This window comes from Notechis scutatus, chromosome 1, assembly GCF_049901735.1.
Source record: "Notechis scutatus isolate UNSWTSFEM ecotype Mainland chromosome 1, rNotScu1.2, whole genome shotgun sequence".
NCBI classification, from domain to species: Eukaryota; Metazoa; Chordata; class Lepidosauria; order Squamata; family Elapidae; genus Notechis; species Notechis scutatus.
The window spans coordinates 161,952,643-162,074,538 of NC_142009.1; the positions used below are offsets into that span (position 1 = coordinate 161,952,643).

Sequence of the window (121,896 nt, forward strand, 5' to 3'; positions counted from 1 at the left end):
AAGCACAACTACAATGACGTGGGAAAATACATACATACATACATACATATATATATATATATATATATATATATATATATATATATATATACATATATATATATATATATATATATATATATATATATATATATATATATATATATATATATAAATATATTCCTAATAAATGATAGCCGTCCATTTACTCGGAGCCAAGCCACACTAAAAGCCTCCATTACAGGAAACACAATGTTGCCAGCCAATCAAGACAAAAAAAAAGCCACAAAACAGACAGAAGATATTAGAAACACCAATCAAGCAGAACACAGCAAACTCCAAGACCAATAAACACAGACCAAGGTCAGCGCTTGATAGCTCTGCCAAACGCAGAGTGGGCGCCATCTGGATATTGGGAGTAACCTCATTCTAGGGACAATTGCTGATACAGAGAAGGTGTGTTTCTTGGGTCCTGACAGATTGCTTAGTTTCATTGAAGGAAAGTGGTACACCCCAACCCTGCAGGGTCAACTGGCTGGGCAGATGCTATAGGAGAAAGGTCCTCCTTCAAGGCCTTATGATATCAAAGTCTGCCTCAAATTGTAGCGTTGAATCATGCTACAGTACTTGGATGAAGGGTTAGAAAACATGGTTCTCAAATTTGAAAATAACATAAAATTAGGGGAGATTGGCAAACATTTTGCAGGATTACATTAGAATTAAACAGGCCCTTGATAGGCTGTGACAACAGGAACAAGCTATGAAAATAAGTTCTCATATGCTCAAAAGCAAATGGCCTGGTACCAGAATGGGTGGGCAAAATAAGGAATAGATAGGAACTGTCTATCCCACTCAGTCACTTCTAGTCTTCTATACCATATTGGTGGGAGATGCAAGAATGTGAACATTAATTTCAGAAAATATAAAATGAAACATGGCAGTTCCTAGAATTATTTAATAGATCAATCAATCAGACTATAGCTGGAAGTGACCTTGGAGGTCTTCTAATCCAACCTGCTGCTCAAGTAGGAAACCCTATACCATTTCAGATGTGGCTGCCCAGTCTCTTCTTAAAAACCTCCAGTGGTGAAGCACCCACAACTTCTGAAGGCAAGCTGTTCCACTGGTTAATTGTCGTCACTGTTAAGAAGTTTCTCCTTAATTCCATGTTACTTCTCTCCTTGATTAGTTTCCATCCATCGTTTCTTGTCTTGCCTTTTAGTGCTTTGCAAAATAAGTTGATCCTCTCTTCTTTGTGACAGCCCCTAAGATATTGGAATATAGCTATGGTGTCATTTTTAGTCCTTCTCTCCTCTAGATTAGCCATATCCAATTCCTGTAACCCTTCTTCATTTGTTTTACTCTTTAATCAACTTAGCTGCTTTAATCAACTTAGCTGTTCTTCTCTGCAGTTTTACCAGTCTCAACATTTTTTTTGTAATGTGGTAACCAAAACTGGATGCGGTATTCCAGGTGTGGTCTTATTAAAGTTTTATAAAGTGATACTGATACTTCACATGATTTTGAATCTATGCCTTTGATTATACAACCAAAGATTATATTAGCTTCTTTGGTGGTGGCTGTATACTGCTGGCTCATATTTAAGTAATCATCTAGTAGGACTCCAAGGTCCCCCTCACAGTTACTGTTTTTGAACCAGGTTTCACCTAATCTGTACTTGTATCTTTGGTTTTTCCTGACTAAGTGTACAACTTTGCTTTTCTCCACATTAAATTTCATTTTGTTGGATAAGGCCCATTGTTCAAGTCTGTCATGATCTTTTTGGATCCTGAGCTTGTCTTCTGGGATGTTGGCTATTTCTGCCAGCTTCATCTAAGTCATTTATGAAGATATTGATGAGTACCAGGCCTAAGCCGGAACCTTGTGGTATCCCACTGCTTACTTTCCTTTATGTAGATGTAGTACCATAAAATACAAATGTAGTACTCATTGAGCACAGTTTGTCAGTTACAAATCCTATCACGATTCTTAAACTTCTTTACAACATGGTGCATTTTGGTCTGACCAGCAAGATAAACCTTGTATCTTTGTGAAATTTGGTATGTTGATTGTTAAGACATTTTCCTCTCTTTTTTTAAAAGAAGGATAATATTCCTTTGTGATCCCACAAAAGTACTGATAAATGTCTTTAAAACAAATGAAATGTCAAAAGACCAGTAAGATCAGTCTATCACTTTACAGTACCATTTTAACCATTTCTTAAACACGTTTTCTTCATGCATTTCCTAGTCTAACACTCAGGATCTTTCAAAAGAAAAGAAAATGAATACTTTTCTCATCTCCAAAAGTTTTCTTGTCCTCTGTGTTAAGAGACTCTAGAATAGGTTGCTGGTGCTACTTGTACTATTGTTATTATGGTTCATTACACAGTCAGTCAGATATTCAGGCTGGATTGACATTTTGGTTCACCTAGTGAGTCTTTCTCAAGGTCCTGGGATAGGCAAATGCTGTTTGATGGTGTTTATTATTACGATCACCATTATCATCAATGCTTTTCATGATGTTATATTGGTTATCTCTCTTTTGACTGTATGATGTTTAATCAATTATAATATGCTTGGTTTTGGAACCATCTTTGAAAACTTAATAAGGAACATTGGTAATGAAGTATAGGTAAAAACTTGGGTGAACATCATGAGCTTGCAATAGAAACCCTTGGCTGTGTTCTCTTTGTACCATCCTATGTGTGTGTGAGTGTGAGAGTATATGTGTAGTCATTCCTCTTTGCCCCTAGCAAGGTTGGTCCTGTTCATGTTGCATGAGGGACACTGCATTGTGACTAATTACTTCAGAAGGGCGTGAAGAGGAAGCAGGAAACAATGAAGAGGAAGAAATGTTCAGGAACTCTGCCTTCCCTTAGGGCATAATATCACAGAAACAAATTTACTTTCTAAATCAATACAACTAAATATTGGCTCACCTTCAAATTTATATTAAGCAGAAGGGTCAAACCAAGTTATTAATTAGATGCCAGTGGAATATTTACTTTTTTCAGGGAATTACAATTAAAGAACCCACAAAGACCATTTAGTCTTCAATGGAACTGTTACTCTTAGCGGGGATTATTTTAGCTTATTTCAGCACACCTATCTTTTTAAAACATCTTCATCAAGATCAGGGGTGGGCAATTAAGGGGCCACGTAAGAAACTGGGGCTATTGTGGAGGCCTGAACCAATAGGTTGAATTTAATTGTGCTCAATATTAATTGTATTGCTTTATAAAAAGCAGTAACTTATATGGCTGTGATTAGCTGCTAAGAGTAGCTTGGAAGAATACATGTTACATCTTATTTACATTTGATTTCTAATTTCTGATTGACCTCACATAGGTTGGACAAGGATAGTCAAAGGGCTGAATGTGGCCTGAGAGCGGTAAAATGGCTACAGGTCTGATCTAGATATGGTTTATCTTAATTTTATCTTCCTTCAATAGGAGCTGTAGTGATATCAGCAAAGTTGTTTGACTCATTTTTTTATTAAAAATCAAAATACTTTCTCTGTAAATTTTTACAGTACGAAGAACATGACAAACCATTAACCTGGTTGTCTTATGGGGTGAGTTTTAATTTTAACAGCCAGTTTGGATAATCTCTGAATTTGATTGGAGCAATAGAGGCACAACAGTGTTTGCTTCTTAACTGTCGTTCTAAATAGTCCTACCATTGAATACCGAGATACACTGAATAGAAAAACATAAAATCAAGTTTCTCAGATTAACAGAAGATAATTTTAGAAGTTGATATTTCTAAAGAAGTTGCATTTCTTAAGACAGATTTTAATAAACATTTTTTCTGATACCTGAAAGATGTCGGCAATAGCACTAGTAAGATAGAAGTTTAGGCCTCAAAGGCCTCAGTATAGGCCTCATGTGTCTGAATAAAAGGGCTTTCAACTAAATCTTATGAGAATACAAAATACAGAATATCAGAGATGGAAGTGACCTATTAGATGTTCTAGTCCAACCCCGAATGGGTGGCAAAATGTCAGACTTCCAAGTAAAAACGTGCACACTGAAGAAGAAATTGATGTTATTTCAATGAAGTCTATTCAACCATTCTGGACTTTGAAGAAGTTGGGAAAAGTACTGACTCTTGATATCCAAGACTGGATCATCAAACAAATCAACCCACATTTCTTAAAATAATATGGCTGAAAGGCACCTTGGAGGTCTTCTAGTGTAGCCCACTGCCCACTGACCTTATACTATCCTGGACAAATGCCTGTACAATCTTTTTCTGAAAACCTCCAGGAATAGAGCACCCAAAAATGTGGTAGGCAAGCTGTTCTATTGACTGAAAGTTCTCACTGACAGGAAATTTCTCCTTAGTTTTAGGTTGGATCTCTCTAATGAGCTTTCACTCATTGCTTCTTGTCTTGACTTCAGGTGTTTTGGAGAATTAGTCAACCTCCTCTTCTCTGACTGCTCCATATGTACTGGAAGATAGATATCATGTCAACCCTAAACTTTATCTTCATTAAGTTCCCTTACATTGTACAACTTGGTCTCCCAACCGTTTATCATCTTTGTTGCTCTTCTCTGCACTTTCTAGGACTGCAGCATCTTTTTTTGCATTGTTGTGACCAGAAATGGACACAGTACTCCAAGTGTGGCCTCTATTGATGCAACCTAGGATTCCATTGGTCTTTGTGTCAGCTGCAGCACACTGCAGGCTCATCCTTAAGTGATAGTTCACTAGGACACCGAGATCCCCCTCACAGTAACTACTGTTGAGTCATTTACTGCCTATTCTATACCTGTGAACTGACTAAGAGCAGGACCTTATTTTTCTCACCTCTGAACCGCTTATTGTTGGATAGGGCCCAGTGCTCAAATCTGTCAAGATCCTTCTGAATTTTAAATCTATGTTCCAATATGTTAGCAATTCTTTCCACCGTAGTGTTGTCTGCAAATTTGATGAGCTCCCCTTCTATACTCTCATCTAGATAATTTATGAAGATATTGAAGTCACTGGGCCCAATAAACAATCCTGAGGCATCTCACTGCCTGCTTCCCTCCCTGTAGGTGGAATTTCATTGAGTACTACATGCTGACTGCAGTTGATCAGCCAACTGTGAATCCATCTGGTGGTGGTACTTTCTATTCCACATTGTTCTATCTTACCAAGAAGTAGAATGTGGTCTACTTTGTCAAATATTTTACTGAAGTCCAAGTACAGACAGTTCTTGACTTATGACCATAATTGAGCCCAAACTTTCTGTAGTTAAGTGAGATATGTGTTAAGTGAATTTTGCCCCATTGTACAACCTTTCTTATTACAGTTGTTAAATGAAGCACAACAGTTGTTAAGTTAGTAACATGGTTGTTAAGTGAATCTGGCTTCCCCATTGATTTTGTTTATCAGAAGATCACAGAAGGTGATCACATGATCCCGGGACACTGCAACCATCATAAATATGAACCAGTTACCAAACATCCAGATTTTGATCACATGACCATGAGGATGCTGCAACAGTTGTAAGTGTGAAAAGCAGTCATAAACTTCTTTTTTCAGTGTTGTAACTTTGAACAGTAATTAAATGAAATGTTGTAAGTCAAGGACTACCTGATCCAATAAGTTAGTCACTTTGTCAAAGAAGGGAATAAGATTTGTCAGCATGATTTGTTTTTAATAAATCCATGTTGGCTTCCAGTAATACCTTTGCTTGACTCTAGGTACTCGTAAATCTGCTGTTTATCTTTTCCAGGATTTTCCCTCAAGTCTCTTCAGATTCTCTGCTCTAGGAAAGCAGAGAATCTCTCCGAAAGATTCTGTTCAGTGGTTCTGAAATCACACCTGCCAGCTCCTTCAGAACCCTGGGATGTAAACTCTGATCCTGGAGATTTAAACTCATCAAGAATGGATAGGTGTTCTCTTACCAAAATCTAGCCTATTTTGACTTGCATTCTTGCTCTGTCTCCCAGGGTGCTGCATTTGATAGGTTGGACTATTTTTTTCCTTTTGTGTGAAGACAGATGCAAAGAAGAAATTAAGCAGTTCTGCTTTTTCTCTGCTGCCTGTCATCTTCTTGCCATCTTCTCCTATTAGTGGACTGATCATTTATTTGATTTTCTTATTGTTCCTTACATATTGAAATATATTTTTCCTACACTGCTCAAAAAAATAATAAAGGGAACACTTAAACAACACAATGTAACTCCAAGTCAATCACACTTCTGTGAAATCAAACTGTCCACTTAAGTAGCAACACTGACTGACAATCAATTTCACATGCTGTTGTGCAAATGGAATAGACAACAGGTGGAAAGCATAGGCAGTTAGCAAGACATCCCCAATAAAGGAGTGGTTCTGCAGGTGGTGACCACAGACCACTTCTCAGTTCCTATGCTTTCTGGCTGATGGTTTGGTCACTTTTGAATGCTGGCGGTGTTTTCACTCTAGTAGTAGCATGAGACAGAGTCTACAACCCACACAAGTGGCTCAGGTAGTGCAGCTCATCCAGGATGGCACATCAATGCGAGCTGTGGCAAGAAGGTTTGCTGTGTCTGTCAGCATAGTGTCCAGAGCATGGAGGTGCTACCAGGAGACAGGCCAGTACATCAGGAGACATGGAGGAGGCCGTAGGAGGGCAACAACCCAGCATCAGGACTGCTACTTCTGCCTTTGTGCAAGGAGGGACAGGAGGAGCACTGCCAGAACCCTGCAAAATGACCTCCAGCAGGCCACAAATGTGCATGTGGCTGCTCAATGGTCAGAAACAGACTCCATGAGGGTGGTATGAGGGCCCGACGTCCACAGGTGGGGGTTGTGCTTACAGCCCAACACCGTGCAGGATGTTTGGCAGTTGCCAGAGAACACCAAGATTGGCAAATTCGCCACTGGCGCCCTGTGCTCTTCACAAATGAAAGCAGGTTCCCAATGAGCACATGTGACAGACGTGACAGGGTCTGGAGACGCCATGGAGAACGTTCTGATGCCTGCAATATCCTCCAGCATGACTGGTTTGGCAGTGGGTCAGTAATGGTGTGGGTTGGCATTTCTTTAGGGGGGCCACACAGCCCTCCATGTGCTCGCCAGAGGTAGCCTGACTGCCATTAGGTACCGAGATGAAATCTTCAGACCCCTTGTGAGACCATATCCTGGTGCAGTTGGCCCTGGGTTCCTCCTAATGCAAGACAATGCTAGACCTCATGTGGCTGGAGTGTGTCAGCAGTTCCTGCAAGATGAAGGCATTGATGCTATGGACTGGCCCACCCGTTATCCCAGATCTGAATCCAATTGGGCACATCTGGGACATCATGTCTTGCTCCATCCACCAACACCATGTTGCACCACAGACTGTCCAGGAGTTGGGGGATGCTTTAGTCCAGGTGTGGGAGGAGATCCCTCAGGATACCATCCGCCACCTCATCAGGAGCATGCCTAGGCATTGTAGGGAGGTCATACAGGCACGTGGAGGCCACACACACTACTGAGCCTCATGTTGACTTGTTTTAAGGACATTACATCAAAGTTGGATCAGCTGTAGTGTTTTTTTCCACCTTAATTTTGAGTGTAACTCCAAATCCAGACCTCCATGGGTTGCTAAATTTGATTTCCATTGATAATTTTTGTATGATTTTGTTGTCAGCACATTCAACTATATAATGAACAAAGTATTTAATAAGAATATTTCATTCATTCAGATCTAGGATGTCTTATTTTTGTGTTCCCTTTATTTTTTTTGAGCAGTGTATTATTTTTGGCATTTGTTGCAAGTTGTAGCTCATTTTGAGCCTTAGCTTTCCTGACTCAATTCTCCCAGATTTGGCCTATTTACTGGTATTCTGTGCTAGTTATGCACCCCCTCTTTCCCTTTTTATACTTGTTCTTTTTGTCCCTCAGTTTGTTAGAGAGTTTTTTATGCAACTATGCTGGTTTCATCTGGGACATCTTCAGGTGTAAATTTAATCTAGTTTTGTCTTGGGGCATAAATTATCACCCTAGAATTATCATGCTTTGGCTATATCATACAGAGACCAAGTTCTCTAGAGAAATCTATAATACTGGGAAAGGTGGAAGGAAAGTGAAAAAGAGAAAAGTGGATGGGTGCACTGTTAGAAAAGCTGAAGATCTATGGGTTAGGAAGAGATATTTCAGGAAAAAGTTTATCTGGTTGCTAAGAATTGATGGCACACAATCAATCAATGAATCAAGTAAATAAGTCACATAGTGAAAAGTCAGGAAAAATTGTAAAATTCATGATTTTCCATGCCTAAGCACCAATGCTCAGAATATGAGAAATACATATGTCTTTCTACAGAAATGCTATAAGATGTAATACATATAACAAAACATAGAGAGATAACTGCCATGATTAGAAAATAGCAACAAATATATAATTTATTAAAAAGAAACAGAAGCAATAGAAACTGATAAGTTTGCACTGTGCTTGCACTGTATATTAAAAAGTATCACTATGGATCACAAATCCAAGTGAATGAAATTGACAATCCTTTAGAAGGCATCTAAATTGAAAAACAAAATTAATAGGTGGAAGAGTGAGCAAAATATGATGCCGTACCAAAGTAACTATCAAATGCTGTTAAATATCATTCCTTACCAACAATTTAACCTTCTCGTGACTACATGAATATGAAATGTAGCAAAACCATTTTTATTCTTTATTTTCTGATAATATTTTTCTTTTAAAATAGGAATCATGATCACACTTTAAGGCTGTTCTTTGATACTTGCACTGTTCTTTCAGTTTGGAAACTAGGACAAACTATGCACAACTATCAGTAAAATCAATTCTGAAGTCAGTTTGTTTCACCGTCAAACAAGAGAGGAAACAATGAATGCCAGATGATCTTTTTGTGTAATCCCTTACCCTCCTTCTCTCTCTATTCTGCACTTGATGCTGAAAATAAATTGAAAGTCTAAGGGTTCTTGTTTTGTATTTTGTATCCTAAGGCAAATTTATATATATATATACATACATATACCAACTGAATTCTGAATGTGTGTGTGTATGTGTGTACTCTTTGTTCTGAGATATTTTGTCTCAAAGGTAAATGGAAATAATACTAGTGGAAAATCAAATTCCAAGAAAGAAGTTTTATTTTTTAAGCAGCAACCCCCTTCAGCTACCTACTCCATGTCTTGGGGCAGGTGAAAACAAAAGGAAGGTGGAGTGATATTGAAAGAAAATTGGTCTGAAATCACACTGGATTCACATATTGGCTATAGGCAGGGGTGGGATTCAAATTTCTTAACAACCAGTTCTGTGGGGATGGCCTAATTTGTGGGTGTGGTTTGGTGATCACGTGACTGGGTGGGCGTGGCTTGTGTGTAAATATTGTAAATATTTATGTAAATATTGATTTTTTTATTTAAAAAGAGCAGCTTTTACCCAAAATCAGGCAAAGCAGGCAGGCAGATTGAGTTGCTCACAGATTCACTCAGAGATCTACCATTCTGCAATCTGCTACCTGAGTCTGCACTGAAAAATAGAAGCTTCAGTCCTAAGGAAGGTTCAACTCTGCTGTTAGATTAGCTAGAAAGCAAGAAATCCAATGATTCTCCCAGCATAGGTGATGGTCAGAGAAAAAAAAATAGCAACTTACCAAAAATTAGGCTAACGCAGGCAAGTTGGATGGTACGAATGGCAGGTAAGGAGTGAGTGGGCGGGGAGGGGGGGCAGCCAGTGACACAATTTGCCGGTTCTCTGAACTGGGCAGAAGCATAACAGCCGGTTCTATCGAACCGGTCCAACCGGGTAGAATCCCACTCCTGGCTGTAGGCCACCCAGAATCACATTTAGCAACATGCATGGCTATAAAATAAAATAATAAAACATTTGGCCTTTGGTGATGCTTAAAGGAAGTTGGTAATTCCTGAACACTGAACTCCGCAACACAAATACATTCTCCCCCACTACCTGAGCAGAAGGAAAATAAAGTATTAACATGGACAGAATTGGGTATAGAGTGTGTAATCCTTCAATGACCTGTGCTCCCACCTCTTCTCCTACTGTGTATTTTTACAGAGAGAGGCAATGATTGTAAGGTTGTGGTGAACAAGTTATCAGAACAGATCAGCTTTGAAGTGCAGACTTCAGTTATGTCACATTCCCTCTAAGGCACAGCCAGGGCAGGAAAACCAATTCAGCTGCTGCATGCACACCCGTGATTCATATATTTTCTTTTCCCTTTCTACAGAGCATTCTTGGATTAAATCTCTGTGTGAGGCAAGCAGTGATATAAAATTAGTTGCATATACACCCTTTTATGTAAACATACCTCCAGGAAGATACAAAGGAAGGGGACAAAGCAAATAAACAATCACAAAAGATGAAAGGGCTGAAATCAACACAATCTATGGATGATGAGCTGAGCAAGGCTGTGTATTTACATGAGCCAAGTTGACATCTTTTCCTGACTGGATACTTAATCAGGAGAGACATTGCCCACTTGGCTAAAAAAGTAAAAATTATAAGATAATATATTTTTTCTCTTCTTCCTCCTGCTACATCCCAACAAAAAAAGTAGGACACCATTAGAATTTAAACAAAGAGGAGAGTCAAAACTGCTTATACAGTAAGAGAGGGAAGCTGAGAACCAAGCTCTCATACTATTATTTAGACAAGGACAATGATTATGGAGGGGCTATTAATGTCCTCCAACTACTAAATGGTAACACTCAGAATCACCTAAAATTAATTTTCAGCTTTGCTGAGAGTGTGCAATACATAAATGTCAGATAAATAAACCATATTTTTCTTTCACATAGAAAACCAATCAATATGGCCTAGGTTTTATTTTTAAAATATGCAAGAAAAGCCTTATTAATTCTTTGTTTAGACTCAAATATATGCAAGCAGGCTACTAATCTAATTAGAGGCCATCCTCATTTAATGAACACTTGTTCAGCAATCATTCAAACTTGTGATGGCATTGAACAAGTCATATTTACAACCAGTCCTTGGTGTTCTGGCCATCACATTTTGTGGTCATATGATTATCTGTAACTTCTGTTGCTGGCTTTCAACAAGCAATGTCAACTAGGAAGCCAACAGAAGGTTGTAAATGGCAACTACATGACATCCTCGATTAACTATGTATGATGATTTGCTTAACAATGGCAACCAGGAATGCTGGAATAACTGTTGCTAAATGCCAGGTGTCATGTGACATCACACTTTATGACCTCTTCGCTAGCAAGCAGCAATTCAATTCCCAGTTGCCACCATTAATAAAGGGCTACCTGTACTCTGGATAATAAAATGTAAGAGTTGGTAGTCAAATCATCCAGTGTTACAGGATCTGCAGAAGATGGCCATCCAACTTCTGCCGAAACATTTTCAGCAAAATTCATTACTTTCTGAGGAAGCCTAATCTGTGATTCAACATTATCATTACATTTACCATTAAAAGTTTTTCCTGATGTCTAACCAAAATATAGTTTCTTGTATTTAAACCCATTGCTTATTATCCTGATTTCTGAAACGATTCTAAACAATTCTGTCCTGTCAACCCTACAGACACTAGAAGAGTGCTGTCATGTCTCTTAGTCAGGCTAAACATACCCAATTACTTATTCTTCATAAGTATTTTTCTTCATTTTGGTTGCTCTTTTCCAGCCTCTCAGTCTTTCCTAAACTGTGGTGCCCCAAACTGGAGGTAGTACTTGAGGGGCTGGTCTGACCAATACAAAATAGACAGAAATCTTTTGATCTCGACATTATACTTCTGTTAACGTAGCTGACGATTGCACTAACTTTTTTCTTTTGCAGTTCAATATTGCTCAATACGTCATTCTCTAAGAACACTTTCTTCTAACTTTTGCAATTCCTGCTGTGATTCTGTGGTTTACAAATTTAATAATCCTATTTTCTAACCTTGCAGCCAGGATTTTCTGAAGAACGATACTGGGCATGTAGAAGAAAGCCCTGTGGTATGGCACTTTCAGGCTGACACAAATTTATGTCCACTTATTTGGTATAACTGTTTAATCAGTTGTATACAACTGCTTAATCTGTATCTCCTTACTGGGAACAATACTCTAGCCCTCATTTTGCTATCTCCTCTACAAGGATTTGCAATGAGAATTTTTCATGTGTTTTTCTAAAATCATCTTTATCAAAGAAAGACATCAACTTGGTTTGGCATCACTCTTTATTTCTTCAGGTTGGCTCTAACAAAATAGTACAAACCAACTCCTTAAAATCTGTTCCAGAGTTTTGTCCATTGATAGTAAGCTGACTGATTTGTAATAACTAGGATCCTTTCAATTATTTTTATTTTAAAAACTCATATTCTATCCTTCAGAACAAATATTTTCTATATGATTTATAAAACATTTTACATCATACTCTAAACATTTAAATTAAATTCACAGCAGGTATGCATTTGATATATCTTCCACTCTGCTACCAAATTATTCTAGATAGATTAACAGGGTTGTAGACCATCTAGTCCAACCCCCCCACCCCACCCAAGCAGGAGACCCTACACCATTTCTCTGGTCTACTAATTTAGTCACTATGTTGAAGAATGAAATAAGATTGGTTTGGCATGATCTGTTTTTAACAAACCTGTGCTGACTGCTAATTATTACTTTATTTGTTTCTAGATGTTGGTAGATCTGTTTTTTTATTATCTATTCCAGTATCTTCCCGGCTATTGATCAGAGGTGGTGTTCAGCAGGTTCTGACCAGTTCTGGAGAACCAGTAGTGGAAATTTTGAATCGTGTGGAGAACCAGCAAATACCACCTCTGTCTGGCCCTGCCCCCCTCTATTCTCTGTCTCCCTAGTCCCAGCTGATTGGCTGGTCTTTTGTTGCCCTGCATGGGAGAACAGAGCTGGAAAGCAGGTTAGTGGGGTGGGGAGGGAATGGGATTTTGCAGTGACCTTCCCCTGGAGTGGGGTGGGAATGAGGATTTTGCAGTATCCTTCCCCCGCCACGCCCACCAATCCACACCTACAGAACTGGTAGTAAATTTTTTGAATCCCACCACTGGTATTGATGTTAGGCTGATTGGTCTGTACTTTCCTGGGTCTGTTTCCCCCCCACTTTTTTGAAGATGGGAACCACATCAGCTCTTTTCCAATCCTCTGGTAGTTCCCCGGTGCTCCAGGATTTTTGAAAGATGTGGTGCAGTGGTTCTGAGATGACATCTGCCAGCTTCTTTAGAACTCTGGGATGTAATCCGTCAGGCCCCGGTGATTTGTATTCATCAAGATCTGACAGGTGTTCTCTTACTATTTTTTTTTTTTTTGCTTATTTTAACTTTTATTTCTAGTCTGTCTTTTACAGTTATGTGTTTGGTTGGGCTATAGTTTCTTTTTGTGTGAAGACTGATGCAAAGAATGAGTTAAGCATCTCTGCTTTCTTTCTGTTGCCTGTTACTTCCTTACCGTTTTCTCTCTTTTGTGGAACAGCTGTTTCCTTGATTTTTTTTTCTTGTTATTTATATGTTGGAAGAAACTTTTTTTTAATTACTTTTGACTTTTGTTGCAAATCTTTGTTCATTCTGAGCCTTTGCTTTCCTGAGTTCATTTTCGCAGATTCTGGCGATCTGCTGATATTCTGCCTTAGTTGTGTGTCCTTCTTTCCACATTTTGTACTTGTCCTTTATATCTTTCAATTTGTCAGACAGATCTTTGTGGAACCATGCTGGTTTCTTATTGGATTTCTTGCTTTTCTTTCTCAGTGGTATTGTGCTGGTCTGGGCTTTTATGACTATACTTTTCAGAGTTTCCCAAGTTTCTTGAGTTAGTGCATGTGCATGTTGTATGTGTGCTTGGGAGAGGGAAACCCCATCTCCAATATTGATGTGTGTGTGTGTGTGTGTGTGTGTGTGTGTGTATAACATTGCTCTGATTTTTTTTCCAGTTAATTTTTTTAATGTTGGTAGAAGTTACCTAATAGTCAAAATATCCTGTTTCTTTCCACTCTGAAGACACAGTATGGGGAAAGGATTTGGCTACATAATTTCAGCCTTGCCTTTAGTTTAAAATTCAGAGGACCTTTGAAGAAGGAGGAGCTCGCACTCAATCATGTGCTACATAAGAAACATCTGGACATCATAGAGAGGCTTCAAAGAGGCTAATTGTGAAAAAGCATTTTTAACCCAGATGACCACTGGGTGATATCTGTTTGGGAGAGTCCTGTAATCTCTGGTATCTTGGAAAGGTGCTATGTGGCACAGAGGTCTTGGCTCAAAACAAAAGAGAGTTGAGACCGGTTCCCATTTTGGCTTCCTCTCCCTCCCTCCCTCCCAAGCGCACTCCAATTCCTAACAAATGCAGCTGGAAGGCTTCCAGACGATCAGCATATTACTGGTATTCCAGTGCCACTGGAGAGGTAGCTTTAGAGCCCATCCCATGGCGATTAGACAGTCCTAGCAGGAAAAAGTTGTGCTTGAAGATCAAGATTTAAGAGCCACACACCCACCCCAGCCCCGGTAGTGGACACCTCCCTGCCAGCCCTGCCACTACGCCTTTCAATACTCCATTTTAAATTAACAGTAGTGTGTTCTGTGCGGTCACGTACTTACATTCCTTTTGTTGGCTTCAGAACGGGGCGCATAGTGCTAAAGCACGTGAGCAAGGGCCAAGCAGGGTAATGGTGACTGATTCCCCTCCCCCCACCATCCCATCTCAGGAATTGCCCCAAATTTACTGCAAATCCTGACAGAAATAAAGACATTGTAACACTGGTCGATCTGAAAAGATAATGCTGGGACACCACAGCTTCTGTAATTAGACATTGGTTTATTATGTTTTTTTGTCAAATGAGGCCTTTTATAGAAGAGAGTGAGGAAAGCATCATTTTCCAGAGGTTCTATTTTATTTGAAAGCCTGTACTGAGGCTTTAGTTGGTCCCGAAAAAAAGGAAAGAAATTCAGAGCATCAAATGTAGGTCAGGCCTTTGGGGGAAGGGAAGAAGTGAGGGCAGTTGTGGCATAACTGGGAAACAACAGCCGCTTCACCCAGACATGCCAGGCAGTCTTGTAACATTGCTCACTGTCATTTCTGCAACCTCCTGGGATTTCATATTCAGACCTGCTATCAAGTCTATTCCAAAAACAGATCAGCCTTCTTCCATTGTGCAGTCAGCACTGAGGTTGCAATTCCTAGTAGAAGTACCGGTATGTATCACAACTGCAAAACAAAGCTCTTAGACAAAAGAACCATCCCAGAAAACATCCTCCTTGCCAATAACCTTCAGTTTCTTTTCTGTAGAAGGATACACGCATCAGCTAGAGCAGAAATGCTCAACATACGAAAAGCAAAATAAAAATGAAGATGCATTGGGAAAAAGCATGACTGAAGGATGGGTCAGACAGAGGATGGAACAGGAAATGTTTTTTTTTTCCTCTGTACAATTCCAAAGCATTTAACTAGTCTCTCTGCCTTTTTAACAAGCTGTGTTCATCTGCTTTATAAAACAGCTGATAGGGATGGTTCTGCTTTTGCATGTACACGGAACAATACATACTCAAATACGGTTGTTTTGGCTCGTATGTATTGTCTTTATGTGTTCTCCATTGTATATGAGCTATGTTTTTAAGAAAATCAATTGACATGTTTATGAAAATTCCTGTTTTACTTGAAATTAGGATTATCAAAATAGATATAAGAATTTTTATTAATCAGATTTATATAGCCACCAATCCTCATAAAAGCGACTCTGAATGATGTAACAAGGGTTTTTATTTTCCCGTTCATGCAACAGGAGGCTAATGCTAGATGTAAACACAATAGAAAAGTCAATAATCAGGTGTTATAACCTTGTTATGATTGCAAATATTCAAGCTGTGTTTTGCAATCCAACTACGCAGATTCCAGCTTTTGATATAAGCCACGGTGTAATAACAATCTCAAAAGCCTGCCAGAATTTATCTCTGACCCTCTTATATTAGCAAATCAAGGCAAAGTCACATAGAGTTTCTCAAGCATCCTCTCAGCAGACTAGCCACCAATAAGGTTATCAAGGAAGAGAGTAGAGGTTTATGTGTACAAACCATCACAAAGAAAGTAAAAGGCAACAGGGTGCAAAATACTGCAAGACATGTAGACTTGCTATTTTCAGGACAAGAAAATCCTCTGTCTTTTCTATCCTGTGGGGATACTTTTACATACAGCATATGAAACTGATAAGATATAAATTAGTTGTGTGTTGTCTGTTTCTTGCATTTTGTCAGGTGCTCAATCTTTGATCATTCTTTTTACCTGACTACCTATCACTAATCTCAGACATCTGAATGCTTTGGGGAAGGCCACATATTCATTATTAGGGTTCCTCAACTACTGATAGTCACCTCTGCCCTTTAAAAATACAGCTCATGTTTTTATAAGTTAGTACGTTTTTGAAAATCAGCAGGATTCACTTCTGACAAAACATCAGTAGAATTGGGCTGTCTGACACTAAACTACAGTTTTGAAAATTTCTGGCTGAAACCTTTCCTGAAACCTCATAGTGTGGCTTTAGGTAGCAGCTATTTCTTAGCTTCCTGTTTACAATCTTGTTGCAGTCATTGCAATTAACATGTATTTGAAATATACTCTGGTAAGCAGTGATTATTAGGGTTTGTAACTTTTGGAAAAATCAGGACTCAGTTATATCAAACTTTAGTTTTCCCTTTTCTGTGTTTGTTTGGAGATGGACACAACTATCTCCATTAAGCCATGAAGTGGGTGGTATATAGTGGATGGTAAGGAGCTGTTTTCTCTGGAATAGGCTCACATCAAGATTTTTATATTTTTTTCCTCTCCAGTCATGCAGTCTTCTAGTCATACGAACTGTTGAAGATCACCGGATATACACACAGAGAGAATAACAGAGTTGGAAGAAACCTTGAAGATCTTCTAATCCAGTGGTCCCCAACCTTTTTTGTACCACGGACCAGTACAATCCACGGACCTATCCACGGACCGGTACCGGCATCAGCACACATGCCCAAGGCAAGGCGAGCCGAGCGACCGGCCAGCCAGCCGTCCCCCGCTTCTCCCTGCCACCTTCAACTCTTCCTTTGTACCTTCTCGCAGTCGATGGGCTTTTCGGGCTCTTTCTTAATCTCCTCCTGAGTAACGTGAGACTCCACCGCCATCGGGACGGCTCTTCGTTCGAAGCCGCCCCCCCCTTCAACGAAACTAAGGCGCAAGGATTCCTTCAGCACCCAAACGCCGCTTTCCAACCAACGACCGACAAGCTCACCCGGAAGCACTTTCTCAAGCGCCGTCGAAACAAGATGGCGGTGCCCAAGCAAAATAGGCGGCTCGGTACAAAATGATCCACAGACCGGTACCGGTCTGGGGCCCGGTGGTTGGGGACCACTGTTGTAATCTAACCCCCTGGCTCAAGCAGAAGACCCTTTATCATTCCAGACAAGTGGCTGTCCAGTCTCTTCTTAAAAACCTCCTGTGATGGAGTACACATACTTTCTGGAGGCAAGCTGTACCACTAGTTAATTGTTTTCACTGTTATGAAATTTCTCCTTAGCTCTGGGTTGCTTCTCTCCTTGATAGGTTTTCATCCATTGTTTCTTATCTTGCCTTCTGGTGCTTTGGAAATAGATTGATCCCATATTCTTTGTGGTAGTCCCTCAAATATTGAAACACTGCTGTCATATCACTCTTAGTCCTTCTTTTCACTAGACTAGGCATACCCAATACTTGCAACTATTATTCATAGGTTTTAGCCTCCTAATCAACTTTGTTGCTCTTCTCTGGATTCTTTCCAGACTCTCAACATCTTTTTTATAATATGGTGAGCAAAATTGGATGCAGTATTCAAAATGTGGTCTTGCTAAGGCTTTATGAAGTGGTACTAATACATCAGGTGACCTTGATTCTATGCCTTTGTTAATGCAGCCTAGGATTGCATTGAGTTTTTTGGTTGTAGCCATACATTGCTGGCACTCATTTATGTGATTGTCCATTAGGACTCCATGATCCCTCTCATGGTTAATGCTATTGAGCTATATTTCACCTAATCTGTACTTACACATTTGATTTTTCTTGCTCTCAGTGTAAAACCTTACTTTTTTCTACATTGAATTTCATTTTGTTAGATAGGGCCTTATACATTTATGGAACACACATGCACCTAAAGGAACCACCAGTCAAGAAATATATCACAAAGTAGCACTTGATAGAATAGCCATGAAGGCCTGGAAAAGCCATTCTAATCTCTTACTGTGTTTATACCTACAAAGATCAGAAGTGTACAAGCCATGGCATTCCCTGTGACACTCTATGAAAGCAAAAGTTGGACTTTGAAGCAGCAAACTAGAAAGAATAGTGATAATTTCCATTTTTGGCATTGAAATTCCTGAGAATGCATAGACAGCCAAGGAAACAAACAAAGGGATCGATGAAGAAAATCAATGCAGAGATGTCACTCAAGGCACAAATGATCAGGTTCAAATTATCTACTTCAGACACCTTATGCAAAGGCAATTCTCTGGAGAAGGCTCTGGTGCTGGGAAAGGGAAGGAAAGAGAAGGATCAGCAGTAAAGCAATTGCGTTCAGTTCCAGTATTGATGGGTGCACCACTGGAAGATTGGAAAGACCAGATTTGGGATAGATTGTCATGGAGAAAATATATCAGAGTTGACACAGCGTGGCATACAATCAATATAAGACACTTGGTTAGGGAAGGTTGACCTCTGTGTCAACTCTGAAGCTGTCCTGACCGAATCTGTACTATAAAATGTCAGCCCCAAGCAGAGATTGATGCAAGAACGAACAAATATAGTTTAAAAATTATTCCAGCACTCATAACTATCTGTATTTTACCTGGATGTTTCCATAACAACCATATGCAAGTCCAGCTCACAAGATGAAACACTGTCTGTTGTTAAAATTGTGGAAGCAGAGTGACACCCAGTGATATAATCAACACAGTACACAGCGAGCCAGTGTATGGCTTATCTCCATGTGCCCTTCCCTACACCTGCTGGGAGTGGGAAGATGAACGGAAGTACCTGGAGGAGGCTTTCTTATCTCCTATGTAAAGAGATGGCCTTAACAACCAAGTGCTTAGAATAATGAAAATAAAAACATTTCAAAGTGTCAGTAAAGTCTGTGGAAATGAAGAGTAAAATCACAGGTGGAAGAAATTGATGGAAACTAGCAGGAAGACCCTTTGATATGGCCTATAAGTAGGGAGAGAAAGCAGTGCCAGTGATAATAAGTAAACTTATATTGTCATTCCTTGTTCCCTATACTCAGAGGATTATTAATGAAACCTACAAAAGAAAACTGCAAAAAAAATCTCAGACTAATTAAATGAATTAACAATGAAACTATATGAATTGAGATTAAAATCAAAATTAAACTATTAAACTCATCTTAATATTTATGATACTAACTGATGTGTCTTATCCCCATTAAATCATAAGGAGAGAGATTTGAAATCTGCAATACAAATTACTATTGTTTCTCCATCTACATTACTGAGGAAGTAGAAAAGTAAAACACTTTTTGCAATATATGATAAAGGGACCTGTGTCTGTCTATTTTTGTTTGGGCGTGTATGTATGTTTGCTTTAACCATGGTTTTGGTTTGATGAGCGAGGTAATTCCATGCTTTTGACTTCGGGAAAATGCCTCCATTGACACAGTGAAACAGAACATTCTGAGGACATGTTGGAACGGTCACAATAGCAGTTAAGAACCTCAAAAATCTCCATAAAGGTTAAGCTGAATTGAAGTTTTCAGGCAAAGAATAAGCAAAGCAATTGGCATGATAGATAGATGATAGATAGATAGATAGATAGATAGATAGATAGATAGATAGATAGATAGATAGATAGACAGACAGACAGACAGACAGACGGATAGATAAAAAAAAGTCTGCCTTCCTTCTTTAGGCTTCTTTACTATGCACACAATGTAATATAGAACTTTGCTTCCTTAGAACACCCATTCAGGTAATATTGTCAATTTAAGGGATGGAGAACAGTTCAGAGGTGGTATTCAGCAGGTTCTGACCAGTTCTGGAGAACCGGTAGTGGAAATTTTGAGTAGTTCGGAGAACTGGCAAATACCACCTCTGACTGGAGATTTTACAGTGCCCTTCCCCTGCCATACCCACCAAACCATGCCCACAGAACTGGTAGTAAAAAAAAATTGAATCCCACCACTGGAACAATTCCTCTGTCTCTAAATTTTATTGTTGATATCACCAAAGATTTCAGGGGTGTCCAAGGGCACAGGTTGAGTAGGCAGTCTTTACATGTGTAATCAAGGATGCATAGAATCATAGGGATGAAAGGGATCTTAGAGGTCTTCTAATCCAACCCTCTGCCCAAGCCAGGAGTCCTTATACCATCCCAAACAAATGACTGTCCAATCTTATCTGAAAAACCCTCCAGTAATGGAGATCCCATCACCCAACTCTGGGAGGCAAGCTGTTCCATTGACTAATAGTTCTCACTGTCAGGAAATTTCCTCAGTTCCTAGTTGAATCTCCCTCTGACAAGCTTCCACCCATTGCTTCTTGTCCTGCCCTCAGGTGTTATGGAGAATAAATTGATGCACCTCTTCCCTGTGATAGCCCTTCAAATATTGAAAGACTGCTGTCATGTCTCCCCTGAGCCTTCTCTTCATTAGACTAAACATGGCTAGTTTCCTTAGCCATTCATCGTATGATTTACCCTCCAGACCCCTTATCATCTTTGTTGCTCTTCTCTGCACTCTTTTCTAGGACCTCAGCATCTTTTTGTATCATGGTGACCATGATACTGGATGCAGTGTTCCAAATGTGGCCTCACTGGTGCAGTATAAAGTGGTATTATCACTCCTCATGATCAGGATGCTATCCCTGTATTGATGCAGCCTATGACTGTGTTGGCTTTTTTTGGTAGCTGCAACGCACTGCTGGCTCAATCTTAAGTGGTGGTCTACTTAAGCTCATTCAAGAAGATCCAACCTAGAACTAAGGACAAATTTCCTTACAGGGAGAACAATTAATCAGTAGAACAGCATGCCTCCTGAAGTTGAGTGCCCCATTGCTGGAGGTTTTCAAGAAGAGTTTGGACAGCCATGTCAGAAATTGTATACAGTCTCCCAGGCTTGGACTAGAACAGGGGTCTCCAAACTTGGCAACTTTAAGATTTGTGGACTTCAACTCCCAGAATTCCTCAGTTAGTCATGCTGGCTGGGCAATTCTTGGAGTTGAAGTCCACAAGTCTTAAAGTTGCCATGTTTGGAGACTCCTGGACTAGAAGAACTCCCAGGTCCTTTCCAACCGTATGATGCTATGATTCTAGATTCTTGTTAGCTTTTGACTGTAATAGAATGATACAACCTCTAGCCCACTGGAGGGTCTCTATTGGCAGTCTCTTTGGATTGCCAGATGGTCTTTGCCCTGGCATATTAAATACCCTCCCTCCCATCTCTGCCATTCTCAGAGCATTTGGATAAGGGAAGGCAACACCAAAAGCAGCAATGGAAGTGAAGCTGGTGGTGAAGAAGCTTGGGACCTCCAATAATCCCATCCCATGACCCCTTGAAACCAGACATGATTTGTATAAACCTCCTGCCTGCATGGGTAAACCTCATAACTTCATTGAGGTTAGAGTTATGCATTAAATAAGCATACCACTTAGTTTTAATAGTCAAATGTTATTGTATATATCAAAATACCAGAATGAGAGAACTTCCAGTTTTTTGCAGGACTTATTTCCAGCTGTCATCTTTGTTTGCTTGGCTTCAAAGTGTCTGCAGAGAGTGTTTACTTAACAAACAATAAATTGAAGTCATTCTTCTATGTGATATAAGCACTTGTGAAACTAAAAGTTAGAAGATAGGCTGCCCCATAACTACATGGTCTTTCTTACTGTGTCTTCCAGGGTTTGAAGAATAAAGTTTTCTGAACTTTTTCTTATTCCAACAATCTTTTGAATTCTGTAAATATTCTTGTTCTGAAAATGGTGAGATGTTACCAGAAAATGGTGAGATTTACCAGAAGCAATTATCAATTTGCAGTTAGTGCAAAGGGAAACAAATACACGGTAATGTGGTTTTAATTAAAACATATATCTTATCCATAAAACATGTTTTTTTAAAAAAAATCCCAAAGAAAAATTCTGTTTCTCTTCTCCACAAGTTCATGAACGGCAAGAGAAAGTGATAAAACAGTCTCCAAACTGGAAGAGCTGTAAGAAGCAACTTTTCATCACATTAAATGCTGTCAGAAAATCTGCCAAAGCTGCAATTATTGGAAGTTTCTGGCATTGCAGTGTTTAATGATGGTGATAAGAGCTTCTTCAGAATAATAACAGAATAACAGGGTTGGGAGGGACCTTGGAAGCCTTCTAGTCCAACCATGCTCAAGCAGGAGGCCCTATACCATTTCAGACAAATGGCTGTCCAAGTAGGTTGGATCTCCCCTTGATAAGTTTCCATCTGTTACTTCTTGTCCTGCCCTCAGGTGCTTTGGAGCAATGGTCGCCAACTAGTGGGCTGTGGCCCACTGATGGGCTGTGAGAAAATTTTGGTGGGCCGCAGAGAAATCTCAACCCCAGAGCACCCCCCCCAAACCAATTAATCTGGGCTGTGCAGAAACACAAGGCTGTGCCACCCACATGGCCCGTAGGAACCTTCCCCGCCCACTCACTCCTTACCCAGCAAACTTGCCTGCTAAATTGGTATTTTTCCTTCCCCCCGACCATTAGCTGTTCTGCTGTGCTGGGAGATTTAGATTAGCTAGGAAGCAGGAAGTGATTGGATTTCTTGCTTTTGGCTAATCTTTAGATCTTCGGCTCTGCAGTTGAACTTCCCTTAGGACTGAAGGTTCTATTATGCAGTGCAGACTCAAAGCAAGCAAATTTTATGTGACAGACTGAGCTAGCCGATGGCAGATAGATCACTGAATGATTCTGTGAGCAACTCAATCTGCCTGCCGGCTTTTCCTGATTTTTGGGTAAAAGTTGCTCTTTTTTTTAATAAAAAAAATATATCAATATTTATATAAATATTTATAATATTTACATACAAGCCATGCCCAGCCAGTCACATGACCACCAAGCCACACCGACAAATTAGGCCACACCCACAGAACCAGTTAGTGGTCCCTGGGATTTAAAATTATGAGTCCCGGAGGTCCAAAACGTTGACGACCCTTGCTTTGGAGAATAGGTTGAAACCCTGCCCCCGCCTTCACTGTGACAACCCTTCAAATATTGGAAGTCCATTATCATGTCATCCCTAGTCCTTCTCTTGTTGCACTTTAGGAAAACACTTCTTCATATGTTTTATTGAACTTTTTCTGCTTATTATATGCTCCTGTTTGTAGCATTATTTCCAAAACAACTGGCAAATCTATCCAGTGCCTCTTTTATCAAGATGCAGCATAGATTATCAAAGTAAATAAGAAGAAGAAAAAATCTTGAGCAGTGTTATAGGAGTGCAAGAAGAGTTCTCCTAAGTCATACTAGAAATATCTCCATGCCAGCATACATGGACCAGGCCTTAACTCTACAGAAGGCTGTCTAGCTGCCCCTGGGAAGGCTCCAAGCCGAAAGTAAAGCAGGAAGTTTTTTTTCTTGGCAGGGTTATGGAAGGACAACAAGTTGTTTGTTACTGAATTTGTTATTACTACATATTTAGATGCTGGGATGGGAGAGGTGAGGCCTTTTCCTTCAAGTGCCAAAATAGTTTGCTGAGGTTGAGTCCTGTGCACTTTGCCTTGGGACAGAAATTCATTCTGTTCCACCTTCTCCAGCACAATGTTCTGCTTTGCCCCGGCCCTCCTTATGCATGTTCTCTTTATGTGTTGGTTACATTGCACAGTATTTAGAATGGCAGAGAATCCTGGTATTTTGAAAATTTGAGGAACATACACACATACACACATACATTTTATTTGGAGAGGATATTCATAAGCTCAATGTACTTTGTATATGTTGCAGACAATGCCTGCAGACAAAAGTCAAATGATAGTGACAAAGAACCCACAAAGGCAGCCCATTAAAATACAGTGTTGCATTTTGAAACACTGGGAAGCATTTGCCAGAGAGTATCTTGGCTGAACGGAGTAGAATGTGGAAACAGCAAGAGAGAAATATGTGTTTGTTTTAAGGATTTGGGCTCTAGTGGATTTTACTCAGTTTATCTTTTCAATTAAAATAATAAATCAAACAAAGCGTGTAATACCTCTTATTATCTTGTAAACAATTGGCAAATCAAATAAATAAAATAAATAAATAAATAAATTTGTCCAGGGCAGAATCATCCCACCGTTCCAGCCAGTGGTGGAGATTGAGGCAGAGCGACAACTAGCCAAGGGGGGGCTCTGTCATGACTGACCTGACCCAAACCCTGAAAACTGCCTCATTGACTGACCCCTTGTTCCTAGGGAACCGACAATGGTTAACCCATATTGGGGAATTGGCATGGAAGGGCACTAAACTATATGTTCCCAGTGTACTAAGGACATAGGTGCTGCAACGCTGCCATAATGTCAAGCAAGCTGGTCATTTAAGTTTCCTGAAGAAACCCCCGTAGAATTGTATATACTCAACAATGGAAGCATGATGAGATCCCGACAGATGAGAAGGTCATGAAGAAAATATTAGAATAGGCAGAAATTGATAGACTAAGTCAGTGGTGGCTAACCTTTTGGGTCTCCTGTATCAAAAATTGCATGCTCGCTCGCACGCCAGCACCCAGAGGGCAATGCATGCAGCCCCCCCACCCCATGCCCATGTGTGTGTGACCCCCTGCGCACGCCGAGCATCTCTGAGCATGCGCGTGAGATCCCCATGCACGCCGAGCATCTCTGAGCATGCATGTGAGATCCCCATGCATGCTGAGCATCTCTGCGCATGCGTGCGTGTCTCCCATGCACCCTGCGCATGCGCACCAGATACCCGACCATCAGCTGTTGGGTGGGCAGCACGTGCATGCGCAGTAGACCTGCTCTGGGCAAGGGCTTGCATGCCAGCAGTAATGGCTCTGCGTGCCATAGGTTCACCATTACGGGACTAAAACTTACTATTAAGGACAAAGAAGAAACTAAATACTTTTTGACATGGGACTTGTTTTATCGATGGCTAGACAATAAAAACAGAAGTTAGAAAGAAAGGGACATAAAAAGGATGAATATTAAAATGGAAATTTGTTAAAATGGACAAACAAAATATTATTGTTACCATAGTATTAATGTTACTGTGATAAATATAATTGTAAACACTTTGATTATGATTGCCTAAAAATAATTGTACCCAGACAATACACTGTTCGATTGAAATGGAATTTTTATATATTATACTAATAAAACAAATAAAACCTTTTTGTTAAAAAAAAGAATAATCAACCCCCATGACAGTGCAGTTAAAACTCCCATGCCTACTGGGAAGGTCCATCCAGTCTTCCACAGCAGTCTGCTGAAACCGGTGATGGCATCAAGCAGTACAGGGGTGGGATTCAAATTTTTTAACAACCGGTTCTGTGGGAGTGGCTTAGTTGGTGGGCGTGGCTTGGTGGTCATGTGACTGGGTGGATGTGGCTTGGTGGTCATGTTATTGGCTGGGTGTGGCCAACTCAATATCACTCACATCGAGGCGCGCATCTCCTGGCCTGGCCTCTCATGACTGTGGGGATGCTACAACAGTCGTAAGTGTGAAAAATGGTCATAAGTCACTTTTTTCAGTGCCATTGTAACTTTGAAAGGTCACTCCACACAAGCAAAGTACCAGCAAAGGAGGGGAAAAAAACTCCAGAGAAGTTCCTGAGACAGGAAGTCTAGTCCTGCCAAGAACGTAATAAGAGTTATAATAATACTTTATTTGTGGTCACAGACCAAAACACAAGTACAACAAAAGAACATGGGAAAATTAATCATGAACAATTAGTCACCAAAAACTTAACTAAGGGGAATTACAGTATTCTTCTCTGATGGTTACAGCTCTTAAATTTTTTTTGGAAACCTGAGAATATAAGAACAAATTACTAACATTGGGTCTAGAAGGGTCTGTTTCAAGGAGAGATAGTAACTTAGATCTGCCTGCGTTATATATAGGGCAATATGAAAGGACATGCTCCACAGTTTCAACCTCAGCTCTGTCACAGGGGCATAGCCGCTCGTTAATCGGGAGCCTCTTAAATCAAGTTTTGTTAGCTCTGGCTCGTAGATATTGCAAGTCAATGTCCACAAGCCGTTGGACTACCCTAAATTGGGTGTCCTTAAGGCCATAATCTCCCAGGGCATCCCCCGTAAAACCTAGCAGGTGTAATTTCTTCATCAGCTCCCTCTCCCAACGAGAAATATGAGAGTCAGCAAACGCCAGGGAGAGGTAGCTACCAGGAACTGCCAGAAAGAGCACCCGAAACCACCATTTAAAGGTGTTAATCCATGCCATACATTCAACTGATCGAGTGCCCAGTTCCAGGTACATCGGAGCAAAACCAACACAAGGAGGAAGACCCAGAAGTTTTCTAAAAAAGACAGCCTGGGTTCTTTCAATACAATCCTTGAAGCTCTGTATCCATATGGGAATTCCGTAAAGAGTTTGAAGACAAAGTTTTGGCTTTGTAAATACGCAGAGCAGAAGGAATAAACTGGCCTCCTTGGGTATAAAAAAATCTTAAAATCTGCTGGTGACTACAGGAGGCCGAATTCAGCACCTGGGTTCGATGTCTAGTCCAAGAACCAGTGTTCTGAAATTGAATACCTAAATACTTAAAATGGAAAACCTGCTTAACAGCATTACCGCTGATAGCCCAGTTATACAATTTCTGGGCTCTAGAGAACACCAATACTTTGGATTTGTTGTAATTAATAGACAAGTGGTTCTCAGCACAGTAGGACCCGAATGCAGAAAGTAATCTTTTCAGACCTGGCCTTGACAATGAAAGGAGGGCCGCATCGTCAGCATAAAGCGGGATCTTCGTAGTTGACAACTTTGGGGCGTAATAAGAGTTAACGGAGAGGCAGTTTCTGTAAGCAACACCAGAATGTTTCCTTTCTGCCTTCCTTACAGGATTAGGCCAGTAATTTCTTCTAACAACTGGTTCTCTGAACTGCTTAGGATGTTAACAACCGGTTCTAGCGAATAGGTGCGAAGTGGTAGAATCCCACCCCTGAAGCAGTAGACTCTTGACTCCACACCCGCCCAGACCCATAATGGTGGATGGGGACACCCACTATGAATAGGCCAAATATTAGATTCTCAGGTGCATAGGGGGACCCTGCAGTACATTGGAAAGGGTACCCCATGGCTGAGGCCTCATGGGTGAGGAGCCAAGATGTATGGGCGGAAAAACTGATCAACAAGTTTCATAAGGAAAATTCCTTGAAGCCCAGACAGGACACCCGGGGTGGTCCACTGATCTGTGCACGTGCTTGCTCTCTTCCAGATACATTCGCCTCGGTAGAGGGGGCTGCCTGTCAATGTCCGAGACAGGATGCTGTTCAAAGTTGCCACAACGTGCCATTTTGGAGTTGCCATACACACCCTGGGGTGTGTGTGCATAGGGCACAGATGGGAGTTGGGTGATGGGACTCACGCTAGGAGAGGAGCCAGGAAGGCAAGCCAGCTGCTGTCTGTTCAGAAGCCATCCAAGCCTGAAGAGTACTTGCTGGAGCCAGCTGGGAGCAACCGGAAACAGGAGGGCGGGGTATGCTGAGTCTGTATAGCCAGCTAGCTAGAAGAAGCCAGTAATGCTGGCTAGAAACCCTTTTACTTGTATTGTTCACCAGTGCCAAACTGAGACTCCAGTCAAGAGACCCGTTCTGCTCACAGTGTGCAGTCTTCTTTTGCTGGTTTGGTTTGGAACCATGACATAGGGACTGATTTCTTGGATAAATGAAACTATCTTGACTGATTTTCTATTTAGACATCTTTCAATGCCTCCTTAGAAAGGTTCTCATAATTTTGAAAGACATTACAATGAAAGCTTTATTTTTAAATAAAATTTCCCAAAATTATCCTTTGTTCAACTCTTCATAATTTTCTAGTGCATGGTTATGCTTCGGTTTCTGTGTTTTCTGTGGGAAAATAATTATCTGCATGAATCATCCTCTTATTAGCAATGATTCTGGAAAAAAGCTGCCTAAAAATACTTTGCTATATGTCCAGCAACAGGATGTGACAAGGGAAAGAATACTCTGCTCTTTTTTTCTAGACACTCATCAGTTTCTAATCCCCACTATTGGTGAGAGGCGTATGCTATTGCTCTAAAGTTGTATTATTTCTGTCTGGAAAGCTGCACTCAGAAAGTGGTGCTGAAGAAAGTGATATATAGAAGACTTTTCAATTTTGTCTCTCAAGAGTTTTAATGTCAGTTTGATGTCCAGGAGATCTTCGATGACATAAGCTGAGATGTTACAAGCACGATAATTACAAGGCTCTAAATTTCACTTTTATAATTTTGTACTAGGGGAAGAGTTAAAATATTATTTGAAGTTTGTTCACATCCTCATGGGAGTTAACAGGCAAAAACCAAATCTAGACAAAATTTACAATCTGACTGAATAATGATGAAGGTTTAGTTCCTTAACAAGCAGATTCATCTTGGAAATTTCCTTGATCTTTCACTTTCAGTAGAATTTGTTTCATTTATCTATCAAATTTCTCACTTCTAGAATGGACTAACAGAATTCATAGCACAGCGTTTGAAATGAATCTAGAAGATTTTGTAGTTAAAAATGTGGCAACCAGGATTTTGTTTGGCATTTGTGAATCAGAGTATATAATGTACATTTTATTTCAGTTTCCTTGGTTTCCAGTTTGTTTCCAGACTCAATTCTATCAATTTATTTATTTATTTATTTATTTATTTATTTATTTATTTGATTTGATTTGATTTGATTTGATTTGTCAGTCGCTTACAAGATAATAGGTATAAGTATATACATAGTTATGAATACATGAAATGGGTACATATAAGAAAAATAAAAGAAACAATAGGACAGGGACAGTAGGCACGTTGGTGCGCTTATGCACGACCCCTACAGACCTCTTAGGAAAGGGGTGAGGTCAATAGTAGACAGTCTAAGGTTAAAGTTTTTGGGGTTTGGGGAAGAAACCACAGAGTCAGGTAGAGTATTCCAGACATTGACCACTCTGTTGCTGAAGTCGTATTTCCTGCAATCAAGTTTGGTGCGGTTAACCCTGAGTTTGTATCTATTGTGTGCTCTTGTGTTGTTATGGTTGAAGCTGAAGTATTCATTGACAGTAAGTCATTGCAATGTATGATTTTATATACCATACTTAGATCAGACTGAAGACGGCATAATTCAAGGTTTTCTAGCTCTAGAATTTCAAGTCTGGTGGCATAAGGTATTCTGCAACAAGTAGAGGAGTGGAGAACTCTTCTTGTGAAATATTTCTGGACTTTCTCAACTGTGCTAATATCAGATACGTAATGTGTGTTCCAGTGTGATGAGCTGTATTTGAGTATTGGTCTAGCAAATGTTTTATATGCTCTAGTTAGTAGTGTGATATTACCAGATTAAAAGGTACGTAGGATTAGGTTAACAACTCTTAATGCCTTTTTGGCTATGTAGTTGCAGTGGGCTCTAGCACTTAGATCATTAGAGGTGAGTATTCCAAGGTCCTTTACAGAGCTTGGACCATCAACAAGGTCTTGACTATTCAGCTTGTATTTTATTTTCTGATTTTTTTTGACAATATGTAAGACAGAGCATTTATTTGTTGAGATTTGAAGCTGCCATTTGTTTGACCATTCTGATACATAGTCAAGATCTTTTTGAAGGGTAGCAGTATTATCTGTGGTATTGAACAGCTTTACATCATCAGCGAAGAGAATGCAGTTGCTCTTAATATGATCACATAGGCCATTTATGTAGAGTATGAAGAGAGTTGGTCCTAGAACACTGCCTTGGGGGACACCACTATTGACAGGTACAGAATTTGATAGGACACTCCCAATTTTGACCATTTGTTGTCTGTTTGACAGGAATGCTTGTATCCAGTTTGTATGCCTAGGTTCAATTTCTGACAAACAAATTATTTTCCACATAGATCTGCTTGACCATCAAGAGAGGCCTGCTCTGAGTATGGTATAGTGGAACCTCTGGTGATGACCGTAATCCATTCTGAGAATTCGGTCGTCACCCGATTTGCTCATCATCAGAAATGCATGCACATAAAAACAAAAATGGCGCAGCGTGGAAGGGGAAATCAATGTGGATGGGCAAATCATTGTCCTTTGGTCACCACCCAAGCACCCGTTCATAACTAGAGGTAAGAACTTTTGTTCGTCACCCAATTTAGTCATGAACGGAAGCATTTGCCACCATATACCAAGTACCCAGGAGCTTAAATGTGAGGGCTGCCTCCATCCAATTCCTAGGAAAGGAAAACCCTTGGCTCCATAGATTCAGAGAAAAGTTACTTTTATTAGAAGAGAACTGAATGCAACAAGTTTCAGCCAAGATCTGAGGCAAAAGCGTGCAAAGCCGCAAATTGAAACAAACCATAGAACCCAACATCCACCCCCCCATCACCGGTTAGCCAGGCAACCAGAGGGCAAGCCTGGAAATGTTTTGAGAGAGTTTGATTCAAGTGCATTGTCTCTGGCTGTTGCATACCAAAACTAGAAGAAATGACCTTGGAGAGATAAGCAAAGCCCAGAGCATAGTTGCAAAGCTGCAATGAAAATTTCTCCAGTGACTCCTCCCCCCATTTTCCATGGCAGCAAGCAGCAGGCTGGCTGACATTAACTGAGTATGCACAAAAGATAGGATCTTCTTTGGGATAGCACAATTTCATTCTTAGTTTAAATCAGTTTGGCCGCCTTTCTTTTTTCTTTGATTCAAAACTATTTCCATGTGCTTTGAATATGTGACACCTAATTTTGTATAATATCTTACATTAACTGACACTGGCAGTTCAACGTAGTGGTTATGTTGTCTTTTAAGAATGTTGATACTTTTACTACTAGTGTTGTCCAGTTCTGATAATTATGCTACTCATTTTTAGTACTAGAATGAATTATTATCATGGTTGGTTGCACAGATGTTTAGACTGAATTTTGTTGAATCCTTTCCAAGGACCTTGGATAGGAAGATGTTGTCTGATGGTTTTATAAAAAGGTATTGTTGCAAGAAGTAAGCTATTCCAGATACAGCTGCCTTTTGCAATTGACTAATTGTGATTTTCTCAGTGCTAGTGGTGTTCACGTGGTATTCCAGATGTTTTGGAATTGCCCCCAAGGCACCTATTACCACTGGTATTATCTTTGGTTTCTTTTGCCATAGTGCTCTACTTTACCTTGCAGGTCTTTGTGTTTTGTGATTTTCTCTGATTCTTTCTCTTCTATTCTGATGTCTCCAGGTACTGCCATGTCCACTTCAAGAATTAAAGTTGTATAATTGTGTATAATGGAAGAAAAATGTATTTTACACATATTTTAATAGATAAGTTGACATATTGGAATGGAAAAGGAAGGGTAAAAACGTAAGATGTGGCTACGCAAAGTAAATAAATCAAAACTATTTACAACAATGTCTGTTCATTGAGGAATTGCACTACTTGGTATAAGTACAGTAATCAAAAAATGAATTGTATGCCTAGTGATACTGGTAATATAAATGTATTGGTGAGAAATATGATCTAATGAAATTATTTAGCCAAAAGACATTCTATTTGATTTGTACAATAACAATAATAAAGACTGAAGCAAGATCCAACATTTATTAAGGTTTAGAAAGGATAGAAGATGAAGATGGATTATGTCTGTGCACATGTGCATTATATTTTTGGTCACCGTCGTATTAAAACATTTATGTAGCTTCATTCATCTTGCAGAAATTCACTGCTTTCTTCTACAGGGAAACAAGCATGCAGGTGTCTGTTGTCAGACTTCTGGGCATTTTCTGCAGCTGCTCTTCGTCTGCCAAACCGCCCCACAGGCCGGATCCCTCGCCCCGTGTACCAGGAAGGATCAATATCAGGATCTGCAAGGCAAAACCCAGAAGAAGTCAGTGAGAACTCAGTGGAAAGGGAAACAGCTGCATTGTTCCCAGTATATTATAAAACATGGAGGCGCTCATTTTAGAGGAGATAGTATTAGTGTTACAGTCTTCTGAAAAACTTATCAGTTTTGGTAGGTGAATGGGACTCTTTCTATCAGGTCAGTCTCATAAAATAACCTGTATAAAGATGGTTATTGTACGTGATAATGCTAATAGTCATCATCATTGACAAAAGCAAAGGACTTAAAAATATGGGCATTTGTTATCCATGAGTGTAAACTGTATTCTTCTGCGATTGTTATACAGTGTTAAAATGCAGCCATTGTCATATCTGGAGAAAAAAAAAATTAGGAGAAACAATTTCTCATTTTCTTTTTTGATGCCAGGTGCTCTTCATACTTGTTCAAAGATATGCATGTTTTTTAAAGTGTATATCATTTGCACAATTTTACTAGTATGTTATGAACTGTATTTTAAACACTCACTAGAAATAATATTAGCCACTAGACTTCAGAACTTTGATATAAAAAAAAAATTCTCTACACCAGGAGTTCCCAAACTCTTAAGCTCACTGATCCTCCCAGGACGTTTTAGATTGTTCATCAATCCTCCAACCTTTATTGCATGAAATAAGTGTAATAAGTACTACTTCATCTAATAGTACTAGAAATAATAAGAACAGTATAGATAGTTCTCAACATGACCTCAGTTGGGACGAGAATTTCTCTTGTAACGAGTTAACCTGTGACTGGACCTGATTTTATAACAATTTTTACCATTTTTGTTAAGTAAATCACATGGTCATTAAATGAATCCAGCTTCCCCAAATGATATTTTTTGTTAGAAACCAGCTGGGAAGGTCAATATCATGATCACAGGATTGCAGGACACTGCAATCAGTTGTAACGGTGAGCTGATTGCCAAGCACCTGAATTGCGATCGCAGGCTGTGCGATAGTCTGTTGTAAATTGCAAGTTGTAAAGACAGGTTATAAATAACTTTTCTGAAGCCACTGTAACTTTGAGATGTCATTAATGAATGGTTGTAAGTCGAGAACCACCTCTAATGGGTAGTTCCATCAACTCTTGGGAGTCAATACAAACCACTTGGGGGGAACACTGGTCCCAATTGTCTGTGAAGAAGGCGATTCGCCATTAGATTTCAGGGATGGAAAGAGCAGCAGCTTTAAAAACTGAATGTGTCCATATTCACATCCAGGTATTGTACTCTAATGCAGTGGTCCCCAACCTTTCTGGCTCTGTGGACCGCCACCAGTGGCGGGAGAGCAGATGGTATCAAGCACATGTGCACCACTTGCGCAAATGCAGCTTTGTGTGCTCACAAAGTTCCCAACAGGCTGTAGCCCAGCATTGTGCCACGGTCCAGGGGTTGGGGACCCCTGTTCTAACATCCTTAGGTCAAGTTGCACAATTTGTTCCTCAAAAATGAAAGAGAGCATGAAGAAAACAGTCTGAGGAAGCTCAGGTCAGCATGTGTCAAATAAATAAGGACAATAGAAGAATAGATGAAATGGCAGGGAGCATGGGCTGAATTTTCACCTATGTCAGAGAGTGCAGATTGACTTTCGAAAGCCAAGGCTCAACATCTTCTGCATGCTCTCTTTCTAATCTCTAGCCTGTCTTTTGCCTGTCTGGAAATGAATGCCACTAGGATCGTCTGCACAGGAAACTGTCTTTGTACACTGTACAGTTTGGACACTAAGCAACAATTTGATAAGGAAGAGATTACATTTCTTTCCAAAGTTGCATTTGCTAGCTAGTGTTGCTGTATTTGGAACATCAAAGTATGTGAATTAAGAGACGAGTTTTGGACTAATCAATGGATCATAGCATATGCTTTCCATCTTGAGATCATTGGATGACTGAATGTAATTCTGGAGAAAATAATACCCTGTTTCTCCAACAATACGGCTTCCCCCAATAGGAAGTCCCAGCATGTTTTATAGGCATGAAATGAAATTAAGCCCCTCCCCCCAAATTAAGGCCTATATTAAAACATGCAAAATGGGGGGGGGGAATGGTGGGGGGGCTTGCCATTAGGAAGTACTTTTGTTGCACACCCGGATATGGTGCTGCCTGCGTTGACCCTGATACGAAGTGCCCCACCAACGCCGAGGTCAACATCCAAGCCATTGCCACCCGCCCACCCAAAGATGCAAGGGGGGGGGGGGAAAATTAAGTCACAAAAGACAGCCTAGCTATTTTTTCGGGGCTCAAAAAAAAATAAGACCCGGCCTTATTATATGAGAAACATGGTATTATATGTATGGACAACTGCTATTGCAGAATGGAGGTAAATGATGAAAAGACACATGGGAGACATATGTTTATAATATTATGTTTGGTTGTTTTGGTCTAATAAAGTTTAAAAACACTGTGGTGTAGGGCAAGGGAGGTCTTTTTCCACCGGGGACAATACTTTTTTCTATTTTGTTTCCCAGCGCTTGAGATCTTCTGGTGGCAGCAACTTTACAAAGACAATGGTGGCAGTAGAATTTTTCAGGCTTTTGAATTAATAAAAGAAGTAAAAATCAATGAGAGGGGGAAAGAGGAAGGGGGAGGGAGAGAGATGTTTTTAAAGTGCCTGAAAAGTGTCTTCAACATATTTAAGGGTTTTGCTGTTAGATTTCAGCAATAAGATTTTTGAGAGCTGCAAAAGAAACTGTAGGGAACATCTGTGGTTGATTTCCAGAGTCTGGAACAGATTAGTCTAGATTAAGTGAAAAAAAATTATTTGCAGGTGTTGCATAGCAAGATGTCCAGAGTAACACATATCAGGCATATCTAGGTGGCAAAAATCTGGACAACCACTCGATCCAGATCAAATCTAACTGTTTATGCTATCTAGTGGTCTTCTAGATTTTTGCTGTCAAATGCAGTTTGCAATACATTCCGTTTAGAAGGTCTTGAGAGGGAAATGAGACAAAGCCAACAACCATTGGGTACTACCCCAGATTCTACCTTCAGCCAGTGTTCAGGTTTGTACGGTATATATGCTGGACATTTTGCTCATGAAAAATATCTCTATCCACGCAATCACCTGGCTGTGGGAACTTACTCCTGATCTCCATGAATCGTTCAAGGATTCGGCATTTAGTCTCAGGTATAAAGGCCAGCAGCAGAAGGCAGACAACTAGCAGTCTCATTCCTTTAGGTTTTTTCCCCCCACTCTTCAAAGTACTTTGATATCTGATGGTAAACAAAGAAAAAAATAGGTGACCTGTAGCAACAGGAAACAAAAAGTATGTTACTGGACTCATACAAGAAAAGCACTCCTCAAAAGACAGCCTTAGTAAAGTACAGAGTCATTGCAAAATTCTACAACAGCAAAACAAGTTTGAATGTTGAATTTCAAGTAAAAATTACTTCCTGAAAAATTACATCTTGGTACTCAAATGTGTTTGCCACTAAAATTGCCATCAAACTGATATAAAAAGCATGGTCTATTGTTTTGATTGCTTAAGTAAGTTGCTTACTCTGCTTTGGGTTTTTTCATTTTTAGATTCATATTCTAAATATCATTCTTTAATTATTGGATTTCCATCTGAATTTGCTTTGTGCTTTCGAGCCAAGCTAACCTTCACACTCATGTGTGGAATTTTTAGAAATAAAACGGGGGTGGATTTTCAACTTCCACTCCCTTTTCTGCTGAAAATGAGCTTATGGGCATAAGATTCTGTTGAGCCACAAACCTGAAATACAAAAGTCAGTTTTGAAGATGATTTTCATGGAAAACTATCAAAGCACACTTTATTCCACTCCACCCTAGATTCCACTGCTGTATGAGTCTCCTTTAGCATTCCAAGTTACACTTTTAGAAACATACAATTCACATCATGTTTATTTTGGCCAGCATCAGAAAGTTCCTTGGCCCTATTTTTTTTTCATCAGAATTAGCGTTTGGCAAACTCACTTTCACCTCTGTCAAACCACAGCCAGGAACTGAGGAAAAGGGAGCAAAAATTAGGTCCAGGAATACTTGCTCTTTGAAAGTTCAGACTTCTTCCAATTGGGTTTTTACTTATTACAAGCAATCTCATTGAATAGGGACAAAGATTCACTGATGCTTTTGAATTTTAAAGAGAGGTGTTCTTCTAACTCTCCTTTTATCAGTTCCCAGGGCTTACCTTTGCAATCTTGTAGCAGCCTGTCTGGTCCAGCACACCAGAGGTCTCCACATCTGCTGTACCAGTGGCCCATTGTTGCCATTTCCATAGTCAGGCTACCCATCTTTCTATCAGCTGTGCTACCAGGCAGTTTCTTGAATTTGACTTGTGTCCACTGCCTACCTTCCCCAAAGCTAATCAATCTGTAAGCAACACTAGTGTCAGGGTTCTGACGGATGCCCTAGCACCTGTTCGCCTTGAGGTTTTTCTGTGGTTCTCTCACAAAGACCAACATGAACACCCATAGGAATTTACCTGCCATCTTGGGAATGAGACCACTGGACATCCTTCTGGGCTATATCCATAAGGGAATATATTTGTTCTGCATAAAGGAACCATGTCAGCCTGGAAGCCAATAGAGCAAATGATCAGAGGTTTAACACATGGCTTCATTTCTTAGTTTTGGAAACCTCAAGAGTCCTCTCTTCCTGGCTGCCATGCTTTCCTCCCAGTACAAAGCATCTCATGATGACAAGACACCAAGCATACCAACCAGCTATGCTGTCTGCCTTAGCATCCATAACACCCCAGGATGATAGAGTACAAGACATTCTCACATCCCAGGATAACTCATTTTTCAGCATCTATCATGTCAAGCTTGGCGTAACCAAGAAACAAGTCAGAGTTTATCCTTTTGTTGTGATTGGTTCTTTTTTTATTCCTGCTTTAAAACAGGTAAAAGGGTAATATTTCAAAATTCTATTCTATAGAATTCTATAGCCACCCATCTTCTATTTCCCAAGAGCCATCTTTGACTGTGTCTCTCCCTCCACCCCTTGCTGTCTTTATTATATCAAACATCAAAGTGTATTTGACCAATCACTAAGGCATCTAGATCTAGACTGAACATTTTATCTTTTGTAATTTGACTGATTGCTTCTCATGTTCTCTTTGCTCGCACAAGAAAACATTATGTACATGTTTAATATTTGCCTGGGCTAATCACCACCCACCATTCATAAATGTAAATATTTATTAAGCAAACGTTTCCCTATTGTTTGAACTAATTAATCCCATTCAGAATCAAAGGTAACTGTTTTCCAAATAGGAAAAAATGACTGCAAATTTGTTATATGTGTATTACATCTCACATACATGGCTTATAATAAAAGAAATAAAAATGAAATAAATGCATAGTATAAAATAAAATACATTTTTATTGTCAAGAAAAACTTATAAAATTATCTCACAATTATTTAAATCTTTTTGGAGTATCATTATCTAAATTAATTAAATAAATAGCCCCTATGGTGGCTGCAGGTAAATCATTATCTCCTTTAGGAGGAAGCAAAAGTTGAGCTCCAGTCTCATTTTCATGGTGGAGTCCACTGGCAAGCTGGAGGTAAGCTGGTTTATTTAAATTTTAGTTTCCAAAGTGGAAAGCTGGGATAACATGATCTACATTTATTATTTATTGAATAAGTTGTCTTTTGAACACAGACACAGACACAATTTTAAAATAAGAAATCAATATGTCTGAAATAAGCACACTGGAAATTGTTTCATCTGCATTGTTCTTTATAAGGAATGCCACTATTTTGTTTAAAAACCAATGAAATTGCAAAACAGGAAATTACTACATTAGTAGAATACAATAGCAAACAATTAGTAATAGTCAAATGAACTTGCTTATAAAGCACACAAAAATACAAACATACACAAACCCTAAAATACGAAACAATGCCATGAGAAAAATGGATCTGGAAGATGATTTTATTTAGCATTTCCCCCCCATAACTTGAATGGGCTACTGAGAACATGCATGCCATGCTTTGTTTTGCTTTCCTTATTCCCACCTTTCCGAAAAGCAGACATTCATAGAGCTAACAGACTGCACTGGAGGCAATACTCACTTCTCTGTCAAGGGGACTGGACAGTGGCACATCCAGGTTATGCCTTCAGTGGCCAGGCTCAGTGCAAGCTGGTGGTCCTTTTCCCCCTTTTATGTCTTCCTTTTGTATATGCATGGCAGCCTCTGACATCAGCATTGGGACAGGGCATCTCAACAGGCTCCCCCCTCCCCCCTTTACAACTTCAGTTCTTTTCCCTCAAGTCAAGGAAGGAGGTTTTCTTATTTGAAGTACTTTCTCCCTTTAAGCAAATGAGGTAAAGAACTGGGAAACTAGATTGGCTGTATGCCTTCACTGAGATTTTACAAGTTTGAGATATTCTGAAAGATCATTTTGATTAGCAAAAGATAATATTGGCATTTATTTTATTTCTATAGCCACCTAATTCAATCCAATGCCTCTGGGGGATGTACGATTCTAAAACAATTAAAATATTTAAAATTTAAATCTCAAATTTTCAATCTCCCTCTCTTTCTTCTGACTTAATCTGTGAGCCTCTAATGTTGATCTATTTGTACTTTAGGTCAAGTTACACTGAATAAATAAAATACGTAAAATAAAATGGCACATTTTGCTCTGGATTTCAAAATTTCTCACTCTGATTTAGCTGTGGTTCCTTGGACAGCTGATCACAGCTGTGCCAGAGGCACATAGAAAAGCATTCAGTGACATTGATCTTAACAGGTACAGGATGCATGGTGGGATTATGGACAGCTTTGATTTTCAGCTCTGCCTATGTGGACCTCAGAGCTGTTCGTTTGGATGGAGGACCTACCATATAGTCCAGGGTCACTTTTCCTCCTAGGGGTTTCAGTCTGGGAGGTAGATGTGCAATGTGCATCCTCCAACTGTAGTGGGAACAGTTCATATCCTAGAAATTGAAATTTTATTATGGTTTCACTTTCACTAAACACAATAACAGAAAGACACACACACTGGTTTCTGGATTCCACATACGAGTTCTCAGAATGGCTGCCTTATCTTCAACCTGAGAAACTTCTTTTGTTCTTCAAATGGTGAAAAGTCAGTATCATTCCTCTTCATCCAGCATGGTGGGTTATATGAAGGGACCATAGGCCTCCCTCTTCCTGTTTGTTGTGATGGTGGATTGTATATATGCATAACTAAATATATGGGTATTCCAAATTTCCCTCATCATAAAAGACATAAATATTTCTCCTCGGTTTCCAGTGTTTGCCTTTTATATTAGCATATAGTATGAAAAAAAACAAATCTCATTTTTTAAAAAAGTAAAAGGCTAGCGTGTCAGTGATTGGGCAAGTGTGGAATAGTGAAATTTACATTTCTGTTCTACCCTAAAATAACAGCAGATACAGTGTTTACAATTAAGTGAAAATGATGTCTATTCATCTGCACTAATATGGGATCCTATTACCTTTGCAGTCAATTACGTGTAAATATCCAGAAAAATAGAAAATATCAAGAAAATGGCCAGCCGCCCATTATCTTATGGATTCCTTTACAGAAGACTTTCTGTGATGAGGTAATATAGCTGCGGGTTGGATCTTTCAATGAAATTCCTGTTCAGTTTTATGGCTCACTGATTTGCCTTGGACAAGCTAGCTTATAAATCTCATAGTATACAGTATATAACATAGGACCACTCTAAATAAAAACACTGGAGAATAGGAGGCATTGTTGGAATGTAGAAAACTTGTAATTTTTCCTGATTTGCAATTCAATTAATACATATGTGTATATTATGTACCATGTAAGAAAACGATCAATTTCTTACATAACATCACTATCTGGAAGAAGCTTAAACTGCATCTACAATAACCTCTCATTAAAAAATAAGACTATTGATTTAGAAGGTCTCTCTCTTTGGGTTAGGGAATGTGTTATGCTTCTGATAACACTAGTGACAGATCACACAGTGGCTTATAAAGAAGAGCCTTGGTTGCACAGTGGTTAGAATGCAATATTGCAGGCTGTGTCCACGGTCCGGAGTTGGATCCTGATGAGGTTCAAGGTTGACTTAGCCTTCCACCCTTCTGAGATTGGTATAATGAGGACGCTGTTTGTTGGAGGCAATATGCTAATATTGTAAACTGCCCAGAATTCTGTAAAGCACCATGGAATGGTATAGAAGTCTAAGTGCTATTGCTATTGCTGTAGGTGTGGCTATAAGTGTAAACAATCAAATAAATATTGGGGTATCAGGTCTTTCACTGCTCCAACTAAGTATCATGAAAGTGGGTAAGGGGCACACCACCATGAAAAATGATTCTGCCCCATTGTGTTTTGAGCCTTGTGAGCCTAGCCTTGTTGAATGGGAAAGGTAGTATGCAAGCAGAACTGTGATATCAAAGGTACTGAATGTGTAAGGATTTCATAAGCACTCAAGCAAAAAACATTTTAGTCTTTCTGGATGCTGGAAACAGAGTTGAAAGGAAGTGACCAATGTCACTTCTGAATCCATTCAGATTCACTTGATCTAAGCACCGCCTTTTGGCATTCAGGAATCGTTCACCACCTTTGACTCTATTCCATTTACTAATGTAAACAATAGGAACAATTACATGCATTTGGAAATGGCATTATTCGGTCTTGGGGATTTAAAAATAATTCAGCATCCACATCAGGATATGGCACTGCCCAGTAAGGCAAAGCAATTAAAGCATAGGCTTGCAGCTTTGAACATTTAGAATTGAGCAAAAAGAGAAGATATCCTATTCTTTCTGTGAAGTTTTTGAGCAATTAGCATTAATAAAGCAGTGGAGGAACATAACTTTAGGTCCAGAAGATTTTTGGAAGGACAAGTACTGTGATCAGGATGTAGGATAAAAAGCAGTCCAGAACTTTGCAGGTGAGAATTCATTACATAATCTTCTCTCTTTCTGCATTCCTACATCTCTATTAATCACTAGATTTGGAAGATGCAGGAGAGTGGTTTTAATGTCATTTCTTGTAGGAAGCTAGAGCTATTAATCACAAAACATCATCTTATCCCTACTACCTGGTGTTTTCTTTCTATGAAAAAAAATATATAACAAGAGGTTCACAACAATATTAAGCACAACTGATAATGACAGCAACCACTTCCAAAGCAAATTGAAAAACTCCAGAAATTCCATCTTCACGTTGTGGGGCTTCTAGGCAGAGCCACTTCATTTTGGAAATGATCTAAATCTCTTTGAAATGGTCTCCCCTTCACTGTTCTCATTTAACCTGTCTAATAAATAAATGCCATATTTCCATATTTTTAAACATTTGCCTTTGGTGTTACAATCTTGCCTTCTTTTCTGGCTTTAATGCTCCCCAAGCATAAGATTTCCCAGTGTTTAGCTGCCCACATTCACATTCTATAGGAAAGCAGCAAACCCCTATCCCTTGGGGAATGGGGTGATCGTGGCAAGGTCCACATGGCAGGAGGGAAGAAGAAGTGCCAAGAACGTGGAGGTAGGAATTCCCCCACCCCCACCCAAGAAATCTACCCTGCAGTTTCAGAGAAAATGCTGGAAAAGCTCCCTAACATTGACCCTCATCAAGAAGTGAGCGGTGAGCTAATTGGCTCTGCTTTCCACATCCCAAAGAAATGGACCTGAGGCAGCAGTGATCTCAAGGCTTCAGCTAGTTAATCAGACAATCAGAGTGGTAGAAAAGCCCATCTCTTTGCAAGCGAGGAAGGAAATTGGCATTTTGCTGTGGGGAATACAAACTATCCATTTATAATGCAGCCTACCTGGCTATATTTCTGAGTCAAGATAAAAGCTGATGCGTAAGATGTACAGAGTGAGGATAATGTCTGCTTTAGGGCAAAAGGGACACATTAGGTGGGGTTGCCCAATCCTTTTTGTTAAGGGGTCCAGTAGCTTTGATTGTTTTGGAATGAAGTCCTGCCAATATGCATGGATGCGGGGGTGTGGATATCTTTTCCTTCAGAAACCCTTGCCCCACAATTGCTTTATTTGAGAAAATATAGCCCTTAAAGAAGAAGAATAAAACTGCATGTAACACAGGCTTCTCTTCCTGATTGCATCAATGACATCAATTTACATTAACTGGAAGAGATCTGGACACATAATGGTTGATGAGAACATCGTAATGAAAGGATAGCTTACAGGAGGTATGAAAAGTTCAGGATACTGAAAAGTCACAGCTGTAACAGGAAAATGCCTTCTAATTTGGTTATTTACTGCAAAGATTTATTAGCATTAAAACTAAGAATTTTGGTCTGAACTCAAGATTCATTCTCAGCTTGGAAAAACATTAATCAGATAAACAGATATAGGAACTCACATTTTCAGTTTCTTTGTGCATCTTTAGCTATGTGAATAAAATGGATATGTATTGTAACTAATTGCCAAAGACATAAATATTAGGGCCATCAACATTTTAGATTTGATTTCAAAAGGCAACATGGCCAAAGAAGTAACTAGCACCTCTCTGCAACTGTTTTAAGCAGCCATATGATCCAAGAAAAAACTATGGCTTTTAGTTGCAGAAAGTTGCTGTATTTGCATTCCCATGTGCTCCAAAACACGTTGGGAATCATATTTGAAGCACTGCACAGCCCTAAATAAACATGTTGCAGATACATTTTGGATACAATTATATTAGGGTCAAAATGATGACACTCGGTCACATTGGAATAAAGACGCTCAACCACTTGTGGTAGGAGATGCCTGAACTTTGTATTTCTATCATGAAACAAATTCTAAGAATACCAAACCGTAATGACTTCACAGTTTCAATGCCTGCTTGATATACGGTCACTGTTGCCAACAAAAGTTCATTTTTAAAAAAAAAAATTCAGAGAAATCAGTAATATCTTAATTTTCTGAAGGTCTGTGCTCTTACATGACACAAAGTTTGAAGTTATATGTGAAAGACACCATGATGGTACACACAACTTGCATAGAAATTCAAATTTTAGAGTTTGAAAACATAGTTCTAGATTTAAAATACAATATGAAGAGAGGCACTGAAGCATCCCCATTATGTTTCCATAAGGATGAATGATTATGGGATTACTGCAGCCACTGTAACTTTGACAAAGGGTCATATATAGTTTTGGGCAGAAGTGGTATTCAGCAGGTTCTGACAAGTTCTGGAGAACAGGTAGCAGAAATTGTGAGTAGTTTGGAGAACTGGCAAATACCACCTCTGACTGGAGATTTTATAGTATCCTTCTCCTGCCACGCCCACCAAGCTATGCCCACAGAACTGGTAGTAAAAATTTTTTAATCCCACCACTGGTTTTGGGGTGTTTGTTGTAACTTCGAACGTTCACTGTGGCCTGTCGTACCTCAAGGACTATCTGTATTATGTTGCCCTGAAATGGGTGAAGTCCCAGGACAAGCTTTTAACCTGGGAAAATCTACTGTGTATAAAATGATGAAAAATGCTAGCAAAAATTGTAATGCATTCGACCCCTTGGTTTACCATGAAATCCAGCTATAAGAAAAATGGAGATTATGCTTCCATTGCACATAGAAAGAAAACACTTTTAAGTAATGTGATACTTAAGAAGAAGGCTTTAAATGTTTATGAGAACATTTGTCAGTGCATGTCAGCCCTACTAGGTAAGCCAAACCAGGAAATCAAGTTCACTGAAAGGCTAGAACTATTTTTTATTGAAATTGGCTGTAGTAACAGAATCTTGCAAGTCTGATTGCATTGTGCCTCCTCCTCCTTGAATTATGAAGATGTCTGCTTGGGTCATTTTCTAATGCTATCTTTTTCTGGACTTTAAAAATGCTTTAGCCCTTTTTCCTAGGCAACAGATCCTGCAAATCTTTGACAAGGTCATCTTCCTTACTCATGCATTTGCGTTATACAATTTGATACCATACTCAACAATCCTCTTTTCCCACTGGTTCAGTGTCTCATTCTTTATGCAAAATTTTGCGGACACATAATCCTAGCATAAAATGTGGGAAGTCTATAGTTACCATGGCATAAATTTCCAGGGGTTATAATTCAGTGGTCAACAGAATTAAGTTTGTACAAGACAAAATTGTTTCCCTCTATTTATTATGCTAATGAATTAGTCTTACGAAGTCTTTCTGAATCTTTTTTTTTTTACAAATAGATCATGACGATTTAATTCAAAAAGTGCAAGCTACCTTCAGGAATTATTGATTTTTCTACATTGTAAAGTAAATCAAACCCTTCTCCTTACCATCCAATGATTTAGTAATAGCAGCAGGACATGAATCTTGGGCAGTTCCAACACTGAAAATACAAAATGTATATATGGGTCCCATACAGCTAAACTACAAGCTTAGTGGTCTAGAAAACGTGTCTTTAATCCACCTGTATATATATATTTAAGATAAGTGAAGAAGCTGAGGAAGGGATTCCATAACATACATTGAGACCTGCTGCTCTGCTAGATAAGTTAGAGCTCAAATGTCATAGGATTCTTCCTCCGAGATTTCTGTTCAGATGTAATTTGTTTCTTTTCCTTCTTTCATAGAACAAATAGACTGGTAAAAGAGAAAAAAGCAACAAAAATAAAAACTTGAGCCAGGATTTTGCAATATTGATCTTAGAAGAGTCCACTGTTTTCAGGAACGATGGGTCATCACAGGTTTCTGTAAAGTATCAAAACATCAATATGAGGCTTTGGAGTTTTACTTATTTAAAACATTTACATAGCTGCTCATCTTCCATTCAGTTCTGAGTGGATCCCAATAAAAATCAGCAACTAACATCACTCATAAAAATTACTGGACTGATATTGTGCATACATTTTCCCCATGCCATTTAAAGAGTTAAAAGTTTAGGAGCTTCAGTGCAGATTGAGCACAAATGCTGATAGATGCTCCTATGGCTCATAGCAATCACTGTTTTCCTTTTGACTGGCTTCAGAACAATGCAAAATGTTGTCATGAAACCAAAGAGAGGGTCAACATTTTCTAGCTGCAGATGTCTCGTTGAAAAAGGAGGTGATTGCTGCTTGCCCCTAACATATTCCAAAGAACTGCCAGAGTAATGACAGGGAAAAAAAGAGGATAAGATTTCTGAGATTGTTACATACAGTATATGTATTATGTTGCAAGAAAAATACATTAGGATAAGACAAAAAGAATATGTTTATCTGTAGAAATTAATAGTTGCCTTATCTGTAACTTTTTAAAAATATGAATCAATAATAAAAGATAATAGAAAAATTTGGGGTCATTATTTTGAATTATAATTCAGGAGTATTTCCAACCCGGACTATTTCTCAAGATTAACTCACTCATTTATTCCCCAAAGGTCAACTGTCGTGCCCCTTCCCCAGTGCACTCTCCCCAAATTCACAGAATCCACAGTCAACTAGTTTTGTTATGATTTGTCACGTTTCCACTTTCAAATTGGAATTATGTACGCCTCCTGAAAGGTTCCCATCTTTTAAAAAATAAAGAGTGCTCCCTGGTGCAAATATACTGCCGTAGAAAAACAGCAACAGAAAAAGTAGGAGCAGGAATATTTTTGTGACTCTTGGAGCGAGAGGGAGGGAGGGAGAGAGAGAGAGATGTGAAATTGCCAAACAAGTAAGCTAGCTCTACCATAGCTATATATTTTTATATTTCAATTTTAAAATAAGAAATCAGCCAATAGATAAAGTTATTGTTGATGGTTGCATGAATTACTTGGGATTATATGATTATATAATTGTATATGATTATTATAGCACCATGATGGTGAACCTATGGCACGCCTGCCGGAAGTGGCATGCAGAGCTACATCTGCCGACACGTGAGAGGTCGCTCAGAAGAGCCCCACTGCGCATACGCACGCCGCTGCCCAACAGCTGATTGTAGGGTATCTGGTGCGCATGCACGGCGTGCGCAGATGTGTGTGCATGCGCAGAGATGCACAGCGCGTGCAGGGGGTCTCACGTGCATTCAGAAATGCACGGTGCAAGCAGGGGGGTCGTGCGTGCATGCGCAGGGTCGTGCTAGCATGCATTACTTCTGGGTGCTGGCATGTGAGTGCGTGCACTCAATTTTCGGCATGGGAGCCGAAAAAGGTTAGCCACCACTGTTACAGCATATAATATAGTAAGATCATGTGATTGATTTCCCTGATACAAAAGCATGCTATACAGCTATTAGCTGTTATTTCCACTTATCTGATTCTGGATTCTGTCTAATTTACATGTTTTCATATTAATAACAGCCTCTTCTTGATAAATGACCACATATCTTTCTCCTACAAAAAACAGTAGCCTTCTATTGGAATTTGGCATTTCATGGTAAAGAATTCCTCTATTCGTCTCTGTTACCCTTTTTCTACCATCTATTTTCAGTCGGGATGAAAGCCATGAAGTAAATTCTGAATACTTGCCATGAAGATGTGATCTATTTTTCTGTTTCTTCCATTTGGATTTCGTTGGGTCAATGATCCTCTGTAATAGGAGTTCCGAGCAAAGGATTCATCATTGCCTTGAAAAGTTAAAGAAAATAATATAGATGACAAGATGCTGCAATAAAATTGTTTGTGTTTAGCTGGTCTTAAAAGGTAAGAATGGGGAAAGAACCAAAGTACACATGCAATGTTTAAATGGAGGAAGAATTTGTAAGTTGAAAACCTCTTCTAGGATAATAATCCAACCAGCATGTAAAAAGTAAGTTTCTGCAACACTTTTAATGTACAAGTTAGACAAAGATCTTTTTCTATATTTAAGAGAATTTATTTATCTCTATGAATTACTTGGCATTCCCCATAATATCATTTATTCCCATTTACTCCAAGTTTGGGCACAATATTATACCTAAACAATTTAATGACAACCTTTTTGCTTTAGTGACCAATGCTTGTTATTAGAAATTGTATTAATGTAAGAATTACATTGTTGACTCTTGATTTCTATTCATTTTTTTTCTTTTTGTTTTAAATCTCCATGTTCAGTGTGTTGCACTATGTTTTAAAATGAGAAAATGCAGTACACTGCACTTTTAAAATTATTTTGTGAACTTTGCAATTACAATGTTAAGTTAGAATTACTGCCTCCATACTGTAGCAGCTGAGTGAGTGATCAATAATATTTTCTAAGTCCTCCTTTTCCCTCTCAATTCATAGAAGCAAAATCTGAACCGACTACAGGTAGTCCTCACTTAACGACCCTAAATTGGACTGGAATTTCTATTGCTAAGTGAAGCAATTGCTAGACAAAACATCAGGTGACCATACTGCTTAACAATGCAGGCAGTTCCAGCAGTCCAGTGGTCATTAGTCAAAGAATGCACTTTCATTAAGCGAGGACCTCGTACTTCTATTCTCTGCTTCAACTCCCCACTCACCCCTCCCTCCTGCCACCCATATAAGCTGCAGCACACAGTGGCTCAGATTTAAGTGTTTGACCATTAGTCCTCCTTTCTATACAAGTGTGAATTCTTCAACAAGATTCAGAAGTGCTTCTGGCACACATTATTCCTGCTTTCTGCTTCCATGTGGATCTGAGTAAAAGATGTGACTTACTCTAAGAGACATATTAAATTTAAATAAAATGGGAGAGCTCTGCAGAAGTGTGCTGCTACTTCAGCAACTAGTAGAATCAATTCTTCCCTGTTATTTTCAGAGGCATCACAATTCTAAAATTTACCCTAGTAAATTACACCTAGTAATGAGAGTATGCTAACCAAATGGGGGCATTTGGGGCCGGTATAAATAACTGTATGGAAAGAAAAATTGTGGAATACTTGAAATTTGATTAAGCAGATATTGCTTTAACTATTTAATGTTAATTCCACTTTCCGCAAGTATCAGTCATCCCAAGTTTATTACTGTCAGGTCTACCATTGTGTCCTGCCATTCTGTTGGAAGAGGGGAGGGGAGGCTCGGTGGCATTTTTGCATGCTTTTGCTTTGACTGTAACTGCTTGGGAATTAGGAAGGGGGACTGTCTTCAGAGATGGAGCGGATTCCCTCCCAGCCGGTTCCAGCCTGACTTCAAGACTGTCCTGACCTGAAGGTATACTGTTATCTGCCTAGCACCTTGGAGTTTCCATAACAACCTTGCAGCATCACATTGGCTGCTGGTGGACTGGTCAGGAAAGTTGGTTTGGGGAAATGAAAGAATGCTGTTTGCTTCACCTGGGCTTTTTCAGATTTCACCTTGAGTTCAAGTCACCACCCTCAAAATAATGGAAAGTGTGAACGTACAAACTCAGTGCTGGAACAATATCTCAGTTGTTATATCAATTATCAGCAAGATAACTGGACTGATTTGTTGCCCTTTGCTGAAGGGGCATACAACAACTCCATACATAGTAGCACAGGATTTAGCCCTTTTAGAGTGGCTACTGGACAGGTCCACCATTGGGTCCTGCACTTCTGTTGGAAGGAAGGGAAAGAGGTTGGCTAGCATTTTTGCATGCTTTTTTCTTTTACTATAACTGCTTGGGAATTTTTTCAGATTTTGCCCTGCTCTCCTGCAATCATTTTCTCTCAATAAAAATTATTTTGATTCAACTGGATGAATTCAAGATTCCTGTTTGCCTGAGGGGGCTAGATGAGGCAGGTCCTTACAATTACATATAATAATATATGAAGCTGGGTTTTTTTATATACAGGTAGTCCTCATTTAGCACCACAGTTGGGGTTGGCAATATGGTCATCAAGTGAAGCAGTGGCTAAGTGAAACTGCAACGGTGCTTATAATCTTATTCAGCTTTCCTTTCCTTTACAGACCTGAAAAGATTGTAAATGTGAGCATTGACCGCAAAGTTTACTTTTTCATCGCCGTCATTATGGCAAATGTTGCTGAAAGATTATCTGTATAACTTTCTGCTTAAATATCAATATCTGTTGAAAATACACCTGGAAGAACAAGAGGTCCTCACTTAAGGACCATTTGATCAATGACCAAAGTTACAACAACACTGAATGAAATTATGGTTGTTACAAGAGTCCCTGTAGTCACATGATTAACATTTGGATACTTGGCAGCTTGCCCACGTTTATGATCACAGGAGTTGCTTGACTCCCCCCAACCAATGCTACCCTTTCAGCTGCCCTGCATTCTATCATTGCTGTCTACCCTCTGCTGCCCCCTGCATCAGCTCCCAACTTAAGGAGAAACTTTCTGACAATGAGAACAATCAACCAATGGAACACCTTGCCCTGGGAGTGCCATCACTTGAGACTTTCAAGGAGAGATTGGACTGCCATTTGTCAGAAATGGTGTAGGGTCTCCCGCTTGGGCGGGGGGTTGGACTAGATGATCTATAAGGTCCCTTCCAACTCTGAGTATCTGTTAACTGTCCTTTCTCCCACTGCCGAGGAGGCCATGCAAAGCTTTTTTTTGCCAGTTGGGTCTCAGCAGCGGGAGGAAGAAAACACAGACATCAGTTGGGGGAAGCAGATCGAGACAGGGGTGAGAGGCAGCAGAACACAGGGTGACCAAAACAAAAGAATTGTCTTCGAGGCCCTTTCAGCATGATGCAGAAACTCTGGGAGAGTAATAGCTGAATATGTATGAAAACCACATTGTGAAATTGATTCATACATTCCAGATATGCACACATGCAGAAAGTAATTTAACTCTGCTTTTAACCAAGGCAACTATTATTAGGCAGAAGCTGCCAATCAACTGAGCATTTTCCTCCTTGCATAAATGAGCAAAGACTTACTTGCAGTTTCATGGGAAATACTGAATTTCTTCCTCAACACATGGGACACAGACATGACCTAAAAAGAATAAAATCTTGTTAACAAGTAAACAAGGGTTGGATGTATTTTCCCCCCATTGCAACTTTCTTCAGCAGGACAGCATTTTGGCCCACAAATAAATGTCAGTCTGCTCATTTATTTTGTGGGTAATTTATCTATTTGTACTTTGTTTGCCTGGATTTATCCATTAAGTAAATGAAATTCAGTAAAACATTTCTTCTATTTGGATTAGACTTTTTAAAAGAAGCTGAATATCCTGTTTCTCCTCACAACTCTCCAACTGTACATCATTTAGCCCCAATTGTTTTCATCAAAATGTCATTTGCAATATGCAGTTATTAATATCACCTCAGAAAGGCCAAGAGAAATATCTCTTAGGACTACAGGATTATTCTACCACTAAACACCATCAATAAATATTGAAAGAGAGGTTTTGAAAAGTACTTTTTAAATTTCTAGAACAGAGCTGGATCTGTGGATCCCCGTTTCAGAGATTTATATGCTTCTGCTTCTCCAGCTTCTGCTTTAATATCATGTAGAAGTATGTCAAGATTTATGTTTTGATCTTTTATGAATTTTACTTGGTAAATGTTATTTTTCCATCTATATTTTAAGTATGTCATCTTAATTAAGCATTGTCTATTGGCATACATGATCAGCATTTTCACGACTATTATTGGCTGCTGGTGATGTTGGAAAAATCATGCAATGGAATTTTAAAAGCTATGGTTATCTGAGTTTAAACTTTTATGATGATACCTTCAAAATTAACTAGGCAATCCTTGTAGATTTCAGAGCAAGTGGCGTTTGTTCCAAAAAATGAACCTAGGAGGAAATGTGCTTTTCTCTTGCCCTTATGTCATCCAAGATTTTAAAATCGGGGAAAATCTTCTTTGGCTAAATGTCAATGAGTAGGCAAATGATAGTTTCCACTTTCACAAGAAAAGCATCATTGCCATTTCTCATACTGTACTTGCACATACTTTCAAATCACCTGGTGATACTGTACCAGGAAAGTTTGAGTCCTCTATAGAATTATATGCATTCCTGGGAGGCTGAAGACTAAATGCTTTGGAATGAAGGATATGAAAAACATTGATATGATTTATGATAATCAAATGATAGGAAAATAGTTGGTTGAGTATGCACCTGGTTTGCATATCTTTACCTGCTCTAGGGCTAATTTATTCAAAAGTGGCAAAACAGCCATTTAGAAAGACTACATGTAAGATACAACTGAATTTTACTTTCCAATTTTCTCTGATGTTCAGTTCAGTGACAAACGTTTACTAGTGGACTTTATTTACTAATTCCTATATAGTACATTATATGTAATGCTTTAAGATTCGTGGCTCAGAAATGATCCGTTATGGAGTTGTTAGTTGTAATGCTCTTTAAAAAGTGGTTTAGATCAATTTATGCTGATTTTATTTTTACCCATGAAACCTTCCATCTGCCAAGACTCTTCTCCATTGCCTTTGCTCCCTTTAAGTACACATTACTCAGTGGTTTGCATTCCTTCTTTTTTTTCCATTTCCTTCTCTCCAATCTTTCCTGAATTCATAGTGTTGTCATTCCCCTATGGCAGTGGTGGCTAACCTTTTTGGGCTCCTGTGCCAAAAATTGTGTGAGCGCTTGCACGCTCGCACTCGTGTGCCAGCACCCAGAAGGCAATGTGCGCCCCACACATCTTCTACACATGTGCGTGCAATTCCCCTCACCCTCGCTGCCCCCTTACCTGTAGTGCGCCTCACAGCTGAATTTCGGCCAGTTTGAGGCTTTTTTCAGCCTCCCAGAGACTTCAGGAAGGCTTCTGCAGGCTTTTCAGGCCAAAAACTAGGCCCGTTTTGTCACTTCCGGTATTTCTGGAAAAATTGGAAGAGATGAAACAGGCCTTGTTTTCGGCCTGAAAAGCCTGCAGAAGCCTTCCTGAAGCCTCTGGGAGGCCGAAAAAGGCCTCAAACTGGCTGAAAATCAGCTGTGAGACACGCACATGCACAGTGAAGTAAGTTTGCCTGCAGCTCATGTGCCGACACAAATGGCTCTGCATGCCACCTATGGCGCGTGTCATAGGTTTGCCATCACGGCCCTACAGTATATGTAACTTTGTTTTGTCAAGTAGCATATAGGACATTGTTGTAATTCTTCACAGTATCAGAAACAGCATTCAGAATACCTAAACTCTCAAATGAGATCCAAAAAAATGTATTCAAAATCCTACCTCTGACCAAAGCAACACAAAAACAGAATGGTCTTAAAACAAACTGCCCTCTCTAGCCATAAAAAAATATTATAGAAGGACCAAAAACCAGCAGGCAAAGGTGAATGACAGTTCTTATGGATAGAGGACAACACATTAAAAAAAACCTAATGAGGTGTCGAACAATAAATTTGCTTACATCTCTCTGGAAGAAAACATGCAAACACCTAGAAAAGAAGCATCATCAAATGTCCCTAAAAAGTAGCACCATCAAGTGCTTCTGTGATACATAGAAAAATACTAGATTATTACCCTTTTCTACTACTACATCTAGGGACAAATGACACAAAAAAGGACAATATTGAGTGATTATGAGCAGCTCAGCAAGAAAGTTAAGGAGTTAGGTGCACAAGTAGTTTTTTCATCTGTACTACCAACGAAAGGTAAGAGGTAAAATAAATCCAGTAAGAGAATGAAAGATTCTAGAAGTGAACCACTGGCTAAAGAGTTGGTATTGCCAAAAAAAACCTTTGGATTCCTGGATTGTGGTCTGCACTACATTCATGATGGGCTTTTGGCAAAGGATGGGCTGCATCTCACAAAGACTGGGAATAATGTTTTTGGAAAACAACTACCGTATTTGCCGGCGTATAAGACGACTTTTTTGCCCTGAAAAACATGCCTCCAAGTGGGGGGTCATCTTATCGGCGAGTATATAACAAGGTCGTCTTATATGCCGGCAAATACGTTGTTGTCACTCGGTGCAAGAGCGACGGGGCGGAGCTCCGCAACTTGCGAAGCCCCTTCAAGCCCAGCCGTCTCTCTTCCTCCTCCTCCCCACCCACCCACTCCGCTCGTGCGGCAGACAGGCAAACTCCAGGCTTTTCCCCATCCCTCACCTCCTTCCATCCCCCTCCACCCCCCAGTGGCAGAAACTTCGCCGCACGTGGGGACGAGTGGAGGGTGGGGAGCTGCAGACCAGCTCAAAGCTGAGAAAGCGCCATCCTTGCTTTTGTGCTTCGGGAAGAGTTCGTGTTTTTTTTTTTTTGTTTTTTCTCCCAGGAATGGGATGCTGCTCGTGCGATTTTCTTTGGGAATTTTTCTCTTCCCGGTTTCAGCCTTTGCTCGAATCCTCCCCCCTTCACTTCTGGAAAGGATGCTTGTGTAACTCTTTTCCTAAGCGTTGCTGGGGTGGAGGGGGCAGTGTGCAGCGTGAGCGAGAGGCTCTTTCCTTTCTCCCTGAGCGCAAAACCGTCTGCCTTCTTCTCTCTTGGACGGACCGAGCAAGGCTAATAAGATAATAATAAGATAATAAGATAAGATCCTAAGCGCGTTGTGGAAACAGATCTGGATCTCATTGGAGAAAGGTAGCAAATGAATGAACTGGACTTTTGGCAAGTCTCGGGGTAGGAACTCGATGCTTTCTGGAAAGTTAGTGAGCAGGAAAATAGACATCCTTTCCGCTTTCTCCCAGCGTGGGTATTTCATTATCCCTCCCTGTAAGAAGTAACAACCACAAAGCCAAGGGAAAAAGCGATGCGCAGGAAAAAGCCACAGTAGGAAGCAAAGATTTCTCCCCCTCTCTCTGAAATAATTAATGTCGCAATCAGTGTGGTGCACCCTTGGAGACAAATTGGTTGGGGAGGTGGAAAGATATTAAGAAACAACTCGACTGTTTTTCGTCCAGTTTTATTTTTATTTATTTATTTTCCCTGAAAAAAGCAGATCGCTCAATGGTGTCACAAAGAAAGGAGAGGAATTGAGTGCCAGCCTGAGAAAGGCGAAGCTGCCTCTCTAAAGCATTTTGGTGGCTTTGTAAGTTTGGGGGAAAGGGGCGGGGTGTCAATCAAGAATTATATCCAGAATACCCCAAGTGTTACAACTTAGCGTATTTGCCGGCGTATGACTTTTTGCCCTGAAAAACATGCCTCCAAGTGGGGGGTCGTCTTATACGGCGAGTATATAACAAACTCTATATTTTGAGTGGAAATGTTGGGGGCTCGTCTTATACGCCCAGTCGTCTTATACGCCGGCAAATACGGTAGCTCAACTTATCACAAGGGCTTTAAACTAAAATTGAAGAGAGAGAGTGACCAATCTTTAGAATCTCCAGGACCTAATTCCAAGCAAAAATCCCTAGAAAATAAGTCAAATAAAGAAGTTGGGAGGGATGGGAAGGAAGACACTCAAACACCAAATAGGAGTCATAGGAAGGATACTCAAAGTCAGACAAAAACATCTCAAGTGTCTATATATACTTGGGGAACAAACGGGGTGAACTCAAATTATTAATACATGAAGGTAGATATGATATAGTTGCAATCACAGAAACTTGATGGGATGAAACCCATGACTAGAACATACTGATAGAAGGATACAAACTGTTAAAAAAAATCCAGACCCCATAAAAGAGGAGGTGGAGTTGCATGTATGTAAAGGATCACTACATTGATACAGAAATATACGAAATCAAAGACGAAAACCTCCTAGAATGCATATGTATCAATATGAAAGAAAAAAAGAATGACATTGCCATAGGTGTATACTACAGGCCAAGCAGAAAAAAATAGAGGTACTTTTTGCTAACCAATTAACAATTATATGTAGGAAACACACTATAATAGTAATGGGGAACTTCAATTATACCCTGACATCAACTGGAAGACTAATTCTGCACCAAGTGAGAAATCGAATAGGTTCCTGACCAACCTAGCTGACAATTTTGTTATCCAAAAAGTAGAGGAAGGTAGAGAAGAACCGATAGAAGAAGCTGAAACTGCAGGAACCTTGAGTGAGAGTGTCCATGTCAAACTGGAATTCAGCATAATGCAAACACAAACAATAAAACATAATGACATCAGAATCTTAGATTTTAAACGAGTTAATTTTAACAAACTCAGAGAGAACTTGGGAAAGATTCCTTGGATGAAAATCCTAAAGGGGAAAACAACTCAAGAAAGTTGGGAACTCTGAAAAATATGATCATAAAATCCCAGTCCAGGATAGTGCCACTGAAAAAGAAAAACAAGAAATCCAAGAAGAAACCAGCATGGCTGCCCAAAGATCTCTCTTGATACATTGAAAGACAAAAAGGACAAGTACAAAAAATGGAAAGAGGGACATATAACTATGGCAGAATATTAGCAGATAGCCAGAATCTGCAAAGACGAAACGTACCATACATACCAAACCATTCTTATTTCTTTCTTTAACATAGTGACTGAATTAGTGGACCAGCGAAATATTGTGGACATAGTATACTTAGACTTCAACAAAGTAGACCACAATCTACTTCTCAGTACCGTTAAGTTAGAAAAAAATAGGATAGATAGCATCACCATCTACAACTGGCTGACAAACCATACTCAACAATTAGTCCTTCACGGTACTATGTCTATATGGATGGAGTTAAGCTGTGGGGTACACAAAGGTCCATCTTAGGCCCAATGCTCTTCAATATTTTCATAAACGACTTAGATGAGGGAATAGAAGGGGAACTTACCAAATTTGCAGATGTTACTAAGCTGGCAGATATAGCCAACATCCTAGATAATAAATTCAAGATCCAGATGGATCTTGACAACTTAAACACTAGGCTCTATCTAACAAGATAAAATGCAATGTAGAGAAAAGTAAAGTCTTGCATTTAGGCAAGCAAAACCACAACTACACATATATACTGGGTAATACTGGGCTTAATAGCAGTAACTGTGAGAGGGATCTTAAGAGTCTTAATGGACAACTAATTAAATATGAGCCAACAGTGTGTGGCGGCAGCCAAAAAAGCCAATGCAATCCTAAATTGCATTAACAGAGGGATACAATCAAGATCAAGTGAGGTACTAATACCACTCTATAAAGCTTTAGTAAGATCACACCTAGAATACTGCATCCAGTTTTCGCTACCACACTATAAAAAAGATTTAGAGACTCTAGAAATAGTTCAGAGAAGAGCAACAAAGATGATTAAAGAACTGGAGGCTAAAACATAAGTAGAACGGTTGGAAGTACTTAGCATGGCTAGTCTAGTGACGAGAACGACCAGGGAAGACATAATAGCAGTGTTCTAATATTTGAGGGCTATTACAGAGAGGAGCGGGTTAATCTGTTTTCCAAAGCACCTGAAGGCCAGACAAGGAATAATGAATGGAAACTGACTGATGAGATTCAACCTAGAAATAAGGAAGGATTTTCTGACAGAGAACAATCAACCAATGGAACAACTTGCCTTCAGAAGTTGTGGGAATTTCATCACTGGAGGCTTTCAAGAAGAGACTGGACTGCCATTTGTCAGAAATGAGTCTTCTGCTTGGGCGGGGTGTGTGTGGACTAGATGACCTACAAGGTCCCTTCCAACTCTGTTAATTTCTAAATACAAGCTCAATATAGAAAGTAGACAATCAAATGAAGAAAGCCTTAATGATCTAGTCAAGGTAATACAAATTACAAAACAACAAACATGTTCAAAAAGCTATGGATCCATTTCCCATGCTTTTATGGACACACAAAAATACACAGACCAGATATACTGCTCTACCTAATTGTGTAATTATTGGGCACCCCAACATACAATTTTGCCAAATAACTCATTAAAAATGTGGCTATTTTGATGGGAGCAAACATGCTATCAATTCACTATTACAGTGCTTTTAGAAAATAAAAGAAAATATTTAATAGCTGAAGAAGGTGAATTCATGAACTCATCGATAACACAGCATTCTTCACATCCATAGATCCAAAACTGGCAAAAACCAGTTAATCCTTACTATATACAAAGCTCCACATCAAGTGAAGGAAACAAAAATGGAAATTACTTAGAAATATGGAACTTATAGACTAGTGCCTCACTATTTATTTTCAGTTTGATAGACAGATCTACAAAGAAATAAAAGGAACATCTATGGAATCACCTATTTCAGGATTCAAATCAGAAACAATTAAGCAGCGTCTGGAAATAATAGACCTCCTCCATAAATAACTCCAAATGTGAATCTATTATGTGGACATTATGTTTTTGTCATAACCAAATACTTACAACAAAATCAGTCTTTAACAGAATCAAATGTATAAGGGAAGAAAAGAATAACAGACTACCATTCCTAGATATTATCAACAACCAAAGTATTAATGGCAGGCTTCATATTCAGATATATTGAAAACCAGTATAAACAAACCAAGTGCTGCATTACCAAAGCAACAATCCAACTGCCCAACATAAGAGGGCTTTCAGACAAGCCTGAATATCCAGACTTGTCTGTATATTCCAAGAACTCCAAAGAGAGGGAATAGACAATATTTATAGTATCCTTCAATGAAATGGTACCCATTACATTGGGTACTCACATTATTAAAAGTGCTTTTCAATGCAACCAACTGGAACACAACCAACCCAACCCATAAAAAGAATAAATCTTCCATACATTAAAAATATCTAAAAAACCACCAGTTATTACATCAACTGCAAAGTATCGAAGTAGCCCACAGACCAACAAAATCATTCCAAAATATCTTAAACAAACGTGAAATGAAATTATTTACAACATACTGTAGAATGACTGTGAAAGCTACTGTGTAGGACAAACAGGCAAAGGATTAGAGAACACACTTAGTTGGCAGCCAGAAGACATGCTGGAAAGTTTTACTGGATATACGGACCAATTTAATCGCCAAGTCGACTATAGCCATTTTAGATCAAGTGAAATCCAAAAATATAAGAGAGTTCCTAGAGGCCTAGCATCCTAACAGATCAGATACACAGAAAAAAAATCTAGTTAACAAACTATTAAAAAAAGCAAACTAAGTCCCAAGAAAGACCAGAGTTTGGGGCATTCTTTATTATATCCTCAAGGTATAGATGTCAGATAACAAACACAGAAATAATAAAATAATACAGTCAACAAATGAGATTTGCTGCCTATTAAGAGTACTTAGATTTCCTGCTTTGCTTAGAAGGCAGGATTCATATCTCCTCAAATTATAAACTTGAATTCAGAGACCATACAATTTTATTAAGGCACATCATTGGTTGTTTTTTTTGTAAAATTTAGGTATGCTCACCTGGATGCCTCTTTTCTTCTTAGACCTTTCCACTGGTTTAACTGTCAACCCAGCAGCACTCAGTGCAGCGATCCGAGATTCTATATCAGACACCTTTATAGGAAGTAGAACATTTTTCCATCATAAAGGCAATTGGACTTTTTCCTAGCATAAAACCAATACGTGGTTGTACTGTATATGCATACACAGAGAGGCAAACATCTATCCCTAATTTAAGTCAGTGCAGCAATAGCACTATTTCATTTGACACTTGACATGCCAATGAACTGGAATCTGGGGATAATTGTCTTCAATTATTTAAGTACTAAAAATAATAATAAATGGAACAAGCATGCCATGCTTTATGTAAGTGACTATAGCTTTCCAGCAGTGGTGGGATTCAAACATTTTTACTACCAGGCTTGGTGGGCCTGGCAGGGGAAGGATACTGTAAAATCTCCAGTCAGAGGTGGTATTTGCCGGTTCTCAGAACTACTCAAAATTTCCGCTACCGGTTCTCCAGAACTGGTCAGAACCTGCTGAATACTTCTGCTTTCCAGACTTTCTCAGGCTTTTTTAAAAAACAGACTACACCCTGATTTCATTACAATGTACAAGTCAGGTCCTAGCAGTGAAAAAAAAATGTACTTTTCTCAGAACCAATTATTTTCTGCCTTCATTATGAGTTCCCAGATTTCTGAGGCAAAATTGCGTTGCCTCATCTGTGCTGAGCTAGCCTGCAGAATAAGGTTTAGGCAAGATCAATTCCCATTGTGACTTATCTTCTTTCTTAATTAAGAGAAAGATATTAAGAAAGAAAATTGATTATACTTTTCTTGATTTAAGAAACTGCATTTTATTTTTATTTTCTATTCTATTTTTTACAGAGTCACTGTATAAAAGCTTCAGTCAATTTGTATTGATCAGTCAAAATATAAGGCTATCTTGTCCAGGAAAATACAGATAGATAGATAGATAGACAGACAGACAGACAGACAGACAGACAGACAGACAGACAGACAGAGGTAGAGGTAAAGGTAGAGATAATTTTCTGGGGAATTCTTGCTTGGATTAGAAATCAATCCAAGCTGCCTTTTAAGAAAAGACAACAGGGATTTACCTCAGTCTCTCTGTGTTGTAATTCAGCCACAGAAAAAGCCACTTTGTCTTCCAACTCTGACAGTTCTGAATCTGTTGTTGCACTGTGATGGTTTTGGTCCTCCAACTCTCTTCGTCTTTTCTGCAATCCATAGATGATCTCCATAGGAGCAGGCACCTGCAATCAGCAATACCAATTACTTTCCAGCTAGATTATTGTCAATAATCTCTCTAAACTCTAGAGCAGGGGTGTCAAACTCACGTCATCTTGGCAGCGTCATGTGATGTATCCAGACTTTTCCCCCCTTCGCTAAACTGGGCATGGGCGTAGCTAGCACGTGATGCATCCAGCCCAAGGGCCAGGAGTTTGACAGCCCTGCTCTAGAGCAACACAATCTCAGTTCAGCAGTAATAAAAATGGTATTTTTCCTTCTAGAGATTATTAGGAAAGGAAATGACAATAAAATTGTCAGCACCATATCACTCTTCCCAAAATCAAGTCTATATTTACATTTGAAATAATATGGAGTAGGCTAGTTTCAAGGATGTGAGAAAGCTTTTTAGTTAGAAAAAAAGTGATGGCAGTGAACTGTGTTTGACAGTAATTCAAAAGTTGAACAGAAATGACAAGTTAACCCAGATACCACTCCAACATCACATATAAACATGAGTTTGTGGCAATTAACTTGTGTTTTCTCTCATCCCATTTTCCAATTTCAGATAGAAACAACTAGACCCAATTGGACTTCTTATCACATTTACTAAGCTATAAGTATTACAAAAAGTTGACAGCTGAGGGGTGCAATACTTTGGAAAGGGTGCCTTGCTTCAGTGGGTTATTAAGAAAAGCTCTGGGTTGAACACAAATTTCAACCAAACCCACTAATAGGTTCCAAAATAATGACTTCTCTGCATTTGCAGCCCAAAGGCCCATCCTTTAAGTAAGGCACCTGGTCAAAACATATTAGCCTCACCAGATGCTTCATAGGGCAGAGTATCATGCCTCTGCCCTCAAGCATTAATCTGAGGCATATTATCTCTGCTGTACCAAGTTTGGCCTTCAGGCAGAACACTATCACATTCCAGTAAAATATAGCAATAGCATTTAGATTTATATACCACTTCACAGCGCAGCCCTCTCTAAGCAGTTTACAGAGTCAGCATATTGCCCCCAACAATCAGGGTCTTCATAGTGTTATGAAACATTTAAAAAGTTGGGAATCTGAGAAAAGCAGGCAAAACAAAACAAAAGTTTTAATGTCAGGCTGCAACACTGTGCCTGCCTTCCCCATATCTATTTTGGGAATAATGGCATTTGCATTAAAACATTTAAACAAATAGGGAGGTAAGTATTTTTGAACTGCAGATGGGGTCTATTAGTTTGATGGATGGGTAAACTTTTCTTTAGAAATATATATAACAGGTTTTCTACTATGACAGAAGTGCTTTAAGCAGATTCTACTCTCCTTAAATGCATTCTGCAGAACGTTCTCAGAATTTTAAACCTACCCATCAGGGCAAAGAAATGGTGGAAGTTGATTAAGAATTTGACCTTTCTTCAGAAAGAAATACACCAGGCATTTTAACCAAAGCTATACAAATATTCCTTAGCTGCAGTAGCCATTTGAACATCCATGAACTATTCAGAAGGTAGTTCCAAACTATAGTCCTCAGCTTTCAGAAGGAACCAAATCCTATTCAGAACAGGCTGTTCCCCCAATCGTGACAGTGCTTCACTGTTGATCAAAGAACTTGTCTTTGTTTGAATTGCATTTTGCTTTGTTAAACCATAGGCAATCTGAGCCACCTCTCCAGATTATGTAGAGCAGGGGTGTCCAACCTTGGCAACTTTAAGACTTGTGGACTTCAACTCCCGCCGCCAAGGGCTGAGGAATTCTGGGAGTTGAAGTCCACAAGTCTTAAAGTTGCCAAGGTTGGACACCCCTGATGTAGAGGGTTTCCTCATCAACTTGTCATATTTTTTAAAAAAGGAGTGTTTGTGTCTATGTGACTAAATGATAGTGAATAGTTTCATGAGAATTGCCCAATCAAGTGCTATGATACAAAGATATTGATGTTATTTGTTTGAGATTAAGTGCTCTTTGCTAGTTCAGAGCAGGAATATTGAGAGCTGTAATAGAATTTGTGACATCTTGATAAGATTTTGTTCAGAATTCAAATGTTCGAATTCCTGCCTGTCATTGCACATTATGTACATTCACTGTTCTATTGCATTTATAACTCTACTGCCAATTGGATTTTAGAAAGTTCACATTTTAAAAGTCTCCCCTATGCAACTGTCTTTTTTGTATTATACAGAAGTGTAAAATAAAAGGGGCAACACGTTTTCCAATCTGGGGCTCACGCTTCTCATTTGAGTGTCATATTGGAAGTAGCACCTGAAAAATCAGCAGAGCCAGATCAAACTGGGTGAAGTCCAGTTGAGATCTAAATATTATTCCATTCATTTACATCATGTGATTATGCACATTGGTTTGGGAGACACTCTCACAGTGTAACCACAGTATTTGCATTAAATGATCTGCACTTTTATCATCTGAAACTTTAAAATGTCATCCCCTATAAGTATGTGCCTAAGTACTCACGAAGAACAGTCATCAATAGTTCTCTTTTCAAAACAAATAAAAATGTAAAGATTTATATTTCAGTATACTATTAATTTCTCTGATATCTCAGAAACATTACTTTTTTTAGGAGCAAATATGCCTTTGAAATTTGAATATGATCAAATTCTATCAAACAGAAGAAAGAAAGCTTAAAATCATTTCTAGTTAGCAGAATTTTTGATTTCCAACGAAGAGTTGGGTGGCTACTAATTTGCTTTGAAGTGAAGCAGGGTGTTTTTCAAGTTGCTGTATTAGGAACTGAATTGAATCTTGTGGCAAATGTGAATCCCAACTCATCCTACACTGCAACAATTTACAGATCCCAGAAAATCTGGTAAGAAACCTACAGTATATGATAGACAACTTTATTATATCTAAGTTGCAGAGGATGTTAAGAATTGTTTGAATAAGGCAAACTAGTAAATTCAAGACTGATTTGAGATTAAAACTTGAGATTTCCTGACAAATTGGCCACCATAAATTAACTGGCTTCCTCTTTTTCCACATGCTTAATTTTATGGATTTGATACATATATGAGTGATTACTGTGATGCAACAGATAAGGTATTGAACCAGGAGTGGAGAAACCTAGATTCCAGTCCTCCCTTAGGCATGGAAGTCAATTGGATGATTTTGAACCACTCTGTCTTAGACTATGAAGTAAAAAAAAAATCTATTGGCTGAACTGTAATTGACCAATGTTCATACTTTCAGTGAAGAGATCTTCATTCTACAGTATATTGATTTGGGATACACATACATATATTATATAACATCACAATTCCTGAATGATGTTTTCTCATGATAAACTTTCAAACTTTTAAGGTGAAAGTAGTTTAAACAGGTCAACTGTTCTTATTGTTGATATATCTATTCTGAGGTGACCAGTATTTTTCCCTCCAGTTCTCCAAATGTGCTGGTCTAAAACTCCCAACTTATTCGTTATTAGTTGTATCAGTTGTAACTTATACTTCAGTGACTTGTGGGATGAGGGACACACAGATTGGACAACTCTAAGTTGTGCTTTCATACATTTCTTTCTAATACTTCCTAGGTTAGAGGCACCTGCTTCCTATTTCTCAAGCGCCATTAGAATCATCATCCAACATCTTCATCCTTTCAAGAAGACTCTCAAGGATTTCTATATTGTGTTGATTGGTCTCAAGTGCTTTGGCTGTGATGCCACAAAAAGCCCTGGCTGGTGACCTCTAGGTTTTATGCTCAACTAGTTACTTTGTGTGCAGCAGAAGGGAAATGGGGGAATTAGAGAAAATGGGAAGCAGGAAGCTGTGTGGTTGCTTTAATTAAAAGGGTTTGTTATCCATGGAGGACTCTTAACCTGAGGAAGAGTAACAGCCAGATAATACATTGATCCTGGATAATGCTTTTACAGAATACAGCAGGGACAAAGGCACTACCTCAAAGCGCAAGTGAAAAGCTCTCATTAGCGTAATGGCTTATGTGTGAGAAGCACTTTTTGCCTCAGAAGCAGAAGATATGAAGGGATTGTTCATGGTGACCACTGTACGGTACATTTGTACGGTACATTTTATTTTGGTCAGTCTGCTCTTGATAAAGCCAGATGGTCTCAGGAAAGAAATGTCCGGGGGGGGCAGGAAATGGAATTGGGAAAGTATATGAGAATACACACATTCCACATGTAACACATTTAGACTTTAAACTCAACATTGAAGTATTGTATTTGTGTAAGTATTGGTATAAAATATGAGACTTTATTTCATAAGGTCTTACACTGCCTTTCTTTTGAACTGGGCTGGAACAGTCCCTGCAGATTAAACTTTGGAACAAAGAAATAAATATTTCTGGACCAACAAAATCACCATTGTTTTGTGAAAATGCTTTTCAGAACAACTCACTTTAATGCACCATGTGATGACTCATTACATGAAAAGCTTTCTGCCCAGAGGGCATTTCATATTAAACCTATATGCCAACTTGACAGGAAAAGTAAGCCTTGTTAAAGAAGACAATTAAGAGGAATGATCTTGCCTATAGCTTGTGACCCCATCAGAATTAAGACTGGGCAGCAGAACTTGCTTTTATCTGGTTTTGTATGTGCAATTTATTTTTAAGGGAGGTGAAATCATAGATCATCTGGTGCCCTTGATAGCCAAAGTCTGTTTAAATAAGTAGGAACATCCTCTCACCACTTGGCAACTAGATATTGAAAGTAAGCAATCAAAACGAGAGAGGAAAGGATCATTGGGGAGGACACTTAAGTAGAGTACATTATGATCCATCAGTACATGTCAGGTTGGACAGCAAAAGTAAATGTAGTGCTATAGGTGAACTACCTAAAACTTATGATTGGTTGCTTAACAACAATTCAAAATTAAGACGGGCCCAGAACATGTGTGTAAAGCACTTCTAGCCATTGTAAAATGTCACACCATACCTTCCCTGTGATCATATTACTGCATTTCTCTGGTTTGGCAATTGGCTTGCCTTCACAACTGGCTGTAGTGGTCATATAACTGTAATTTATGAAGTTTTTTTGCCAGTTTCTGGCAAAATCCTCCCATTCAAAAGAATGGGTTTGCACTTACAACCACAGATTCACTTAAAGACTGTAGTAATTTGCTTAACAACTGCTGCAAAAAAGTCATAAAACTGTGTCCAATCACATAGGTATCTCAACTTATGACTATGAGAACTTATGACCATAAATCCAGTCCCAACTACAGTTTAGATTGAGGATTACCTGTAGAGATGGTAATAGAGAAACCACATTTGCTCCAATTTGACCATATGTAATGTAAATCATTGTAAAACATTCTCAACTTCAATACAAAAATCTTCTTTTGTATAGTCTTGTATTTGCTCCAAATCTAGCTTCTGCAGTTAGTTATAAAACAGATAAAATGTTTACATCAAAACTTGTTCTATCAGGAATATAATTTTCTTTAAAGAATGGGACATATGGTGGTTGCCTTGTTATATTATATTGTTGCTTCTTCAGGACTGTGTGTGTTGAGAGTAGTCATACATGACAGTCAGGGGTGGGATTCAAATTTTTTAACAACCAGTTCTGTGGGCCTGGCTTAGTTGGTGGATGTGGCTTGGTGGTCATGTTATTGGCTGGGCGTGGCCAACTCAATATCACTTATATCAAGGCACGCATCTCCTCGCCTGGCCTCTCGTGACAGTGGGGATGCTGCAACAGTCGTAAGTGTGAAAAATGGTCATAAGTCACTTTTTTCAGTGCCATTGTAACTTTGAATGGTCACTCCACACAAGCAAAGTACCAGCAAAGGAGGAAAAAACACTCCAGAGAAGTTCCCGAGACAGGAAGTCTAGTCCTGCCAAGAATGTAATAAGGGTTAACGGAGAGGCAGTTTCTGTAAGCAACACCAGAATGTTTCCTTCCTGCCTTCCTTATAGGATTAGGCCAGTAATTTCTTCTAACAACCGGTACTCCAAACTGCTTAGAATGTTAACAACCGGTTCTACCGAATAGGTGCGAACTGGTAGAATCCCACCTGATGACAGTAGTCCTTAAAGCTATCACACAGAGGTTTTTATCAATTCCGTTGCCTAAGATATTAAGGACTGAAGACTGAGATACTAAGAATTCTTCTTTGGTCAATGCACAACACTACCAAAGCTCCAGGGGAACACACTGGTTCAGGAGACTGACTGCCTTTGAAAAGGGACTATCATAATACTTGCTTATCTTCTCCATCTATTTTATATTTTATGATTGTGATTGTTAGAACGTCAAAGTTATAAGGTCCATAATTTCTCAGGCTAAAAATGCATCCATTTTCAGATTTGAAACATACATCAAGTTCCTAGTTCACAGATTAATGGGCAATTGCCAACAGGAATCAAGAAACTGGAATGCTACATTTTTATTTAACAAATGCTGGCAAGTTAGCAGAATAAATATAACATCAAGGGGTTTGCTGAAATCAAAAACCATCCTAAGATACACATTGCTAAATATAGCATATTATATTATGCAGCGTGATATAGTAACACACAGTAAATGCATATGCTACTAAAACTTTTGTGTCTTCTTGTTGTGACCTTCAATTCAGCAAAGTGGGGCATCAAGTTGGCTCGAATCTGCCAAATTAAACAATGAGTCTAAAATCCATGATCCATGACTCCATGGGATTGATGTTTGACAAAATTGTGAATTTGTGTTCATTTCAGTGCTGCCATGCTGCCCCAGACGTGTGATTATCATGTCCAATGCTCCTTGTCAGCTTCTTATAATGAAAGTCAATGGGGAAGTTGGTAGGAAGTCAAAAGCCCCAGGGTGGCAAGCAGGTAAATGGCTGCAAGTGGGGGGAGGAAAGGGTTATGTGGGAGGTGGTACATGGGTTGGTTGTACAAGAGGTGCCACTTAGGTTGGGGAGAGTAATTTTTTTTTTGGGGGGGGAAAGATGCTACATTGGGTCAGGAAGGTTGCATAGGGTCCAAGAAGACTGCATGGCAGGTGCTGTGTGGATTTGGGAGGTTGCTAAGCAATGCAGTGTGGATTGGGAAGAGTACACAGGAACGTGAATGAATGTGCCAACATGGGCATGAGGGGTTGCAGCATGGATTGGGGAGGGTATGCGATAATCTTAAAAACCAGTGAGGATTAGAAGGATGCATGAGTGACAGGTAATTACCTCTGAAAAGAAGAGCCAACAGGTAATGGTTTGTCTGGAATATTTCTAAAAAAACCTTACCTTTATTATTATTATTTTAAAATAAGCCTGAAGTAGTTATTCGTCACCTGTTCTGCAACACATTTAAATCCTCAGAGCAATACAGTATTTTAGATGTATGGACTGTCCTTCATAGAGAATGCAGATTCATTTATGTATGGGATTTACAGGCTCCACCAAACTCTGGGTGGGTACTTTTCTGATTATGGACAGTGTTTGCAAAAAGTGACCACCATGGACACAGAACAGGCCTAACTTTACCTGGGGGGTGGTGGTACTTTGCTAAAACTTAGGGTGTCTTAACTGCCTACTTCCTTCTTGTATAACCCAGAAAACAGTCATTTGAATGAATGCTGACACCATTCTCAAAGGGGCATCACACCAGCTTATGTCAGAGGCAAACTCTTCCATCCGTCCAAAAGCAGTACAGGAGCATCCATCATTCCAGTTTCAGTGCTACCAGTATGCAAATCTGCATGATATGACTTGTTCTTCTTTTAGGAAATCATGTCAGAATGTGAACTGTGATCAGATTGACATCCCCCCACCTTTTTTTTTTTAAATTTGAGGTTTCTATCTGAGGGTTTGAGGTTTGCTACAATTTATGGCAAGGATGGATTCTTGGGTCCAGCATAAACTTATGCTCTTCAGTCTTGGTGTGATTTCTGATGGGGTTCACTGTGCTTTTAACTTGTGGCTGCTCATTCAGCTGAAGGTAACTTGTGTCTGGTCCAGATAGCTTTTTAAGAAGTGTTGTCAATTTGGATTAGGACATGCGTTCCTCCAATGATCAATATGAACTCTGAACTGACAGATGCTTTTGCATCTACACTACAAGATAACTCTTCATGTGACTTTAACTTTGATGAAAAGGATTTAAATGTTATTATGGTCTTTACATAGCCAATGGAGGTTATGAAAGATCAATTGCAAATAATGATCATTGTTCAAAAGCATCCTCTGCTACTCTATAACATTTTAAAGTAATTGTCTTACATCTTGGAAGATACTATTTATTGGTATTTTGTAGAATAATACTAGCCAATATTAGGAAATTTAGGTTTTTAATAGTTAGTTTGGAATGAAAAAAAAAATATGTGGAAAATGGCAGTGCTGCTAACCTCCTGTTCTTGGGACTTTCTATTGGAATGGAAAGATGGTAAGAATATAGAATAATAGAGTTGGAAGAAATCTTGGAGATCTTCTAGTCCTGTTTAGTGTCATCTGCAAATTTGATGAGTTCCCCTTCTATTCCCTCATCTAAGTCTTTTATGAAGATAATGAAAAGTACTGGATCTAAGACAGAACTTTGTGGTGTCTCGCTGCTTACTTCCCTCCCTGTAGATGTAAGGACTGCTCGTTGAGTACGGTTTCTCCGCCAGTTACAAATCCATCTGGTGGTAATGCTGTCTATCCCACATTTTTCTAGCTTACCAAGAAGTAGGTTGTAGTCTATTTTGTTGAATGCCTTGCTAAAAATTCAATTTTATTTCACTGGCCCACAATTTAGTCACTTTGTCGAAGAATGAAATAAGATTTGTTTGGCATGCTCTGTTTTTGACAAGCCCATGTTGGCTTCTGGTTATAACTTTCCTTGCTTCTAGATATTTGGAAATCTGTTTCTTGATGATCTTTTCCAGGATCTTCCCAAATATTTATGTCAGGCTGACTGGTCTTGCATCTGTTTTTTTTTTCCTTTTTTTTTTTGAAGATGGAAACCACATCAGCTCTTTTCCTGTCCTCAGGTAGTTTCCCAGTGCAAGAACAAGAAAATGATCATGAGGCCAGCTGGTCACTAGTCCAAGGCAGAAGATTGGGAAATAAATAAATAAAATGCACAAATATAGTTATGTCAGCGCATAACAGAACCATATGAAGGTCATGGGATTAATATACCTGCATACAAAGAAACTTACATTCTAATATGTTAGACTGTGAAGATCATAGGTTTTCTGTCTAAAAATGGGAAAGTTTAGCATTTGTTACTGTTGTCCAAAGGATGTGTGAGCCTTTCTGCTACTCTCAATGATTTTCCTTCTGGCTGTAGTCTCTGTGCTGATGAGGCAAGTGGAAGAGCTAAAGTTCACAAGGACATGCTGAAAAATGAACAAATTGATGTGTCCAGAAAGCAATGAAAACCAAACTACAGGAAATGGAGCCTAAGCATTTACTTCATCATTGCCAATAAAGTACAATTTAAGGTATCTTCAAACAAGGGAATTCAAGTCAGAGTGTCTTATTTGAAGCATACTACTTTCATTTTTATGTTCATTTAGTCTGCTGGTTTTTTTAAAATGTTTTAGAATTTGCTTTGTTTTATGTATCTCCACTAGGCTTCTATGTATTATTTTGTAATATAGTCAGTCAGCAGTAATTTAACAATGCATTCGGTATCATCATGAATAGATTGATGAGCCTGGCTTAATCACTGTTTTCTAGCTGCTTTGCCTTCTTTCCATATCTTGAGATTCTGAGTGAATTCAGGAAGGCCAGAGCAGTTTATATCCATTCTTCAGAACCTTTTCATATCTAGTTCTCATAGAACGCATGTTTCAGGGCTGCAGCCCACCTGTTCACAAACAAAGTCCTTTGAAGGAGATAGAAACAAAGATAAAGATAATGAAGTCCATCTTGCTTTTGCAATGTGCAGAGCCTCTATTGGGATGAACGATCAAAGTTAAAGTTAAATGGTTGAAATCTATGTCTATTGTAAGACTGTAATTACTGAGAAGACTATATAGGCTGTAACAGTTGCTGCTGAAAGCCTTAACTGCCAGCATAGTTGTTGGCTTTTTGTTCAATGCTCCAAAAATGATTGCCTTTTCTCTTTCACTGTCCATATTCACATCAGTTTACAACTGCAACAGGAATAAAGCATGATTAAGGGAAGATGCAAAAGTCACAATACAATAATCACACAAAAGTTTTTAGAATTCCTTTAAGTTACTATGGAGCAATGTTAGGTCACAAATGTAAGAAGATGTCTGAATGAGTGAATGTCACATGCTTGACAAGACTTGACAAGACTAATCTTGAGCGTAAGACAAATCAGAGAGAAGTTAAAGAAGAGTATTAATGAACTGCTAGTACAGACAGACTTGTTAATCATCTCTGTAATTCAGAAATAAGTCAGATGAGCTGAAGAAATTACCAAAGACTCTGAACTAAATTCAGATTAACATTTTGGATTGCCTGACATATTCCCCCCCCTTTCCTCTACTTCAAGAATACTAAAGAGCTGGAATGCAGTAATGATGTGAGTGCTGTACAGTAGGACTTGCTTCATTTTCTAAGGATTTATGCATTAAAAACAACACCAAATTTCTTACCATCTATCCACAAGACAGAGGTGCAGTGTAAAATATCCCATAGAAGAAAAATGTTTCTTCTACCTAATAACAGGGTAGACAATAGCCTTTCCTAAATGGAGGCAGATAGCCTAAATCAAGACCAATTTCTACATGCTAAAGCTGTTCATTAGAAATATCAGCAATAGGGAGGAAAACCATTAGAACTCAAAAGCATACAGAGTTATCTTTCTTTTGTTAATAAATTACTTCAAAAAGATAAGCGTATACTGAAAGGCTAGGAGGTAATAAAGATGCAGAGATTCTTCCATTCTACAATTAAATTTGATTCTACTGTAATCAGAAACAGATCTTGCCAAAGTGCCAAGGCATGTCCACAGATTCCTGGAATCAGATGGAAATACCTCAGTAATTGTTGCTCGAAGTAGTAATAAATAGTAAATAAAGTTTCTTTGGCAAATCTTGACTAATGGGTAAGGCAAGGCAACTGACTAGCATTTTAAAAATTATGCTGCAGGAGGGTTACTATGTATTCATTATTGCTTTGGTTTTACACAATCCTGTTCATTTTGATTCCGAAGAAAGTTAACTGGGTTGAAAGAAGTGTGTTTTGAAGTTCCACTCTTAGACTGCAATGAATGAACAATTTCACAGCTAAAGAAACAAAGGGGAACAACTTAAAATACATCCCCTGAGCATTCTTGGCTGCTATTAAATTTTACAAAGTAAAGAGCAGGATAATTTATCATGGATTTCTCAATGTTAAATTTTGTTTGTTATGTATCAATGGAACACAAAAAAATAGATATTGTATACATGGTGATTCAAATAAAATGAATTTTTGAAGTTTCTGATGGGGAATAATAGCGGGCTGGTGCAAGGACAGCAACCACAGCCGAGAACTCTCGCTAGGATGTGTATTCTACACAGCACAATCTTCCTGAATCAAAGAGGATGAGATAAACTAAGTGTGCTATGGACCTAATTGAAGAACTGGGGGGAAAATTGCAATCATTCCAGGAGCTGAGATGCTGGGAAACCTATAACTGCATTAGAGCAGAAATTGACATTAAAATCTTGCTTTCCCCCTGTTCTTAATCATTTCAGGAAGTAATCAATTACAGATGAAGAAATATTTCTTCTGTAGCGAAGATCAAGTTTTGCAGTGAGTTAAATCTTTTTACGAGATTACAAGAAAACCAACAACCCAACAAGGGAGATTTAGATTTAAGAACTATATGCAAACAATTAAGAATAGATACAAGAAAGTTTTTTAAATGATATTTTAGTTCTTGAAATTTTGAATAGACACACAAATGAGTGCATTATAGGCAGGTGGGAAAACCCAAATTAAATGTAAAGTACATGCATACAGATGCAAAGGAAAGTTGGTCTAGGAGATTTGAAATTATATTTTGCTATCTGATATTTAGTTTGGATAAAGGAATGTGTATTAAGGAATAGAAGGTTATTGAAGTAAGAAGGACATGATTTAAGATTTGGGTGGCAAGGACATTTATTATATGACAAAGCTAAGGTGAATGTAGATAAAAATCAGTATGTCAAGCAGGCCATTCTCAGAGTATGGAATAAATACAAAGAAGAATAAATGAAAGAATATATGTTAAAAATGGGCTAAAAACTTTAGTTAAAATATATAAATGGAACAATGGGAAACATATGACTGAAAGGTTTGAAATGTACATTGTGTTCTAACCTTTGAAGGTGCTTTGAATCTTTGTTGAAAATGTGAACAACATGAAGGGAAATTTTATTATGTTTGATGGATATGTAAAAAAGCCAAACTTTTTTGATACAAATATTTCCAAAAATTCAGAAGGTTTAAAAATTAAAGTTCCACTGAAAACAGAGACTTTGCTTTTGAGACTAATGGACAGGCAACTACAAAAAGTCATGAAACTTTGTTTCTATATATGTCAGCTACAAGATGATTATATGTTCAAAAGTGGAAAGGTCTATCTGCAATGGAGGAACGGTTGGTTAAGTTGATGGAAAGATGGTTAAATTAACTTCTTTTGATAGAAAAACAGCATTCTCTACATCTAGGATTGAATTAAAATCCCTTATAGACTATTTGCAGAAAAGATGCACTTATGACTTGTGGGTTTAATGACTGGAAAAAGTGAAAAAGAAAAAAGAAAAAAAGAGGGTTTTTTTTGGTAATCATAGACTAAGATATAATTTTGTAATCAAACATATAGTTGCAGCAGAGGAACTTGGAAGCTTAGTTCTGTTTCTTTTTATTCTTTCTCACTGCATTTTTGTTTTCTCGTTTTTCTTCTTTCTCTTTTCTTTCTTTGTTCTATTTTGCATTAGTTTGTGTTAATTTTTATTTTTTTAAAAACTTTTAATAAAATTTATTATAACAAAAAAATTAAATGAAATGTTTCAATTGTTGTTAGTAACTTATGTAGTCCACACTGAGATTGCCACAGTTAGCTGAATTATACAATCAAAGCAAGCTGGTTATTCTTCAAGCAAAACACATAAACTCGAACACATTACAAGAAGGCTTAATATCAAGCACAGACACAATAGGGCTGAGCCCTATTCCTCAAAGTTAAACTTGTGAGATCTAATATACAAAGAGAGCCCCATGTTCAGCAAGAATATCTGCATCAAAAAACCCTTCACCATAATACAGCTATATGTCTTTTCAAATCCTAATGTTATCTTTTTAAAGTTTAAATGGAAGTCTTCATGCTTTTTTGGTCCACACATCCTCACTGAACACATAGATACCTTTGTCGATGAGGTGTCAAAGAATACAGGAAAATAGGTCACATTACAAGGTGGTTGCCTGAACAGAGTTTGCTGAAAGGAGGATAAAGAAACAGAGGACAATACCTTCTTCGCATCAGGAGGAAGGTCATCACTGGATGAGTCCATTTCTGGTTTGGATTCTTCAGTCTTCTTTCCTGCATTTTCTTCATCAATAGAAACAACTTTTTCAGTTATGCTACTTGTCAATTCTTCTAATTTTCTCCTCAGTTCCTTCTCTTCTGTGCTACGATCAATGTAGGAATCAATATCTAGAGGCTAGTGAAATAAAAGTAAGTCATTCTCAATCGTATGTTCTAGCTGGCTTATTCCAAGTCTACACAATGTGCATCTTTTTAACACGGGATTAAGGAAACCTAAATCTCATCATGCGGTAGGAATTAACTAATCAATTTCCCTCCATGAATGTTTGGATTACTGTCTTAACTACACAAGATACCGAGACATCCATTCCTATGAACAGCAGAAATGGTACAATGAAGTCTAGTAATGTACAGTATTTCTCTCTCATCTACTTTAAATGAAAGACCCATAATGAGGTAGAAAATCTTAGTGGGTTAAGCACCTATTTACATTTGGAACCTCTTGTCTCCGCCCCTGGTGATATGTTCTATTTATACTATAAAAACATCTTACTTTTCCAGTTTAAAAACTGAAAGAATTAGTTAAGCCTGTGAGCAGCACTGAGGAATATTGGTCCTGGGCTCTTCAGAGAAAGATAGAACTAGACAATTGTCCTGAGGCTTCTGCACTAATTAAGTGGGCAAGGTGCTGAAGCACTGCTAGGAATAAAGAGCAGTTTGGCATTAAAGAGCAACCCAGAATGCCTGAAATAACCCTGCGGACAGATCAGGCTGATTGAGCATAGCTGAGTAAATGGCAACCTGGGCGTATGTATAACACTGTTCTTGATTTTACCTTCTCAGAGTGAACTAGAATCTTTTCCTCAAGAGAGCTGAGCATACTTTCAATAACAGAGATGCGTTTGTTCAGTTCAAGTATCTAAAGAGAGAAGAAAGAAGATAGCAAAGGACAGTGCCCACCACCACAATTTTTCTTAGCAGTTAAAGGAGAAATAAAAAAATACAGAGCAATACTAGCTCTCATAACCTTGATGGACTAAAGATCATGATTTCACTGAATAGAAAAAAAAACATTTTAGAAAATGCTGGAACATTATAATAATAATTAACAATAACAGAATGTAACAATTAAATAACTGTCAAGGAGGAAGGCTGTATATACTTAAGATACACATTTAAATGTATCTCCCATTTTGTTTTTTGTACATGACCTCTGAATTAAGACCTCTCCTTTGAAGGAAATAACATCCTCACTTGTCAAGTAACAAGGCAGCTTTGTATCTTGTGACTTGCTCTACAAACTCCAATGAACAACTTTTGATATTTAGCTGACACTACTGGCAAAATCCATTAAGGCTATATTTACACTTTAATATCAAATAATTATTGTTTATAGAGCTGATGTTTTACATCAAGTCAAGCTAATCTTACACCATGATCTCAGGTCTTCACACAGATTTATAAAATGGAAGGTTAACAGATTTATTTATTTATTTATTTTGAAAGTTTTATTTGGGTTTTCACAAAAACAAAATACAAATAAAACATCTTTTTTGAAAATAGCATGGTCCCAGGTTATCACTTCTTCATACAGACACCAAACTCAATTTCATGCTCATTTTTATATTCTATTCCATATCTTATTACCGTTTTATATTTTCTACGTAGTTTTTCCCCTCTTTTAATTTTCTGAACTTTATTTTAATTATCTCATCTCAATCAAATCATTATATTTATACTTTTGTCTGTCCTGTTTCAATTTCATATTATCTTTTCTTATTAAACAAATTTTTCCCCGTAGTTACCAATCGGAGTATGACACCTTTATATCTTTTAATTTTATCCATTCAAACTCTTATTTAAGCTTCAATGTATACCTTTAAGATTATAGCATTCAATATAATACATAACTTCCAATCGAATTCTGCTTGGTACATTCTTAAAATACACACTATATTCTTAAAAAGAAAAAATTATATATATATATATATATATATATATATATATATATATATATATATATATATATATATATATATGTAAATAAAGCACACATTCCATTCCAATTCAATTCTATCATTAATATTCATTAAAATCTTAACATCTTTAACATTTCTTTTCAATTAAATATCATACTTCCTTGGGAACACTTATAAACTTTCCATAGTTAATTCTTTTTTTCCCCCATATTTCTCACTTATATTTTTATAAATCATTACTAATAATTAAAAATGTTCCCATTTAATTCTCTCAATCATTTTAATTCATTTATTACCAAACATTCAACTACATTACAGTAAATATTTTATCCATCATTTTAATCATATTTTCTAAAATTATTTCTGTTTATAATATAACAATGCTATCTTATGTACCTTTGCAGAATCCCTTTTGCAATTAAATTTTCACCCATTATCTCTAAACAAGCTTATGGTTACAATCCTTATATCTTTTCCCTGTTTCTCCATTTCTTGTTTCTGTCTTTTACAACTTCTTTTCCTTGCCTTCTTCCCCCTCTTCTTCCCCCTCCCCTTTTTACCCCCTCGTCTCTCTACTTCTAATTCTCTCATCTGTTGCTTTCTAATATTATACTTATCTTTCAAATTCTTCTTCTTCTTTTTGGTTGTTTTTTCTAGTCTTAAACTTTTCACTCTCTTTCCCCCCTTTTCTCCCCCCCCCACTTAAAATTATTTGATCATTAAAGATGGCTTCTTCTTTGTCCCAATCTTCTTGTTCTGCAAGCGTTTCTTGTTGTTTCTCATAGTTCCAGATCTCCATTTCTAAGAATTAAAATACGAAGCCAAAAGAACCTCTCCCTTCTTGTGCATCTTCTTTCCATTTTTTAAGTTCCATTTTCAGTTCTTCTAAGAGTGATACCATTTTAAAGACTTTTAAACAACCACCCGGTTAATTTTAGTCATCCAGATGCAAAAACCAAAAATTTAATTAAAGATTTAAAGATTTAATTTTAAAATCAAACGTGAATTAGGAAAGAGGTTTGTCTTTCATGACAGGGACTGCTTTTCCTCTTTTCTGATTGGGAGAACTCACACTGATAGTTGGAGAAATGGAACTATTCTGCTGTGGTAAGTGGAACGTGCTCAGAATGACTGAATGTCATAAAGATTGCCAATAACACAAGAAGTTATTATTTCTTCCTTAAGGATGAGATACTCAATAACAAGTCTCCCACAATGGGTGAGCTATGAGTACCTGCAAATACCAATTCCCTGGAAGTCCACCACTCACCCAACTGAGGGATTCTGTTAGGCTGGAGAAAAATCAGACAAATGTTTGTTATGCATCTCTAACTGAAACCATGAACATTAGTTCTTAGGTTCTTCTTTCACTTCAATCTGGAATGTTTTGAATAGGTTGAGGGGCCTTGATGAACATCTGGAGTGCAAAATTGCCTGTGGTACTTTTAGCTAAATGATGAACATGGTGAATAATACGGTTACATACACCTAAACACTAAACACATTATGAGGACTAATAACATTATAAGGAGCAGGAACAATAGAATTATAGCTGTATCTCAACCCAATTCATTAGATCTTAGCATCTATATCTCTGCAGCTAAAAACAAAGTTGTTTTTTTCCTCATAAATCTAAATTATGAGGTACATTAAGTATGTAATAGAAGCTTGATTCTGACTGAAGCATTTTCTCCACAGTCATCTCTATCACAGCTAGCCTGCTCAAATAAATTTATGAAAAGGTCATACTTTGTAAGTTCCATCTTAGAACTTTTCATATTTCAGTGCAATGATGTTCATGTCAAAAACATGTTCTCATTCAGTCAGCTATTTAAACCAAATAATGCTTAAAATATATGACAACTAATCTCAGGAGATTTTCAAGCCACAGAATAAAAAAATTGAATTATGATTTTTTTTTGCTCAGTTTTTATTAAAATAAGATTTCCCTCAAAGTTGTTTCATAGCTCTGTGTAGAGAATTTTTTTTCTTTTCCCTTCCTAGGAGAAATGAATTTCCTAATCTGATTAAATAAAACATGTGAATGCTTAATAACCAATCTTTATGAGCTACTGTATTATAACTGGGGGAGGAAATATTTTTTTTAAGAGGGTCCACTTTTCTTGTCCAAAATCATGCTCCTATTCAAGATGCTCTCTCCATAGTAGGCCACATGGAGAAAACTACACACACTTTAAAATTAATGGCTTCTATCAAATGAGCATTTCTATAAAAATTCATGGACTTGTGGGAAAAAAGGAGGAAAAGAAAATGAAATATGGTGTATTTTTATGACTAGAAAAGAACAAAGGTGGGATTTGGTAAACCTGTTAGTTCCAGAATAGAATTTGCTAGTAGTGCTAGATTAAGAGTTAGAAATGGAGTTCTCATTTTACTGACCTCTTTTTATTGATTTATTTGTTTGACTGATAGGGTTCCAAATCAGAAAGAGACAAGGCAACTTATATTTAAAACTCAATAAAACATTCATAAATGAAAAAACACATAGAAATGAAATGAAAAAGCACATAAAACATACAGAAATGAAAAGAAAAATCACTATGGAAAAGCACATAAAAATAATTTCAGCCATACCTCACCAGTCATGATTTGGCAGAATTACGAAATACCTCAGCTCGTATCATTTTTGAAAAGTCAAATTTTCAATGACTTTCTAAAGCAAAGCAGGATAGGGTTGAATGGACCTCAGAGGGAAAGGTATTCCAGAAGGACTCCAGGATCCCACAAGATGGCACGGATTACCCTGCCAGGACTTATAGGCTTATAGGCATTGGCAGTGGAAGAAAGATGATCCCATAGAAAACCAAGCTCTGAACAATCTAGAAATGGGTTTCAAACTTGCAGCATCATGTTGCCATCACATGACATTTTGCAACGTTTTCCCTATTTGCAGAACTGGGATGTGGTGTGGCCTGCACGTGACGCATCTGGCTGATGGGCCGCCAGTTTGACACCCGTGATCTAGAGCTTCATATATGATAACCAGCACATTGAACTGATCCTGGAAAACTAGTAATTGGTGTAGCCTTGGACATGTAAGTATTACTCTAGAATAATGATGTGTACCCCTAAACAGCTTATGCAGTCACATTCTGAACCAGCTGTAACTTCTGAAATCTTAACATATGCAAGCTACGATTCATGAGGGGGCAAATGAATGAACATTGCATAATATTACACAAGGCACTATTCCTTACAGAACTTGTAAATCTAATTTAACAATGGAAAATAACAATGGAAAATATGAGCTGCATTCGTTCCAAAACATTGTGATAGTATTGACTTAAATGTATACTGACTCCAAAAGTTAGTTTACAAACCTACTCTATATCTCATGTCTTTTTAAAAAAAATATTAAAAAATAAACTTTATTAAAGATTAAAAAGAAAAATATATACACATTTATAATTTGGATTGTATTCAGAATGAAAGTAGATGATTTCCTGTAGTTTCAATAAAATACTAGATTTATTTTGTACCTTGTGGTTTTATTGATCAATTAAATCTATCCTTGCAGATTAATTACAATATAGGTATGGGTTGTCATTAAAATTCAACAAATACCTGCATACCAAAGAATGAGATTAACATTAAGACTGATGGAATATTTTATAGCTTGTACCCATTTCAATCTATGAACTGTCTCTGAACATATAAAAGTTTTGTCATCTGAGTGGTGAATAGAAGCAACAGAAATTATTTAATTCTTTATGTGGCTGATAAACATACTTTCTGTTAGCATTGTCCATAAAACAATGGCTTGGTCTCAACCAATGAATTTTTATATAGATAGTCCTTGAGCTATGTTTGGCGACAGCTCAAAGTTACACCACCAGACAATTGACGGTTACGACTAGTCCTTGGAGTTCTGTCCATCCCAGCAACTTCATGGTCATGTGATCATAGTCTGGGTTCTTGGCAACCAGTTCATACTTATGATCAGCTGCAGCATCAGAACAGATGCACATGATTGCCATTTGCAGTCTTCCCTGTCGGTTTCTTCAGAAAATCAATAAGGAAACCAGCAGGGAAGGTCACAAGTCTGCTATAAATCAAGAGCTAATAGTATTTCAACATTTTTCCATACATGAAAAATATTATAAAATAATATTGAATAAGTATGCTGAGAAAACAATCATGGCCTTGGTAATAAATATCTTTGTTGGCAATGTAATATCTGTACACATAAATTTTGTCTGTATTTCTCCAATAAATAAATGTCACTTTATTTCATGCCTATGGTTCACTTCCCTTTCAATTTTTGAGCTCAGTTCGATAAAATTTGTTACTAATTCCACTACTTTTACAATTATTGTACAGATATTCTTCAACTTACAACCATAACTGAGCCCAGAATTATGTTCTGTAAGACATTGTGGCTTCATGTCGAGGTATCACATGTAATTTTTTGACAATTTTTGGAGTGCCTGTTAAACAAATTAATATTTCCCATTGGGTATTTTTGGTCAGAAACTGGAAGTAAATGCCAGAAACTGACAAAATATATATATATGGAAAGTTGCAAATGGCCATAAAAGTGAGACAGTTGCAAATGGCCATAAAAGTGAGACAGTTGCCAAGGACCTAAAACTTGATCAAATGACCATGGCCTGTCTGTGTGGCCTTTGTAACTTTGAACAGTTGCTAAACAACCTGTCATAAGTCAAGGAGTACTTGTATTTGCATCGAACTGAGTTGATAAAATTGGGTTTATTATGTAATACTGATCATCAGATTGATTTTTATGCTTTGTCTCTCACCTTCAACTAGGGTTCCTTAAATCTTTCCCATTTCCAGTCACTAAAATAATATTCATCAGCTTTGCTTAACAAGTGTTGCAAAAAAGGTAATAAAACTGGGCACAATTCACTTAACAACCACTTTGCTTAACAATGGAAATACTGGTCCCAATTGTGGTTTTAACTTGAGGACTACCTGTATACTTCTATCTGTAATTGTTTCATTCTACTATTTCCTATTTTCTTCACTTTGGTGTCCTTTTATTTTGATTTGAGTTTTATTATAGTTCCCAAAACAAATTCTCCAAAAGAGAAAAATATAGGATATAACTAAGCACAGAAGCTATCCAATATCTAATTTACCTGATTTCCATTTCCTTGTGAAGATGCTGTGCTCCTGTGTTTTGTGTACCGTGGCTGATAGATGAACGTTTCTTGAGCCTCTTTTTCATCTTCATCATCCACCTTAGCTGAGTACTGGAGTTGGGGCTGCATATTCCATGGGCTGCCTTTGGGAACAGAAGAGGATTGGACAATTTGGTGATCAGATCAATAATTACCTGATTCACTAGTAACATTTTGTGTTTTCACAAGAATTTGAGGTAAAAGAGGGGAATGAAGACAATAGAGAAAAATCAGCAAAAGCACTTTATGGTATTATAGGGCTCAAGTGAGATTTAAAATATTCTTGAACTGGTATTGTAAGATTCAGGTTTTTTTTTTTTTTACCAACTCAAACCATGATGCAAATTAAGAAAAAAATATATGCACATGAAACAGAAAAACAGTTGAGTGAATTCAGGCCAGTCTGTTTCACTAAACCTTAAGAAAGGAGGCAAGGTCAAACCACTTCCAAAAATTTTGCCAAGAAAACTGCAGGCACTTGGCCTGGGCAACTGCCAGGAGTCAACAGTGGCTTTTAGGCACCATAAGGGGGGAAAAAATCTCTGCAAACCTTAAGCAATTTAGAAGAAATGCTTTTTACCCATTACAGATGCTAAGATTGAGAGAAATGTTTTAGCTATACATTTTAATTGGAGTACAATTAATAAAGGCAGTGTTGTAAACCTCATTTGTGACCTTATTTGATTAGCATCCTCTCTTAGCTGGCCCTGTTATCTGAAACTGGCAAGACCCTAATCCGTTTGGCTCTAAAGATTTTCTTTTGCTTCCTAGTTGCTCAAGGGTCAAACTTGCTAGTAAGCTAAGCCAACAAATGATGCTAAGGTTTTCCTTTCAATGTGTGTTCCCTATTGTTATGTTTGCTATCTTTCTTGTAATCTCCTCTCCCCAATGGGTGAAATTACACAATTTCCCCTTGCTAGTTACTCTAGAACTAAAGTCAGGATTCCAAAGAGCAGGGGTGCAGGGGGAAGAGCTGTAAGATTTACTTCTTTTTTTCCAGCTTCCTTGTTAGTTGTGTTCATGCCCTTTAGGCTTACTGGCTGTTTAGGGCTGTATTCATCTGATGCTCTAATGGTCTTTGATGCAGGGACAATTCCTTAATGAATCTTTTTTTAATATATATTAACCTCCTGGCAACTTCTGCTATGTTCCCATTGTTTGGTATCCATCCTGCAAATTATAAATTAAACATTGATTCACAGATTGATGGCAACACAGGGCAATGGAAATGAATTTGAGAGGCAGAGTAAGATCTACTTTCTTGATATGTAGCTAGCTTTCATATTAGAATTTTTACAAGGGCACATGGTGATTAGGTTATTTTCAAGTCAAGCGGACACAATTCTTCCAAATTAATAAATTTGGGGACTGGAGCAGAATAGTATGTTATATATTGGGACAGGTTAATCCAAATGATTCTGTTACTCATGTAATTCCTCTTGGAGTCAAATCAAAGGAAATATTATATAAATGCAGTGGAAAAGTCAGCAATGAAATCAGATTGAAAAGAGCAGATAATGATATATACAATGGAAGAACTGATATCAAAAGCACTTTTTTGGTTTGTTTGTTTTTTGCTTTGACATAACTTTACATGGGATCCATAGATTTTCTTGCCCCTCCTGATTTCTTTAGTTTTTACAGATCTACAACCAAATACTAATTAACTAAAGCAAGAAACAGCTACATGAAAAATGCAGAAAAATATGACTTGTGAAGCCAAGAGAAGGATGAGTTGTGAAAGAGTAAGGCAAAAGATTACTCCATGGGCAAAGGATAGAGAAACCAATATGAAGTGGAGCATTGGGGGCAGTTAAAATAGAAAGGAACAAAAGCTTGGAAAGGGACAGCAAGAAAATACCTGGTCTCCTGAAACAAGCTGTCCCCATTGTTTCCCATTTTCGCCACACCTCTTTTCTACCTGGCCCAACCTCTGAGAGACTGAAGCATTACCAGTAGTGGGAACCCAACATCAAAATGCAGAAGCTCCTTCCTTTCAGAAAAATCTCTTTAAGACTTTTCCTCATCCCCTTCTTTCCTCTCTCCTTTCTTTTTCCCTTTTTCTTCCCATAAGACACTGAGCTTTGTAATTATTTCCCAAACTTCAAATGCTCAATATTATTTGTTAATCAGCTAAGTTAAGAAACAAGAGTTAAATTTGTGATTCTTAAACGTTATGCTTACAGTTCAAAGAGGTGCGCTCTATGAGCTTGTAGTCTGGTGCTGTTTGAGATAATTAAAAAAAACAAACAAGAAATGTAAATCAAATAAATGCAGGGTACTGGTAGTTAGCAGGAGATATTCATGGAAAGAAGAAGTGACTGATAAATCCAGCTGCTAACTGGGATAATTCAAAAGTGTAATTTCAGAGCGTGGCCCAGTGATGGACATCAGTGGTAAACAAAAGTAGCCCGATGAATAATATTTACTCAGAGGTTAAAGTAATTATGTATGGGAAGATGTTCCCTGAACTCAGAGCTGGTTGACAAGCCCACAGTAAAAGTACAATACTTAGGATGGGGATTCCAAGAAGGCAGAACCAATTGACAGGTATTGTGTGTGTTGGCTGAGTAAAGGCTTGAGGCCCCCATGAGGGAATATCATGTGAAGCTTGTTTATGGACCAATAGCAGATCTCGCCTCACCCCATGCGCACCCTGTTTCTTCCCTCCCCATCTTTTTACCATAATTTTAATCATAATTTATATCTGTATAGCTACTATGTATGTATATATTTTTATTGTTTTTAACCTTGTAAGCCACCCAGAGTAATCTTGCAGCGAGATGGACCACAAACAAATGTAATAAACAAAAATATTTAAGTTATTATGGATATCACAAAGAATATGAAAAAGTGGGGGAGAAGGGACTGTACTCTGGAATAGAAAAACAAATCTGCATTTTCTTCCTACCAGTTCTTATGGTTTGTATGATGAAAGAGAATTTGCTTCAGAAATACTCTGAGGAAAAAAAATAGTTTTAGATAAATGTTCCAAGGTGGAATCTGGGGTTGTTATTTAATTATAGAGTGGTCAGGATGTATATGTGTGTTTGTGGATATGAATATATTATCTTTTACTATACAATCCTCTCTTATTTGCCTGCAGGCTCCCCAGATTCCCATGCTTAAATTAAATTCAAATGGAAGAAATTGTAAGTTTCAACAGCAGCGATATTTTTACCACTATCAGAATCTTGCATTCAATAACTTCTTTTCTGGAAGAAAATAGCAGTAATCCCCCACCTAATTTCTATGCCCATAAACTTGATGGAGAATTTTGAATGGCCATTTCTGTTTAGCTCTCTTTGTGTGGGGCTCTGTAGTGATTCATTTGCATGTTTGAAAACATGCACCATGAAGTATCAGGCAAATAAGGGCATATCGATTTTGAGTCCCAGTCTTAAGGATACTTTGAATATATGATACTATCTTTTACTGAGTGTGATCAGTGATCCATCTAAGCAAGGTGCAGAAGACACAAAAGCTAGAATCTATTTTATTCAGCATGCAAAACTTATTCTTTAAGCTGTAGCTTCTTCCTTCCCTAGTTTACTTCTCAAATATCCTATGATGAGACAGGAATTTACAGCAGACTGACATGAACTGTCCAAGCAATCTGTTTGTGCCAGGGTCTCCAAATACTTGAACTCAATATGAGTTATCTCATATATTTTTTCAATCTCTGAAGCTAAATTGGAAAGTTTTTGTTAGAAAGTTGGAGGTTTGCCTCTTTATTCCCTAATCTAGGTTTGTAGCTAGTTTTCAGCATCTCAGTCATCCAAACCACCCGTAGGTTAAAAAAAACCTATAGCAAATTAAAAAGACATTATTTGCAACCCAAGGAAAAGCAGATGGCTGATCACTGCTCATGCACTTTCCCATGTTTGTCACCTTGTTAAAAATAACAACATTAGGGATAACTTGGTTTCTGATAATTTCATTTCCTAGATATTTATAGTACTGGTAAAACACTAAAGCCTCTGACACAGCAAAGACTTGGAACATAACTAGATTGTACCTATTATATAGGAAATTTAATCCCCTAAAACTCTACAATGTAGTCATCAGTGTGAAAATAAGAAAATGTTTCTGTCCTGTTCTATGATATGGAGAGGTACATCAAAACAATTATATTTTACCATCTGCCTTTGTCATGAATCACGATGCATTCAGATTTAGGCATCCATTACCCATGTCCAGTTAAAAACACAATGGGCCAACTGAGACTGTCTTCAGTAGGAAAGCCTGCTACAGATATGGAAAACTATATCTGAACAGAATTTTCCCAATAATATTGCAGAATAGCTGATAGGAAAAAGTAGTAGTAACAAGCTCATCACTTTTGAAAATCTGCAGTATATGAATAAAGCTAGAAGTGCAAAAAACAAATGCTTCTCAGCCTGGGAAGGATTTCTATTCCTTCTCTGCAAGCAGAACACCCACATTTTTTAAATTGGATCATACTTTAAAAAAAATATATCAGGAATTCAATCTGGCATATATAACATTCCATCTTCTAATCTGTCCCTGTAACCACAACCCTGGACAATAGGCTGAGCTAAAAAAGAATGAGTTGTAATATTTGTTGTGACATGGAGAGCTGCATTTGACGGCTGTAGATACCGGTAGTTCATTTATTTTCATTCCATAAATTACTCCCAGTCAAATTAACTTGGCAACTAAATGGATCACTTATAATTGTAATTTTGAAACCAAATGTTTTCTCGTATATATGTATTATGAATAGATACATTTATATTTTTCCTCTGTTTATTTTGCCCTTTTTGCATCTTTCTATTTGCTATTGCTGAATTCCATCACATCAACCACTTTTGAGTATTGAAGAAATACTTTCTCTCTATGGTTTTGGCCAACTGTTCTACCATAACAGAGAATAAGTTGCAATGTAAAAATACCTGGAGTTTTAATACTTCAATTAGTCATTTGTATGCCCATTTTTATTTTGCTGGAAAGACTATAAGAAAACTGTTAATGATGGAACATCTTTCTGTGAATTATGAAAGAAATACAAAATGTCTGCATGTAAACAAAAGATGATATATTTCTCAAAGTTTGAACTGTCCAGAAAATACAGGATTCTGCCTCTAACACTAGCAATTTAAAATTCCCTCTAATGCTGGAAGCACCTACCAGCCTTGGGGATTGTTTCCAGGTTTTTGTTATGTGAGTTGCCTATAAACTGGACTTCTGTGCTGAATTCCTGTTCTGGAAGAGCCGTGTGCTTCCCTTGCTCTTGCAAGATATGATGGAAAACTGCAGCCAAGTCTGCTTCTGCTACCATGGAGTCCTTCTGCATGGAGGCTTCCTCACCATTTGGAAAATCTTCAGTGCTCTAAGAAGAATCATCTGTTGGTATTAATAAGCAGGCTACATAGTCTCTCATTTGCACACTTACAATTGTTCTTTTCCAACAACTTCTTAATCCAAGAGCATTACCATCTAGCTTTAATCAGTTGTGGTGTAATACTCCTTGTGTGTCAAAAACATGCAAATACATTTTCATGAGGCATAGACATGGTAGAACCTGGTCAAAGTGAATGAAATGGGTAAAGACTACCTTAAAACTGAAAGTTGGCTCTCAAGCCAAATTTTTTCATATTTGACAGAAATTCAACCCATGTCTACCTAAATTCTGAAAATGTAGCAAAACTGAACTCATCCAAGATGCCAAAGGTAGCAAACCTTCCCTAAGAAGCTACAAACCCAAGTTATGTTCTCTCATCATGAAAGAATCAGTTAATGAGATCAGATGCTCATTCCAGGAGGTGCTGCAAAGAAATAGTTTCTGTTGAGAGACTCATGCTGCTGACCACATTGAACATTTTGATTTTTTCTGAAAAAAGCCAAGAGCCCCAAGCATCTCAATAGATTTTCAACAGCCTTAGTTTCAATACATTTCTCACATTAAAAACTCTTAGGCTACACATTGGACTAACGAAATACAATGAATAGAAAATAAACGGAAAGAAGAGGAAAGGACCATAGATTCAGACCACCACCAGATCCCTAATACCTGAAAGTCTTCTTTCCCAGGACATGGAGAAAGCTGGACAGATTGACGGCGAGATTGGGAAGAATATTCTGAGTCGGTTTCAAAATCAAAGGAATGTACAGAAAGTAGGCGCTTTTTCTTGCGCATCTTAGGAAGCACAAAAAGTGAAAGATTTAAAATTTCACCGCAAATACAAGGTATTACATTTCACATGATCTTCAATAAAGGATAACATCCCTCCTGATATTTACTGTGTGATAGTAGCACTCTCAACTAGAAAGGCCTCAGCCAAGATATTCCTCATTTTCATCAGGCCTCTGCAGGTGGTTACACCTGGTTGATCTTAACTCAGGAGATTAAACTGCAAGAAGCATTGCTTAAACCTGGGAATATCAGGACTGTAGGTGAGTAATAAAAAAAAATATTCTTTCCTTGAGAATCCAGAAAGATTCTTTCCTTGAGAATCCAGACATGCACGAGCACATTTCTGGAAATGTATCGGAGTTACTAGGACTCCTGTTTGGACTGTTCAAAACCAAGAGAGATTTGTCAGAAAGCTACAGTAAAAAGAAGCACCTTTTCTCAGATAATCTCAAGGGGGGGAGGGGCGCAGTGAGGAAAAGAAAGGGTGATATGATTTAACAATGAAGTTACACGTTGTGTAAAACATGCATGGAAAAAACATTGCATGAATTATCCTTACCCTGGTGTAAGACTCAGATTCTGCTCCATCCACATCATCACTTGTTTCCCCTTCCTCACTCTCATTGTTCCTGTACAAGTGATAATCACCTGGATAAGAAAGACACATACATATATGCAAACAAACGTATGTTGATCAGAGGGGCTACAGCTCAGTTACAGACCACATTTTACATTCCAGAAGATGTCAGGTTCAATTGCTGCCATCCTCATTTCACTGATTTAGAAACTGATATTGCTGTATATGCATTCCTAATAATAGTTTTACTTCTCATTTACTGTCATCTGCTCCATGAATGCCCTTCTTACAATTGCCCTTCAAGCAACAGCTAGTGAAAAGTATTCTCATATAAAGACACTGTTGAAAGCACTTGTCCTTGCTGTTGGCTAGTTAGGCTGACAAATGAAAGCAATTGGGAAGGCAGGATACCTGGGATATCATTTTCTCCCACTGTAGATTAGTCAGACCACTGTAATAATCACATGAGATCTTCTTGGTGATACCACTTCTTATTAGTATTCATTAAACTCTACCCATAAAGAGGCCCTTACATCTCATGATAGTATTGACACATGATATTCACAGCGACTGGTTATATTATAGGGTGACTCTTTATGGATTGTAATTAATGTTAAAATTTAATGTTGCACATTATCATCTAAAATTAATGATGTTAAATGTTGAAATTTTATCAGAAAAAAACAGGACATTCCCCAAGGTGATTGTATATACTGTATAGTTTTCTGACCACTTATAGTGATCCACAACAGACCACAGGATTCCATTGAGAGATTTGTCTCAGTTTGACCAGGGCTCAATTGGAGTCAGTCTATCTACTTTGAGACAAATCCAAAATGAGATTCAGAAATTGAGCTATTTTTTGTTCCCTTGGCAAGTATGGAACAACATAAACAGCTCTAAATTTTATCTTATAATAGACTTGGATTTTTTCAGACACATTAAAGTGCATGAGGGAATGCATCCTGCCAAGATTCATTGAAATATGTTTAGGAATTTTAAGCTATACTTCTGTGACTTTTGATTGTTTGACCAGAAAGTGCCTGTACCTAGGTTGTTTGAGGACATAATTTGAAGACATGTTAAACCACAGTGTTCTCTGGAAAACCATTGTAGCCAGTTGATGAGTAAAAGATTTCTGGTTAAATGGAAGGAACTCCAGAAAGAGAACTGATTCCCAAATAATATGTTGGGGTTGCTTTGGGGGGTAGGGAGGAATGAGAAATTAAGAGAAAGGAAGAAATTTAATGAAAACTCTGAATGGAAAAAAGGGAGAAAAATGAAATGAATCATTTGCTGAACAAAACTGAACTAAACTGCAAGGAAGATGAAGCAATTTAAAATAAAACAAGAAAACTTAAAACACAGATCAGATCTCAGAACCAACAGGTAATGATGCAATAACAGCTTAAACAATATGTTTATGATGACACACTTAAGAAATTAGGAACAAAGACATGGAACAATCTCAATCAAGGAATCAATACTTCACACTTCAATTGCTGTGAATGGAATGGCCTTTTGGTCCAATTCTCAAATGGTTCCCTCCCCCCCACCAAAGCTATTTTCTTAAAAGAGCACTGTTTCCTTAAAGTCCTGTTTTGCATTAGCAAGCTACATCTTGGAAGTGACTAATGGCAAATCACTTCTGTATCATGCCAAAAAAATTTGAACTGATGTGTCTGTTTAAATCATCAACTCAAAGGCAATGTTACAGTTTTTGTCCCATTTCTACTCAGGACATCAACATCTCATGCCCATTTCTAGGGTTTTGGGGTTTTTTGTTTGTTTGTATTGAATGGATGAATTCCTGCCTACAGCACAGACTCAATGTCTGAAATCTGGAATAGTAAGAGACTCAATTTTCAAGATTCTTTCAAAAGGACAACACTATTTTAAGGTCTAAAGAATTTGTACATGGCCATGAAAAAAGCAACTTACTGGTGACATCTGGCAAGCTATGTACTCTGCCACTCAGACCTAGAATAAAAGAAATTAAGCTATTTTAAATCAGACTTTATAGTAAACATGATGTAGGGTCAATTACATTTATCAGAGTTCATAGCTAATCAACAAAAAGCAATAGAAAATAGCACCCTTTTATGTATCTGTGAAATGGCGTACAAACCATTAAAAGAATGTGCTAAACAGTTAATAATTATGCAAACTTGGAATGTGATAGGGACATTGCTGCATTCCACTGATTGCCCCTGCACCATGAAATGTGTGCAAGAATAAGAGAGACACCCCCTAAACACACTCATGTAATTAATTGTGCCAGCCTTTCTCAAAGCCTGACAAAAGGACAGAGTATCTGACTTTTTCAAACTTGAATCTATGAGGGAGCTACATCTGATAGTGCCAGGAGGCAGAGTAGGGATTACCCACCTTATGGAATATTTTCCCTTCAAATTTTTGTTTCCTTCATCACTGTTAATATTCAAGAAGGGCCCTTAAGGTTGGCTATGACAAGGGGTTTGGGGGTCCTAGAGAACCAGTGACATTTTAAGGTAGTTTCCTTATAATGGGTGAAATGTGGTTGTTATATTTTTTTTTCTGTTTGTGGTTTGTATACTTCACTTTTGGATGATTTTCTATTTTTAATCATTATTGTTTATATTTTATATTTATATTTTCTATATTATAATGAATGCTTTTATATTGTGGTTTTATTTGATTTTTGGATGTCGCAGTCACTTCTGGTGAGATAGGCAACTTTATAAACCACAATATAAAAGCATGATTTGGCAAATTTAAGATGTGGGGATTTGCAGAACTTCCCAGGAAGTTATGTATTGAAAATTATTACAATGTTTCAGAATTGTTATATACAATTATTGTGAAGTCATTTTAAAGAAGTACATCATGAAGGATACAACTGTAAATCCAATCTAAATCAGAATACTCTCTTGAATTTTAGCTGAATTTCCTCAAGGTTTCCAAATGTTAGTTCTCAGGCAGAATGCAGCTAAATTTTCATTCAGACCGTAGTAAAATTTTCTATCTTATGGGTACGATAGATTTCCCCCCCCAACAAATTTCAACCATATAGAAAGGGGGTGACTATGTCCTTGACCATAAAAGTGTTGCAACCTGCATTCAAGTGAACGAGAATTACAGCATTTTATCAGACCTAAATGCTGATCCTTGTTAATACAGAGACTAAAAGAGGGAGAAGATAAAGGACAGTGGAAGAGGGCCAGTTTAAGCAGGTTTATGCCTATATATGGGTTTTCATTTTCTGTCTGAGCTTCAGACCTGGCTGAGTCAGTAGGCTTTCCCCCCGCCACTTCCTTCTGTTCAATTGTATCCAACTGCCAGAGACTGCCTGGTGAAGTCCCTTGGCAAGGGTAGTTGTTTGCCACAGTCTGCATCTGAGGGCAAAGAGAATATGACTTGCCCAAGGTCACCCAGCTGGCTTTATGCCTAAGGTGGATCTAAAACTCAGGGCCTCTCAGTTTCTAGCCTGCTACCTTAACCACTACTCCAAACCGGCTCTCATTTATTTCATTTAGTAATATTTAGTTATTGGTTTGTTATTCATTCAGTTAGTAACATATGTATGCCCTCTCGTCAAAAGATGCAATATTTCATACCTGCTATTTCCAGATCGTACTTTTTTTTCTATAGTCCCATACTGATGAATTCTAGAAAAAAAATGCTTATTTTTTGTGACATTTTTATTTCCTTAGGACTGGTATTGCCAAATCATGAATTTAGACTCTTACATTTTTTTTATTCTAATTCATTTTAGAATTTCTAAGAAGCATAAATATATAAAACTATCAGAATGTTCATGAAGCTTATCTGTGTGACATGAGAGATGATGAATACAACAAGCAAGTGTCAAACAAGAAATAGGATGTTCACTAAACAAAAATACATAGCTTTGAGAAAACTCTGGCCATACTGAAGAATGTGTTAAAGGAAAGACATTGGGAGTTAATGTGTCCCAAGAAACCAACAGAAAGTCAGTGCGTTCTGACTAAGATAATGAAATTCTGAATTGGATCCAAAGAGCCATAACTGGAAAGAAAATAACCACAAGCAAAGTTCCAGAAATGTTTGTACACAGATATATGACAATTCTTTTGTGGCTATTTAAACAAAAAAGGATACAAATCCTTAAGGCTTTTACAGAAGCAAATTTTTTAAATATATAGTATGAAGTACATATATAGTATGAATACATAGTATGAAGTATATGAAGAATAAATTTACTCTAATCCAATTCCATAATAGTAGGTTGTTTACTAGCAGTTTTATATCCCTTCTACCCTCTCACCCAATTTAAGCCCTGATTATCTGTGACATTTTCAGTTCTAAAACCATACCAGGGTTCTAAAAACATTATCAATTGGGCTGTGCAATTCTTTGGATTCAAGGGAAAACATGCTTTTAAGTGCACAGATCTGTTTTAAATTTCTTAAATTAAAATGCATTTCCCTGGATTGTGCAGCTTCTATGATGGAGCTATATATGCACTGTCACATTCTCTGAAGCATTTACTTCCCTTGGGAATTGAAGTACCATATAGAGCAGGGGTCTCCAACCTTGGCAACTTTAAGACTTATGGACTTCAAACTCCCAGAATTCCTCAGCCAGCTTTGGTCCACAAGTCTTAAAGTTGCCAAGATTGGAGACCCCTGATATAGAAGACTGCTATATTAACAACAGAAGCATGCTTCCCTTCAATAAAAAAAGCATAGCATAATAATGATAACTCCTTATGGTTTGATTATAAACTCCTGCTTATCAATCAAGTATATTTTTGATACAATTGTCTGTTGCATTATTTCTTGTGATTATTCTGTGGTCATTGCGAAAAATGGACGGTAGAAATCAATGATTCTTTAGAACAGAATGTTCCTAGTTTTACTAATCAAAAGGATAGGTAAAAGATAATTATGGCACTCATAACTACACTCTCTCAATTACTATATTGGAGGCAGTATGACTGTGTCACAAAGCTTTATTTGGAGCAATCAAGAAAGTGACATTATATAATCATTATTACATTATCTCTCCATATATTAATATTCTCTCTCCTGGCACGTAATAACCAGTCTGGATGCTGGAAAATATGAAAGACCATCAAACGCTTAGTTGGTATTTTCACTGTTACAAACAACTTATTCTTTCCATTTTTTCATATTACTATCTTTAGAATAGTGGGTCTTTTTTACTTTCAAATGAATATCCCTAATTTTAGAATGAAATAACTATCAAATATCTCATTCCAACTCACTATTTCCAAACCATTTCCTAGTGGTGATTAACTTTCTAAAACAAAGTTGATGGGAATCAAACCAGCTGGAAAACCACATTCTTTGGCCTGAGAGTAATGTAATATATGGAAATAGACTGCAGTTATTCAGAGATAATTATAGTGATGTGCTATTTAACTCAGTATCCAGTGGTTTATTGAATCTTCCAAGCTCTCTTAAGAAAGTTACTGAGAAGATCTCACTGAGACCATGGCTCATACCAAGTAAAGTAAAGTTTGTTTTCTGTCCATGCGACATCCTTCCATAGAGAGATCGCATCACCTTAGCACTTCCAAAATGCTTGAAACGAGTTCTGACATGTTCATAATACCATTCCAGTGATCCAGTTTTGACAATCCTGCCCAAGAGATGAGAGACAGTAGACATGTTAGCCAGGATCGATTCTTCCACATCTTCTATCAGTTAAAATATTCCAATTGGTTTTAGTGAAGAAGACTGAAAATACCTGTCAATGAATACTTCACCTTCAACCATAACAACACAAGAGCACACAATAGATACAAACTCAAGGTTAATCGCACCAAACTTGATTGCAGTTAAAAACTTTAACCTTAGACTGTCTACTATTGACCTCACCCCTTTCCTAAGAGGTCTGTAGGGGGTGTGCATAAGCGCACCAATGTGCCTACCGTCCCTGTCCTATTCTTTCTTTCTTTTTTTCTTATTCTAGAAAATGATAATGCTTTTAAATATAACTAATAAACCCAAACACCGTCAATATATATATTTAGAAAAAACAGGATCCTGCTGTTCTTGAATTTGTTCCAACACCAACATAACCTGTAAGCCACCGAAAGTTGCCTTAAAGGGGAGATGGTAACATAAAAATTAATTAATTAATTAAATACAATTCACATGTTGACTGTTCTCATTTTACGAGGACCCTCTTTAAACAACCAGTTACTTCACACTTTTGGCTCAAGGTACATGTATCAAGCTTAAGGTTTTTTGATACAATGCATTAGTTATCTATGTATGAATAATGCAAGCATAAGGCTATATTTTCTCAAAATTATTCTAGCTAAAGAGAATTGTCTTTAGTTTTGAAAGAGGATAATGTGGTGTTGAGTCAGAAAGGAGGAGCCATTGTTCAGAAAAATTCTAAACAATGTCCCACATTTGGCATTCTTTAGATAAGGAATAGTCCTTAACTAATAAGGATTATTCATATGATCTGGGTGTTTCTATACAGATCATCATATGAATAATACTCATTAAGGACTATCATGACAATGATATTGCTATAGGAATTAGGGTAAATCTGATTAGTTACTTGGTATTGCTAGTTTTTGACAGTCAAGGAAGTAAGAAACAAAAAGAAAATGGTTGCTAAAGTATAGCAGAAGAGGCAGATAAAACAGAAGTATGGCCATAAACAGTGGAAAATCCATGAAAATAAGATTTTAAAGGTTTTTACTTTTGTTTTAGCATTTTAAAAGACCAAACAAGGACAAGATAAAGCACAGCTCTTATCTTTGCACATTTAACTTTTAAAAATACTGCATTATACATTATTTTTTTAAACATTTTTAACATAATGTTAAATAATTGCCAATCTAGAAAGTGGATCAAACTCTCATAAGAATGGGAAAGAAAGCAGCTTCAAGCTACCGTATTTATCGGCGTATAACACGCACAGGCGTATAACACGCATCTTCATTTTAAGAGGAACTTTCACCCCCACTCCCACCCGCTTCAATCCACAGTGTCCCATTCTGCCTGCCTGCCTGCCTGCCTTAGTTTCTGGTTGTTTGGGAGCAGCTTCGGCTGAGAATAATAACTATTCGCCTCTTTTACTCAGCCGAAGCTGTTCCGATTCAACCATTAACGAAGGCAGGCAGGCAGGCAGAACGAGCACTGCGGGCGGGCGGGCGGACGGGATGGGGGTGGGGAGAACGGGCGCTTCAGGGAAGCTGCGGCGACAGGAAAAGCCCCCGCTTCTTTGAAGCAGTTTCTTCCTGTGCTGGTGGAGGAGCGAGAGAGCGACTGAGAGAGCTGACCCAGAGAGAAGGACAGGCTTCGGTTGCTTCCTCCCTCCCTCCTTCTTTCATTTGTGTCCTTGATCCCCGATCCCAGCAGCATTCACCGAAGGCTTCTTAACATATATCGGCGTATAACACGCATACATCATTTGCCCCCTATTTTCAGGGGGAAAAAGTGCGTGTTATACGCCGATAAATACGGTAATTTACTTTTAGATGAGTACATGGAGCTAAAACAAAAGAAAGAAAACGGTGTCTCAATTTACTGTTATCTTTGCAGGAATCACTATCTTTCAGCATAATTTATGGTATTTTTCAGATTATAAATGCTCCGAAGTATAGGATGCACCTAGCTTTTGGGGAGGAAAACAAGAAAAAAAAATCTGCCTTTGCCTCTGCCTCTGAGCAATTTGACTCCAGGCAGCAAACAGCAAACAGCCTGGTCAGCTTCAGCACAGCCTGATTAAGCACAAGTAGCTGATTGTCAGTTGGATCAGCCTCCTGACGATCAGCTGTTTTAGGCTGCAGGGATTGTCAAAGCCTATTGCCACCGCTGCTTGACCCATGCCTCCGCATCCCATTTTTGGCCTCCGCGCACCCTGTTTTTGGCCTCAGGGCACCTACCCATTCTGATCCCTGCCACCTGGAATGGGCCGAAAATGGGGCGTGCAGAGGCAGCAATAGGTGAACCCTGCAGCCTGAAACAGCTGATCATCTGGAGGCCGATCCAGCAGATAATCAGCTGCTTGTGCTCATCAGGTTGTGCTAAAGCTGACCAGACTGTTTGCTGCAAGGAGACAAATTGCTGGGAGGCAGAGGCCGAAGGGTGGGGGCTGGCAGGTGGGTGGGGCTTCAGCAACATTAGCTGTATAAGACGCACAGACATTTCCACCCACTTCAGAGGGGAGGGGTGCAGTGCGTCTTATACACCGAAAAATACGGTATTTACAAGGCTATTACAATAAATATCCAAGAAATAAACCTATGTGTTGTGTCTTCTGAATAATTATAGTTTTAGAGTCTCCTTCTTTTAATAATGGGAGAAGTCTCTCCCCTCCTCCCCCCAATCCATTCCTTCCTCTAATTTCTACTCTCATAGATGTCCACAGAGAAAAGGGATAACAAGTGATGAAACATACTTTGTAACAACATGACACAAATTTTATGTAGTTGCATTCAGCATTTTACCACAAGGATAAAAGGGTACGGTTTGTAATCCATCACCATAATTTTTTTCATAATTTTTCTCTCATCATAATTAGTTCTCAGTTCTAGGTATAGATATTACTAATAGGAGGTAAATTCAAATGAACAAAAACTAACTAAACGAAACAGTTTTCTTTGTAAGACTTGCTAAGTCATGAAAACTATGCTTCACGTGAGAAATTAACAAGTTTAAGAAAGTTACCGCTTAATGTCTAGTCAGAATTGTAATAAAGAAAGGAGATGACAAAACTCATGTCTAGCCTACTTACCTCACTAGGCGGCATGGATCACACATCCAACTTTGCTTCTTTTTGTTGTACTGGCTACAACCTTTGCATATGTACAAGTGACAGTGCAAGCACTGGTGTTTGCTGTTCAATAGAAACTTAAAGGGTTGCAGGCAATGGATACAAAATGTTTCGTTGAGGTGAGATTGATTGGACAATAGCTCCCGCTTAGTGCTTTCTTTTTCAATTTTGCATTTCAGATCCCTTTGGGGAAAAATAAATAAACACTGTCATCTGCTTATCACTCAGCACACACACTCACACTCACATACAGGCATGCATTTCTCAAATCTGCAAGCCTTCCAGAGTCTTCTAGTGTGAGTGGCCATAATAAATGAATCAGTAATAATAAAATTAATAATGTCAATATTGTATATTTAAGTAAATGGTATCAAAAAAGCTTCTGATATTTAATCAGATAAAAATATGAGAAGGTGAATTATTCATTCTTAATGGGGCACTTAAAATTTAAATTCCTTATATGAAACAGAGCAACAGTGGGCAGCTTTCTGCAACCTAGTTTAAATTTTGTTCATTTTTTCCCCTTAAACAGAGAGGATCATAATTTTCATAGATTGATAGGACCAGGATTTCCCAACCTCTGCATATGAAGGTATGGTGTACATATTGTATCTACTTCTGAAGGCTTTTAAGAAAAGAATTAAAACGTTGCCTCTCTTTTTCCTTGGGTCCTACTGAAAATCTATTTCATACCATCCCCTATTAAATTTACTTCCTCCCAAACTGCTTCATTTATTTATTTGCCAAATACTTTCTTTTATATTGATCTTCTGACTGAGCCCCTGCTCTATGCCCACTTCCTGTTGCCTTCTCTTTGTCTGGGGAGAGGGAAGGGGCAAATAGTAGAAACTATTAGTCCAACTAAAGGCTCCAGGAGAGCACAAGGGAGATGACACTGAGAACTCATGACTTCAAGGACCATCTCCAACCTACCATCCAAGCGCACTCCCTCCCTCTAACATTAGCATTTCTATGTTACGATTCAGGCACTTTTTCACGCTTCTCTACCTCGGCCTTTGACTGCCACATGACATAGCCTGCTCTGTTAGCTGTATCTTCATTTTCGCAAGGCTGAATAGGAAGGATGCAACAGCATTTACTGGAGCATGTCCATATACTTGGTAATGAAAAGAAACCATGAAACCATACTCAGCCAATATCCATTCTTTTTGTTTCACGCTTTTGCTGGGGAGGGGGGGAGATTAGATTGGAGAGAGATATCTGTTCTTTCCTAATCACAATTATAGAAAAATTATTTGAAATGATATGGATGGGAGGCCATAGTTATCAGCGTTGGAATCTGGTGCAAAAAAAGTCAATTTATCAACTTGGGGGAATGCTCTTAAAAAGCTCTAAAGTCTTCTATGATTCTGGATGAAACTGATCCAGGATGCATTTAAGGAAGATAATGGGATGGGATAATCTAGTACAGGGGTTTCAAATTGGCGGCCTGTGGGCCGGTCTATGCAGGCCATGCCCACCCCGGCAAAGGTAAAAAAAAGTCACGATACGTCATGTGACGCGATCGAGTTTGATACGATCAAGTTTGATACCTGTGATCTAAGACTTTCCTTATTTCTCTCTTCCAAAATACTAATACATGGATCCTGCTGGATCTCTAACTCTTTTTGATAGTACTGACTACAATGGGACAACTCAGCGTGGACAGCTTGGCAGGGCCAGCTTATCGCAGCCACCTTGCCACCACCAAGTTGCTGCAGGACAACTCACACAGCTAACTCACCACAGAGGCTCACTGTGGACAGCTGGAGGCAAAACTGGGCAAGAGACTGAGGGAGCAGAAGGGAAGAGCACAGAGAGGCAGCAGGGGTGGGGGGAAAAAAGGCTGGCCAATGCTCTGTCCATCACTCGCTCGCTTGCCCGGCTCTCCCTCCAGCTGCCCGCAGTGAGCTGTCAATGTGGAGTTGTCCTACGCCGATTTGGTGGCAGTGAGTTGGCAGAGGTGACTTGGTGATGGCAAGCTGGCTACAGCGAGCTGACTGCGCCGAGTTGTCTGATTGTAATCAGTACTATCAAAAACACTTAGTGATCTGTTGGCGGTGGCAAATGACGGCAGTGAGACAAGTTGTTCTAGACCCTACAATAACCTTTTGGAATGGCTTTGTCATTTGGAGTCACAACACAGGAATGCAGTGGTTTCCCTCCCACCTATGAGCCATTTTCAGAAGACAGAATCATCCTTTCTTGCCTTCATGTCAGTTGAACTTCTATATTCATGCTGTAACCTTTAAACAAAGCTACTGACTGAATCTGATTTCTTGGATACAGGGATTACATTACACTGTGTTATTGTTATTCTATGGTATCAACTGAATAAAGAGACTTCCCCTAAAAATATTCCACAGAATCCTACAACAACATAATTCATTCCAAGCACACACTCCACATTTCTTATAGCAAGAACACTCTAACATTTTTATATTGTTTCTCCAAATACTATACTCCTAATGACTTAATGGTTACATCTATCTAGGTTTTTTCTGTAAGAAAATGAGAATGGTTTGCTTCGGCTTTCTGCTTGTTTTTTTTTTTTAAGATAGTGTACAAACCTGGCATTTCCTAGTCATCTCCTAAGTTGTATCGAGGTTCAATTTAACTTTTTAAGGTTTGCAAAGGTTGGGCAGGTACCATCAAGCTGTGCATGTAAAGCTGAACTCTCAAAATCACATATATGTAATTCTGCATAGATTTTGAATTACTTTTAAGCTTTGGCTTCAGTACACTAAAAGGGAAAGGGAATCCGTGTATCTGCCATTCTTCAATGGAAGAAGAAGGGAGGGGAAGTTGGTACAAGTAATCCTTTTTGATATAACCTGAATATATCAAATCTTATATTGAATCTGTATAGCCTACACATGATATACAACTGGAGGATTGGAGCCAGATGTCCAGAAATTTGTCACCTCTTGAAGAGATAGCAAGCAGAGAAGGGACCATAAAAATTCCAGCTCCGGGACATCCGGTTTGAGCTTCTTCGGCGACAGACAGAAATCCGCGATTGCGCAGTTTCGGTCTGGGCTTGCCGCTGGAGCGCCCCGAGCCGGCTGGTTTCGGGGCTAAGCCACCCCGTAGAGGTGGTGAAGAGGGGGGGAGACTGTCAGCAGGGTTGAGGAGAGCCACATCTCTCCTCCTCAGCTGGCCATTACTCCCTCTCCTGAAGGCGGTTGCAGCAGTGGTCAGAAATGGCCACCTCAAAGAACTCGACCGGAAAAGAATGTGCAGGAGGAAGATAAGAAGTGAAAGTTTTGGCTGACCAGGTTAAATTGCAAAAGCAACAACTAAGGTACCCTGGAATTTAAACTTACAAAAAAATAACATCGTTCCCAAAGAAGAGTCTGAAGCAGCAAAGGAAAGTGAAAAGGGAAAGGTTTGGGTTTTTTTTTCTTCTCTCCCTTTCCTTATCCTGACAACTAAGAGACTTAAATAAGAAATCGGAAAAATCCACTTTGACATCAACAGGCAATTAAGCTGAAAATAAAACAAAATGTCAAAGGGATAATAAAGATTTCTGGACACTAAAAATTTTTTTATAAGCAGGAAAGGAGAGAAAAGGAATAAAAGGGCAGGATCTGGAAAGAGGGAGGAGACTGCCTGGAATTGAAAGGAATCTACAGTAAAACTTCAACAAGACTTCTAAAAGATACATTTTAACTGAAACTTTGTAACTAAACAGTAGAACCCCAGGAAAAGAAAGTGAAAAAAAAGCAAAAAGAAACAGCTTGTGTGTATTTGGATTACTTGGTGATCTTTGGATTCTTGGTTATTACATTTGAATGACTAAAATTAATCGGGTGGTTGTTTAAAAATGTATACAATGGCACTACTTTGGATGAATTGAAAATGGAACTTAAAAAGTATAAAGAAGATGCACAAGAAGGGAGGGGTTCTTTTGGCTTCGTTTTTCAATTCTTAGAAATTGAGATTTGGAACTATGAGAAACAACAAGAAACATCTGCAAAACAAGAAGACTGGAACAAAGAAGCCATCTTTAATGAACAAGTAATTCTATGTGGGGAAGAAAAAGGAAAGGGGGGAAAGAGAATGGAGAATTTAAGACTTAAAAAAACAACCAAAGAAAAGAAAAATAATTCAAAAAATAAGTATAATACTGGAAAGCAACAGAAGAGGGGAATACAGAAGAGAGAAATAGAGGTAGAGAGACAAGGGGGTAAAAAGGGGAGAGAAAATAAGAGAGGGAAGAAGGAAAGGAGAAGAAGTTACAAAGGACCGAAACAAGATATAGAGAAACAGCCTATTTAGAGATAATGAGTGAAAACTTAACTGAAAAAGGGATTCTGTAAAGGTACATAAGATTGTATTGTTATATTACCATGTTTCTCACAAAATAAGGCCGGGCCTTATTTTTTTTTGACCCCCGAAAAAACGGCTAGGCCGTCTTCTCGGGGGTGACTTAATTCCCCCCCCCCTTGCATCCTCAGGTGGGCAGGCAGCAACAGCTTGGATGTTGACCTCGACATTGGTGGGGCACTTCGTATCGGGACACCGTCACTGTTGCTTTCCCTTCTCCCTTGCTGCCGTGGCATTTAGAGCAACACCGCGGTGTTTGGCGCAGCCACGTGCGGCCAGCCAGGGCTCCTCCCTGCAACCGAAGCCCGGCGGAGACACTCGGCTTCAGGCGCTCCTGTCGCCGCCTTCCCTTTGCCTTTGAAGGTAAAGCCAATTATTTTAAAAACGACGCCCTACTACAACAAAGCCTCCCCTGCCCGAGAGGGCAGCCCAACCCCACGTGGGGAGGCGAATCTCCCAGGGCCGCAGTGCAGGATCGGCCCACCTCGGGAGAAGCGCCCAGCTGCCATCCCTGCCTGGCGCCGGGTAGAGTGCAAAGAGCTTCGCCTGGGGCGCCCAGCGCAGCTGACAGGTGGGCCCTCCTTCCCGGCAGCAGAGCTCTCACCAAGGCAGCGAGCACCTCCCCGCCGGACCCTCCGCTCATCCCGCCAGGGCCACTCCAGAGCCGTGCGGGCTGGGCAGAGCCAGGAAAGCGAGCCGTGGGTGCACACCCGCCTGCCAAGCAAAAGAGCCAGGCCAATCTGAGCTTGGCTTCCTTCCCAAGTCCCTCCAGCGCGAACCCGAAGGTGCCACCAGGAGAGGCTGCCTGAGGCAGTGATGGTGGCGGAAGGTCTCCCAATACGAAATGCCCCACCAACGCAGGCACCATATCTGGGTATGCAACAAAAGTACTTCCTAATGGCAAGCCCCCCCCCACCATTCCCCCCCAATTCACATGTTTAATATAGGCCTTAATTTGGGGGAGGGGCTTAATTTGATTTTATGCCAATAAAACATGCTGGGCCTTCCTATTGGTGGAGGCCATATTGTTGGAGAAACACGGTAGTAATAGAAATAACTTTAGAATATTGGAAACAATGTATGATTAAAATGAGGGATAAAATAGTTAGTGTAATTTAGTGAAATGTTTGTTAATAAAATAAATGAAATAAAATAAATGAGAAAATTGAATTAGGAAGGGACAGGAACATTTTAATTAGTTAATGCTTTATAAAATATAAGTGAAAAGGCGGGGGGGAATTAATCATGGTAAGCTTGTAACTGTTCCCATAGAAGTATGATATTTAATTGAATGTTAATGTTAAAGAAGTTAAGATTTTAATGAATATTAACATTAATGATAGAATTGAATTGGAATGGAATGTGTTTTAATTACATATATTTATAATCTTTTTTTAAAGAATATAGTGTGTATTTTAAGAATGTACCATGCAGAATCCGAATGGAAGTTATGTATTATATTGAATGTTAAAACTTTAAGGTATATATTGAAGCCTAAATAAGAGTTAAATAGATAAACTTAAAAGATACAAAAGTGTCATACTCCAATCAGTAACTATAGGAGAAACTTCGTTTAATGAGAAAAGATAATATGAAATTGAAACAGGACAGACAAAAAGTACAAATATAATGATTTGAATAGAGACGAGATAATTAAAATAAAATTGAGAAAATTAAAAGAGGGGAGAAGCTATGTAGAAAATGTAAAACAGTAATAAGATATGGAATAGAACATAAAAAATGAGCATGAAATTGAATTTGTGTCTGTATGAAGAAATGTAACCCGGGATTACGCTACTTTCAAAAAAGATGTTTTATTTGTATTTTTTTTTCTGTGAAAACTCAAATAAAATTTACAAAAAAAAAAAAAAAAAAATTCCAGCTCCAGAAAATACTCCCTGGGTTAATTTTCCCTGCTCCAATTTCCACCCAATTTCCACATGAGTGTTTCTCAATCTTGGCAATATTAAAATATGTGGATTTTAATTCCTGCTGGCTAGGGAATTCTGAGAGTTGAAGTCCAGGCTTCTTAAAATTGCTAAGAGTGAGAAACACTTAGACAGATGAAGCCACTGAAACAATCCCTCCACTTGGGTCTGATATTTACGTTTGCTTTTTAACTTGTTTGGTGCCAACTCTGTGGCTTAGCACATTAAAGATTGTGTGGGAACAAGAGACTGCATTTGGGTATTATTTGAAATTGTATTCATTATTTAGCTTAGTCATCTAGACTTGAGGAGAGAAAAAATTGGGTTCCCCATGGAATATGATTATTATCTACATCCTATACTAAAACCACAGATCTCAAAGTATGAATCAAACATCTTCTGAAGAAATCTGGTAAATCTGTCTTTTGTGACCTTTCCCTGTAAAACAAATACTTAAAAGTTCATAAACTTTACTGATGTCATCATTGCCCTATGCGATAAACTATCATCATCATCATCATCAATCATTGTCATCATCAACTTTGTCTTGTTTATTGAGATGGTGGGTGGCCAAGGGTTAAAAAAATACAGCGTCTTAGACTATATTAGCAGAAGTCAGATTCAAATTAGGGGCTTTCTCTTCATGGTTCTTAATTGCTGAATGAGAATATGCCTGAGTCACAAAATCTGGATTCTACTTAGACTCACTAAGAGTAATGTGGTTAGCTCTATTTCTTTCTTATAGTGGTTTAGGCATCTGTAGAGTATTTTCAGCATAAATCCAGAAGAATGGATTTGCACAGTGGCTGTCAGGCATGAAAGAGCAGGTCCACATGTGAAGGTTCAACTGATTTATTGTTAAAAGCCTATGTACAGTAATATACTCAACAAATAATCAGCATCTGCTTAGAGTTAGATAGGGGTCAACAGCACTTAAGCCAGGAGGGTGGCTTTAAATCTTCCTTTCCTGGCCTGTGCTGAAGTCAAAATCTTTGCCCTGTAAAGGAATATGGAATAGTAATCTCAGTTTGTAGGAACTAAAAGTATATTCCAATCAACATCTCACATAAATGAACACTTTTAAGATGGATTTTACCAGCACAGATCTGCCAGATTGTCTGATAGACTTCTGCTTGCTTTCAGCACAGCTAGAAATACACAACATCTTTTGTTTGTCTTTGAGGTGATGATTAAGAAATGTAGTATTTGTACTGTAGGACAGGTCCTTGATGGCTTATTTCCAGGTGGGTAGGACTGGAAAATATAACCGGAAAATTTTCCTATAGATATTAATGTTGCTCCTGTGGTATATTAACTAGCAACAGTGCACTCTGTTTGCTTTTTCTGTTTTTGCAAATGTCTGGAAGTATGACCAAATAAATAAGTAAATACATTGTGTACACAGACAAAAAAGGAGATTAACTTAGGGGCTCAACAAGGCAACTATAGAAGTTAAGCATTTATACATATGAAAAGTATCAATGCCTAAATAAGTGGTATTTTGAAACTCTGTTTTGACCATGGATATCAGCACAATAAAGTAATCCTAGGTTTGTACAGAACATTTGTTTACATAATGAGTAGCCTTGGAGAGTAAGTATGCAAGAGTTACTTGTGAATAATTTCATAAATGCTGAATTTTAATTTGATTACCAGTTTGTTTTTAAAATGTAAGTTTTCCATGTAGTAAGATAACATCTATCAAATCATTTGCACCTACTTTTTACAGCATAGAAGAACCTAATGAAAAAAGGAGGCTCTGCTATGAGGAGGTTATTCAGTTTTATTATAGTATAGAAAATAACTTATTTGAGTAACTCAAAAAAGCTCCTATTATCTATCTACTCATGAAACCCAGTTCATTTCATCCTACTGATTTAAGTGGCTCCATAATTAGACGGAAAAGACCTTCTGCATCTTAAGTAAACGGTTTGGGAACCACTACATTTGTTTATTCATTACATCTACCCAATTCTGGTAGATCAGGGCATGAATGGAGGGGTCTGGTTTAAAAGCTGCAAGAAAATCTTGCTTCTATGTAGGGGAATCTGGCACTTCACACCTTACATTTCATCACTATTTCGGCCTCATTTTATCAAGCTTATAGCTACAATTAGGATGGAAAAAGTACATGGCCTAGGATCTGGTCAACTGAAGGACCGCCTGCAGATAACAATCTAACCAGCCAATTTGATCCTGCAAAGTTGGCATCCTATGTCATCTATTGGGGCCTTGAAAGCACACCTTCTCTGTAAACAGCACTTACCCTGTGAGAGATTTCCCCCTGAGATTTGGATAGCTCCTCACTTTGCTGCCTTTGGCAAGGATAAGGGAGACCCCTAGCTTCAACCCATTAGCCATCTTTTAATCTTTTACTGCTTTTATTGTAATTTTTTGTTTGATTGTTGCGAGATGGCATACAAGTTTAATAAATTATTATTACTCAATAGTCTCTTGATATTTCAGCACAATTGAGAACTGTTCTCAAATTCAGATTAAGTTAAATTAAGGTTAAGGCAACTAAGTACATCTTGTCTAATGAAGAGATGACATGATTAACTATCTTCAAGTACATGAGGGTCTGTCACAGAGATGACGGGGTTGACTTATTCTCCAAAGCACTGAGGGCAGGAGAAGAAGCAAAGGGTAGAAGCTCATCAGAGGGAATTCAAACCTGGATATAAGAAGACATTTCCTGACAGGAATTAGCCAACTTTATTTTTATTTTATTTTATTTTGTCAAGCCATTATAAGATAGCAGGTATAAGTATAAACATAGTTATGAATACATGAAATGGATACATATAAGAAAAAGAAAAAGAAAAAAATAGGACAGGGACGGTAGGCACGTTGGTGCGCTTATGCAGGCCCCCTTGTCTCCCAGAGTTGTATGTGCTCCATTACTGGAAGTTTTCAAGAAAAGACTGTACAACCATTTGTCTGGGATGGTATAAGATCTCCTATCTTGAGCAGAGGTTGGACTAAAAGACTTCCAAGGTTCCTGAAATCTAGTCTATTTTCTGACACAGCTGAAGTGATACTTATTTCCTAAAACAGCGGGTCCCAACCTTTGTGACTTGGCGGCCTGGCTGGGGAGGAGAGGAAAACTGGGCTGTATGAGCGGCAGGCCGGCGCATACGCACGCAGCTCCACTCACACAAGATAGAAGAGAAGCCTTTGGAGTGCAGTCTCAATTGCTCCAGGTTTCTTCCTGGCAAAAGTTTTTGCAAAAGACGGAAGGCCTGAAGCAGTGAGAGATCATTCCCCCAAAGCCTTTCGTCTGTTTGCAACAGCTTTTGATGTGGAGAAGTCTTTGGGGCTGTGGCTTCGTGCTCCTTCAGACTCACCAAGGCTGCCTGACATTCCAAAAGCAGACTGGGTGTTCTGCGTAGGCAGCCTCAGTGAGTCAGCAAAGCTGAGCAGGATATGCTCGTCACACTCAGCCTCTGCTCTCACCACTCCGCTTTTGAAGCATTGGGAGCAGGCGACTTGGCGGCCCAGCTGGGGTGGAGGGGAACCAGGCTGCGAAAGTGGCAGGCTGGCACACATGCACACCTCTACTCACACAAAAGAGAAGCCTTTGGGATGCCGCTTGCACAAGTGGGGCTGCGTCGACGCTTGTGCGGGCGGGACTGCAAGTGTGGCCGCTTGTGCGAGTAAGGCTGCGAGTGCTAGCACCCACCACTCATGTGATTGGGGCTGCATGTGCGCCAGCCGCTACTCACGCAGCCCAGTTGTGAATAGGCCATGGCCTGGCAGTGGGCCACGGCCTACAAATTGGGGACCCCTGTCCTAAAACCTAATCATTTCGGTGAGACTGTTGAAAACAATATCTTTTCTCAAAAGAGTCATCATTACCAGAGTTTGTTTTTAGTAGCAAGGCAGACCCTGTGAGCAGGAGCCATGCCAAGACATTTGGCCAACAGATAAAAGGATTCTTATTTCAGCAGACTTGACTTATTTTAATTTTGTACTCTACATGTTGCACTGGCATTAACTCTTGGATCTTTAATACTAAACTATGACATTATTGTGGTTATGATTTTATTGCATATGTTTATTCTATACAGTGGAGCTATTTTGATGGCTCTGGTACGTGAAACAAAAAAATAAAAATAAATAAATAAATAAATAAATAAATAAATAAATAAATAAATAAATAAATAAATAAATGGGCTGCATTCTATATAGCACCTAGGGTCTATAATTCAGGTTGCTGCTTTTCTCAAAAAAAAAAAAAAAAAAAAAGGTGAGGAAGAACACAAGCCCATCTTAAAGGTGGAAGTCAGTGGGCAGTAGAAGCCAAAGGGGAAGCTTTCCAGGGGCCCAAAGAGGTCTAGATAGCTAGAATAATCCATCTGTTTTTTGAGAAAGGCCTATGAGGCCAGGTACAAGAATCCATTCTGAATTATTCTGCCATATGAACATACAAAGTCCAAATTGCCTCTGGGGAGATTTAGAATGATTAGACGATAATGATTCCCTCATTTATTTTGGCCAAAATGTTCCTCTTCCTGAACCACTCAAGAGTACAGTCTGCTCACCATGGACATAGGAAAATATTTATTTTTTCTGATTATGGATACTGTAGAGTTATTAATATAAATGTATACTTTACGGAGCCTCCCATTTTGATGAATCACTTACAGACTCTTCCCACAAAATAAATAAAACCTTTAACAAGGCTGAATGGGGCTTTCCTGTTTTCTTAATATTCGCCCCTCTTATTTCCCATACTGACGTTAGCTTTTCAAGACAAAACTCAGCACTGAAAAGCATATATTTTGTTGTATGGCAATGTGTCCTGTCTAGTCAAAGCCTCTGTCAAACCTAACAAAGCTTTTACACATCAAACCTTACTATAAGTCATTCAATTTTTTCCCTACTCTCCCTCATGGGTTCAGAAACAAAGCAATGGCTGCTACAGATTTTTCCAACATTCAAAGGTGTTGAGTATCATACTTCGCTAAAAGTTCTTATCAACTTTTCAATGGGAAATATTTCCAATTTCCAACAAATATATTTATATATATATATATATAAATAAATAGAGAGAGAGAGAGAGAGAGAGAGAGAGAGAGAGAGAGAGAGAGAGAGAGAGGCTTATTAAATGAGCAACTTTATAAATATGAATAAATAATTTGTGATGGTATAATTTGGATTATATTCCATAATATTATTTTAATATGGTTCAATATAAATAAAAAACAGCTTGAAAGCAATGCATATTAAAATGCAATTTGCATTTTCATTTGACAAGTCACCAAGCATTTCTATGGTTTTAAATACTCACACTAAACGCTCTTCTTCTTTTTTGCGAAGATCCAAGTCCCGCTGAACTACTTCCCAAACATGTTTGGCCTCTTCATCTGTTAACCTGGAAAGGTCGAGCTTCTTTCCCATTTTTAGAAAGTAAAACCCCTAAAACTGAAATAAAAGTAAGATAAATGTAATCAAATTGGACATGCCTACAATTTATTTTGAGATATTTGGGTTTTTTCCAAGGCACATTTAGTGTCAGCTCTAATTGGTTCAGCTTGGCGCCTCACAGGCATCCTGCCATCTAAGGCTAGAAGGGAGGGAGGAGGATGGAAGAGCAATAAAGTTGTGTGTGTATATGATGGGAAATTGGGAAGGGGGAATGACAGGTGATAAAGACCAAAGCATCCAGATCCAGTTTGTACCAGCATCCCAAGGCCGTGTACCTTGAGAAAATATGTGGATTACCCCCAAACGTCTCAGCATTTTCAAAACATGCAACCAACACCTTCAGTAAAAGAACCCTTTGCTTTAATCGAATGGAGTCAAGGGTCTGTCTTTCCTAAGGGATCAGATTGGGGCAGGTCTGACATTTAGTTTTTGTTTAAAACTGTTTAGATTTACAGGAAGTGTTCATTCTATAAAGGTAAATATAGTGCTTTCTCTGAATAATGTAGAAACTAGTTTCTACTTAGGATGAGTTAAAGAGAGAACTATCTTCTTTTAGAGCTGCCAAAATCTATGTATGAATAATCACTTGTAGTAAAAATGGATGGACAAATGGAAAAAGACTGAAAATGTTTATTCCAGCAATATATAGAATCTGTCCTTCCAAAAAGAAGTTGGTGACATTTTCCAAAAATAAATTTTAGTTGTCACTGGGCATTTAAATAAGCTTTGCCATAATTTTGTCTGTAATATAATTCAGTTAATCAGAAATAACTGGCAGGACTACAAAGGTAAAGCAAAGGGAATGAAGAAAAAAGATGTATATTCCAGGGAACTGTGGATGGAGAAGGTAATCTCCTGAATAGCTACTTTTTTAAAGGTGTATATATAATAAGAGCTGCCATTTGCCTGCTCTGAGTGGCTACTTCTAGCAGAGCAAGCAGACACTATGGAAGAAATATAAGGAAGCCAATTTCTAGGGAACAAATTCACTCAGCAAATGGAGAGCTAACAGGATTTTGACAATAAAATTCAGCATGGAAACTCAAGTATGAGATATCTAAGAAATTTCCATTTAAGGTAACAGCACAAAAGACAGAAGAGAAAATAACTGGAGGACACTGTGCAGATATGAGGTACAAAACCTGTGGAACATTTTTTCTTCTTATCTTGAAAGAATGAAGTATGCATATTCAGTAAATATAAACACATTATAGTATTCAAAAAATTGAATATAGTAAATATACCTGAGCTATAAATGAGGATAGAAGCCTTTAAGATTGTGATACAAATAGTCCTCAACTTATAACAATTCATTTAGTGACAATTCCAAGTTACAACAGCACTGAAAAAAGTAAATTACGACTATTTTCCATATTTACGACCGTTGCAGCAACCCGTGACCATGCGACCAAAATTCAGATACTTGGCAAATGACTCATATTTATGACGTTTGCAGTATCCCAGGTTTATGTGATCACCTTTTGTGATCTTCTGATAAACAAAGTCAATGGGGAAGCCAGATTCACTTAACAATCATGTTACTAACAACTGCAGTGATTCACTTAACGACTGTTAAGAAAGGTCGTAAATTAACAAATGTCTTAGCTAGCAAGAGAAATTTTGGGCTCAATTGTGGTCGTAAGTCAAGAACTACCTGTGTATGAGGTGACAAAAAAGAGCAAAACAGACGTATGGTCTCAATAAATAAGAATGAGAAACAGATTCAGAAGAAGGTTTACCAACTGGAACTCAAGGAAAGCTTTTAGTTAAAGAAGAAACAAGGGGAATAACTAGAGCCCTACTGAATGTGAAATAAGATGAGTTGGTGTTACATTCCAGAGTTGGGGCGACAAAAATTTTGATGGTCAGTAACAGAATAACAGAGTTGGAAGGGACCTTGGAGGTCTTCTAGTCCAACCCCCTGCTTAGGCAGGAAATCCTACACCACCTCAGACAAATGGTTATCCAAACTCTTCTTAAAAACTTCCAGTGTTGGAACATTCACAACCTCTGGAGGTAAGTTGTTCCACTGATTAATTGTTCTGTCAGGAAATTTCTCCTTAGTTATAGGTTGCTTCTCTCCTTGATTAATTTCTACCCATTGCTTCTTGTCCTACCCTCAGATGCTTTGAAGAATAGCTTGACTCCCTCTTCTTTGTGGTAGCCCTTGAGATATTGGAACACTGCTATCATGTCTCCCCTAGTCCTTCTTTTCATTAAACTAGACACACCCAATTCCAGCAACTGTTCTTTATATGTTGCATTCTTTCTAGAGAAGGACTGTCAAACTTGAGGCATCACGTGCTGGCCATGCACATGCCCAGTTTAATGAAGGGGGAAAAAGTCATAATACGTCACGTGACGCTGCTGTGACGCCGTGAGTTTGACAACCCTGTTCTAGAGTCTCAAACATCTTTTTTACATCATGGTGACCAAAACTGGATGCAGTATTCCAAGTGTGGCCTTACCAAGTATTAACACTTCACGTGATCTTGATTCTATCCCTGTGTTTATGCAGCCTAGAATTGTGTTGGCTTTTTTGGCAGCTGCAGCACACTGTTGGCTCATATTTAAATGATTGTCCACTAGGACTTCGAAATCCTTCTCACAGTTACTACTATTGAGCGAGGTACCACATATACTGTACCTGTGCATTTTTTTTCCTGCCTAAACGTACAACCTTACTTTTTCATCATTACATTTCATTTTGTTAGATAGCTCCCAATGTTCAAGTCTGTCAAGATCCTTTTGTATCTTAAGCCCATCTTCTGGAGTGTTGGCTATTTCTTCTGTATCTTAAGCCCATCTTCTGGAGTGTTGGCTATTTCTTCTGTATCTTAAGCCCATCTTCTGGAGTGTTGGCTATTTCTTCTGTATCTTAAGCCCCATCTTCTGGAGTGTTGGCTATTTCTTCTGTATCTTAAGCCCATCTTCTGGAGTGTTGGCTATTTCTTCTGTATCTTAAGCCCATCTTCTGAGTTATGTTGGCTATTTCTTCTGTATCTTAAGCCCATCTTCTGGAGTGTTGGCTATTTCTTCTGTATCTTAAGCCTATCTTCTGGAGTGTTGGCTATTCCTGCCAGCTTGGTGTCACTGGAAGATTTGATGAGTTCCCCATCTATCCCCTTGTCCAAATCATTGATGAAAATGTTGAAGAGTACTGGGCCTAAAACAGAGCCTCGTGGAAACCCACTCCATATTTCCCTCCATGTGGATGCAGTTCCATTGAGGACTACATGTTGAGTGTGGTTGGTTAACCAGTTACAAATCCATCTGGTGGTGATGCTGTCTATACCACATTTTCTATCTTATCAAGTAGTAGGTTATGGTCTACTTTATCATAGGCAGGGAGAATGTTGCAGTGTCTCTGCAGTTAGTCATAAGGGTGAATGACTGCCATGGTGCTGCAACATTTGTAACTTTGGGACTATGTCGTAAGTACTTTTGGGGATGTCGTAACTTTAAACCATTGCTAAGTGAGTTGTTGTAACTTGAGGACCAACTGTACTAGGAGAAAAGTCTGTCTAAACAATTGTATCTATTTATTTATATTTGATTTGGAGACCATATCTATGAAATAATTGTTGCCACTCATGTATTCCTCCCATATTAATACGGAGCTGCCCCTACACAAATGTGACATTCTGCTTGAATGAGCAAATATTGCCACATGAAATTTGATTTTTAGATTTGCAGATCAATTTACCTGTTTACTTGGATATGATTAGGAACACAGCTATTTGCTTAATTGATCAACAGGAAGCCAGATATTGCTGGAAGTTCCGTGTGGTATGTTTTTGCTCATTAGACAGCATATAATAAAGAGCATAATGGATCTTCTGATGACATATTACACATGGCTGGCGAGTAACTTAAAATTGAATGTTTGCATCTCAACTCCCAACAGCCATATTTAGATATGAAGAGAGAAATATATCAAACCAATCTTTTATGCTTCTTCAATTTCTGCCATTTATTAAGTACACTCTCTGCTTAACCAGGCCCAATAAAGCAATGATGTTTTAAAAACCTTATTGTTTTAGGTCAGATTATATTAAATAATGGAACCATAAAAGTCCCAGAAATGAAGGAGAAAGATGGCCACTGACCAAAAAGTTTATCTCAATGATTTTACTAGCCTCCAGCAAATGCTTCTCATCTATGCAGGCCCTTTAAATCATTAAAGTTTGTGTGTTTCCATTATATTTTCATTTTTAATGTTCTATTATATGTGTATTCATTGGTGATCCAGATTTTGGATAGTGCAAATATTCTTTTTATGGTGTGTCCTGTACATACACAACTTATTACAACCAGGATAAGGTATCATTCCAGTTTAGTACAAATTTTCTCTTGCTAAGTGAGATATTTGTTAAGTGATTTTTGCCTCGTTTTATGATTTTCCTTGCCATAGTTGTTAAGTGAATCAATTGTTAAGTTAGTAACATGGTTGTTCAGTGAATCTGGCTTCCCCATTGACTATGCTTGTCAGAAGGTCACAAAAGGTGATCACATGACCCCGGGACACTACAACCATCATACACAAGCCAGTTGCCAAGCATCTGAATTTTGATCAAGTGACTCTGGGGATGACATAATGGTTGTAAGTGTAGAAAATGGTCGTAAGTCACTTTTTTCAGTGCCATTGTACCAGAGGTGGTATTCAGCAGGTTCTGACCAGTTCTGGAGAACCAGTAGCAGAAATTTTAAGGAGTTTGAAGAACCGGCAAATACCACCTCTGACTGGAGATTTTGCAGTATCCTTCCCCTGCCACGCCCACAGAACCGGTAGTAAAAAAAATTGAATCCCATCACTGCATTGTACCTTCAAACAGTCACTAAATGAACTGTAATTTCTTTTGCCAAAGTCTTCATAATATATCTAAAACAATAGCAAGGGTATTCCCCACAAAAGGGGGCTCCTGTCACAAAGTCTTCAAACAAAAAATGGCTAAATCAGGGATCTTCAAACCTGACAGCTGTAAGACTTGTCGACTTCGACTCCCAGAATTCCTCCTCCAGTCATGTTAGTTCAAATTTGCCAAGGCTGAAGACCTTTGGGCTAAATAAACATCATACTATGACTGCACATTTTATTGAATTCTCTCCTAAAGTAACTGAATTAAGATACGTTAATAAAAAGTTTTGAGGTGAGAGCTCAGAAGAAACACCTCCCCCCCAATTAATAGATCTTTCATAGAAGTTGAGAACAGGTGGTTCTCAACTTACGACCAGACACTTAGCTATCATTTGAAGTTGCAACACATATATCCAGAGGGTATTAAAAACCCAAATTTACAATTCCAATGGTTACCCCACCACAGTCACATGATCGCACTTTGGACATTCAGCAACCAACCTGCAGTTATGTCTGTTTCTACCATCATACATAGTTAACTGCTGCAGTTTATGATGGTTTTGCAAAAAACTGGCATTTCTGTTTTTCAGGAAAACTAGCCCACAGCTTAACAACTGCCACAAAAAGGTCCTAAAATTAGGTTAGTCATGTGATGGCACTGATTGGTAGACTCCAGTACAGTTGCAACTTGAGCACTACCTGTACAAAGTTAATGCCATTTTTTTCTGAATAAAACTAAATAGAAAATGCAGCCATTTGCCATTGCCCAATGCTGAAGATCAAAATGATCAGTCCAAAGTGAATCAGGCAAACTCCAAAGCTCTCAGTCAGTTTCTCAGTCAGCATTACATCAATACATTCTCACAGCAAAGGTTTGGTCTAGTGGTTAAGGCACCACTAGAGATTATGAGTTCAAGTCCGCCCCCTTAGGTATGAAAACTAGCTGGATAACTTGGGGCCAGTCATTCTCTCAGCCCAAGCCACCTCACAGGGTTGTTGTTGGAAGGAAAACAGGAAAAGGAAGTTGTGTTGGGTATGTTCACCACCTTGAATTATGTGTAAAAGTAGTAAGGAAGGATACAAACAAACAACTCTAATGACTTGTAATACCATTGTCCTCAGACAATATACTATATATACAGACCGCCTTCGGTCTGATCTAAGTATGGTATATAAAATCACACATTGCAATGACTTACTGTCAATGAATACTTCAGCTTCAACCATAACAATACAAGAGCACACAACAGATACAAACTCAAGGTTAATTGCACCAAACTTGATTGCAGGAAATACGACTTCAGCAACAGAGTGGTCAATGTCTGGAATACTCTACCTGACTCTGTGGTTTCTTCCCCAAACCCCTAAAACTTAAACCTTAGACTGTCTACTGTTGACCTCACCCCTTTCCTAAAAGGTCTGTAGGGGGAGTGCATAAGTGCACCAACGTGCCTACCGTCCCTGTCCTATTGTTTCTTTTATTTTTCTTATATGTACCCATTTCATGTATTCATAACTATGTATATACTTATACCTATTATCTTGTAAGCGATTGACAAATCAAAATAAATAAAAAAATAAAATAAATATATCAGGAGTTTGCTCCTAATTAGATGAGCATTTCTGGACCCTAACATTTTAGTGTGGAGTAACTAAATAGCAATTATTTGCCATAGAACAGAACTTTCCCCAAAGGAGGAAACCTCATTTAATATATTGCAGATTTCCCTTTGCATCTTTTAACACCTGTCAGATTCCAAATGTCCCACAATGATATTCTACTTGCCAGAAGGGATTTAACATTTTGGTCTTGTTTGAAGTGTATGTGGAGGTGGGGGGAGATTTAGAAGGAATTTTTAGGGAAAACTAGGAATCTCAAGCCCTGACAACAAAGCAGTACAGTGTCTAAACCCTTGTCCCCTAGGGCAGGCAAAAACTGGTGGCCCACGGGCCAGATGCGTCACATGCAAGCCATGCACCCCAGATCAGGGGTGGGATTCAACCGGTGTTACTACCGGTTTGGTGTAATGTTTTGCGGGCGCATGTGCTGCGCGCACGTGTAAAAAAAAATTAAGCTGTGCCATCCGGACAGCTGTAAAGCGCTGTGTGTGGGTGCACAGCATTTGGAAAGCCTCTTTTTTCTTGCTTTTTTCAACCTCAGCTGTGCCGCGCAAAGCAGCTGAGGTTGAAAAGCAGGAAATAAAGGACAGGTAAGAGCCCGGGCGGGTAGGTGGGCCAAACAGCAGCAGACACAGAACTGGTTCGGTGTCTGCTGCTCTTCAGAGCTACCGGTTCTATAGAACCAGGCAGAACCGGTAGCATCCCACCCCTGCCCCAGCTCCACAAAAGCATAAAACATCGCAATACATCACCTGATGAAATTGAGTTTGATACCAGTGCTGTAGGGCCTTCTCATCACAGAACCTAAGAAATTAGTTAATAATGGATAAGAGAAGTTAGGTCATGGGTCCAAATCACACAAAATGTATTAAATATGATTTTTGTTTGTACATCTGTCATGCAGTATTCAGCATATTAAAATGTGGGTACTATACCATTCTTGTAATATAAACACATAGTATTCCCAAGAATGGCATTTAGAGCTTTAACAGATCATTTTATATCCAATAAAAACATTGTCATGACCATCAACTGACATTTTATCCATTCTTTTTAAGGAAAAGATCAATGCAAAGTTTATTTACACACCTAATTGGTTTTAGGATTAGCTTAGCTTTATATTCAACTTCAATGTCTATTTTCAATGGATCTCAATACAGAAAGATGGCTTAGATATCCATTTATAAATGGATGTAACAGAAGGAGATCAATGGTCGTCTCTGCTCAGGTGCATAATTCAATGCAATGAAACATGCAAACTGTCCCTTGCCAGGGATTGCCAAGTCATCCTATAACTACAGCAGAAAAGATGTAGTTATTCATTTCTATTTAGTCTAGTCAGTAGTGTAAGTGAAGTACATTTAACCACTTAACTTTCTTTTATTTGCAGTGAGCATCTCTTTTGTCCCAAGCTATATACAGAGGCAGTTTCTACACTCACATAAACCATGTTCGGGACAATGTTTGCAATGTTTAGTAAAGCAGGCACATATTGAGACTGTGCCAACTAGGCCGGAGTCTTAGAAACCCTTCATCTTAGTCGATTTCTCTGCTGGTCAAAAGCGAATAGAAGAAATGAGTTCATGCCACTGACACTTCAACCCAAAATGCTTAAGATTCCCTCTGCCCAGTTAGGTAGTAACACGTAGCCTGTTCCTGGTTGTTCTAGGATGGGAGACCAAGAGAAAATCTAGCAGTTCAGTCACGCAAGTCAAGTCAATGAAGAAAAACAAAATCCACAACACACAGGAAGGCAAAGGCAAACCATTTCCATCTTGTTGCCAAGAAAACTACTTGTATGTGTCTCTAGAGCCGAGTTCCACTTGCAGCACACAATCAAAACAAAATGTTATTGAATTCTAATAAAATTTACTTTTAATCAGTGTTATTATGATAGTAAAAAAGTACTGGATCTGCAGGCCATTTGCTCAGACTTATTGGATTTGGACAGATTTGCAAACACTTATTAGCTCTCAGTTTTCTGTTTGCCATTAAGTATTTCTGGCAGGCTAATGTATTTGCAAGACCAGTTTTCTTGTTTAATTCGTAAATAGGCATGGCCTTTCCAAGCACTCTGGCCAGTTTTCCAGACAAAGCACTTGAGAATGACTTGTTTTCATCCTTTGCATTGATTAATCAGGAGATATTAGAAATGGCTGATACAATTAACATTTAAAGTAATAGTTAATTTATATATATTTTTTTATTTCTGGAAAAGAAAAAGAGCAGAAAGACTTAGTGCTCTTTCACTTGCCACTTTTCATTTCCTGGATATCCTTTGTAATTCCCCCCCCCCCCTTTAGTTGAAATCGACTATGCAAAAAGGGGGTAATCCTTTTTTCTTTGATCCTAAAATGCTAGTTGCCAAATTGCAATTGGTGCGAGGATTTCACAGTTAGCCTCGGTTCCCGAGGAAAAAAGACCCGAAAGGTGCAGGCAGGGCCTCTACTACAAAGGTTCCTTGCCTGTCACCTATTTTCAGTCACAGAGCCTTACCTTCGTTCGATCCCCCGCGTCTAGGTTCTTGCCCGCTCGACGGTCAGTTCTGCTGGGCAAACGTCTTTAATAAACAGCATCTGAACTTCACATGGCCTTTTTTTTGTCTGGTGATAGTTCTGTTGGCTGGGTATTGCCCAGACCTCTGTCTCTTTCCTGCTGCAAAGCCTGTTAAAACACACACGCACACAAAAAGTCTCTGTCACATGCTTTCCACACTAGATTTCTCCGACGTTCTCTTCTAGCCTGGAGCTCCCCAGAACTAACCTCTAATCGGGCACAGCGATCACATGGTCCGATTAGCACTTGACTCCGGGCGAACTTCCTGCAGAGCTGCCTCTTTCTTGCAGAGACGGCGGCAGGAGGGCCCAGCTCTGCGGTTAATCAGCTGCCCGATATTGTACGTTTCTCCCCACCCCCCGAAATGCCGGTGGGCATAGCTAGGTGGCAAGTCGTTTTGCACAAAACGATTGTGAACGTTGCAGAGGTTGTATGTCTGATCCAAATGGGACTTTTAATTAGTGCCTTGCAAAAGAAACAAGGAGCATTTTCTTGTTTTACAACTCGAAAAAGCAATACGGTTGAGCCTGCCAAAGGCCATGGGTCATGATGGTTACTAAAACCTTGTATTCAGAGACGTTGCAGTTCTGAATATAAATTGGTGGAACAAAGCAACAGAGGAGACCAGTCCTTCATGCCTTGCTTCAGTTTTTGGAAGTATCCAGTTGCCCCACATTGGAAACAGGATGCTAGGTGAGATGAATCTTGGACTTTTCTTTGCACCAACTTATGTCCTTAAAATATACATACAGCAAGGCAACTAAAGCCAGTTGCCAGATTGTTCCCATACAAGTGACACACTGCTCAGGTTTCTTTGGATGTAAAGGTATGGGAAATTACCTTCCCCAATACTATTCTGCAACTTTCTTTTGAATAAGTAATCAGGATCATTAACACAGACATTGCATTGATTTATCTTTAGAATGAAATCAAACCTGCACTTCAAATATGTCTGATTTGAAGCGCAGGATCTGATTTCATTCTAAGGAGGGAGGGAGGAACAGGAATTTCACAATACTTTGAACTGGCTATTCCAGAGGACCTTTAAATTAGTTTTTTTTTTCCTTTAAAAATGTGCTTGGGGCTGGGCAACAGAAGAACTAACTTTTGTTATAGTAAGCAAAAGAATGTGGAATTCCTAGTCTGTATGCTCTGGGCTTCCTTGACAATAGCATTTCTTCTTTATTCATCAAACTATTTCCGTCCTTGAACAAATAAATAATATACAAAGTGATTTCATTGTTGGAATGCCTTCGTGCTAGTAGCACTTGGCTTCAGAAGAGGAAGTTCTGTGTAGGTAGTACACTGAATTTCTTTGGTGTCACTCTCATATTCATTGTTGTGCAAAGCTTGTTTGGAACATATTAATCCAGATATATGCAACATATGGAGTGTTGTAACACAGTTGGGTTTTAGTTAATTTTTCAGTCCCAAACAATAACATCTAACCAGCCTACATAAATATATCATGGAGGAGGCCCCTTAGGGCAACTGACTTAATCCCCTGCCCAGTACAGAAATCTAAGAGATGAGCACCTATGGAGACCAGTTTTGGCTGGAAATTCTCCATTGAAAGAGCTTAGCAGTTCATCATTTGTTTGGCCAAATGACTCAGTATCAAGAGGTTTTCTGTAATATTCAGCAAAATTAAACTTCCTATAACCTGAGCCTGTAAGCCTTGTTTTTTGCCTTCTAGGTACAGAAGGCAAATAGGAATACATCCCTGTAGTACTTCTTCAGATAATATAAAGAGTGCTGGAATTTTAATCTTTCCTCCCCCACGCTAAACTTACTCTGTACCTTCACCCTTTCCTCTTAACAGTGTTTTATATAATATAGTAGTAGAATATTTTCATTTACTTATTTTTAAATTAAGCCTTTATTTTCACCTAAGAGAGATGATAGCAAGGTACTAGGTGAGCAGCCCTGAGGACTCCCTCCATTCAGCAGAGGTTAGGTACATTACGATCAGCCACTCCTATTGAATGCCCACTAAACAGTCACTCGTTTCCCTTCTCACATCATTCCATACAAGGAACTTTCTTTCTTCCTTGCCAGGGCCTCTAAATCTTATCTAAGGAAGAACTGTCCTTAGAATCTACACCTCATCTCAATTTTTTGGGTAAACTATTTTAACTATCTTTGAACAATGAAGCATGAGAAGGTTCACAAAGAAGAGGGGGACAACTTATTCTCCAAAGCACCAGAGGGGCAGGACAAGAAACAATGGATGGAAACTAATCGAGAAGAGAAGCAACCGAGAACTGAGGAAAAACTTCCTAACAGTGAGAATGGCTTGTCTTCAGAATTTGTGAATGCTTCACCACTGGAGGTTTTTAAGGAAAGACTGGACAGCCACTTGTCTCAAATAGTATAGGGCCATGATGGCAAACCTGTGGCACGTGTGCCACAGGTGGCACAGAGAGCCATTTGTGCCGGCACGCGAGCTGCAGGCAAACTTACCTCACTGGGCATGCGCGTGCCTCACAGCTGATTTTTGGCAGGTTTGAGGCCTTTTTCGGCCTCCCAAAGGCTTGAGGAGGGCTTCTGCAGGCTTTGCAGGCCGAAAACTAGTCCCGTTTCATCACTTCCTGTTTTTCCAAAAATATCGGAAATGATGAAACAGGGCTAGTTTTCAGCCTGCAGAAGCCTTCCTCAAGCCTTTGGGAGGCCGAAAAAGGCCTCAAACCCACTGAAAATCAGCTGTGAGGTGTAGTGCAGGTAAGGGGCGGGCGGGGGTGGGGATTACGCACGCATGCGTAGGAGGCGTGGGGGGCATGCACTGCCTTCTGGGTGCTGGCATGCGAGTGCAAGCGTGCAAGCGCACGCACAAGTTTTGGCACAGGAGCCCGAAAAGGTTAGCCACCACTGGTATAGGGTCTCCTGCTTGAGCAGGGGTTGGACTAGAAGGCTTTCAAGGTCCCTTGCAGCTCTATTCTGGTTGATTGAAATCCCAAAGAAAACAAAATGAGACATGGTATCCGAGTCTTTATAAAACTGCTGAAATAAAATATTCTAATACTATATTATATAAAATACTCTTATATCTCCTTGTAGCCTTTCTTTTCCATATTCCTATTCGTTGCCTTCTTCTGAAACTGTCCAGTTTAACTCCCCACTTCTGAAAATGCAGTGCCTAGAACTGAACATAGATCTCTACGAGGTAGTGTAGAGTAATGTGGTTGTAGCCTTATTCATATGATCAAAAAGGGGAGTTTCTGCGTATAGAAATCAGAATGGGCCTATGCCTTCTGATACTTTGTGCTTGTGTAATCCTACCCAAGTACCAACCATAGCAGCAGATACGTTGATAAAGACTTGGTAAAGTAATGGCATACAGTTCGACATATGGAGGCTCTCTGTCTGGTCCCTTAAAGGGCAATATCTAGTATCAAAGGCAGGGCTTGTACACAAGGCATGCGGGAAAGTAGGTTTCTTAACAAAAATGAAAAAGAAGCTTGTTACTTTGTAGGTGTGGAAAGATATTGGCTTGTTGATTCAGATTACAGTTAGATTGGTGATGCACAGATTTTCAATCTCAATCCTCTCCATATTTAGTGCTGGCTGCTGCTTGTTCCTGTGTTTTATATTGTGTGAAGATGAAGTGGGATGGAATCTTTAAATCCAGGCTCCTGCATTTAGTTGTGTGGAATTCCATTTGGCTAGTTTCATTACTATTCAATTATATTCCAATAATTTGAGATTTACGCTATAACTTTCTTTTTTAATCATTTGCAGATTTGACTTCTATTCCATTTTTTCACTCTTAGGAAACAGAAATCACTCAGTATCCATCAGACCTAAATTTTACTACTTTACAAACTTATAAAATGCTTTCCTGAAATCACATAATATTTCACTGAGATAGGAAAGAAGTATTCAGATTACTTTAATTTAGGATTTATTATCACTACTTGAATATGTATTTTGAAAATAATAATAATAATAATAATAATAATAATAATAATAATAATAATAATAATAATAATAATAATAATAATAATAATTGTTATTGGTGCCACAGTGATTAGAATATAGTATTGCAGGCAAACAGCTGTTCACAGTCTGAAGTTCAAACCTGACAGGGCTCAAGGTTGACTCAGACTTCCATCCCTCCAAGGTCAGTAAAATGAGGAGCCAGAATGTTGGGGGAAATGTGGTGACATTATAAACTGCCCAGAGAGTGGTATAAAGCACTATGGAGCAGTGTATAAGTTTAAGTGCTATTTCTATTTCTATTGTTATGGTCAGTTGCACAGTCAGTCAGATGTTTGGACTGCATTTGGCATTTTTATCAATGTATCAATTTTATCAACAATTATTATGTCTGGGGTTTATGTGGCAAGTGCCTGTCTGTTTGAATTTTAAAGTTCCACAGCACTTTAGCTTTTTCATTTGCTATGACTTTCTATTTTATGGTCGCACAATTTTTGCTTGTAGGAAAATGGTATTTGTTGCATATTTTCCAATGCGCTACTCTTGCTACTTCCTCACCCCATTGTTTGTAGTCAGTCTGTGTGATCTTGCAGCAGCTAACCAAGTGATCCACTGTTTCTTCAGCTTCTTTGCAGAGATAGTACTTGCTGTTTGTTGCTGCCTTCTCAGTTCTGGCGTTGTATTCATTTATTCTTAAGATTTGGCCTTGTACACCCAGTATTAGCCCCTTTGCCTCTTTCTTCAATTTTCTTGCTCTTAGCCATTGCAAAATCTTGTTGTTATTTGCTTTGCCTGCTATTTTTTTTTTTAATGTACTGGCCATGTAATAATACTTTGTCTTCCCACATCTCTTTTCTGTTCTTTATTTGGTCTTTTCTGTAGGCAGTTTGGTCTCTCCAACATTGAGTAGGCGCCTTCCTGATACATTGGTTTCAATGCATCTTCTTCACTATCACTATCACAACTTATTAATTTGTTGTTCTACTTTGTGTTTATGTGGGGAGGATGTCAAGAGGGCAATCAGAGAGAAGCTCTTTAATGTACAAATAAAAATGGTGTGGCTTCAATAATGCTTAACTTTTTGACTGTTCCCACAAGGACACTGGTATTTCTACATTTGTTCTGACACACTGTTTTCAGATTCACATCTTCTCTGTGGATAAGAATCTTTTTTGATGATAATGGGATGGCACAGATTTACTATTTTAATGGCGTATTATATGTGTTCTTTTCTTAGCTTGCTTCAGTTTGCATTCGTTTGGGTTTTTTTTCTCAGTATAGAACATTGACATGTTTACCATTGACAGAGACAAAAAATTGCATTATGTATTGTATGATTATGAAAGTATTCTGTTTTTCTATGTTCTTATTGCAGAAAGTAAGTTAAGTAAGTAAGTGAGCCATTTTAAGTTCTAAAATATCCACAATGTGTGTATTAGTTGAGTTGTAGTCTAATTGATATATCTGATAGGTTTTACACATCTGGAGAAGATTATAGGATCTAAGCAACCTATAAAATATAGTACACACCCACCAGAATTTAATGTTTAATGTAATGAAGGGAGTTTCCTGTTTGTGTTTTAAATAACTGTTGCAGAACATTTTGGGAGAATGAAAAGTAACTGCAAAAAAGATAACCAAAATTCTTTTTGGCTCTTACAATCTGGCATTTCTTGTTTTTGCCAGCTCACAAATACATGTAACTTAGAAAATAAATATGTACTCTTCAGTTAATAGAATAGGAAGCATTTAGATGTTCATGTGATTTGAACAAGATCCTCTTTGTATTTAATAATTTATCATTAGTCATAAACTGAATCAAATCCGTTATGATGTGAGTTAGCAAAGAGTCCCATGATCTAAAACCAAATTAGACAAGACATGAGAGATCTATTATCTGAATGCCAAACATTCCTGGCTTTCTTTTCTTTTCTCCCCAGCTTTAGAGCATTTTCACAATAGGGATTCTACTGTGGCAAACTTTGGGAAATGCTAAGTATGGTATACGTATATATACATATACATATACATATACATATACCGTCCTAGACAATGATAGTTGTTTAGGCATAAATATCTGTGAGGTATTCAGTTACTAGCTGACGAGGGCATTCTGATAACTGACTATCTGCTTTTTAACCAGAAAAATCAGGTGCCAACTAATTGATGGTT

General features: G+C 38.4%; 2 protein-coding genes across 10 annotated transcripts; both read right to left on the reverse strand.

Moving 5' to 3' along the window:
• Positions 1-31,516: 31,516 nt before the first annotated feature.
• Positions 31,517-36,655, reverse strand: PRLH (prolactin releasing hormone). Its single transcript, XM_026679023.2, has 2 exons — positions 34,982-36,655; positions 31,517-31,885 (listed from the first exon to the last, which is right to left on the reverse strand). Exons 1-2 carry the CDS (start codon positions 35,181-35,183, stop codon positions 31,722-31,724), a joined length of 366 nt encoding a protein of 121 aa, XP_026534808.1. The 5' UTR covers positions 35,184-36,655; the 3' UTR covers positions 31,517-31,721.
• A 7,716-nt stretch (positions 36,656-44,371) lies between these two features.
• Positions 44,372-116,025, reverse strand: MLPH (melanophilin). Of its 9 annotated transcripts, XM_087949288.1 has the most exons (18): positions 115,996-116,025; positions 115,729-115,896; positions 106,618-106,751; positions 95,029-95,250; positions 91,772-91,908; positions 88,225-88,263; positions 86,266-86,354; positions 85,584-85,709; positions 84,701-84,902; positions 81,734-81,772; positions 79,508-79,653; positions 73,241-73,324; positions 72,389-72,580; positions 58,926-59,081; positions 57,827-57,919; positions 49,530-49,587; positions 46,251-46,341; positions 44,372-44,509 (listed from the first exon to the last, which is right to left on the reverse strand). In XM_087949288.1, exons 3-18 carry the CDS (start codon positions 106,725-106,727, stop codon positions 44,476-44,478), a joined length of 1,818 nt encoding a protein of 605 aa, XP_087805414.1. In that variant the 5' UTR covers positions 106,728-106,751; positions 115,729-115,896; positions 115,996-116,025; the 3' UTR covers positions 44,372-44,475. The 9 variants fall into 9 exon arrangements, with proteins under 9 accessions (XP_087805414.1, XP_087805418.1, XP_087805417.1 ...); XM_087949292.1 differs by lacking the exon at positions 85,584-85,709; XM_087949291.1 differs by lacking the exon at positions 73,241-73,324.
• Positions 116,026-121,896: the final 5,871 nt, after the last annotated feature.

Excerpts from the sequence above, each read along its gene's own strand:
- PRLH (XM_026679023.2), bottom strand. The coding sequence starts at position 35,183 with ATGAGTCCAGTAACATACTTTTTGTTTCCTGTTGCTACAGGTCACCTA. Across the intron at positions 31,886-34,981 it reads ACGATTCATGGAGATCAGGA|ATCCTGATATTGATCCTTCC; the intron begins GTAAGTTCCCAC and ends TTTGCCTTGCAG.
- MLPH (XM_087949288.1), bottom strand. The coding sequence starts at position 106,727 with ATGGGAAAGAAGCTCGACCTTTCCAGGTTAACAGATGAAGAGGCCAAA. Across the intron at positions 86,355-88,224 it reads TAGCTTGCCAGATGTCACCA|GTGATTATCACTTGTACAGG; the intron begins GTAAGTTGCTTT and ends TTTCTTATCCAG. Across the intron at positions 59,082-72,388 it reads TTCCTCCTGATGCGAAGAAG|GTGCCTGCTCCTATGGAGAT; the intron begins GTATTGTCCTCT and ends TGCTGATTGCAG.